Source organism: Strongylocentrotus purpuratus, unplaced genomic scaffold, assembly GCF_000002235.5.
Source record: "Strongylocentrotus purpuratus isolate Spur 01 unplaced genomic scaffold, Spur_5.0 spur5_scaffold_16, whole genome shotgun sequence".
Lineage (NCBI taxonomy): Eukaryota > Metazoa > Echinodermata > Echinoidea > Camarodonta > Strongylocentrotidae > Strongylocentrotus > Strongylocentrotus purpuratus.
The window spans coordinates 8,919,701-9,063,879 of NW_022145601.1; the positions used below are offsets into that span (position 1 = coordinate 8,919,701).

Consider the following 144,179-nt stretch of genomic DNA (forward strand, 5'->3'; position numbering starts at 1 on the left):
ACAGCTGGTATTAATGCTTTCCAGGCCTCTGTAACACGACTCTGGAATTGCCTGCCACGATCTGTCTGCCTGTCTCCTTCATTAAATGTTTTATAAGGCTCTCAAAACTCTCCTATTCATTGATTATCGATAACTTTTGCTACTTTTTGTTGTTTAACTCTGTGAATCGCTGTGAAACCGTTTAGTATGTGTAAAAGCGCTAACTAAATGACTTTGTTTTTATTGACTTTGTTATTACACAATTTTTGTCCTCAATGAGACTGGCCTTTTCTTAGAAAGTTGTACTGCGAAAAAGGTGGCCCCAAAAAGGTGCCCCCCCCCTCCCCTTCTGCCGGCCAGGACTAAGAGTAAACTAACAAAAGGAGTCCCCGTGCTCTCGGGGCGGCCCTAATAGCACATAAATTTCAAATCTGAGATCTAAATTTATAATTGAGTGTTTTAACTGCACTGAGATCACCTTGATGTCACTCGACAATATAACAATACACAATATTTCAAAGGTTTTTAAGGTCACTTCTTAATCGGAGACTGCGCTTAGACGAAAAATAGTATTCATAATTTCGAGAAAAAAAACCCTCAAATCTCTATGAGTTTGGCGATCTTTGAGAGAATAGGAATGTCAAAACGTTGTTGGCAATTCCGATGGAATTGAAGATACTAATTTAATTCCCAATCCTAAGTTAAGGGCTTTGATATATTCGTCACGAAAAACATGCTCTTATACTTTTAATTCGATATCATATACATCCTAATTAGATTAATTACTATCACATTGTATTAACTATGAATCGTTTATCGCTTTTATTATCTTTTATCAAGTTGGTATACTCCTGCTATGTGTTCTCGTATTTATTTGGTTTGTATATTATGTTAAGTGAATTTATATCAATGTAGCCTTACTGTTGCAAGACAGATTACCCTTAAATTAAATGAAAATAACAAATACCGTATGTATGGGTCAAAAATAGATTTCTGATTTTCAAAAATTGTATTTTTGAAATGAAAATTTAAGAAAATTATTTTTACCATAACATTTCGATTTCATTTTATCTTAATTACATTGAATCTATTATCAACGTGAAGATAATTCAACATTTTTCATACAATATAAAAATCATTTCAGATGACAGCAACTATTTTAAGAGTACACATCTGAAATATTTCGAATAATGATGATTTGTTTTCTCTTTTAAACCAAGATGTACCTCATTCAAATTGAACAGTAAGTGGCATCTAGAAAGTGGTCCTCCTCCGCTAATAGGGACTTTTAGATTGAGTGGACGAGAACGGCGTGAACGTCCACTGATCATGCGTGTCTATGGCAAGCCGTTTTAACACTTATTCATATTTCTTGATACCAAGAATTACCATTGCTTTACAACAACACAATAATTTCTTGATATCAAGAATTGAATTCTTGATATCAAAATATAGGATGGACACGCACGATCAGTGGACGTTTCACGGCGTTCTCATCCACTCAATCTAAAAGTCCCTTATATTGCGCGGCACTAGGCGAGACATGGGATATGTATTGTCTGATCTTTTTTAATGCAATTTTAACACGATAAGACTTGCAAGATATTACGTGTTGAAATGTGTCAAACTTGGCGATGACGTTACGTTATCCGAACATGATTTGATTATTAGGGTATTTGAATGACGGTTCAATAAGTTTAATTCTTAACGGTTTTATGAGCCTTTATTGTAAATGACGAAACGTTTTCCCGAAAATAATGTGAAAAGGTAAAAGAAAATAAAACAGTTATTATAATGTTTATTCAATCACATACCTTGTAACGAATGCTGCACAGAGCAAAGTATGATTAGCAATCCTACACCGACTGAAATAGATGACTTGATCGCCGCCATGTTTCTGCTTCTCCTTGCTCAAGAAACACACGAAATAAAGCATATAAAGTGAAACAAAAAGAAGCCCAACCAGCAGTATAACCAACGAAACACAATCTACAATAGATTCCCTGTAAATCTTTTGCAGACTTTGGTCGACAATAGTTGTATAATCTAAAACAAACAGTCTACTTTCGTCGTATAATCTAGAACCAACATACAGCATAAATTTGTTTCGTTGTTGATCTTACTTGCTGTAATGTTCATAATTGTGATTTGAACAAATATACCGAGCCTTAATGACTCACTACGTGACACACGGTAACCCCGGATACACATAAAAATTCTTCACACACAGATAACGATACAGTTTGCCAGAGATCAGATTATTATCGTGGGGGGGGGGGGTCAAAATTCAGGAGGGGAATACTGGGTTATTAATCATTTCCAATGATATAATAGATAACATGTAAAGTGTAATACTCTTTTCTATCGTCTACCCCAAAAGCAATTGAATCGTGTTCAGAGAATCCAGAATACAACAGCAAGGCTCATTACAGGCACTCGCTCTAGAGACCCAACTTTACCTAAATTGTTTAATATCCATTGGTTACCAGTTTAAAAAAGTGTATTTTTTTAAAGTAGATCTTCATCGATTTTAAAAACTAATTTTAATTTCATTATTGCAAAGGTGAAACTTTAATATGACAAGGTAATTAAAATCCAAACCATTTATACTAGTTCGGAAATTGTTTTAACTTGGTTTATAACCCAACCTCCCCGTTTAGAGACAGTTCAACTCATCCCCATTTCGTTCTTAATACGTTCGACCGCGCTCCTATCGTGCTGTGCAATCCCGTTCTGGTTCGAGAACTAAACAAAACAGCGCGTTCTTCCTAATTGATGCTTGACCACATCACGGTGTAACACGTTTCTAGTAGGATCGAAGTACGGCAATTCCGTTCGTAGTACGTCCATCTCGGTTTAAGTACGTTGGCACTCCGTCTAATTGCAGGACGGGGACATTTTTTGAACAGGCTCAAAGTTCTAGAGCACCCTTCCCGTCCAAGCCAATCGGAGCCCGTCCATGAAGTCCTTAAAAAGATCGTAAATAGTTGCTAATACGTTCTCTCCGTTCGCACACAGTTTGAGCCCGTTTGGCAACATTTTCCAGAACGTAGTAAGAACTAGTTTGAAGTGATGGGGGCTTGACTTGAATGTCTTCATTTGCAAAGATTGAAGCGTCGAAGTTGAACGGGAATGAGGAATGGCGAGAACGCGCTGAGTTTTTATAGCTCCCGAGCGAGGACGGGATTGCACACGCTCTAGGAGCGCGTTCGAACGCACTAAGAACGAGTTGAAGTGTTTCTGAACGGGGTGGCCGGGTTAAAAACTAGTTAGAACAAGTGGCGAACTAGTTAGAATGGGTTTGGACGTATTGGGAATGAGGTAGAACTAGTTAATAATGGGTTTAAACTGACTACGGACTGGCTTGGACTGCCTGGAAATGGCAAATTTACCAGATGTGAACTTGATGTGAACTGACTGTAGACGGGGTACAGACGAGATGGACGTATTGAGGGCTGTTTATGATCGTATTATAGACATTTTTACACATTCTGCCCCGACCACAACCTGTTTAACGATTTTCTAGGACGGTTCCAGAACGTAGTAAGATTTAGTTTGGTGTGATGGGGGTTTTAGGTTGGACATGATTCGCACAAGCAGAAAATAAGGACTTTTAGATTTGCGTGGACTGATGATACGTGTGACGTCCATTCAAGGCAGTGCATTAAAAGGACGTCGATCGTAGCAATCCACGTTGTCGTTGTGCAAATCTAAAGTCCCTATTGTCCCATAACATCTCACACATTTTCAGTGCCGGTTTTATCATATTCTCTTCAGTTATTTCTCTTACTTCACAACCATCATGCTAAATGTTTAATCTATTGCCTCACTCTAAACCCCGCTTATGGTATTATTTTTTTTCAGATATTCATGTTATGTTGTAACTCTCAGAATTACCTCTCTTCACACAACATATCAGAACTTGTACATCGGTACACACCAAGACACAACTACAGATCATCCTCACAATATCTTCTTTCTGTTACGCCTACTAACACAGAGACATATGGCAACGAAGCCTTTTCAGTCTCCGCTCCTGTACTCCGGAATTCTCTTCCTTTAGGAATAAGAAAAATTAACTCCTTTGCAAGTTTTAAGACTGCTATCACATTTCTATTTTCAAAGTAATTATTATTTGTTGCAGTGGAATATCATTTTATGTAATTAAATTTGTAATTTGTATGTAATAATGCAATTATCTATAATTTGTATGTAATAATGTAGGTCTAATATATAATTTGTATGTGATAATATACGTTGTATGAATAAAATCATGTAAAGCGTATGGAGGATTGTCATCGATGATTGTTATGCGCTAATTTACTTTTGACTAATCATAGCGCAAGTTTTGTTGCTAAACTTACTTGCTGTAATTTTCATGAGTGAGATTCGAACAAATATACAGAGCTTTAAAGGCTGTTTCACATGGTAAGTCAAAATAAATGCACTTACACGCATACCATTTACAATACGGCATCACTTTATTTTGTGTTTTAAACTTTTACACCAGTCCTTGCTGTAAGCCAAGACAATTTTTGATATTTCAATAAAGAAATATACACAAGGCTCAACACAAATACGTAATTGTCATCAAAAGTTAACCTCTAGGACAATTAAAAAACTTCAAATGACATCGAAATCAGATTTTCAACTGATGATTGCAAGACTTTCTGTAATGCTAATTCATTCTCTCCTCCTCCGACTCTCTCTCTGGAACTTGGTCCTGTAATTGACTTATATTCCCTCACACTCTTATCTAACTTCCCTTTTTAAGTTTCACATATAACTAAATTCAGTGAAATTTGGTCCTGAACTAACCTAGCTATATCCCACAATAATTTATTTACAAAGGGTACCCTTTTCAGCCACGGCGTATTCGGTATTTGCCAGCATGTCTCCATGCTAACTTCGGTACATGATACCCGTTATGATAAAACAAACAAACTCTTAATACATTAGGACTTTCAACCTAATAATTCACTCCGCATTTTATGCTCTTTTATGCCCGAAGTAGATATGTACACATCTCAATATCCAAAACGATTTTCTTTTGAACCCGATAACTCACCTGTTTCATTTTAACAGAAACCACTAATGCTGTACATTATCATTACAAAAGAAAAAACACTAAGGGACCGACATCATTTTTAAAAATAGAATTTAAGTCTCGATGGTCGTCAATGAATGTGGATACGCTAATGTAATGTATATGGTAGCTGGGAATACAAATCAATGTTTACAACTCTGAACATAAATGTATTACTATTGAAAAATGAAATCCTAACACATATAATACGGATTATTTACATTAATTGCGCACTTTCATGTTATCTAGCACTTGACCTATCATCCCAGAATTAGCCATTTATTCCAAATATGATATTGAGCCTGCTAATCTTTCTGCTAGGGTAATTGTTTGATTGTAAGCGTCTATCTACACAAAATATAAGTATACATGTATTTTATAGGAACATTAGTCTGACGTCATACTACTAGTATGGTGATCAATAAGTTTATGCAAGATACCTTAACACATTTTGCCAAAACTCAAACTTAAGCTGCATAGAGTGAAAGCTATAGTAGCCTACAACAAAAAGTGTCATTAAAAATTGTAGTGGATAAAGTAGAAGAAGGTGAAAAAGAAGAAGAAAAAGAAGAAAAAGATATCAAGCAACCCGGAATTCTTCGAATAGTTTCTCGTCTGCCAGATCACTTAGGGCTCACTCCTCAGATCTTTAATCACTGTATGATATTTGAAAGATAAGGAAATTTTTAGATTCAGAATTAAAACAAATAATGAAAATGTATTGTTTTAAGCTCATTGCCCTTTAAAAAAAGCAGTTTGAGATGGATTAAAGTGGGTTTAGCATCGAGTTATATTTTCGGCACCAGTCTATATTATGCAGCCCATGCAGTAGAACGACTATCCGCAAGACCGAACCCATTTGTGAAAAAGGCCGGACCCGCGGACCCTCTAGCTCACCTGAAGGTTCAAGAAACTGAACTGTTCTAATTGGCTGAACTGTAGGTTATGCTACGGTCACATAGGTTCGTACAAACGATAGTTTCGTACGAATCTCCCTGTTTTTTAGTCCGGCAGCCATCACGATATACCTTGTTTTAGGGTCTATAGTTTTTTTTTTTTTGGATTATAGTTACTTAGACCATCAATTTGAAGAATCCGATTGCTGACACTCTGTCAGCCTTGAGCAATTTGAGATATGTGACGTCACACAAAATGGCCGCCAAAATACCCTTTTTTACCAAAATTAATGATAAAAAAATTGTTTACAGTATTTTGCTACATTAAATGTCAGTCAAATATCTTGATTTTTTTCTAGGATCATCACTAAATAAAAATTGACGATGTTGTATGATAAAAAATGGCATGTAAATTTGCATAATTCAGATTGGCGCCCTCTATAGACACGTTAACTTCCAAATTTAAATGACGGCCAAATGCCAATTTCTAACATGAAATTAACATTTTTTATAAGTCAGACGCACTGAATACAATTAGTAAAAATTGTGCACCACATTTTGGTGTGATTTTTTTGTTATTTTGTACTTTAAAGGTAAAGATCAGTTTTGGAAACGCCCCCCTCTCAAAAAATGAAATGGAAGCTCTTATCACCAATCATGTGAAAGAATATGTTTTGACTAATACGTGATGATACAAATTTTGCCGAGAAACCGCCTACTAATTGATATATTTGGTAAATTATTATATCTATTTAGACCTGATAGATATCGCACACGTGTCGCGTAGTCCCATATACATCCTTCTGTGTACAGTGCTTGTAACTTTACCAAGACTGGGCCAAATTTCTAATCGTTTTGATGATTCCAGAACCTTGCAGTACACACCAATACTTATAAGCTAGATGATCAACCTTTTCTGATCGATTCCACAACGTTTCTTTCACAATGTCGTGGTCGAGGTGTCGTGGTCAAGTGGATATGTCACCCAACTGTGGATCACAAGGTTCGCAGTTCAAGTCCCGCCGCGGCACTAATGTCCTTTGGCAAGACATTGATCTACATTTGCCACTCTCCACCCAGGTGTTAAAATGGGTACCCGGTAGGATGCGAAAGCTAATGTGGTTTGATTAGCAATGGCGCTTGTAAAATGGCGACTGGCTGGAATGCTCCCCAGGGAGTGGAGAATGTGCATACCTTGTATGCGGGTAAGACTGAATCCGATGACCGGGGTAATAATATGTTCCGCGCCTATAGAAACGTAGTATTAGGCGCATTATAAATGTGAGCTATTATTACTATTATTATTATGACCATAACTGGTCTTTATCTTTAATACTTGAAGAAAACAAGCTAGAATTGCATGCTCTGTGTCCCATAGATATGAGGTGCCATATGGTTATAAATACCCGTTTTCAGTGACAGAATTCCGAAATTTGATTTGTATTTTGAGGTAATACATTCTTTTATATGAACCTATCATGAAAAGGTTCCTCTGTAACAAGGGAATTTATGAGTTTAATAAAGCGAAATATCCACCCAAAATGACCAAACATGGTTACCTTCCAATGGCTATCATTTGCTGCTTTAGTTTGATCGTTATAACACTCGACAGAGGCGCGAAAACCACAGAAAATTGTGCATGCTAGTTTTGCTTTGTTGCATTGGCACCGTGATGATTTACATAGGCTTCCACTCGCACAAGTGCACCGTATTAACCTTAATATGTTGTCCGGTGCGAGTTGTACATTTGTAAGTACTGTGACAGGGATCAGGGATTTGGTTTCCTCTTCTTTTGCATAGCCATACTTTGTAGGATCCAATGATGTGGGTCGTGACTGCAAGGCGTGCTTCCACACACATGTTTGCAGATGAGCTCTCTTGCCAACTGAGTCCAAAGGGGGTCAGATCTTCTGCTTCATCACTTTCAGCAATGCATGTACCCTTTTCAATCCCAAAGTATGCCCCAATAGTGTCGCATCCCCTCAACACATGTCCTGCCAACATCGATGGAATGATATCTTCTAACTTGTGTACAGTGGCAGGAATGTCAATAACAGTTCGCTCTTTGATGACGCCATGATCATTGGCGTTCTAAGTTATTCATGTAGATAATGATGGACCCTAACCCTAACAGCCAGGACCCTAACATACCTTTTCTCATTAGCAACAATTCGAATAGCTTGCTGTACTATGATGTTGTCTGCTTCTTCATGTGTTATGGAAAGATCTTCCCTTGGCATGACATCGCTGCCTGATATCACTTCAACACATACCTCATCTTGACCGGTAATGACCAGCTTGTGCTTTTGCCTATTTCTGAACACCTCATCATTCTGCAGAATCACGCATACCGGTATATGATCAACTGTAGTTTGTTGTCAGTAGTTTCTGGGAGGGAAGCAGTGAGGTGGGAAGACTCTTTTGGATGACTCTCGATTCGTCATGACTTCTAAAAATCCTGGTGGCACACCAACCAAAGATCATCAGATTTTAATTCAGAGTAGAGCACAACCATCAAACGGGCTGTACAAGGTTGTTCAAGTGACACGTCAACCTTTGTCAAATTCTTCAAGTTCGCCTTTGACCTGGTGAGAGCTTCCATGACAAAATATTCTTGATATTGACATATCTTCAACTTGCCTGCAGTCCTATTACTCTAGAGTAGATCAACTTCGTGTCATAGACTTTTAAATCTTCCAATGTTAATTAAACTACACCCTCCAAGTGGTTGAAAACTTCACCTACCTCGGCTCCATGTATTAAGCAACCTCTCCCTTGATCTCGAGCTCAACATTCACATTGGCAAGGCAGCAACCAAGATGGCTAGACACTCAAAGCAGGCCTGGAAGAACACTTTACTATAAACCACCAACACGAAAATGAAGATCTACCAGGCCTATGTGCTCAGCACTCTCCTGTATGGCAGTGAGTCGTGGACCCTGTATGCAAGTTAGGAGCGCCGTTTGAATGTTTTCCATTTCCGCTACTTGAGGCGAATCCTAGGCATCAAATGGCAGGACCACATTCCAAACAAGGATGTCCTAAAAAAGGAGGGATGATGACCATCTACGCTCTTCTATCACAACGACGGCTGAGATGGCTTGGTCATGTCAGTCGAATAGAGGACTGTTAGAAGACCTGGCCTTCGCTTCATGGATGTGTGCAAGAGGGATATGGAGGCCAGTGAAATCAACCCTACAAAATGGGAAGCCTATGCTTCAGACTGCCCCAAATGGAGATGCGCTGTGAAGACATGTATACAGAGGAGTGATCAGAAGAGAGTAGAACAGTGGGAGGAGAAAAGACAACAAAGACGGCAGCTAGCCACGGCTTCAACAGCACAGCCACACATGGAATTTGTCTGCAGCAACTGCAACAGGACCTGCCTCTCTAGGATTTGACTGTTTAGTCATAGCAGGAGCTGCACAGCAAGAAACTCTTGCTTGAAGCTGTTAAACAGAGGTACAATTGACGGTGTTCAAAGGGAGGGAGTTCCAGAGTCTTATTGTATCCGGGAAGAAGCTCCTCTTTTAGACAAGCATTCAGGCAAAATGAATAATTATCTTCTTGGAATGCCCTCTGTGCAGGGATGTTGATGGAGTGAGGAAAGTATGTGGAAAGTCTTTCAGCGGGTTGTTGATGCAAAAGATCATCACCACCTGAGCCTGTACCCTGCGTTCTTGTAATGTTGGCCACTTGAGCTGGTTCAGGATGGCTTCTACTTTGCTTGTCCTGCAGTAGTCATTGCAGAAGGAGCGGACATAGCGCCGTTGACCTATTTCAAGCTTCTTGATGATTGCTAATTGTTTAAGTGTTAGGGTCCCATATAATTATGATGATGGCATACTCCATGATTGGTTGAAGGTGAGTATCGTAGCACAATTATTTAACTTTTCTAGGACATGGTTGGATATTTCTTTGAAGAAAGGCACGGGTGGAGTTGGAGTATTTGCTGATAATGTTGATATGTGGGTTCCAGCTGAGGTTTTTCTGTGACTCAACACCTCGATACTTTGCTATATTTTTGTCATCTAGGGTCTGTCCGTGAATTTGATGATGGATTTGCGTTTATTGGTGACATGTAGAACCTGACATTTATGTGGGATGAATTCCATCAGCCAATCACGCTCCCAGCGTTGCAGTGAGTCAAGATCCTCTTGGAAACGTTAGGCGTCTTCCTATGTCTTGATGTTGCTGTATAGCATGCCATCGTCAGCAAAGAGCCTGACTGTTGGGTTTGGGGAGAGGTACGGTGGCAGATCATTGAGGAAGAGGAGATGTTACTTGGCTGGTGTTGAAAATGGGTCCTTCCAGTAACACCTGCTGGGTCCTGTAACTCAGGAAGCCAGAAAACCAAGCATGTGTGGGTTCCCAGATTCCATAGAATTGGAGCTTGTGTAACAGCTAGCCTTCGTTGGGGAACCTTGTCAAATGCTTTGTAGAAACCAAGGAGTGTCATGTCCAATTGGTCTCTGGCATCGATGCCTTTGGCAAGGTCCAGGAAAGCAAGGACAAGCTGTGAGACGCTGGATCGCTTCTTTCGAAAGCCATGTTGTGCATCAGACAAGATGTTGTGGCTTTTAAGGTGGTTCATGTTGCTGCTAAGAACGATGTGCTCCAGTACTTCACAGGTTACTGACGTCCGAGAGACAGCTCTGTAGTTCTCTGGCTTGCTACGGTCACCTTTCTTGAAGATGGGATCAATATATATAGCCATCTTCCATTTATCAGGTATGCACGCTCTGGTTAAGGGAGGCTTGGAAGAATAGAGGAAACACAGGTGTCAGTTTGATGGTCAGAAGTCTGGCTGGGATTTGGTCAGGACCAGTGGCTTTATGAACATCAAGCTCAGACAGGATCTTCAGAACCCGATATAGTAATGTGATCCATGGTTGGGTAGGGGCTTCGTCCTTTGTCTCTCAGACTAGTCATATCTTCATTGCAGTTGAAGATGGATGAAAACTGATTACTTAGAATGTTCGCCTTTGAGAGGCTATCTGAGTAAGTCATTCCATTAGATTATTTCAATGGAGCCAACCCTGAAGCATCGCATCGCTTGCCGTTTATGAAACTCCAGAAACACTTTGGTTTACAGTTGGTGTCTGGGCTGACAATTTCTGTCAGGTACCCGTTGTAGACTTTCTTGGAAATTGTGTCATAGAATCCACCAGGTAACTTCTGTTAAAACTCATGCATCTGTCTGGTACCGATGCCAAATGCTTTATCATCATTCACTGACGCTGGATCAATGCTGGTCTAAATAAAGCCTATGAATGGAACAATAATGTACCGTAAAATCACTTCTCACTGATTCTCTTGTAGATCTTGGTTTCTTTACATGTATCTTAATTTAGACCAAAAAATATGTAAGATGAATGCAGCACAATCGTAATTATTTTATGCATACGAAGCATATGATATGTGTTTAACGTGACGTAGATCTAAGAAATTGGCATTTGGCTGGCACACCTATTTTTATGCAAAATTAATATATTTATAGAGGGCGCTATTTCAAAACATGCAAATTAGCTTGTCATCTATGGCCGTGCAACATCACGAAACCATTTTTAATGATGGTCCTAGAGAGATACAGACATTTGGCAGCCCAAAATTGTAGAAAAAATCCTTGTTTTATATTTATTATACATTTTTAGAGAAAAATCATGTACTTTGGCGGCCATTTTGTATGACGTCACATATCTTAAATTGCTCAAGGCTGACAGAGTGTCAGCAATTGGATTCTTCAAATAGAAGGTTTAGGCAATCATAATCCATTGAGAAATAAGAAATTGGCATTTGGCTGGCACACCTATTTTTATGCAAAATTAATATATTTATAGAGGGCGCTATTTCAAAATATGCAAATTAGCTTGTCATCTATGGCCCTGCAACATCACAAAACAATTTTTAGTGATGGTCCTAGAGAGATACAGACATTTGGCTGCCCAAAATTGTAGAAAAAGCCCTATTATATATTTATTATACATTTTTAGAGAAAATCATGTACTTTGGCGGCCATTTTGTATGACGTCACATATCTTAAATTGCTCAAGGCTGACAGAGTGTCAGCAATCGGATTCTTCAAATAGAAGGTTTAGGCAATCATAATCCATTGAAAAAAAAACTATAGACCCTAAAACAAGGTTAGGCCAATAATCTGGATTTGGCTGCCGGACTATTTCCATTACTGCCCGAATTTCCATTGTCTGAAAATCGTTCGTACGGCGTTCGTAGCAGTTCGTTATGGCATTTGTGACCGAGGCTTTACATATTCAGGTTTTATATGCGACCGACACACGATGAATAATTCGTGAGTTTCGGTGTCGGGGACCTTTTAGTCGCCTGGGCCTGGGAATCTCTTTCGGTCTGGTGGGATTATAGGATTTCCCGTATTTACCATCTAACGGACTGTAAATGAATTACCCATAGAATTCGGGAAGTGGAATTGTAATTCAATGCACCCTAATAGTTAAATTATGATATATAGTGAAATATAATTCAGGCCCTCATTAAATTACACGTTTTGTTTCAGAAGAAAGAAAGAAAAAACTTATCAATATCATAAACGCAGAGGGATAAGGAGTTAAATTTGTCAACATACAATAATTGTGCCTCATCTCCAAAAAGACACATTACATAATAGACATACAGTCAATGTGTGCTAGCAGAGACTTTTCATCGGGTATAGGCTTGAAGCAAGGTCTGCTTGGAGCTTCCGTTGAAACAAATCAATACATTTTAAAAATAAATCAATTTGTTTTTAAATTCTAGGCTTACATTTATGTGTGAACAAATCAAAAGCACAGAATACTCACAGGCACATCGTATTCTTGGTGTCCAGACCCCGTGCTTGCAGACCGACCTCGGTCCTCCCATCCTCATCATTCCCGGGGTTCCATCGCAGTCAAACATGTGACTATCGGAATGTTGGAACACCGCCCCCGCGTTCGACATGTTCTCTGGTGCGGTGCAGTTGTCTGTACATGGATATCACCAAAAACAAAACAGTGAACGTCAGTATAGTAGCTAAGGGGTCCGGTGACGGGTGCCCCCCCCCCCGACTGTATGGGGGGATTTACAAAAAATAAAAGAGAAATGGGGAGAGGGACGAAAGAATTAAGATGCTCAAAACCCTGCCAATATTCATTTATCAATATCATAATGGCCTTTGATATTCTCATTTCATCCACCGAGGAAGACCAATGGACAATCATTTTCAAAGAGTGAACAAATTATTATCACAGTGTGGAAATATTATATTCATAGTGTTATCACAGTGTGGAAATATTATATTCATAGTGTTAACAAATTATGTACACAGAGTGGAGGGAATATGGCCCCAATGTGGACATATTATAGTCACAGTGTGGACACAGTGCGGACACATTATGTACACAGTGTGGACCTCTTAATGTTCACAACGTTACTGTTCAGGATTCGTACTTTTACAAACTGGACGGTGACCGCCAATGTGCGGAAACCACGTGCCGTCGTGACAGGCAGCCTTCCACGGTCCGTCCACGAAGATGCCACCCTCGCATGAGAACCTGATGGTATCGGTATGGTCGTAGAAGGACTGGTCGGAGTTCCCCGATAGATGTGACGTGTGAATGATCTTCGGGTCATCGAAGGACGGCGTCAGGCACTGATCTACAAAGGTGGAAATTAAAAGATACTTATCAAGCCCATATAGTGCTGCTCTTTATGTCAGGGCCTCCATATGTACATGTAGCTGTCATAATAATCAAAATACGAGATGCTTATATTACTTCTACGAAATGATTAATCCTACTGAAAGTTTAAATGAACTCAGTAAACATAACTACGACTGATGAGGAGCATAGTTGATGCGACCTTACACGCTTGTATAGAATAGAGTAGGCATGGTTGGGTTCCATGCATGTAAGGTGTTTCATATTATCCTTCACTCTCCTCATACTCATTAATCTATTATCCAGCATAATGCCAAGTACGTTTTAGGTTTATTTTATAATCCAGCTGTACATATTTTGTTTTTGTTTAGGCCGGTGATGTACTCTTCAACGCAACACAGATGGATGAAGATTCGCTTGACCCTGACTGAAATTAGGAAGGAATTTGAAGGTTTCCGAGAGCCTCAATTTAGTCTCGTGAAACTTGTTTTATTTGGATCTTCGGTGTTAGGACCTTCTGTCTTTTGGGAAGTGTTGGCTTTCACTGTCACTAATTTAAAATCGAAATAACCATAATCATATAGTGTTAGAAGTATGTCCACCTCTTAAAGTTGCACTTATCCGCATTGCAAATGATTGTCCAATATAGCAACGGCAAATTACCAATGATATTTCGATAGCTGAGGACAATAATATTTACAAGACTATAAACAATCCTTACCGAGGCACTTGATTGTCATAGGGTCTGGGTTCCACTGGCCGGTCTTGTTACAATATGAGAACTCTGGACCAGATAAGGTCCTGTCACCAATACACTTCAGGGTCACTCTTGAGTGATATGTATACGGGTCACTTTGAGGATCCTCGATAGTCGCCTTTGGTGGAACAGAGGGTGGGGAGCAGCCTGAAATGAAATAGGTGACAGTGAGTCCTTTCACAGAAGTATGGTGCATTTTCTATACTTTAAAATTTACAAGGTGATCGCACAGTTTTCAAATATCAAGAAACGGCAACTGGAAACAGACTTGTGCGTCGCTAATCGGAATGTGCGAACATGAAAAAACGTAGAAGGAGGGGGAACACCCTCCCCCTTTCGCAGACTGCTGTTAACCCAATATTATGGTTGGGAGGTGGTCTATTGGAATTGTAATTGCTTCTCTTAATTGTTTTACTTAAGAAAGTGTATACATGTATATCATATTTAGACCTTCTAAGAAAAAAAAGAGAGTTTAATATTCGGGCAAGATACGTCAGCCCTCCCCACCCCCTCCCCTTCCTCCTCCTCCGGACAGTTTTGTTTTCGTATTCGAACTGTCAAAACACCAATAGTGTAGGGAAATGCACACCAGAACCTTTACCGCCCTTCCGCGTCCTACTCGATGATACTCATACGTTGCTTCTAGATTGATAATGGCCTCACCAGTTGATTCACAAGCGATTGGTGGACTCCATGCCCCATCGACACAAGTTGCAACTACGGAGTCCAATCCGATACTCAGACTGAACCCCTGAAAGCAAGAGCATGTCACCTCAGAGGCGTGTGAGTAAGAACCAGTGACATTGCTGTTCGATGGAGCTTGACAATCACCTTCAAGTTTGGTAGAGGTAAAGAGAAATATTGACGTTGTCTTCAGAAATTAAATAACCCAGCAAAATCATATTGGCAAACAAACAAATGTAATCAAAATTGGAATGCATGCTCTCTAATTTAAATTAAATCACATATCGATGATTTTATCACTTCCTCAAACTCATTCTATTAAAATGTAAAAGCGCAGCTGGGCTCAATTTATGTTGTCCCCTTTGATCCCTACAATATCATTTTCCTTGTTAGTATTTTATGATTGCATGACGGTGGCTGCCTACTAGAAGTTTATATCAGACCAATTGTCATTACATCGGATGTCAATTTATGTTCACAACTCCATGATGCTTGGTAGCAAGTCAGACTTAAAATTACCAAATACCTTGCCAAATATCCTTGGGCTTGCCAAAACACTCACACTCGCTTTTTTTCCGTATTTCTTCTTTTAAATGTGCGTGCACATACACGCACCCATCCCCACACACGCACATACATACTCACTAGCAAAGACGCACACGCACATATACATGAATGTATGAATGTATGTAGGCCTAATGGCATTTTATTCGATAGAAAATGAAACCATTCTCATATACATACTTAGGCACAGGCGCGTACGAAGGGGGGGGGGGGGTTGTGTTTTGGGGGTTAACCCCCCCCCCTTTGGCATTTTTTATGTGTGTATTTTTAAGAAAACCCCCCTAAAACCCCCCTTTGTTTTGTTTAAAACCCCCCTTGAAAAAATCCTGCGTACGCCCCTGGTGCCATATATTAATTAACAGTTCGGTTGTGCTCTAAAAAGATAAAGAATGACACAGAACTTACCTTCGCAAGTGGGTACAGTGGACCCCACCCGATTCGCAGACCGCTTCGGATGGGCCTCCTAACGTATACCCGTCGTCGCAGGCGTATGCGATTCGGGTATGTAGGTCATATTCAGGAGTATCAAGAGTGATACTGCCGTTTGTTGGTACTGTAGGTTGGGTGCATGAAGTTATACCTACAACAAAACAAATACAGTAGGCTTGCGGGTGCACCATGTGAGAGAGAGGGGGAGGATTGACGACTTCTGAACACGGATAGTCAACCTGTTCGAAACGTCGAGCCAACTCACGCCACTCATCCTCTCCAAGCGCTATAGTTCTCCTCAGTGGCGGATCCAGGGGGGGGGGGGGGGGGTTATGGCCCGGCCCCCCCTCCCCTGGGGAAAAAACCGTGTAAAAACACGTGATTTTTAGCTTTTTGGGGGGGATGGCCCCCCCCCCCCCTGGCGGTCAAGGGGGGGGGGGGGGGTGCAAATTTTCAAATTTTCGAGGCCCCCCCCCCAAAAAAAAAAAAAAAAAAAAAATGTGCTCACTACCCCCCTACTAATATTGAACAATTCTAAATCATAAAAAAAACCTTCCCTTTGAAACAGCTTCTTAGAATTTGACACATCCTTTATCATTTGAAGGAAATACATTTAGGGTTTTATGTCTCATTTCGTGCTGTTCTACATTTGCTTGTGATGTAGTCACCCCGGAATCCTTTCTTTAATCGTGGATATATTCTTCCTAATGTTTATTCATTTGTCTCATTAGTATTCATTTCGGGAATATTCTACTTTTTGGAAGGTGAATGACCAAGTTTTATTAATGAGGTTTAGTTTACGCAATTTCTGTTTCCAAATCAAAATAATAGTTGTTGTTTATTCCCAATTCTTTGAATTTTCACTTGAATACATGTCTTAAATAAACTGGGAAAGCATTTTATTGAATCTTTTATAATAGTTTATATTCCTATTCCTATTCCTATTTTAGTAACAGAAAGGAGCCTTTATAATTGTGCAGCATGATGCAGTATTCATTTTAATATTCTCTGTCAATCATTGCAAAAGCTCATATTAAAATACGACGATTCTCCATTGATTTGATAATACTTCTGCCCTTTGTCTCTATTCTCATGTTTTTTAATATAAAGAGAACAGAGACCCGTTTAGGCTGTATTAATGGACATCATCATCATCATCACCATCATCATCATCATCATCATCAACATCATCACAATATTTTCCATTCAGCTCAATAAATATATGTTCAACTAATCAATACAATTTGTTTTGGGCTGTCATATTTCCAAGCAATTTGCTTACAATGGCAGTCTTTCTTTCTCAAATAAGGCCTACAAAAAAAAAGATGTTGTATTGCCCTTTAGGTGCCAAAATATGGGTCGGTCGGTCGTATTTTTTTTTTTTTAAACTTTTTTTTTAAAACTCCCTGTTTGGGCTGATATTTCTTAGTTTATAATGCTTTGATACATTTTTGTTTTTACTAAAACACGGTTTTAAAAAAAGCCGACCGTAGATTTCAACATTTTTGGGTAGGTCGCAAAGGGCAATACAACATCTTTTTTTAAGGCCTTATTCATAAAGTTTTATAAAATATGATAATTTGATATTTTATCTTTCTTTTCATTTTTTCTATAATAATTTTATCTATGATTGCTTGTCAGAGAGTATTTCTTAGAATTTGATGTTGGTTAAGGTACCAATAATTGTTTATATTTATATGGTATTCAGAAGAAAATAAATGAAATTAAATAGAGAAACTATAACCATGAGCAATAAGCTTTTAAACAATCATTCTCACATACACCCATTGAACGACGTCTCTTTAATCATCAATTCGGATAGAATTTATTTTCCAGTGAGATATTTTTCACATAGGAATTCATTTCACAGGGAATAAGAAGTAGCTAGAGAAAGACAGAGAACGAGAGAGAGAGAGAGAGAGAGAGAGAGAGAGAGAATATGGGGAAAAGTATGGGAAAGAAGAAGGGATACATAGTGGTAGGATAGGATAAAGAGATTCAAAATCATTTTAATACATTACTGTACAGTATACCAAAAATTAGAATAAATCAAAAATGAGAAGTAGGCCTACAATAAATGCAAAAAATATATTGCTCGATCGGCTTTTTCTTGAACTTCATCTGGAGCGCATTAGAGAACAGTATAAACATCAACACATTTTACCGAGTTTAATTTTCAGTTATATGTTTCCACCTTCTTGCAGGAGGTGTATCAACTTAAGCATTAACAATCGTTTGTAATAATTTCATAGCCAGAAGTGTCACTATCATCGACGTACTCATAAAAGTTGTCTTTATAAAAAGCTAGAGGTTAACTGAAAACGAACGTCTCTTTTTTATTTTCGAAATAATTATGTATATAATCATGATCATATATTTCTTTCAACAAACGAATTATAAATTCCATATTACTCTATAATGATATGCATGATATATTCGAGATATATGCCATTTGCGAGATATTGAATAAATGACCAGAAAAGCTTGTGTCGTCACAAACTTTATGTCTCATTCGTCTTCTTCTTCATCTTTATCATCATTCATCATCTCCTCTCTTTTTTCTTCTTTCATCTCCTCCTCCCCCTTCTCCACGTTCTTCTTTCTTCTCCTAGTTCTAAGCTTCGATTTCACCCTCAGTCTGCAGACGGCTGTATCCTTTGGAGACTTTAGTACGTGATCTCAACTTTTTCACCGTTACCATAGCAACCACGGTGATGAAGAAACCAGCGGCTGCCACCAGCATCATGTTGACTGGGTTCGCCAACCATGATGTGTCTGCATGGAGGAGAGCAAAACAATGAGTTACCTCGATAGTTTTTAAAGTAAAAGTTTTTATTCTCCTCCACTCTGAATGTTATGTGATTATAATTATTTTCTTGTTCGTAAATGATTTCTCTTTTGTTCTGTACATTTCTGAACGAGTGCTAATAGAAAATGACAGCAATAACGTAGAGACGATGATTGTTGTTTGACATCAATTTCATGGTTTAAATTTGGACACGAAGGTGGCGCTATTTCAACAAAACTATTAAGAGATTCTATTACGTTACCATATTTTGTTAATACAGTAATTTACTATTAGACAAAGGAAGAAACTGATTATCAGTTAGACCTGGTTACTGTTCTTTTTTGTAACAATATCCATTTTTATGAAATTGCCTTTCTCTTTTCCCATTTCCCGCCCCCCCCCCTCTTTATTTAATTTTTGTATTTATATTATATATATTTTTTCATTTTTTAAAACTTTTTTAATATTTATTTACTGTTATTATTATTATTATTATCATTATTATTATTATTATTGTCGTAGTACGTGTGAGACGATAAATGAAACTCGGGAAAACGTGTGTTAGCGTAACCGGTGCTTTAATTCATAAACCGTTGATTCTCGGTGATTCATGCACGCAGAAACGGGAAAAAACCCCAAAGTCTTCAGCAATAAACCACTGAAGCTCTCAACTACAGTGGAGAAGGAAGTGAAGGGGAAAAGGGAGACACCAAGAAACTACCAGCAATCAACTCAGCTCAGCTCAGCAACAGAAGCTGCAACATGCAAGTCCTGATCTTGCCCTCGAAAATACTGCCAAACAGTAGAACCAAAACCCTCGTTAAAACAAGGAAACCGCGTGACTCTGTAATACATAGCTACAGGCACAGCAACAACGTCCTCTCCGCAATTGAACGTGACATGAATGTCATTCAATACTAACATGTATGTTAACACATTAACGTGGGCGGCGTACCACACAATAAATCATTCATCCGCAAAATCATGTGCAACACGCGTAGCGAACTAATTTGCATAATCGGACAAGTCCGCGATCTACATAAAACATAAACTAGTCCACATTCCCACAGTTTCCCCGCTTAAACAGCTTTCGTCCCGAAAGCGCCAATGTGTACCTATGTAACATAAAATTACTCATCGATAAACATTCAATCAAACTTCAATTGAAAAAGAACCTATAGACCATTATCCTTTCTATACACCTCACTACTGTATACCAACTATAGTATACAAATCTCCAATGAGTACTATCAAATGAGATCACTACATACTAATCTGGCTCCAATGACGAAAATATAAACCTTATTTCCTGCATAACAAGCCAATCTGAACTATTTACATAAAAATAAGTCAACATCATTTAGCTTGCCTTATCAAAAACTGTTGAAGCCTTGTTATACATAACATATATTTATGCCACTTATAAGACTTGAATTTCCTAATTCTCCTTCAAATACAAGTTCCTAAACAAATTCTGTTTGTAGCCTATTCTCGAAAATATATATATATATCCCTTCCCAACTGATGCAACTAAACGGTTCCTCTTCGCCGCTTTCGATGCGCACATCACTTAACTCCATCAGGGGGGTAATCTGGTGATCGCCGACATCGGCAGTCGACCAGGATTAGGATTCACTCCTTTGTTAATTCTACTTGATCGTCTGGGCTCCGTCACACCTGCGTCAATAACGTGATGAGGTAACTCCTTCCATGAAAGAGTGTAACCGTTCTCATGATCATCCTCCTCATCGTCGTCGTCGTCGTCATCATCACTACTTTGATGGATAACGTCATTTCCAATGTTAATACCACGCCCAAGCTCTGCTACATCTGGGTAGGGTAAAATACCATCAAGGCCATCATTTTCCTGACGAGGATCTGCAATAATTCTGCGTCTATTTACCCACTTGGTAACCCCTCCAAGGGCAGGTTGAATGTTATATAAATCACCCTCCTCGTTCTTGGCTAAAATGATGAAGGGTTTCTCGTCAAACTTGTCGTGTAATTTGTGCCTCCCTGTAAATGCCTCGTTCTTGAGCAACACTCTCTCTCCAACTTCCAGGGTAGACAAATCACCTCTTCCTTTGGCCTGTCTCTCTTCCTCTTTCTTTGCTGCTTCTCTCTGTCTATCACAAACTATCTTGTAGGCTCTCTCCATCAATCTCTGCTGTGCTTGAGCGTAATCATCCGTACAATCAGAATGGAGACTGTTTATCAAATGATCCACTGGCAACGTAGGTCTGCGACCGAACATTAGAAAATGTGGAGTCACTCTCGTTATCCTGTGCGGTGTAGAATTGTACACATATACCACATGCTGGATTAACTCAGGCCATCTATTCCTATCTCTAGGATCCAGCGATCTCAGCAATCCACACAGCGTCTTGTTGAACCGTTCACACTGGCCATTTCCAGCCGGATGGTATGCTGTCGTCCGTGACTTTTGTATGTTATACATCTTACAAAGCTCAGCCACAAGGGTGCACTCGAATGACCGTCCTTGATCCGAGTGAATTCTTGACGGTATGCCGTACCGTGTGAACCAAGCATCTCGTAACACCTTTGCTACCGTCACAGCAGTTTGATCCTTGCATGGGATGGCTTGGCAAAACTTGCTGAACACATCGGTAAGCACCAATACATCTTCAAATCCGCCTCTTCCTCTGTCAAGCTTCAAGAAGTCCACAGCTACAATCTCCAAAGGTCTAAATGCAATCAAATGCCGTTGTGGAGGGCGAACCGTAGGTGTAGGCAACTTTGAAGTGATGCATCTAAAGCACTTCTTGATGTACCTTCTTGCTTCTCGTGTCATTCCGGGCCAATAACATCGTTCTCGTAACAAGTTCAGGGTCCTGTCAACTCCCTGATGACCCCATTTGTCATGCGTCATCTCTAGCATCGACTCTCTCAACACCCTAGGTACCAGCAACTGATGAATCTTGCCCAACACTGGGTCTTCTACTTCTCGATACAGCACATCATGGTACATCTCGAAGCTTGCATACTCTCGTAGCCATCCATGCAAATCTGTCACTTTGGCACCTGGCTCTGGTCCAGGAATTCTCGCTTCCTTCAGGTGACGTATTTCTTTCAAGTCGTCATCCTCTTCCTGCAGTTTGGCTAATTCTTCATAACTATATGAAGGCAAAACATTCGAAACCTTCTCGTTCGTGACCCTTCGAATAGCAATGTTGAAGTCATCGTGTGATGTAGGCTGCTTGTCCTGAGGAAACTCTGTTGACTCCAGCACCTCATCAATCACTGCAGCAACTTCTTCTTGGAGCATGTCAGCTGGTCTCCTACTCAATGCATCCGCACTCTTGTTACTCTTGCCTGTTCTGTATCTGACTTCCAGATCAAACGGTGCCAGCTGGGCAACCCATCGGAACTCTGTAGCTCCCAACTTTGCTGTAGACAGATACTTCAGCGGGTTGTGATCTGTTAATACTATGCAATGTGCTCCCATGAGGTAGGGTGCAAATTTCTCAGTAACTGCCCATTTCAGAGCAAGCAGTTCAATCTTGAAGCTACTGAAATCAGGGTAGTTCTTCTCTGAACCTCGCAGACTTCTACTGGCATAAGGAATAGGGTGTACCCTACCATCATCTCCTTTCTGCATCAAGCAAGCACCGAGTCCCTTCTTGGATGCATCCACTTCCAGAATGAACTCCTCATCGAACTTCGGATATGCTAAAACTGGTGCACTTGTAAGCTTCGACTTCAAAATCTCGAAGGCCTCTTCTTGTGTTGTTCCCCACACAAACTCAGTCTTGCTTCCTTTCCCTTTAGCAGCAACTTGGTGCAAAGGGCCAGCTATTCGAGAAAACCCATCAATAAATCGACGGTAATAGGAAGCCAACCCCAGGAACGAACTCACTTCTCTCCCATTCTGAGGTCGCGGCCACGTCTGAATTTTCTCTACCTTGCCTTGGTCAACACTAACTCCATCCTCACTCACTACATGTCCTAGGTAGTTAACTTCTTGTTGAACAAAATGACACTTCTTGCCTTGTACCTTCAATCCATTCTCTGCAAGTCTAGTCAGCACTACCTCAAGCCTCATCAAGTGCTCTTCAAATGTTGCAGAATACACCAAGATGTCATCCAAATACAAGACAATCTGACTCAAGTTGAGATCTCCTAGGATGTACTCCATTGTCCTCTGGAACGTGCCAGGACTGTTGACTAGTCCCTGCGGCATCCGAGTGAACTCATACAACCCCCAAGGCACTCTGAAGGCAGTCACATCGATGGAGGATGGGTCCATCACGACTTGAAAATATCCATGTGCCAGATCTAGTGTTGAGAAGTACTTCGCATCTCGAAGTGCATCCAGGGTCTCCTCTATTCTGGGCAACGGAAAAGAATCCTTCACCGTGCGAGCATTGACCTTCCTATAATCTATACATAGTCTCAAAGATCCATTCTTTTTCTTCACCAAGACAATCGGACTGGCGAACGGGCTCTTGGATGGGCGAATTATCCCCCGTTCCACCATCTCTTGCAACATCTGCTTAACCTCAGGAATCAAAGCTGGAGGGATACGCCTGTATGGAAGTCTAACTGTTGGTCCATCTACCAGCTGAATGTGATGAGGTACCACATTGCACTCCCCAAGATCAAATGCACCTGCAGAGAAAACATCAGCATGCTTCTGAAGAAGTTCTCTCACTTTCTCTGTTTGATCCTCTGTTAGACCTTCCAACTTCACACCTGGCGGAAGACAGGAAACAGCCTCTACCGACTCCGAAGACATCCTCACTGGTGAGTCGACTCCCTCTATCACGACATCACACATTGATACTCTTAACTGTTCATCGTGCAGATGTAAGTAGAGTTGTCCTGTTCTTTTCACAGCCAGAGCTTCAGCAACACGGGTGTCAGGCGGTAGATGAACCTCTTGTCCAGATGTGTTGGACATAAACAATTCAACATCATCCCCCTTCAACTGCTGACAACCTTCAACTGCACTCAGCGTCGAACTTGGCTCCTCATCTGACTCTCTCACCAAGATCTCAGCTCCTGGCGTAATGGTGTTCCTCTCCACATGGCACATCACCCTTCTAACTGTATAAGGAGGGAATACCTCCAATCTTCCTGTCCTTACTGGTGATGGGCAACCGTTGCTCTCCATGGTTGTGGGTGCCTTAGATCGAAAACCAAATTCGATGTCATATCCATCCAAATTCTGCAAAATGTTACAACCTAGTAGAATAGGATACTCCGATGCAGTGCCACTGCATTCTCTGTCAACTACTACCAGGAATCCTCCTTGTAGTGACTGCCCTCTGACCTTGATGGGAACTTCAACAAAACCCTCTATAGGCACTTCAATTTCACCAACGCCTACAACATTGAGAAAAACTCCTGGCTCCTGCTGAGGTCCTCCCAGCCTCTCCTTCAAACATCGATGATACACTGATGCTGGAATAATGGAAGCCTCTGCTCCAGAATCAAAAATACATCCAATATCTAATCCCGCGATATGGACTGTTCCTTTCGGACATGGTGCCACAAAGCGCTTAGCAAACTCTGATGGAACCTGATGACGTGTGTCCATCGTCCCTCTCTTTGCTCCAGGCTGAGGAGATGCCATCGTTGGTGAAGGAGGCTGGGTAATCGACTGTAACTTCTGTGGACACTGCCGGCTAATGTGTCCTCGCCCTTTACAGGTGAAACACAACGTCTCCTCCTCGCACTCATTCCTCATGTGCCCTGTCTTACCACAGTTGAAACATCGATTCTTCTTCTGTGGAGCTCTTCCAGCATTCACCTTGCTATCCACCAAGGATTCCACACACCTTCTGAGTGATGCCACATCTTCCTTAAGGGAATTCATCTCACCCTTCCACTCAGCATCTGCATTCTTGGTAGTTGCCACATGAACATCGACAGAGCTACTCACTTCCTTAACTGGAATCGCCTTGGTCTCTTGACCCCTGAAGAATTCCAGCACATCCTCCCTCAACTGTAAGAAGGTCTTGCCCTTCGCTGCCAGCTCCATTCTGCGCAGCTCTCGTTGCATCCACACCTGGCTGCTACCTGTGACAAATCTCTCCTTCAAGGATGTGTCTCTAAGTTGAGTCAAAGCTTGCTTCTCATCACTGCTCGATGCAGCTTTCTCCATCCTCGTGTAGATTCGCATTAAAATCCTACTATAATCGGCGAGTGTCTCACCACCATGCTGCCTCCTACTATGGAATTCAGCCGTTAATGACTGAACAGTGTCCACTGCACCAAACAATGATCGCAGCACAGCAACAAGCTGGTCAAAGTCCTTGAGGATTCTCTCCTCCCTGCACAAAACTTCCTCCTTGGCCACTCCTCCCAAATGATCCACTAAGGACTGGGCCTTTGCAACATCTTTAAGCTGGTAGTGTCGACAATAACTGTCAAAGTTCTCCAGCCACTCCTGCAGGGACAAATCACCAGCTACCTGTGGTGAACCCTTGAACTTGCTCAACTTCACTGGCGGTGGCGCCTTCTGCACATTCAGTCCTTGAAGAACACTAGTCAGGGTCTCCAACATCTCTGTCACTGTTTCAGCCATCGCTACAAAGGCTGTAACAAGTATAGTAGGGGAAAAACAGGTAAGTTACACCTTACTCTACTATCAAAACATGTACTGAATAGATATAACTGAATCTACAGTATTAAATACTGAACACTTGGGACTTACAACAAATCCTTGTTACCCTGGTTGGTAACCAAAAAAAAAAAAACATTCTCAGTTCCAGTCAATTCAGTCTCTATCAGTCTATGGTCCTCGTGGATAGTTCATTCTCAATACTGCTCTTCCATCTATCCGAGCAGTAATCATAAGTTCGAAGTTCTATGCTCAGTAAGTCACCACCAAAGATTATCTACCCGAGCTGTCTGCAAGCTCGGTTATCTGCGAAGATCGTCTAGGCCGGTCCTCTCAGACCACGCAGTGGGGTTGCTCATCCAAGACCGTGGGGTTTCCCTCATTGTCTGCGCTGACTTCATCCCATCCTCGTCGCCAATTTGTCGTAGTACGTGTGAGACGATAAATGAAACTCGGGAAAACGTGTGTTAGCGTAACCGGTGCTTTAATTCATAAACCGTTGATTCTCGGTGATTCATGCACGCAGAAACGGGAAAAAACCCCAAAGTCTTCAGCAATAAACCACTGAAGCTCTCAACTACAGTGGAGAAGGAAGTGAAGGGGAAAAGGGAGACACCAAGAAACTACCAGCAATCAACTCAGCTCAGCTCAGCAACAGAAGCTGCAACATGCAAGTCCTGATCTTGCCCTCGAAAATACTGCCAAACAGTAGAACCAAAACCCTCGTTAAAACAAGGAAACCGCGTGACTCTGTAATACATAGCTACAGGCACAGCAACAACGTCCTCTCCGCAATTGAACGTGACATGAATGTCATTCAATACTAACATGTATGTTAACACATTAACGTGGGCGGCGTACCACACAATAAATCATTCATCCGCAAAATCATGTGCAACACGCGTAGCGAACTAATTTGCATAATCGGACAAGTCCGCGATCTACATAAAACATAAACTAGTCCACATTCCCACATTATTATTATTTTTTTTTTTTTTTTCCTTTGGGGGGGGGGGGGGGGGGGGGGGGGGGGAGGTGTGCTTTGTTGTTTAGAAGCCAATCATAACACTGTTCTGATAGTGTTATCAACACCACTCTTTCCGAGTGCAGCTCACCCATTGAGCTTGAACCAGCAGCTGCTTGATCAGACATAGGTCCGTTAGAGATGGTGTGTGGCTTGGAGCTCGAACCCCGAGGCTGCCCGGCTGCGCTACGTTTGGCCCTGGTTACACAACCCTGTGAGCAGCGGGATGCAGGGTCGGTATCACAAACAAGCACGTCACAATGAAGGTATACCTGTATGATAAGACGATCAAAAGTTACAGTTTTAATTGTCAATCATGAAAATACAGCTGTTAACGTTATTCATATTATTTCTACCAATAATTGTTTTCTTTTTCATAATGCATTAATACACATCATGTATATGAAAGCTCTTTTTATAATTAGTGGCTATGGTTTACTATAGTGCATACATTGGACTATTATTGTTGCAATCAAGGGCGTATCCAGGATGTTTTAAGGGGAGGTGTTTTTTGCCGAATTCATAAGAAAATATTTACCGGCGAATCAGCCTGCCGGTGAATAAGCGGGGGGGGGGGGGGGGGGGTGGTGGTGGTAAGGAGCAATATCGGCGAATCAGCCAGCCGGTTAATAATTTCCGAATTAGATATGATTCGTATTCTTACCTCTGGATATTCGCCAATGAAAGCAAAAGCATCGATAGAGAATCCCTTAATTAAACGCTGTATATCATGATAAGGCCAGGAGAGCATTATTTAAACTTTATAAATCTTTCGGCAATTATACGCCCAGTATTAAAACCTTATTACACCTGTTTGATGCAACTGTACAACCAATTTTGCTTTATGGATCCGAAATTTGGGGTGCTAGTGCAATAGACATGAAGAAAATTCTTCAAATAGAAACAGGGAAAACAGGACTGTATTATAAAAACGATTTTGAGAAAGTACACATTCAGTGTTGTAAAAATATCTTAGGGGTAAACCGCAAATGCAGCAATTTAGCAGTTTCAGCTGAAATTGGAAGGCATCCTCAACTTATTCAAATTGCAATAAACATGCTCAAATATTGGATACGAATACGGAGTTTGGATGAAAATGGCCTTGTCTATAAATCTTTTGAAGAAAACAAAAAATTAGTAAATAACGAACAAAGCTGTTGGTTAATGTCAATTCGGGATATCTTTAGTTCACTAAATATTTGTAATAATGGAAATGAGATCGTATTGGACCCTGAAAATATACAAATTTCTCATAAAGATTTTGTCGAGTTATGTAAACTTTGTTTGGAAGGGAGATTTGATGAACAATTAAAACTAGACTTATTTGATGATAGGGATACCCGTAAAGGAAATAAACTCAGAACCCTCAGACAATTTAAAAACTCAATCAAGCAAGAAAAGTATTTATCTCATATACCAAATATAAATTTAAGAAAAAATATCACCAAACTACGTCTAAGCGCGCACAACTTACCCATAGAAACAGGAAGGTATAAAAGACCAGAAAAAACTCCCCCGAATCTACGATTCTGTGAAGACTGTAATATGAATCTTGTAGGAGATGAATTCCATATAATTATGAAATGTGACAAGTATAAAGATTTACGAGTAGATTTTATAGAAACAATTAGTAATCTGGAAGAAAATGTTTGTAATTTGGATAGTCAAGAAAAATTCATATTTATAATGAGATTAGATAATGAAGTTGTAATAGATAGTTTTTCTTTGTTCACCAAAAACATAATTGCAATGAGGGGTAATTTTTAGATACTATATGTTATAACAAAGTAGTCGTGTACAATCTTATGCTTTTGTTTTAGTTCTCATTTACATATTTCGTATTGCATGACTTATTGTTTATTTAGAAAGGTGTTGTAAATGTTTTATATTATGTTTTATATATCGATTGTTGCATTACATTGTAAAGTGATTATAACTATGTCTATAAACAGAATATTGATGTACATCAATGATGTTTAATAAATACAATACAATACAATACATGAAAGCCTACGGTAGGATCCAGCCCGCATCTGTGAAAAAAAAGAATAGAAATCAAAATTAAAGCATGCAACTAACAGAAAACACATGTAAGAATTACCGAAAGGGACTGATAATTTATTTTTCTTTAAATGAAAATAATAACTACAGAGAATCAGGAGTAGAAATGAATACAGCAAAGAAAAAGTAGATGCCATTTTCGAAAGAGGAAGAGGAAGAATCAGGAAACTTTATTTTTTTTTTTAAAGGCCAACTTTATTTAGAAATATTATGTAGAAAGAAGTAGAAATCAGAATGTTGACTGGAAATTGAAAACAAAATAAGGAGAAGATTATGAAAAATGGAAAGAAGATAAAAATAGAGACTAAAATTGAATGACATCTAAGGCGAAAGGCGAGAAAAAGGTAGGTTGTTTATCCTACCAGAGAACGTCTTCTGCACGTTGTATGGTCACAATTTCAAACAATCTAAACCTACCTCTTCAATAAAACCACAAAAAAAGAAAGAAAAAAATGAAGAAAAAAACAAGAGAAGAAGAAAACACTGACTTCAAGACTTATATACTAACCCATCTTTTACGAACGTAAATTCGATCGGGTTCATAGGGTAGACATCGGGCGTTGCCCAGCAGCGGTCAAGAAACAACGTCAGGTCAGAAACCGCGTCTAGGGTCACCCCAAAGAACAGCGTCTCCCCGAGATACACCAGCGCGTCTTGGTCGGGTGCCGGCGAGGTGAAGGAGATGTCGGAGAAGCGGTCGAGGGTGAGCGAGAAATTACCGTAACCAGTCTCGCTGAAGCTCACGATGCCGAGTTTGGGCTTGAAGGAGCTACCGAGTAGACTGCGGCGTTTGATCTCGCAAGTGACGGGGATCTTGAGGCGGAAATCACGCGTGATCAGCGATCCGTTTTCACCCGTCGGTTTGAAGTACGTCACGACGTTGGAGTACTTGATGACATCAGCAGTTTGCTTTCAGAAAAATTGGGAAAAGATGACAAAAATATCAAGGTAGATTGAGTTGGCAATAGCCAATAATGTCGATATAGGGCCTTTCAATAATCTGGCAAGGGAACACATGAAATTGTTTTCGCTCAATAATCTTATTAAAGTAATAAGGGAAAACTGTCCCCCTGCCCTCGGAAACAGAACAGAACAATATTGCGTTGTTCATGTGCAGCGTTTCGAGTCTAAGTAGTGACGTATCCAGGCCTTGGCCTCAGGAAGGGCAAAACATCTCAACTAAAGCCGGTATTGTCCCCCATCCCCGTTTGTAAGTCAAAGAAAATATATACAATTTTATTTGCAGTATAACGTACAACACGCGGGTCGTCCAGATACCAATTAGAAAACAAACCACACACCCCCCCCCCCCCCCCCCCCCCCTCTGATTACTGAAATATGGTAATGTATACGCGACCGTTTCCTACATGTTCTCTGGATTGCAAACGTACTGCTATCATATTGCTCCGATTGTCTCATTTTCGCTCGCGTGAACATTGCCAGCACAAACCACTGACCGCTACCTCCTGAACGGATCATCGACCATTCCATTCACTATTCGTTACGTACTAAAAGGCTGTATTGTCTGATCGTTCATGAATATTCATGTTTTTGCTAAACTCGGCAAAATGTTTGCTTTTACTAAATAGAAAATTACGGTGGGGGGGGGGGGGGGGTTGGATGAAATGGACATAATGAAATAGGCAGAAGTGATCTATGATAATTCATGCTTTTTATGTTTCGTGTGCTCGACCTATAATCTTTAAATCGCTTGGTAAACTGAGTCCAAAGTTAGACTTGTTTCACATGTGTATTATAGGCAATGACGAGCTTGCAACCTATTTTGAAAAATTACGGTGGGTGAACTTTCAAAAGTCAATGAGACATGAGGGCTCCAATGAAAGAGCTAGTGATAACGTACGTCGGGGTGGATGTGCTTTTCGTTTAAACAAAAAATGAATTTTTAACGATTTAAAAAAAAAAACGTCCATAGGCTAACATGTTAGGCTGCTGACCCTGACCAGGCTCTGACGATAGGGGGCGTTGTGAAATGAGACTAAAGGGAGCCATATGAAAGGGGGTGTGGTGTGGGTGGGCTAGAAGGGGGGGGGGGGGTGTGAGAGTGTTGTGATAGGATGGTAATATGTAACTTTAAACCTTCCTCTACTGTTATTTTGATTATACACTGTTACATGCAAGAATTTTTTTGTTTTTGTTTTTCTCTATGTTCATTGATTGATGTAACTCATTAAGTGTCTTGTATCAAAGATCTTGTTTTATATTGCTTATTTTGATAATTTCTTGTTATGTGAAATTCTTGTTATGTGAAATTATGAGGAAGGAAATAAAATATCATTTAAAACAAAAAATATGACTACCATTCCCATCTTCTGCATTTCTCTCTCTGATACCCGCCTCTCCCCCGGCTCCCCCCCCCCCCCCCCCCCACATCACAAGTTGGATGAGATTTTCCTAACTTTACAGGGCAGGTTATTAAGAATCCTTTCTTACCTCCGACACAGTATCACAGTCGTCATATCTGGTGGTGACGGCTATGCGACTTCCGGTGTAGTCGTACCCGACACAGCTCTGGTCTTCGTAGTGGACGTCAGTGGCATCACCGTTATTCTCGAGCAGAGCTCGGTCGAGGAGAACCGTCATGGTCGTGCTCTCACAAGATACGCTGGCTCCTGTGGATGATGTTGGTGGTCATCGGAGAAATTCAGATTAAAATACAAAATAAAAATTTGAATTTGAATTTAAATTCCAATTACAGCACGGGGGAAAGTACCTCCCCCTTCTAACCATCACTGCCTTTCGAGATAATGATACGTTTTAGGCGCTTCGATCAAATCTTATCATTCGCCAGTTGATGTCGGAATTGTTAATCTTATTTCTTAATTCTAAATCTTCTGATAGTATATCAGAAGTGTGTTAGTTGAAGCCCCACTGCACTACTTATAGCTCCTTACGCCCTCTATATAGCAAACAATGCCTGATCGGTGACCGCTGGTCCCCTATGATCCCCTTTTTCTTATGTTAATTGAGAGTTGATTTGATGAGATAACCACCTATCGGTGACCATGGAGGGAGGTCTTATCCCTCCTGGCCAATCTAGTGCAGAGGGGCTTTAAGGAAATCATCACAATGCACGTGACGAAGATTATTAATATCAATCATTCGTCTTACCTGCAGGGGTGATGGTGGTGGGGTCTGGTTGTGGATCAACTGGAAGGGGAAAATTGATTAGGCATAACTTAATGAATTGTGTAATAAGTTATTATGATACTCACCCATGTTGACATAATGAAATCAGATTAAAGCTTGAAATACATGACTAATTAAATGGTCAGTAAGGTTGGAAAGTACATGTATATTCGCTGTACAATCGTAGATGTCAGTAATTTGAATCTTCCATTAGGAACTTGTTCATTTACTCATTATTTTCAATACAATACATACTCACTTATACACATAGTCTACTGCCCTTTGCTTGTCTCTTGGAAGCCCCCACAAATTTTCTCTCTGTAGCTAGCTTCTCCTTTTGTTTTAATGTCTAATCCAAGTTTCCCTTTTTTTTGGGGGGGGGGGGTATCTTTTTCCAATCTAATTACACTCTACAAAGAATTGGGAAAGATTTTACCCATTGTAATTTTTTTTTAAGACATGCATGTTTGTTGGCTAAAATTCAACCCAATGTTGGATAGAATTTACCCAATGTTGGCTATCATTTTACCCGAAAAAATGCATGCTTAATTTCAAACCCAATATGATTTTTAAAAAACCAACTTATTTTAGAGAATACGATTAGTGGGAACTATAAAATGAATTGCACATCATTGTGCATTTATCATTATTTTGCAGGCCTATGTATCTACCCCTGGTGTGTATACATTTGTTTGTTGATGATTATTTCTGCCCTCAAGCTTTTAAAAGATTTGAGCATCTACGCACATGATTTTATGCCTTATTTTTTATTAATACATCCTTTTCATATTTTGAACATACCAATGATTGTATTCATTTAACGATTTGTTATCTTTCATTATAATTCTTTAGCGCTTTACCTTTTTTTCTTTTAGAAATGTAAACAAGTTACTTGATACTGTATTATTTTGTATATATAATCTATGTAAATACAAATCAAACAAGTTTTACAAGCATACGTTTAAACAAAAACCTTGCCAAAGATTGGAACTGGGCTCGACTAGCACATGTGCTAACTTCTAGTCCCCATTAACAACTTCAATGCATATAATTATGTGTATATTTTGTACAAAATAGTATTCATATCTATGTCTAAATATCGTTTTAAAACCATTACTGTTCAATCAACATTACTCCTCCTTTATGTATTCGTGTATCGTTATTCTTTGCATTGTATGATTGTTCATTATACTCTCATTATTGTGATATGTTGTGGTTATTAAATTCAAATTCAATTCAAAAGATATAGTAAATCATTTGAAAATACAAATCTTACTAGTTGTCTCTTCTTCAGTTTTGAAGTTGTCAGTACTGAATGGTCCTAGAGTAGCTGAAATATCAAACGAGTCACATATATTATGAACGAATCCGGGCTAACTCGGCCCACGGGACTACTCGGCCCAGCTGGAAAAACTGGGCCGAGATGTCCCGACCTGATTAATCGATCGAGAGATACCAATGTGTATATGTTTGTGCTCTTTGTGACTTAATAATGCCCTTTCCAACCAAAATCTTTAATGGAATTGTGTTAAATGATACTAATGAAGACAATATATGACTTATCTTTAGGTAAAATGACAAAAAAAATGACATTTCGGACAATTTACTCACAGCTCGCAATCTGCATTGCCGCACGTACATTAAATGTGCGTTGTATCTACTCGGACCACTGAAATTCGAGCAGTGTTTTTGTCGGTAAATCACTGCAAAAATATCATTTTTATCTCGTATGAAGGTCTATTTTTTATTCCTGACACAGATTTCATTATTGAGAAGTCGAATATAGTACATTTTAGACTAGATGGTTGATGTTTGTTCACATTCTTTCGTCCTGGCCGTAAATTAGCAGACTACTGCCTAGTGCTACCGCAGCAGCTCAGCTCAGTGTGCAGCTAGCCGTACAGCGCCGCCGGCCGGGTCGGCGGGGGAATTCACTGACTCGTGCCGGGCTGCTGCACTGCATTGCATGATTGTACTGCCCAATTTGATCGAGTGATGTGTGAGTATAACTAATCAAACTAGATCTATATCTACTGTATTATCATTATTCATTCCGAGTAGAATATCCAATTTGATTTAGTGAGTAAACTAGACCTATATCTACTGTAGCTACATCATTATCATATACTAGATTAGTCATTCAGAGTAGAATATTCGATTAATGAAGGAATGGAATTTTTCTTTTTCATAATCAGATAATCATATTTTACTCCTAAAAGTTAAAGACTTGATAAATAGCTAGATCTCTCGTAAGGGCCTAGCCTAGTACTGTAAGAGAAGTGAGCTGAAGAATCGCCTTCTTTTATTTTTATTTTGGAGGGGCAGGCGCGTAGCCAGGGAGGGGGGGGGCAGTGGGGGCGGTCGCCCCCCAAAAAAAAGAAAAAAAAAAAAAAAAAAAAGGAAGAGGGCGTAGGAAAAAAAAGGATTAAGAGTCGAGAACGGTACAACGAATCGTCTTCTTTCTCTAATTATATAATGAAACATCAAAGCTTCCGCGCGGAAAAGGGGGGACGGAACTGAATTCAGATAAGGATAAAGAGTCGAGAACGGTACAACGAATCGGGGTCCAGACAACTCGCCACAAAGACAACCCGCCCCAAGACAACCCGCCACAATACCCTGGACATCCCGCCACAATACCCTGGACAACCCGCCACAATACCCTGGACAACCCGCCACAATACCCTGGACAACTCGCCACAGCCTTTTCGGACAACTCGCCACACTTTTTCCCATCATGATTTCTAGATCTAAAATGAAATGAAAGTTTAATTTTTCATGATTTTCGTGCTTTTATAAACACAGTCATTACAAAGAATAAAGTTGATTTCCCTTGTAACAATAATATATATGGAAATGAAATTGTCATTTTTCATGATTTTCGTGCTTTTAAAAAACACAGTCATTACAAAGAATAAAGTTGATTTCCCTTGTAACAATAATATACTTTTGATCTAGAGGTCTATAACAGCTGCATTTTTCTGTCCCAGAATTTTTTTAATGGTAGGATACTGGAAGCACTGGCGTACTGATAGGGGGGGGGGGGGGGGGGGGGAGGTGGGCAGTTGACCCGCGAAATAAAATTGGAATGTGGTTTATTTCTAGATTTTCTGGGTTAGTTTTGTCAGAGGCGGCATTCTTGGTTGGGGGGGGGGGGGACACTGTGCCCCCACTTTTCCAGGTTCCCCTAAAGTGCCCCCTTATCCTTTGTACATGTCCTTTTCCCTTCTGATAATTTTTAATGGTAGGAATTCATGGAAGGATAGGCCTACTGGAAGCACTGGCGTACTGATGGGTAAGGGGGCAGTTGACCCGCGAAATAAAATTGAAATTTGGTTTATTTCTAGATTTTCTGGGTTAGTTTTGCACTTTTGCCCACAGTCAGAGGCGACATTCTTGGTTGGGGGGGGGGGGGGGCACTATGCCTCCACTTTTTCAGGTTCCCCTAAAGTGCCCCCTTATCATTTTGTACATGTCCTTTTCCCTTCTGATAAGTGCCTACTTTTCTTTCTCAGATGTTTTAATTATAATGTTACTCATAATTACATAAAAGAACTTTTCAGTCTTTCTTCATTAAATTGTCTTTAATATTCATCATGTAATTTTTCAAATGGGACCTTACACTTTCAGCTTGCTTGCTCGAAAATCGATATTCAGTCCATCACACCAAATCGCGAAGTATGTTGCTTAAACAATAATGTTGTTCCACGTAAAGAAATAAACAAATATTGATGTCATTCGTGGTAATGTATTCACAATCTTGACGAAGGCGTAGGCCTTTATACAAATATCTAAAAATGGTTTTTATTATTGTTGATGTGTCCCTTTGTAGGTGCCCCTTTTTCAGAAATCCAGCCATTCTTGCGATCATAGGCGCCAGAAGTGGGGGCAGGGGACTCGCCCTCCTCCCAACGAAAAAGTGTGTGTGTGTGGGGGGGGGGGGGGGTGTGGGTCAAAACGAATTTCCACTCCCCCCCCAAAAAAAAAAAAAAAATCAGCAATAAAGCAGTATAATTGATTACTATTTAGTAACCAAAAAGATCATACAAATATAATAAAACCTAAATTGAATCAAATTAAAATGATATTCCATTCAAAGAATTAAATTTCATAATTAAATTTCAATTTACATGACATGGGGTGGAGATGATGAGAGGGATGGAGATGATGAGAGGGATGGAGAGGATGAGAGGGATGGAGACGATGTGAGGGATGGAGATGATGAGAGGGATGGAGATGATGAGAGGGATGGAGACAATGTGAGGGATGGAGATGATGAGAGGGATGGAGATGATGAGAGGGATGGAGATGATGTGAGGGATGGAGAGGATGAAAGGGATGGAGAGGATGGAGAGGATGAGAGGGATGGAGAGGATGAGAGGGATGGAGACAATGTGAGGGATGGAGATGATGAGAGGGATGGAGATGATGAGAGGGATGGAGATGATGTGAGGGATGGAGAGGATGAGAGGGATGGAGAGGATGGAGAGGATGAGAGGGATGGAGAGGATGAGAGGGATGGAGACAATGTGAGAGATGGAGATGATGAGAGGGATGGAGACAATGGGAGGGATGGAGATGATGAGAGGGATGGAGACAATGTGAGAGATGGAGATGATGAGAGGGATGGAGACAATGTGAGGGATGGAGATGATGAGAGGGATGGAGACAATGTGAGAGATGGAGATGATGAGAGGGATGGAGACAATGTGAGGGATGGAGATGATGAGAGGGATGGAGACAATGTGAGGGATGGAGATGATGAGAGGGATGGAGAGGATGAGAGGGATGGAGAGGATGAGAGGGATGGAGAAGATGAGAGGGATGGAGACAATGGGAGGGATGGAGACAATGTGAGAGATGGAGATGAGAGGGATGGAGATGATGAGAGGGATGGAGATGATGAGAGGGATGGAGACAATGTGAGGGATGGAGATGATGAGAGGGATGGAGAGGATGAGAGGGATGGAGAGGATGAGAGGGATGGAGACAATGAGAGGGATGGAGATGATGAGAGGGATTGGTGAGGGATGGATAGACTTTTATAGGACATTTGTAAACAATTACAGCTGTATTTCTGGAAACTTGTGCAATGTGTTTATGGATTTTAGTTACAGAATCGGAGTCTTATTTTTGATATTGCTAGTTTTTTTTACTTGTATATATTTAAAAGTGTTATCTATTGTGCTGAACATGTAAACATGTATATTCCAGCCAAGGCTGTCCTTCATGTAAAATTGTATTTGTATATGAATCATGTTTCTGCTCTAATAAAAACCATTTTTGAATTGAATTGAATGAAATGGAGGTGATGAGAGGGAAGGAGACAATGTTGATGATGTAAGGGATGAAGATGCTGTTGATGACAGGGATTGGTGAGGGATTGAGACGGTGTGAGGAATGAAGATGATGAGAGGGATGGAGATGATGAGAGGGATGGAGACGGTATGAGGGATGGAGACTGTGTGAGGGATGAAGACAGTGTGAGGGATGAAGATGATGGGAGGGATGGAGATGGTGACAAGATGGTGAGAGGGATGGAGACGATGAGAGGGATGGAGACGGGAGGAATGGAGACGTCTCTATCCCTCTAATCATCAATATCGTCTTCATCCCTTACATCATCAAAATTGTCTCCATCCCTCTCATCCTCTCCATCCCTCTCATCATCTCCATCCCTCACATTGTCTCCATCCCTCTCATCATCTCCATCTCTCACATCATCTCCATCCTTTACATCATCAACATTGTCTCTATTATGTATTATGCCATGTTGTGGAAATGCAATTTTATTTTTGTATTCATTATTTATTTATAGTATGTACATATTTACAGGTACACAAGATCAGATATAAATTTGTTAACCCCCAGCCCCCCCCCCCCAAAAAAAAATTGTAACATGCAGATGACACGCCACACCATTCCTTGTGTTGTGGTATTGGTACGTGTTATTTCATATGCAATTTACAAGGCAAAAAAACCCTAAATAAATAAACAAAGTTAAAACAATTAAATAAAAATGAGGACATGTTTGAAAAACACACATAATAGCAATAAACATTATTTGTTTATGACTCCAAGATACATATTCCAACAATATGACGTCAAGCTGACTCAAAATAACAATTGATAAGCAGGTGTAATCGTGTATTAATTTCATGCCACGTTGTGGTAATGCAATTTTGTTTTTTTATTTATTATTTATTTATAGTATGTACATATTTACAGGTACACAAGATCAGATATAAATCTGTTAACCCCCAGCCCCCCCCCCCAAAAAAAAAAAATTAAAAAAATTGTAACATGCAGAGACCAGTACAGATGACAGATGACACGCCACACCATTCCTTGTGTTGTGGTATTGGTACGTATTATTTCATATATGCAAGTTACAAGGCAAAAAACCCTAAATAAATAAACAAAGTTAAAACAATTAAATAAAATTGAGGACATGTTTGAAAAACACACATAATAACAATAAACATTATTTGTTTACGACTCCAAGATACAAATTCCAACAATATGACGTCAAGCAGACTCATAATAACAAATGATAAGCAGGTGTAATCGTGTATTAATTTCATGCCACGTTGTGGTAATGCAATTTTGTTTTTTTATTTATTATTTATTTATAGTATACATATTTATACAGGTACACAGATATCAGTTATAAATCTGTTAACCCCCAGCCCCCCCCCCCCAAAAAAAAAAAAATTGTAACATGCAGAAACCAGTACAGATGACACGCCAAACCATTCCTTGTGTTGTGGTATTGGTACGTATTATTTCATGTATGCAAGTTACAAGGCAAAAAAAAAACCTAAATAAATAAACAAAGTTAGAACAATTAAATAAAAATGAGGACATGTTTGAAAAAAAGATTAAAAAGGGCACTTATTCAAGATTATTTCAAGATTTATGAGAATGGAAAATGGACACTTATTGCAAGGAAAATGGGAACATGCCGAAGGAAAAGGGGCACGTGTCAAAAATAAAAAAAGGGCACTCGTCAGAGGTGAAAAGGGGGAAGGGGCACTTTTACTAAGTAATAGGGGCACTTGTCAAAGGAAAAGGGGCACTTCTTACAAAATTAAAGGGGCACTTTTTCTATGTAAAAAGGGGCACTTTTGGGGTATCTGAAAAAGTGGGGGGGGGGCACTGTGCCCCCCTGCCCCCCCCCCCCTCTCGGGAGGGCCGCCTCTGCCCCTGCCCCTCCATGCACCGGCACGTCATTGCAATATCATGTCTTAATTGCTTTGCTTTTTATATATCTCTTTGATTCTCAGAAAAAGGGAACAAAGAGGAGATTTTTTGGTTCATTTGGGGGGGGGGGGTGGTGGGGGCTGCATTATTTATACAAAAAACTTGAAGCCAATACCTTCTTTTCGTAGAATTTTTTTGAAGCAGCCCCCTCCAAAAAAATAAGAAGGCGATTCTTCAGCTCACTGAAGAATCTGCTTAGAGTACTAGGCTAGACCCTTACGTTAGATCTAGCTATTTATCAAGTCTCTAACTTTTAGGAGTAAAATATGATTATCTGATTATGAAAAAGAAAAATTCCATTCCTTCATTAATCGAATATTCTACTCTGAATGACTAATCTAGTCAGGCGCGGATCCAGGATTTCTTAGGGGGGGGCCCAAAATTGAAATTATGTGAGCCAAATATTGGTACGTAATGGTGACCAACAATGACGTAATGCGGGGGGGGGGGCGTTGCAGGGAGAGGCGATTTCCCCCTCCCTCCTCCGCGAAACGCGAAAGCTTTGACGTTTCATTAAATTATTAGAGAAAGAAGACGATTCGTTGTACCATTCTCGAAAATAATTCTCATCTGAATTTAGCTTTTCCCGTCCCGCGCAAAGCGCGGAAAATTTTACGATTTATTAAATTATTAGAGAAAGGAGGCGATTCGTTGTCGAGTTCTCGACTCTTAATCCTCGTCTGAATTTAGGTTCCCCCCCCCCCTCCCGCGCGAAGCGCGGAAGCTTTTAAATGTCCTTAAATCATTAGAGAAAGAAGACGATTCGTTGTACCGTTTTCGACAATAAACCTCGTCTGAATTTAGATTCTCCCCCACATCCTCCCGCGCGAAGCGCGGAAGCTTTTACGTTTCATTAAATCATTAGAGAAACAAGACGATTCGTTGTACAGTTCTCGACTCTTAATCCTTGTCTAAATTCAGTCCCCCCCCTCGCGCGGAAGCTTTTAAATTTCCTTAAATCATTAGAGAAAGAAGACGATTCGTTGTACCGTTTTCGAAAATTAACCTCGTCTGAATTTAGATTCTCCCCCTCATCCTCCCGCGCGAACCGCGAAAGCTTTTACGTTTCATTAAATCATTAGAGAAACAAGACGATTCGTTGTACAGTTCTCGACTCTTAATCCTTGTCTAAATTCAGTCTCCCCCCTCCCCCTCCTGCGCGAATCGCGGAAGCTTTGACGTTTCATTAAACTATTAAAGAAAGAAGACGATTCGTTGTACCATTCTCGAAAATAATTCTCGTCTGAATTTAGTTTTTCCCCTCCCACGCGAAGCGCGGAAAATTTTACGATTTATTAAATTATTAGAGAAAGAAGACGAATTTGTTGTCGAGTTCTCGACCCTTAATCCTCGTCTGGATTCTGGTTCCCCCCTCTCGCGCGAAGCGCGGAAGCGTTTAATTCTCATTTAATCATTAGAGAAAGAAGACGATTCGTTGTCGAGTTCTCGACTCTTAATCCTTGTCTAAATTCAGTCTCCCCCCTCCCCCTCCCGCGCGAAGCGCGGAAGCTTTTAAATTTCCTTAAATCATTAGAGAAAGACGACGATTCGTTGTACAGTTCTCGACTCTTAATCCTCGTCTGGATTCAGGTTCCCCCCTCTCGCGCGAAGTGCGGAAGCTTTTAATTTTCATTAAATTATTAGAGAAAGAAGACGACTCGTTGTACCGTTCTCGAAAATAATCCTCATCGGAATTTAGTTCCCCCCCCCCCCTGGCTACGCGCCTGCGGTCAGATAAACACATTTTGATACCTTGTCTAACCCCGCAAGCTCAGCGCAATAAATTACGGTCAGATGAGCATTCAGGGGCCCCTGGTGGGGTCGAGGCGGCGGAGCCAGCCCCGGAAGCTCAGGGGTTTTAGGCGTTTAATTAATGTCAGATGAGCATTTTTTTGTATACCTTATTTTGTGACACTGGCAGGTCACTATTTGGCATGGGGTCCAGGGGGCGGAGCCGCCAAAAATCAAGGGTTTTAGGCATTAAATTACCGTCAGATGAGCATCTAAGGGCCCGCCGTAGGGCCCCCGGGAGCTTAGGGATTTTAGGCATTAATCACGGTCAGATGAGCATATTTTGATGCCTCATTATTTTTTAACACTGGCAGTTTACTATCTTTTCTTTCTTGCTCTCATTCTATTTTATTTCTCTTTAATATACTTTTTTCAAAAAAGTGTGGGGGGGGGGGGGGCGGGAGCTCGGGGGTCCCGATCCCCGCCGTACCTCGGGCCCTGACATGTAAGAATCTCAAGAATCATATTTCTTGCCTGGCTGTAAATTTAGGAATTCGTCATTTTCCAACAAACACATACAAACGTAGAATTAACCAAAAAGTGAGGAAAAATCTCGGATATTATGTCATTTCAGCATTATTTGTAATCCACCGTTGTGTAATTAGAAATAAACCACGTTTGAATTTGAATTCCCCCAAGCCCCCCCCCCCCCCTATCAGTACGCCAGGGGTCAACAGCCTGGGAGGCAATTAGGCCCTTCCCCCCCCCCGATCTCCTTCTTCCCCCTTTTCTTTTATTCTTCCTCTTCTTTCTTTCCCTTTCTCTCCTCTTTCCCTTTCCCTTCTTTTCCTTTCTTCTCTCTTTTTTTTTTTTTTTGCGGGGGGGGGGGGGGGCCAAGGCCCGCTCGGCCCCCCCCCCCTGGATCCGCGCCTGAATCTAGTATAATTATGATGATGATGTAGCTACAGTAGATATAGCATTATAGGTCTATAACTCACTAAATAGTACAGCCTGTAATGTCACAATATTGAATCCCGTGAGATAATTGTGCCAAAATTGATTTTTTTTTTGGCTAACTTTGTCAATTTGGGGGTGCTGAATCCAAAAAACTTTGGTACCATTTTTTTCGACCACGTCTTAGGCGGCCATTTTGAATTTCAAAATGGCCACCATAAAAAATGCATTTTTTACCATTATTTCATATTATAGACATTGGAGAAGGTGCAAATGTGGGATAAAATGTATGCTTATGATGTCTGATATATCAATACACATTTTTATAAAATTTTGCTTTATTTCGATTGGCCGCCATCTTGAAATTCAAAATGGCCGCCATTGCTAATCCTATTTTATCTCATGTCTCAAGTTATAAGCACCTGGAAAGGTTTGTACCGTAACAGTATCATAATATTGATGCTATGTGTGTTTTCAAACAAAAAACAAGCTCCCAGTAACTGACCATTCGAATTGGCCACCATTTTGAAATTCAAAATGGCCGCCATGGAATAACATTTGCTATATTAATTCATTTGAAAGTACCTTAGAATCATCCATTTTGAGAGATCATCTGTATTTAAAGCTTGCAGGACCTGGTACATAGAATACCGGCTGTCATATTGATCATCGTATATATGCCTAAACGCATCACCCCCCCCTTCTTCCACCCGGGGGGGGGGGGGGGGGGGGCTTAATTATAACATATAACAGTTACTGAATGTGGTGTTAAAGAAAAACTAGAAAAATAAATGCCTTGGACTGGACGTATTAAAACGGTCAGAACACTCTCCATGGTACCATTCTGGTAATCAATCAGAACCAGGGTGGGGATAGTGACTCAACCACAGGTCTCCCGGTCAGTGAACCACTCCGGATTCCAGACGATGTCAAACCCATTGATGTAGACATCAAACTACAGCATCCACCATCTCTTGAAGTCAAAACAATCACTGCCAGTTCATTTGAGTTTGGCTCCTTTCAGCATGCCATCAGCGAAAATGAGATGTATGACAAGGCGTGGTTCATGGCATCCTTTTCTACAAGGTCAAATACAACTTCAAGTGCAACACACCCTGTAGCTGCAAATGAATCTCTACACATTGATATTTCTCAACTGACTGAGCCTCTTGATAGTCAATCACCGCTTACAGAACAATCAAGTGATGATGAGACTAGCCTCCACGTCCATTCTGATCAGAACAGTGATACACAACCTGAGGACGAGCAATCTTTGGAGTCGGTTACTTCAGGTGCAACTTTTGAACATTACCTTGTTTCGGATATTGAACAGCCTATGGCAATGACAACTCCTAGTCTAGACAATTCAGGTGGGAATTCCAGAGTCCATGGAATTGAACAAAGTGAAGGAAGCACTAAAACTTCTGAAGGACCTGGTGTACACTCATCAGCCAAAGCACTGAAGAAGACAGTAGTGCCAACCTGGGCAGCCACCAATTCCTTACTCGTTCAGGCACAGCAGAAAGGAAATCAATCCTTGACAAAGAGTGCGATTGTTGCTCCTCTGTTACGCCGACCTCCCACTGACTATTCATCTCTCTTTACAATCTTAAGTCTTGCTCAAGGGATATCAGCTGCTGTGGTTGGTCCTCATAAGAAAACAGTCATCACCCTTGATCTTGATTTGTATGAGAGAGCAACCAAACTTCAATCTTCCACAGGGAACAAGAACTGGATTCTTCGAATTGGTGAACTCCATGCCTGCTTCGCATCACTGCATGCAATTGCAAAATATCTCGAGGACAGTGGCTTGGAATCTATTAGCATTGAAGCAGGCCTCTTTTCCCCTTCAACGATCCGCCAAATATTCACTGGAAAGTGGTTCAAACGTGGTATTGAATTCCACATGACCAACATCATGGCGTGCTATGATCTCCTGTTTGAAGCATCAGTACATCATGAGCACTTGGACAGCATGATTAAGAAATGCGAAGAGCTTCGTAAGAAGTTACACGAGAGAGATAGTGACATTAAACAGGTTTTTGAGGAGGTAACTTCGATGATTAAAGAGCATTATCAAACCACAATCATCCAAGAGAATGACGAGATGGCAACATTCTTACTCAACTACATGAAGCAAGTTGAGAGTTTACTGCATGTGATTCGAGCTAGCAGACAGGGGAACTGGGAGCTGCATCTCGCTTCCATGGAAGAGCAGGTCAAGTACTACTTTGCACATGACTTATACAAGTATGCTAGGCTCGTGCCAATCTACCTTCTTCAAATGCATTCGCTGAAGACATCTGATCCTACTACTTGGGATGCACTAAAGGCAGGGGACTTCATGGTCACTAAATCTGGCATCCCATTCACGAACCTATTTGTTGACCAAACATTGGAACAGCTGATCAGGGAAGTGAAAGTAGCTGGCGGCATCACTGGAATAACACAAAATGAAGAAGCACTGGGTAGGTTTTTCCTGATTGCCCCTGAATTGGTCATCCTCATTCAAGACTTCCAAGATGCTTACTGTTGTACCACCAATGACTCTCAAACTACGAAGGAGCACTATCAGCTCAGTGGTTCTGTGGCTCTTCGCATGCACAGAAATTCCTCAACAATCAAGAAAGCAATCATACGACACTGCGAGGGCAATCCATTTGAAATCAGGTCAATGAAGCTGATGAATATGGTATCTAACATGCAAGTTCCTGAAGCTTTCAAGGAGGACATTCTTGAAAGAGATGTAAAGGGAAAGATCATGTTCCAAGAATTTGTATCTGACAGAATAGTTGAGTCATCGGCCAAGAAATCTATCTGGGACCCAATGAGGAAGGCCAAACTGAAGACATTCAGCTCTTGCAGAAAGAAGACACAGTGTAAGATTGGAGCCAAGCTCGTCAAGCTAAGAGAGGATCGCCAACTTCTTGCAAGATTTCTCGTTGTTCAGCAGTCCAGACCTGGAATGATACATTCACTGGGTGACACAATTGGAAAATATGAATTTTCTGTCATTCCTAGGTCGCTATGTACCTCAGATGGCCTTCTCCTTATCCCATCAGACAAAAGCTCTTTCATCCATGCCATAGAAACCTATGGAACTGAACCGAATAGTCAGTCTGAAGACCAGATCAATGAGCAGCAAGATTCACCCAACATAGAAACATCAGGAGAAGACAAGAAAACAGACAAACTGTGCATCATCGATGCCATGGCAGTTGTCCAGGCCATAAAGAAGTCCCCATCAATGGTTGACTGCTCCGACTTTGCTGCTGCTTTTGTTAGGAGCATAAGGAAAATTGCATCCCAGTACGATGAAGCACGTGTTATCTTTGATAGATACATTGATGATTCCCTCAAGGCACAGACTAGAGGGAAAAGGACTGCAGGTATTGAACCAGTGAAGTTTGATATCAAGGACAATACCAACATCAAGCTCGTTTCACTGAAGACTCTTCTGTCTCACAACTACACCAAGTCGCAACTGACAGAATATCTTGGAAAGGCTGTTCTGCATGAGTATACAAATAGTAGCAAGAACGTTGTTGTCGTCTACGGAAATGCTACATATTCCAACAAGCCAGATATGTTTGATCCAGAACTCACCCATCACACAGTCATGAGGAAGCGGATACACTCATCCCATTGCATGTACTGGATGCTACCTCAAAAGCAGCAGAGAACATCATAGATATTGATGTTTATTCTCCAGACACTGACGTCTTTGTATATCTGATGGATCTTTGTTCTACACACAATGTCTTAGGTCGCCTTTGCTTCATCACTGGAAAGGGAAATGCGAAACGTACAATTGACATTGCTGAGAGATGTTCTGCAGTTGGTAGCGAAAAAAGCAAAGGTTTGCTTGGTCTACATGCATTCAGTGGTGCCGATTGGGGTGGTAAATTTGCAGGCATCTCAAAGAGCAGATGGATCAAGCAGTATTTGGGCCTTGACCCAGAATGTGACATAGTCCATGCATTCCAAACATTAGGTGAAGAAGACTTCAACCAGGAAAGTGTGTTATCAGTCTTGGAAGACTTTGTCTGCAAGGTGTATGCTAGAAACAGCAAAGCCACAAAAGTGAGTGACCTTAGATGGGAGTTATTCAGGGCAAAAAATCTTAAGGCAGAAAAGCTCCCACCAACCCTTGGATCCTTGACACCACACATCCAGAGGGCAAACTTCGTAGCCAGAGTCAACAAGGGATACAAATTTCCAAAACCAAAGCTGCCCCCTCTAGATGGAAATGGATGGGAGCTTTCCCCAGAAGGAACTTTCAGTGCAACCAAGTGTTTAGAGCTTCCTGCGCCGAAGGCAGTCATGGAATTGGTCAAATGCTCATGTCGGAAGGAATGCAAAAGCCATTGCTCTTGCAAGAAGAACCATCTGCCTTGCACAGCCCTATGCAAGTGTTGTGACTGTGAAAATACACAGGACTATGATGTGAATAGCCCCGATGTTGACTAGGTGAATATAAAATTGTAGATTATTAGAAATTGTTGTTTCAACGTCGCAACTAAACTCACATCCATAAGATTAGTTGTCATTTTAGACACAGTTGTAAGGAGGTACATTTGGTAGACATTTGGTCTTTGAAATCACAATCGCATGATTTATCAGTCTCAGGTTATGCCATGCATTATATGTCATTATTCAATTCAACATATCGCAATATAAAGCAGGAGTTGACTGCCGTGATTGATTCTAGAATCACATGCCTTCCAAAATGATTGATTTCGCATTTTAAGCGCTCCAATACCCAATATGTGTTACAAATCTGAAATACCATATTATGGCGGCCATTTTGAATTTCAAGATGGCGGCTAATTAGAATGGTCATCATTAAACGAAGCATGTATTTCCTTTTAAAGCATGTATATCATCATAATGATGATACTATAACAAGTTTTAACCTTTCCATGCACTTCTAACTTGATATTCAAGTTGAAATAGGCTTAACAATGGCGGCCATTTTGAAATTCAAAATGGCGGCTTATCCGGAACAAAGCAGAATTTCATGGAAATTTGTATTACTATATCAGACATCAATGCCATGCTTTTTATCCGAAATTTGAACCTTCTATGATGTCTATAATATGAAATAATGCTCAAAATGCAACTATTTATGGTGGCCATTTTGAAATTCAAAATGGCTGCCCAAGACGTGGTCGAAAAAAATGGTACCAAAATTTTTTAGATTCAGCACCCCGAAATTGACAAAGTTAGCCCAAAAAATCAATTTTGGCACGATTATCTCACGGGATTTCATAGTAGCCTCTACTAAAATCAAATTGGATATTCTACTCGGAATGAATAATGATAATACAGTAGATATAGATCTAGTTTGATTAGTTATACTCACACATCACTCGATCAAATTGGGCAGTACAATCATGCAATGCAGTGCAGCAGCCCGGCACGAGTCATGCAGTGAATTCCCCCGCCGACCCGGCCGGCGACGCTGTACGGCTAGCTGCACACTGAGCTGAGCTGCTGCGGTAGCACTAGGCAGTAGTCTGCTAATTTACGGCCAGGACGAAAGAATGTGAACAAACATCAACCATCTAGTCCAAAATGTACTATATTCGACTTCTCAATAATGAAATCTGTGTCAGGAATAAAAAATAGACCTTAATACGAGATAAAAATGATATTTTTGCAGTGATTTACCGACAAAAACACTGCTCGAATTTCAGTGGTCCGAGTAGATACAACGCACATTTAATGTACGTGCGGCAATGCGGATTGCGAGCTGTGAGTAAATTGTCCGAAATGTCATTTTTTTGTCATTTTACCTAAAGATAAGTCATATTTTGTCTTCATTAGTATCATTTAACACAATTCCTTTAAAGATTTTGGTTGGAAAGGGCATTATTAAGTCACAAAGAGCACAAACATATACACATTGGTATCTCTCGATCGATTAATCAGGTCGGGACATCTCGGCCCAGTTTTTCCAGCTGGGCCGAGTAGTCCCGTGGGCCGAGTTAGCCCGACTCCATTATGAACAAAGCATGGAGTTAAAGAAATTAGTACCACATGGTACAGAACACTGCGTGAGAGAAAATTAAATTATTATTTTATTTTGCTTGCTTGAATATTATTAAACATTATCACTAGAATGAAGTTAGATATATTAAATTTGCAAATGGGGTGGGGGGATCGGGGGATGCATAATGACGAGTTGGCATATTACCTGCTTCCCAGATCACCAAATCGTCAGAGTATTTATTCTGGCACCTGTCTCCCAATTTCTTCCCTTCTCTCTCTCTCTCTCTCTATCGTTTCATCAAATCATTCCACTTTATATCTCCCTCTTTACAGTCCATTTTTGTATAACATACTCTTAGCTCATACATTCTCAGGTTATAAATTCATTAAGTGCGCTGCTATATACAGTGCGTCCCAGAAAAAACGAAACCCAGAATAAGCGATGTTTTATCACATTTATAATTAATAAATGACACATAAAGCTTAGATCTTCCTCTTTCATTTGATTCAACTCATATGATGCATATTTCACGCATGAGTGATTAAGATCAATTTGAGGAGAGGAAACCACAAAGTCATTTGGCGGACGGTACATATTGCTCCGTTTAGTCTCATTTCACAACGCCCCCTATCGTCAGAGCCTGGTCAGAGTCAGCAGCCTAACATGTTAGCCTATGGACGTTTTTAAAAAAAAATCGTTAAAAATTCATTTTTTGTTTAAACGAAAAGCACATCCACCCCGACGTACGTTATCACTAGCTCTTTCATTGGAGCCCTCATGTCTCATTGACTTTTGAAAGTTCACCCACCGTAATTTTTCAAAATAGGTTGCAAGCTCGTCATTGCCTATAATACACATGTGAAACAAGTCTAACTTTGGACTCAGTTTTCCAAGCGATTTGAAGATTATAGGTCGAGCACACGAAACATAAAAAGCATGAATTATCATAGATCACTTCTGCCTATTTCATTTTGTCCATTTCATCCAACCCCCCACCGTAATTTTTCAATTTAGTGAAAGCAAACATTTTGCCGAGATAAGCAAAAACATGAATATTCATGAACGGTCAGACAATACATCATTTTAGTACGTAACGTATATTGAATGGGAATGGGCGATGATCCGTGTAGGAGGTAGAGGTCAGTAGTTTGTGCTGGCAATGTTCACGCGAGCGAAAATGAGACAATCGGAGCAATATGTCTGAATTTCAAAGAGAAAATCACATTGCTAGAAAGTTGAGTTTCTGCCCTTTCATATGAGAACGTCAATCAGTAAAATTAGCAAGGAATGACAAGATTCTGCTTGTTTAAAGGGATAGTTGAGTTCTATTGCAGAGGATGCTACACAAAATAATTGTTTGTGTGAGATAATGAAAAAATGAGTGTCAAATTTGAAAGAACATAATATTTAAATGACACAATCATCTTTGTTTGATCAAACTCGGTTCAGAGACGGCTAAAATATTACAATTTCTAATGCTTGTGTACCACCACGAATATTAGATATTTTGAAAAAATTGAAAAAAACCGTTGAAAAAAACGAAATAACGCCTTTTACGTCGTATTTCAGCCAACGCCGATGTTGGCTTTTTTGTTGGCCTTTTCGTGTTGATTATATTACCCACAATTAGCCGGCTCATGTATTGCTATTTTTAATTAAATAATTATTTAACGGTCACAATGTTTTTTGGAAAGTGGAGCTGAATTGGCATTATCGTATTGGCTAAATTTCACACATTTTGAGGTCTAAAAATTTGGTCAGTGATAGGGTATATAATTTTGTATATGGTTGGAAAGGGCATATCTTCGAGTATCTAAATCCAAAAAAGGGTACGGGTTTGCCAAGCCATAATGGAGATACGGCCACAGAAAGAATTTCCAGAACTTTAGAGGGCGCTATTTATGTTTTGCATAGCCATTGGAACGTGAAATTTGGCATGGCTATGTGCAATTATGAGATAAAGATACTGTGAGATTTAAATTCAAAACGGAATTTATATGAGAAAATTATGGCAGTTTTAGATTATTTAGGGGTCAATTTTTCAAGAACTTGAGAGATTTTTGACGGAGTCGGTTTCAGATTTCAATTTTGAGTACGAAGATGGCATTTTGAAGGTCAAGTGATACGTCGCAGATGAAAGAACATCTCTCAGACTATCTAGAGGAATTTGTTAGAAATTTGTAGGATCTAGGATAGTGGAAATAGGAAGGAAGAAAGAAAGGCCTTAAAATGGACCAGAAACGGACAAAATGGCGCCTGGACGGTTATGCATGAGTGATTTCGAGAATCGAAGAAGGTAGTGACCTTGATGAGATGTTAGAGACTATGCCTTTGAAATTTGAAAGGAAAAAGACATGAGGAAAGCACCTAACTAGGAATAACAAACACTACGTGCAAAACGAATGGGATTTCTGGACGAAAAGGAAAAGGAAAAGGAAACTAGAAATGCAATCGTGTCACAACGATGTGCGTGCAATGACGCCGTGTTTCTACGTGTCAAACGAAAGAGCTTCTCTCGGACTATCCAGAGCAATTTGCACGAAGTCTGTAGCTTCTGTGATATTGGAGATAGGTAGGGCGAAAGAAAGGCATCAACAGTGACCTTGATGGGATGGTACTATGCCTACGAAGTTTGAAAGAAATTGGGATAGGGGAAAGAACCTAGAAAGGGCTCGCAAGCACTGCGTGCACAAACCAATGGGATTTGGTGCATGTTTGACATTGCAATCAAGTTCGTTCTGGGGGCCAAAAGCGTGAACCCGATATGCCCCATAGACAATGCGTGTAATGAATGGGCGGAAAACGTGCAGGATCTGTATTATGGCCGGAGTTAAATTGTTTTTTCTCTCTCTCTTTACGTCTCTTTATGGGCCGTATTTGGTATCATTAGAAAGAGAATTTCATGGTTGTTATTGTAAACCACTCTCTTTTTTTCTATGTTAATCCTATCGAAACACGTGATGTAAAATAGATGTATAGGACAAAATGGCGTCTTAAATGGCCCCCTTGACCAATTTTAAAAATCCGGCCAAAAGGTGCCCTGCGTATTGGAACTCGGCATGTCACTGCAAATTTTCAAGGAAAAAAATGGACGTTTAAGGGGCGAAAAGCAGTCTGAAAAAATGACGTCATAGCCGAAACGTGTTAGGTTCGGGCGGAAACTCGGCGGAATTCGTGTAGTGATCTTTGTTCAAATGCGATTTACTCACAATTTTCTGTGTGAACATATATAATACTTGGTATCATCCGAAAGGGCACTTCATTGCGGTCAGTTTGACACTATTGTTAACTGCGCGCAATGTATTGCGCGCATTGAACGCGCTATTACGTAATCCATAGTAAATTCATCATTTTTGGCGATAACTTTGCGCTGACATATTCGAATTTTACCAAACTTGGTAAACAGTTGTCACGTATATGAATACATATGTCTGCAAAGTTTCATTGATGTAGGTATAACGATCGCCATTTTAGAGCAAGTTGAAGTTATTTCTCAATTTTCTTGAAAATGGCGAATTTGGAGGGCAATTTTCTCAAATTTGGTCAGTGATAGGGTATATAATTTTGTATATGGCTGGAAAGGGCATATCTTCAAGTATCTAAATCCAAAAAAGGGTACGGGTTTGCCAAGCCATTATGGAGATACGGCCACAGACAGAAAGCCAATTCCCAGAACTTTAGATGTTTTATTTTATTTTATTTATGTTGTGCAAAGCCATTGGAGCGTGAAATTTGGCATGGCCATGTGCAATTATGAGATAAAGATACTGTGAGATTTAAATACAAAACGGAATTTATATGAGAAAGTTATGGCAGTTTTAGATTATTTAGGGGTCCATTTTTCAAGAACTTGAGAGATTTTTGACGGAGTCGGTTTTAGATTTGAATTTCGAGTATGAAGATGGCATTTTGAAGGTCAAGTCATGCGTCGCAGATGAAAGAACATCTCTCAGACTATCTAGAGGAATTTGTTAGAAGTTTGTAGGATCTAGGATATTTGAGATAGGAAGGAAGATATAAAGGCCTTAAAATGGACCAGAAACGGACAAAATGGCGCCTGGACGGTCATGCATGAGTGATTTCGAAAATCGAAAAAGTAGGTGACCTTGATGAGATGCTAGAGATGATGCCTACGAAATTTGAAAGGAAATGGATATGATGAAGGCACCTAACTGGGAATAACAAGCACTACGTGCAAAACGAATGTGATTTCCGGACGATAAGGAATATACTAAGGAGAATATTAATGGGGCAGAATGTGAACGAAAACAAGGCAATGACGAAGGTTCGTCATTGCAAATACTAGAAATGCAATCGTGTCACAACGATGTGCGTGCAATGACGCCATGTTTCTACGTGTCAAACGAAGGAGCTACTCTCGGACTATCCACAGCAATATGTAAGAAGTCTGTAGCTTCTGTGATAGTGGAGATAGTTAGGGCGAAAGAAAGGTCACCAAAACGGCCCGAAACGGAAAAAATGGTGTCTGGACGGTCACGCATGAGGGTTTCCGGAGAACGAAGAATTTAGTGACCTTGAAGGAATGCTAGAGACTACGCCTACGAATTTTGAAGGGAATTTGGGTAGAGGAAGGGATCTAGAAAGGGCTCGCAAGCACTGCGTGCAAAACCAATATGAGTTGGTGCATGATGAACATGTTGCGACGCGTGCTTTCGCACGAACGGCCGCCCATACTAACACAACCGAATAACAGTCTTGAAAAATGACGTCATGGCTGAAACGTGTTATAATAGGGCGGAAACTTGGCGGAATTCGTATAGTGACCCTTATTCAAATGAGATTTACTCAAATTTTTCTGAGTGAACATATACTATACTTGGTATCATTCGGAAGGGCACTTCAGTGCGGTCAGTTTGAAATGATTGTCATCTGCACAAAACGTACTGTACGCATCAAACGCGGTATCACGTAAAGCATAGTAAATTCATCATTTTTGGCGATAACTTAGCGAAGAGGGCATAACAATTTACTAAACTTAGCAGACAGTTGTCACGCACAAGCTGAAATCATACATATGTATGCGAAGACAAATTGGCTTTATTATTTATTTGGGTTCTAGGACAATTAACCTCGTGAACAAGCATCCCACCCCATCCCCCTCCCCCAGAACATTACCCTCTGTTCATTAAAGGGCAAGTCCACTCCAAAAAATAACTTACTTTCAATAGAAGCAAATCATAACCTGGGCAAAGGCATGGGACAATCAAGTTTTGGGGGATAAAAAGGAAAATTAATGGGATAAATATATATAAAGCAATTGATAAATAGTGATGCAATGACGTCACAACTTGATAACCAAATTGGCAAGTTGTATAGTGATTTTCTAAGTTCCATAGTTTTTCACACTGTCTTCAAAACAATCCTAACTTCCTCTTTTGGGGTTCTGTTTCTCTAGTTTTTCTACATCTATTGAAAGCAAATTATCTTTGGAGTTGACTTAGCCTTTAAGGAGGAAGTCAACCCTAATATTAAGTTGGTTTTAATAAAAGCAGAACAAATAGACAAACAAGTCAGTGAAAGCTTGAGCAAAATCTGATTAGAAATAGGAAAGTTATGGATTTTTGATATTTTCATCAGTGAAACAATATTCGACAACATTGTGATCCATCGTGCGAGTTCCTTTCCAAGTTGCTCTCTACAGAAAATTTCATAAACTTTCATTTCTTAGTTATTTATGACAGAATAGATTTGTTTCATCAGGGGTTGTTTAAAAACATATTTGCAATAATTGTATTTAAGGTGAATGTATGAGTGAAAATTTGTTTAGGGAAGAATACAAATTTTTGAAGTGTTTTAGTACAGGGCATATTATGGGAGGGGATGTCGCAAGATACGTCATAGAGTTGCAGATTTTTGTTTGATTGACTGCACCTTCACAAATTCATGACTTCCTTATCTTTTTAATAGCTGAAAATTCTTCAAGCTCTAGGCCAATTGAAGGCTAGAAACAAAGTAAACGCGAATACATTCACGCACCAAGGGACCCATCTATCTAAATCATATAGGCAGCTATCATCCTTACGATACCTCACTTGAAATTCACACTGGAATATTGTTGAAATACTGGAAAAACTGTGGACATTTAAGGATCTACTGAGAATCAGGGCTTGTAGAATGTGGATCCCTAAAATAACGATTATTTGTTTATTATTTATTTCTAATAGGGTGGCACATATCATCAATTTGGTAGTCTTCCATGAGGCCCTGTTTTGTGAGAATAAAACGAATAATAGCAGCAAAAACAAAATAGATAAATACACACAAGCATATAAACAGGTAAGATACAAATTAATTGGTATTCTCATGAAATAACTGATCATTCAAATTCACCTACAAGTCATCTGCAGATAACATGCCTTTTTATCCTTCATGAACTTATATAACAAATACATGTAGATTTGAAAGAAAAAGAAGAAAGGGAAAAAAGATTGATATGTAAGTGCGGTATGATAACAGAATTACAAAATCATAATTTGATATTCATAACAACATACTTCTCCGACATAAGGGTAACATGAGCCAACAGAGACTTACGAAGAATAAAAAGACAGGACACAAACGCATAAAAACAAAACAAAGGAACATGGGAGTAGGGGAACAGGTCAATACAAATTGATAAATAGGGCTGATCATGAGAACAGAGAACAAAAGGGAAAGGGAGAGAGCGCACGATGTGAATGATGCAGAGACAATGAAAAGCAAGAGAACGCAACGGGAGAAAACAAATGGATATAAGAAACGGGGAGAGTAAAACACGAATTGACTACGCGAAGACAATTTTTTTTTTAATTGTAAAAGAAACGGTTTTGATTTTCTCTTAAATAATAATAATAATAATAATAATACATTATATTTATATAGCGCTTATTACAATGTTCCTAAGCGCTTTACAAAGTTGTACTTAGATAATAATACATTCAATAACTATAATTAATATATACTAATCAATCTACAATTAATTCAAAATACATACATAAGCACAGATACATCTAGTCAATACATATAGATACAATAGAATGAATTAAATGAATTAAGTGATGGGGAAAGTTTGATATAATAACGAGGAAAGTTCCAAATTGTTGGGGCCTTTACTTTGAATGTATATAATAGCGAAAAATGATTTTAGAAGAGGTAAATAAAAGTTACCACAATGTCTAGTTTTTTAATTTTCTGGGGGACTGTCGTCACCTCATAATTACGACCGGGAGGAGGTCTTTTTGAAATTGTCATGAATTTTCTAATATTTTCGCTTTAAAAAACTGGGTAGATCATTTCTTTGATCTTCTGAGAAACAAGAAAATTGATATTCGGGCAGGAGGGCGGTCCAAATATCAAGATAACATTGCATTTTATGTCAAGTTATGTTCACATTTATGTTCATACTTTGTTATATATCGGACATAACACGACCAAATACCTTGGCAACTGTCCTTGGACTTGACGCCCAAATCCCTAAGACGCACGCATATCCACGTACCAATCGCAACACACGCACACGCACACGCACACGCACACCCACAGACGCACACCTACACAAATTTCGCAACGACTCAGCCAGCCGCTGAATAAGCGGGGGGGGGGGGGGGGGGGGGGTAAGAGCACAATTAAAAACAGTTAGAGGGGGATCAACCCCAAATCCCAACCCCCCTGCGCACGCGCCTGCGTACACGTATGTATTATGTGGGTCTATACGAGAAAGAACAATTTTCTCTTTTGATTTTGATAGAAAATCAAACCTTTTTCATACATACTTAATAGGCATGATGGCTCTGATGTGAAATCCCACGTTCCATCTGGCAGACACTCCCCAACACCATCTCCTGATAATGTTCCGCTTGAGCAGGAAGCAGTGACTGTCTCGTGCGTATCGTAGGAGGCTTTTTCTGGTGTGATCACCACCGCAGAGTCAGTAATATTTGGTTTAGGGCACGGTTCTCCTTGCGCTTAATGATAATAATTATTTTAATAATATAAATAATATTATAATAATAAATTTAATAGTAAAAACAAATAAAATAATAATGATATTAATGTTATCATTATTAATAATATTAGTAGTATTATTGTTATTATTATCAATATTTTTATTATCATCATCATCATTAGCATTTGTAGTAATAGTTTCATCCTCATCATCATTATCATTATAAGAATTGGTGTAATCATTGCTGCTCTTGTTGTTGTTGCTGCTGGTGTTATCCTATAATCATCATTAACTCTTTGTTTGCTTTGTTCGCCGATTTGCACGGACGTAGGCGTGCCAACTTCGCATTTTTGCACAGATGTATACGAGTCAATTAGACATTCATAATACCGCTCGCAGTGTGTAGCCACGCGTTGCGTTTACTATTGTTTACATTGTATACATCGCACACTTTCCGGTAAACTGTTTTTCTTCATAGTGTTACATTCGAAATTACCGTGTATTTAGCGGTTTTCTTTGGATTTGTTTACTGATGTTACGATGGCACCTGCTGGAAAACGTCAACGTGTGTTTAGTGTAGAGGAGGCTCGAGATCTTGTTACTATGGAAGCATGGAGCATGGACTCTGATTCCGACGAATCGAGCAGTGACGAAGACTCTAGTGATAAAAGTGTTCCCTGAGAGTAGACTGATAGAATAAGAATGAATAAAAATTAATGAAAGAGCTAGAGATGACAGCAAGAAAGAGAGTAGACTGATAGAATAAGAATGAATAAAAAAAATGAAAGAAGGAGATAGAGATGACAGCAAGAAAGAGAGTAGACAGTGATAGAATAAGAATGAATAAAAATAATGAAAGAAAGAGATAGAGATGACAGCAAGAAAGAGAGTAGACTGATAGAATAAGAATGAATAAAAATTAATGAAAGAGCTAGAGATGACAGCAAGAAAGAGAGTAGACAGTGATAGAATAAGAATGAATAAAACTAATGAAAGAAAGATGTATCCTGTCTTGCCGTCATCTTTATATCTTTCTTTTATTATCTTTATTCATTCTTATGCTATCAGTGTTTACTCTCTTTCTTTCCGTCATCTCTATCTTATTATTATTATCATTTTCCTATCTATATGTACCCTATGTCTTGCCGTCATCTGTATATCTTTTTCTTATTATCTTTATTCATTATTATGCTATGAGTGTAATACTCTCTTTCTTGCCGTCATCTCTATCTCATTATTATTATCATTTTCCTATCTATATGTACCCTATGTCTTGCCGTCATCTCTATATCTTTCTCTTATTATCTTTATTCATTCTTATGCTATCAGTGTTTACTCTCTTTCTTTCCGTCATCTCTATCTTATTATTATTATCATTTTCCTATCTATAATTATGTACCCTATGTCTTGCCGTCATCTCTATATCTTTCTCTTATTATCTTTATTCATTCTTATGCTATCAGTGTTTACTCTCTTTCTTGCCGTCATCTCTATCTTATTATTATTATCATTTTCCTATCTATATGTACCCTATGTCTTGCCGTCATCTGTATATCTTTCTCTTATTATCTTTATTCATTCTTATGCTATCAGTGTTTACTCTCTTTCTTGCCGTCATCTCTATCTTATTATTATTATTATTTTCCTATCAATATGTATCCTATGTCTTGCCGTCATCTCTATATATTTCTCTTATTATCTTTATTCATTCTTGTGCTATCAGTGTTTACTCTCTTTCTTTCCGTCATCTCTATCTTTTTATTATTATCATTTTCCTATCTATATGTACCCTATGTCTTGCCGTCATCTCTATATCTTTCTCTTATTATCTTTATTCATTCTTATGCTATCAGTGTTTACTCTCTTTCTTTCCGTCATCTCTATCTTATTATTATTATCATTTTCCTATCTATATGTACCCTATGTCTTGCCGTCATCTCTATATCTTTCTCTTATTATCTTTATTCATTCTTATGCTATCAGTGTTTACTCTCTTTCTTTCCGTCATCTCTATCTCATTATTATTGTTATTTTCGTATCAATATGTATCCTGTCTTGCCGTCATCTTTATCTCTTTCTCTTATAATCTTTATTCACAGTAAAGTCCTTTCATTTCATATCACTATTTCTCTCTCATAATGTCTCTCACGTCCGTTCTCCATATTTTATTCATTGCATACTCCACTCGTCAATCATTTCTGATAATAAGCTCTCTCACAATAAAGTAAATGGAAAACAATGCAATATAGTTTATATTTTAAGATTGATTCATTCTTTCTTTGTATATCTATGGCTGTGATAAATGTACTTGAAATCAATTTTATTGAGGGGTAAAGAAGGTGAGAGAACAGATGCGGTGAACATTCATAATGAGACATTTCAATAAGATGCTGATTATGTCATGTATATCACATATAATATATTATGCCTATACCATTTTTACATGCTCATACCAGTGGGCAAAATCAATAACATTCTCTTATTTCTTATTGACTTATCATGGCACAACAAAGAAAAACATCCCCACGACGTCCCTTTTCATGCCCCGCTAAACCGGACATTGACAATAACCTGGGGTAATAGGGATTTCAATGGGCAGATTAGCCCATTGTCAAGGGTGGCTGAGCGGGGTACTTTCAAGTCTCTCCCTATTGAACTTCTTTTCTTCAACAACCTAAATACTAACCTTCTGAATTGTTAGAATACTTGAGCAAGGTATGTAAAGAAAGGTAAGAAGTCCACCTTTCTAATAGATTCGATTTGAAGATGTCTTATCATTGCTAAATAAGAAATTCTAGAGGGATAAAAAACTGCCGTAAATAAGAAAAATTAAACATTATATAATTATGATTATTATAAAAATGATAATTCAAAATATAACAAATGACGGTTCATCGAAAAGCACGTTTTCCGGTCTACAACTTTGCTGCACAATATTTTTCATCATGATCATCCAGTGAAGAGTTATAGCCTCTTGATTCAGCAGAGTCAATAAAGATTCCCTCGAAATGTGTGACCCTAAAAGAATGTGGCACAGGGGGGTTTTTTAAGTGGCGCATAAAGAGTTAATACAAAGCTTAATTTACAATATGCCTTTTCCTTAGGATACAAACGGCCAAATGATATTATAAAAAATGACGACGTGGATCCTAATCTAATAATTGGGTGATAGTAGACATGTGGCTTGTCATTTATTGTTCCCAACATGTAGTTTTATAATGAACTCGACAAGAATCGTTCATTATCCGATTGTGACTAGACCTGCGTACAGTACATATTCGCTAAAGTACTCACAAACATGATTTATTGATAAACTGTTTTGTTTGCTTACCTGAACAAGACAGAGTCGCAGGACTAGTATCACGATCCCAGTAATCAGGGCTTCCATCACCGGATGGATAGCACCAGTACTTGTCGGGTCCTGTCTTATCGTAACCAGTTATGCAGGAAGTACCAAAACTATAGTATGTCCCGTATGTTTGTTGGTCAGGATCAATTATGATGTTTGGGTCAAGATTGGTAGGCCTGTCGCAATCTGAAATTGAGAGAAATAATACGTCTGTATAATAAACTATTCCAGCAAATCTCATTTTCATGGCTGAAGCAATTGCATTGGCTGTCAATCAGACAACCAATGTTGTTAAAGATCTTGACTATCATATGAAATTGTCTCCTTACCATTCTGCAAGCCCCTGCCTTCGTTCAAGTTCAGACTGCTTCATACTCCATGTGCCCAGAATAAATAGTACAGCTGGTATTAATGCTTTCCAGGCCTCTGTAACACGACTGTGGAATTGCCTGCCACGATCTGTCCTCCTGTCTCCTTCATTAAATGTTTTATAAGGCTCTCAAAACTCTCCTATTCATTGATTATCGATAACTTTTGCTACTTTTTGTTGTTTAACTCTGTGAATCGCTGTGAAACCGTTTAGTATGTGTAAAAGCGCTAACTAAATGACTTTGTTTTTATTGACTTTGTTATTACACAATTTTTGTCCTCAATGAGACTGGCCTTTTCTTAGAAAGTTGTACTGCGAAAAAGGTGGCCCCAAAAAGGTGCCCCCCCCCCTCCCCTTCTGCCGGCCAGGACTAAGAGTAAACTAACAAAAGGAGTCCCCGTGCTCTCGGGGCGGCCCTAATAGCACATAAATTTCAAATCTGAGATCTAAATTTATAATTGAGTGTTTTAACTGCACTGAGATCACCTTGATGTCACTCGACAAGATTGTATAACAATACACAATATTTCAGAGGTTGTTAAGGTCACTCCTAAATCGGAGACTGCGCTTAGACGAAAAATAGTATTCATAATTTCTAATGAAACCTCATATCACTATGAGTTTGGTGATGTACGAGAAAATAAGAATGTCAACACATTGATACCATTTCCGATAGAATTGAATGAGACTGATTTAGTTCCAAATCCTCATGAAAGACCTAGATATATTTGTCACAGAAAGCATGCTCTTACTCTGATTTTCGATATCATTTACTTCCTAATTAGATTAATTACTATCATATTGTGATTCTGGTAATTCTAATAAGCGCTATAAAAAAACTGAATATTATTATTATTATTATTAGCCTTGAATCGCTTATCGATTTTTTAATCTTTTATGAAGTTGCTCTTGCTATGTGTTCTTGTATACGTTTTAATTTTTATCTGTTAACTTAATTTGTACCTATTTAGCCTTACGGCTGCAAGATAGATTACCCTTAAGTAAATGGAAATTACAAATATGTTTGGGGCAAATAGAGATTTCGAATTTTATTTTTTATACAAAAATCATGAAAACCATTACAAAAATTAAATTTTTATGTCATTTGATTTTAATTCCATTGAATCCAATATCAACGTGTATATAATACAACATTTTTCATACGATATCAAAATCATTTCAGATGACAGCAACTATTTTAACAGTATACATCTAAAATATTTCACATAATGATGATTTGTTTTCTCTTTTAAACCAAGATGTACCTCATTGTACAATGAGTGGCAACTGGAAAGTGGTCCTCCTCCGCTAATAGGGACTTTTAGATTGAGTGGACGAGAACGGCGTGAACGTCCACTGATCATGCGTGTCTATGGCAAGCCGTTTTAACATTTATTCCTATTTCTTGATATCAAGAATTACCATTGCTTTACAACAACAAATCATTTCTTGATATCAAGAAATATAAATAAATGTTAATGTCTTGCCATGGACATGCATGATCAGTGGACGTTCACGCCGTTCTCCTCCACTCAATTAAAAAGTCCCTAATATTGCGCGGCACAGGGCGAGACATTGGATTTACATTGTCTGATCTTTTTGAATAAAATTATAACACGCTCGCAAAGACTTTCAAGATATCAGCGTGCGTCACGTGTTGAAATGTGTCAAACTTGACGATGACGTTACGTTATCCGAACATGATTTGATTATTAGGGTATTTGAATTACGGTTCAATAAGTTTAATTCTTAAGGGTTTTATGAGCCTTTATTGTAAAGGACGAAACGTTTTCCCGAAAATAATGTGAAAAGGTAACTAGAAAATAAAATAGCAATTATAATGTTTATAAAACCACGTACCTTGTAACGAATACTGCACAGAGCAAAGTATGATTAGCAATCCTACACCTACTGAAATAGATGACTTGATCGCCGCCATGTTTCTGCTTCTCCTCGCTCAAGAAACACACGAAATAAAGCATAAAGTTAAACAAAAAGAAGCCCAACCAGCAGTATAACCAACGAAACACAATCTACAATAGATTTCCTGTAAATCTGTTGCAGACTTTGGTCGACAATAGTTGTATAATCTAAAACAAACAGTCTACTTTCGTCATATAATCTAGAACCAACATACAGTATGAATCTGTTTTGTTGTTGATCTTACTTGCTGTAATGTTCATAATTGTGATTTGAACAAATATACCGAGCCTTAATGACTCACTAAGTGACACACGGTAACCCCGGATACACATAAAAATTCTTCACACACAGATAACGATACAGTTTGCCAGAGATCAGATTATTATCGTGGGGGGGGGGGGGGGTCAAAATTCAGGAGGGGAATACTGGGCTGTTAATCATTTCCAATGATATAATAGATAACATGTAAAGTGTAATACTCTATTCTATCGTTTACCCCGAAAGCAATTGAATCGTGTTCAGAGAATCCAGAATACAACAGCAAGGCTCATAACAGGCACTCGCTCTAGAGACCCAATTTTACCTAAATTGTTTAATATCCATTGGTTACCAGTTTAAAAAAGTGTATTTTTTTTAAAGTAGATATTCATCGATTTTAAAAACTAACTTTAATTTCATTATTGCAAAGTGAAACTTTAATATGACAAGGTAATTAAAATCCAAACCATTTTATACTAGTTCGGAAATTGTTTTAAGTTGGTTTATAACCCAACTTCCCCGTTTAGAGACAGTTCAACTCGTCCCCATTTCGTTCTTAGTACGTTCGACCGCGCTCCTATTGTGCTGTGCAATCCCGTTCTGGTTCGAGAACTAAACAAAACAACGCGTTCTTCCTAATTGATGCTCGACCACATCACGGTGTAACACGTTTCTAGTAGGATCAAAGTACGGCAATTCCGTTCGTAGTACGTCCATCTCGGTTAAAGTACGTTGGGCACTCCGTCTAATTGCAGGACGGGGACATTTTTTTAACAGGCTCAGAGTTCTAGAGCACCCTTCCCGTCCAAGCCAGTCGGAGCCCGTCCATGAAGTTCTTAAAAAGATAGTTGTTAACCCAACCTCCCCGTTTAGAGATAGTTCAACTCATCCCCATTTCGTTCTTAGTACGTTCGACCGCGCTCCACATTTTGCCAAAACTCAAACGTAAGCTGCATAAAGTGAAAGCTATAGTAGCCTATATACAACAACATTTTTCGTTACAAATAGTACAGGATAACGAAGAAGATCAAGAAGAACAAGTAGAAGAAGAAGAAGAAGAAGAAAAGAAAAAATAATAAGAAGAAGATGAAGAAGGAGAAGAAGAAGTAGAAGAAAAAGATATCAAGCAATCCGGGATTCTTCGGATAGTTTCTCGTCTGCCAGATCACTTAGGGCTTACTCCTCAGATCTTTATTCACTGCATGAGATTTAAAAGATCAAGAAAATGTTTGATTCAGATCTAAAACAAATAATGACAAGTCATTGTTTTAGGCTCACTGCCCTTAAAAAGAGCAGTTGCAGATGGTTTCATTTTGAGCATTTAAAGTGGGTTTAGCATCGAGTTTTATTTTCGGCATCAGTCTATATTTTGCAGCCTATGCAGTTGAACGACTATCCGCAAGACCGAACCCATTTGAGAAAAAGCCCGGATCCGCGGATCCTCTACTCACCTGAAGGATCACGAAACCGAACTGTTCTAATTGGCTGAAATGTAGGTTACATAGTCAGGTTTTACATGCGACTGACACACGATGAATAATTCGTGAATTTCGGTCGGTCTCAGGGACCTTTAGTCCCCTGGGCCTGGGAATCTCTTTGGGTCTTGTGGGACTATAGGATATCCCGTCTTTACAATCTAACGGACTTTAAATGATTTAACCATAGATTTCGGGATATGGAATTGTAATTCCATACACCCTAATAGTTAAATTAGGATATACATTGAAATATAATTCAGGCCCTCATAAAATAACGCGTTTTGTTGTTTAAACAAAAAAATTAAAATCTTTTCAATATCATAAGCGCAGAGGGATCAGGTGTATAAATTCGTCGACATGAATAATTGTGCCTCACCTCCAAAAAGACGCATCACAAAACTAGACCTACTGTCATTGTGCGCTAGCAGAGACTTTTGGTCTGGTAGCTTTGAAGCCAGGGGAGTATTTTACAAAGACTAAGATCGACTTTAAGTTGGACTTAACTATAACATGCCGTTCATGCCACTAGTTGCTCTCACCATTGGTCTCTCAAGGGACGTCACAAATCTACCGAATTTATTTTTTTGATAGTTCATTGTTGAAGAAAAAAAAGTTACTTGCATTGTAAACTTAATTTATATTTAAGACTTTTTTCTTCAACAATGGTGAGAGCAAACAGTGGCATGAACAGCCTGCCATAGGTAAGTCCAGCTTAAAGTTGAGCTTAGTCTTTGTGGAACACCCCCCACGTCTGCTTGGAGCTTCCGTTGAAAGAAATCAATAAATCTTCAAAATATTTTTTTTTCTTCTTCAATTCTAGACTTACATTTATGTGTAAACAAATCAAATATGCGGCAATACTCACATGCACATCGTATTCTTGGCGTCCAGACCCCGTGCTTGCAGACCGACCTCGGTCCGCCCATCCTCATCATTCCCGGGGTTCCATCACACTCAAACACGTGACTATCGGAATGGTGGAACACCGCCCCCGCGTTCAACATGTTCTCTGGTGCGGTGCAGTTGTCTGTACATGGATATCACAACAACAAAAAAACAGTGTACGTCAGTAGTGTAGCTAAGGGGTACTTGGCGGGTGCCCGCCTCCTTAACTTTAGGGGGAATTAACAACAAAATGGGGAACGGACGTACTCGTCATGCTTGTTGAAATAATTAATATTCTGATAACCCTGCCAATAATCATCTATTATCGTAATGGCCTTTAATATTCTCATTTAATCCACCGGGGAAGACCAGTGGACAATCATTTTCACAGAGTGAACACATTTTTATGACAGTGTGGAAATACTGTGTTCACAGTGTTGAAACGTAATGTTCACAGTGTGGACAGGTTATATTGCATAGGCACATAATGTTCGGTGTATAAACATTTTTTCACATTGTGACAGTGTTTACAGATTACGTTCACAGAGTGGGGGGAATATGGCCCCAATGTGGACACATTATAGTCACAGTGAGGACACATTATGTACCAGGGGCGGATCCCGGAATTTCTTACCGGAGTGGCACAAAATGGCCGAAAATTTCGTAACGACCCAGCCGGCCGCTGAATAAGCGGGGTGGGGGGTCGGGGGGGGGGGGGGGCGTGCCCCCTTTGCCCTCTGGATCCGTGTCTGTGTACACTGTGTGGACCTCTTTATGTTCACAACGTTACTGTTCAAGTATATTCGTACTTTTACAAACTGGACGGTGACCGCCAATGTGCGGAAACCAGGTGCCGTCGTGACAGGCAGCCTTCCACGGTCCATCCACGAAGATGCCACCCTCGCATGAGAACCTGATGGTGTCTGAATGGTCGTAGAAGGACTGGCCGGAGCTCCCCGATAGCTGTGACGTGTGAATGATCTTCGGGTCATCGAAGGGCGGTGTCACGCACTGATCTACAAAGGTGGAAATTAAAGGATACTTATCAAGCCCATATAGTGCTGCTTTTTATGTCAGGGCCTCCATATGTACATGTAGCTGTCATAATAATAAAAATATGAGTTGCTTATATTACTTCTACAAAATGAATAATCCTACTGAAAGTTTTAAATAAACTCAGTAAACATAACTACTACTGATGAGGAGCATAGTTGATGCGACCTTACACGCTTGTATGGAATAGAGTAAGCATGGTTGGGTTCCATGTGAGGAATTTCTTATTGTCCTTCACTCCCCTCATGCCCCTAAACCTATCATCCATAATGCCAAGTACGTTTTAGGTTTATTTTATAATCCAGTTGTACATTATTTGTTTTTTGTTTAGGCCGGTGATGCACTCTTTAAAGGCCAGCCCCCACTCTGACGAATAGGGGGTAGCGCAAGCTACGTTAAGCTGCGAGTTGCAATATTGAATTTCCCGCCAATCATCGTGGGTTGCCTTCAATTGTCGCTGACGAATCCGCTAGCGACCGCAGACGGCCGAAATTATCATTCGCGTTTGTCGGCAAATTTTCAGCACGTCGAAATTTTTGTGGCGGCAAAAAAAAAAAATCGTTGTGATTCCGTCGTTTGCCGCTACTAGGTGAGCCGGCCTTAACGAAACACAGATGGATGAAGATTCGCTATACTAGACCCGTGACTGAAATTAGGAAGGAATTTAAAGGTTTCCGAGAGCTTTAATTTAGTCTCGTGAAACTTGTTTTATGTGTATCTTCGGTCTTCTGGGAAGTGTTGGCTTTCACTGTCACTAATGTGAAATCGAAATAGACCTAATTACATAGTGTTAGAAGTTTGTTCACCTCTTAAAGTTGCACTGATCCGCATATGATGTGATTGTCCAACATAGCAACAGTGAACTCAGATTGATTTAAACCATGTGAATTTGATGGCTGAATACAGTGATATTTACGAAACCATGAACAATCCTTACCGAGGCACTTGATTGTCATAGGGTCTGGGTCCCATTGGCCGGTTTTGTTGCAATATGAGAACGCTGGACCAGACAAGGTCCTGTCACCAATACACTTCATGATCACTCTTGAATTATATTTATACGGGTAACTTTGAGGATCCTCGATAGTCGCCTTTGGTGGAACAGAGGGTGGGGAGCAGCCTGAAATGAAATAGGTGACAGTGAGTACTTTCACAGAAGTATATGGTGCATTTTCTATACTTTAACATTTACAACATGATCGCACAGTTTTCAAATATCAAGAAACGGCAACTGGAAACAGACTTGTGCGTCGCTAATCGGAATGTGCGAACATGAAAAAACGTAGAAGGAGGGGGAACCCCCTCCCTTAACCCCCCTGCCCCTTCCGCAGACTGCTGTTACCCCATTATTACTGCTGGGAGGTGGTCTATTGGAATTGTCATGGCTTTTCTTATTTTTTAAAGTAAAACAAGTGTATACATGTATATTATTTTTTAGACCTTCTAAGAAAAAAAAGAGAGTTTAATATTCGGGCGAGAGATGTCAGCCCTCCTAACCCCCCCCCCCTTTCCTCTTCCACCGGACAGTCAAACCACCAATAGTGTATGGAAATCCACACCAGACCCTTTACCGCCCTTCCCCTGCTGCAAAGAACACACTCATTCACACTCATTCACAGTGTTAATCACAGTGTGAATCACAGTGTGAATCACAGTGTGAAATCACAGTTCACACTGTGAACACAGTGTGAAACACAGTGTGATTCACACTGTGAATGAGTGTGTTCTTTCCTTTTCCGGCTATCCACACTGTGAACCACAGTGTGAAACGATTCGACCACAATGTGAAAACGCCCCAATTTAACACTGTGGAGCACACTGTGATTCACAGTGTGATTCACACTGTAAATGAGTGTGAATGAGTGTGTTCTTTCCTTTTCCGATTATCCACTGTGTGAAACGAATCGACCACAATGTGAAAACGCCCAAATTTAACATTGTCGAGCACACTGTGATTCATAGTGTGAAACACAGTGTGATTCACACTGTGAATGAGTGCGAATGAGTGTGTTCTTTCCAGCAGGGTCCGCGTCCTACTCAGTGATGCTCATACATTGCTTCTAGATTGATAATGGCCTCACCAGTTGATTCACAAGCGATTGGTGGACTCCATGCCCCATCGACACAAGTTGAAGCTACAGAGTCCAAACCGATACTCAGGCTGAACCCTTGAGAGCAAGAGAATGCCACCACAGAGGCGTGTGCGTAAGAACCAGTGACATTGCTGTTCGGTGGAGCATGACAATCACCTTCAAGTTTGACAGAGGTAAAGAGAAATAATAAGATGGTCTACAGAAAGAAAATCACACAGCAAAATCAAATTGGCAAACATAATGCAATACAAATTTGTAAACGGGCTGTCTGTCTTAAATCAGCTGGACTTCAATCACGAGCATATCGATGATTTCAAACTTCAGCAAACTCAGTCTATTACAATTTAAAAGCGACGATGGGGTCCATTTTTGTTCAAATATGGTTTAACAAAAAAGTTAGTCTGAGTTCGAAGTAAATTCCTTTATTAAAGCTAATATTACACCATGTCGGGTTTTAATGAATTTATTTAGTATAATGGGGATCATTGTGGCTTGCGTCTTGCTGCCATTAATAATGTTAAAAAACCATTTTCAAAGCAATTTTGTCCTGTTTGATCTCCACAACTGTCCTTGGATTTGCCAACTCCCAAAACACTCCCACCCACACACATCCATACACCCATCCCCACACACGCAAACAAACACTCACACGCGCACGCACACGTATATGTATTAGTAGGCCATCAAAATTAACAATGAAATCACAGGTTACACAAAAATCAAAAGAGGAGTACATCAGGAATGCGTAATGTCCCCATCTCTGTTGTGCAACTTGTGCACAGAGTTGGTATTCAGGCAAATTTCAGATATGAACGGTGTTAGTATTGGGGGTGTAAATAATAATAATGTACGTTATGCTGATGACACTGTACTTTGCGCAGAGAATGAAGCAGATTCACAACATATATTGGATATTGTAAAAGTCAAAAGTGAAGAGTTTGGTCTAAGCATGAATTTCAAGAAAACTAAGTCAATGATTTTTTTGTAGAACAGAGATTAAGCCTAGATTATGTTTGAAACTCGATGGACATATCATTGAGCAAGCCAGTAATTACATCTACGGACAAAATATCACAGATGATGCCAGATGCGAAGCAGAAATAAAAAGAAGAATAGAAATTGCTCGGAATACATTTCTGGCAATGAAAGGATTATTCACAAATAGAAAGGTGAAATTTGCGCTTAGGTTGAGACTAGTAAACTGTTATGTATGGTCTGTCCTATTATATGGAGCAGAAACATGGACACTAAACAAGGCCATGGAAAATAGAATAACATCTTTTGAAATGTGGATCTACAGAAGAATGATGAAATATCCTTGAAACGAATGAAAACCAACAAAGATATAATGCACATGGCAGGGCGTAAACAAATTGCACTAGTAGGATTAGTTAAAAAATGAGTGTCAAATTTGAAAGAACATAATATTGAAATATCAAAATCATCTTTGTTTGATCAAAGTCGGTTCAGAGACGGCTGAAATATAACGATTTATAATACTTGTGTACCACCACAAATATTAGATATTTTGACAAATTTGAAAAAAACCGTTGAAAAAAACGAAATAACACCTTTTACGTCGTATTTCAGCCAATGCCGATGTTGGCTTTTTTGTTGGAATTTTCGTGTTGCTTATATTACCCACAATAAGCCGGCTCATGTATTGTTATTTTTAATTAAATAATTAATTAACGGTCACCGTGTTTTTTTGAAAGTAGAGCTGAATTGGTGCGATCGTATTGGCTAAATTTCACACATTTGGGGGTCTAAAATTACCTTCATAGCAATTTTAGGGTCTAAAAGGGCACTATAAATGTCATAGATAAGAATAAGAGCAATAACCATGCACTTTGGACGCATTTGCGGTCTGAAAACAGAACTCAACTATCCCTTTAAGGAGAGAAAAATCAAATACTTTGGTCATGTTAAAAGGCACCAAAGCCTCTTAAAGGATGTATTGGAAGGAAGAGTGGAAGGAAGTAGACCTAGAGGAAGACCCAGAATCAACTGGGGAGAGAATGTCAAAAACTGGAGTGGACTAATACTGCAGGAGTGCACCAGAATGGCAGAAGATGAAATGGAGAGATGTTGCAATCAACCTCCGAATCGGGAGAAGATACTAGATAGATAGATGGATAGGCCTATACGAGAAAATCGATTTTTCTCTCTAAATATAGTATTTTTGATTTCGATAGAAAGGAAACCCTTCTCATACGTACTTAGGCATGATGGGTCCGATGTGAATTCCCATGTTCCATCTGATAAGCATACCCCGACATCATCTCCTAATAATGTCCCGCTTGAGCAGGAGGCAGTGACTGTCTCATGCGTATCGTAGGAGTCCTGTTCTGGTGTGATTACCACCGCTGGGTCCGTAAAAGTTGGTTTAGGGCACGGCACTCCTTGCGCTAAATGATAACAATTATTTGAAAAACACATAAATGATAATTATGATGATAATAATAATAAAAGATCACTACCACAGGGTCCGTAAAATTTGGTTTCGAGCACAGTTCTTATTAAAGAGCATATAAAATGAAAAACAACGCATTAGGAAGGTGACATGCAATGACTCGCCGGTTTATTGCCGTTTTGTTTAAAAACCAGTACTATTCAATTGGTCCATTCCCGTTTGGTCCACACACAGCTCTACATACATGTTTATATGTATATATATATATATATATATATATATATATATATATAAAAGAGAGAGAGAGATATATACATATGGGCAGAGGCAGAAAGATACGAGAGCAGGATAAACAGAATTAATACAAGAGTACATGGCATTATACGAATTGGGAATTAGACTAACTGATTATTAGACTTGATGAACAATAGACCAAATGGGTTGTAGACTAATTGGAGAATAGACCAAATGACTATTAGCCTAAATGGTCATTAGACCAAATGATAAGTAGACCAAATTAATATTATACCATGTGAAGAGTAGAAGGGCTGAGTGTAGACCATATAGGAATAGACGAACTGGGTCTAGACCAAACGGCAATTCACCATCTCGCCTGCTTCTCGCGATGCGAGTGAGAAAAATAAATGACAAATGAGAATCGGATGAAAAGGAAGAAGATAAAAGGAAATGTATGAAAGGAGGTTTTATGAAACCCACACTCTCCCTGGAACCAATTCCCATCTTAATTCGCATTAAGAAATATTCAGAACGAACGTTCGACACGATGGTTGTTCTGTCGAGACTCGGCTACGTCCTGCTCCACTGAAAAAATTAAAGCAATAACTGTCCATTTTTTAAAGAATGTTCCAATATCAGACGGTTATTTCTGTCTAGTCGGGTTCCTACCCCTACTTGAAGACTCAGACATGAGGGGGGGGGGGGGGGGGTAGTGAGCACTATTTTCTTTTTCTTTTTTGCCCCCGGATATTTGAAAATCGCGCCGGCCGATATTTCGCTCAGTGGGGGAGGGGGTGCCATAGTGAGCACTTAGTGAGCCCCCCGCCCCTTAGCAAAAAAAAGAGGTAAATTTCTGGTCACATTTTTTTTTAAACCTTTTTTTTTTTGCCCGCCTTTTTTGGCCAGGCAAGGCCCGCTCGGCACACCCCTGGTTCGCGCCTGCCCAAGACCATCCGAATATCGTCCTAACCTGTGCACATCGCAATATCTGGATTAGGATCCCAGGTACCATCCGGGTAACAGTAGCTCGAACCCGGTCCAGTCATCTCGTAACCAGGTGAGCAGGAGATGGCAATGTGTGCCCAATCTCCGTAAGAAGTCTTGTCAGGGTCTATCACAAGGTTGGGGTCCGGATTGGTAGGCCTTGCACAAGCTGAAATCATGCATATTCATCATGTGAAGAAAAAAATTGACATTATTATTCAATTGGGTTCTAGGGACAATTACCCTCGTGGACAAGCATCCCCCGAACACAACCTAGGACAACCACCCCGAAAACAGTTACCCACCCCATCCCCCTACCCCAGAACATTACCCTCTGTTCGTTAAAGGGCAAGTCCACTCCAAAAAATAACTTACTTTCGATAGAAGCAAATCATAACCTGGGCAAAGGCATGGGACAATCAAGTTTTGGGGGATAAAAAGGAAAATTAATGGGATAAACATATATAAAGCAGTTAATAAATAGTGAAGCAATGACGTCACAACTTGATAACCAAATTGGCAAGTTGTATAGTGATTTTCTAAGTTCCATAGTTTTTCACACTGTCTTTAAAACAATCCTAACTTCCTCTTTTTGGGCTCTGTTTCTCTAGTTTTTCTACATCTATTGAACGCAAATTATCTTTGGAGTGGACTTAGCCTTTAAGGAGGAAGTCAACCCTAATAATAAGTTGTTTTTAATAAAAGCAGAACAAATAGACAAACAATTCAGTGAAAGTTTGAGCAAAATCTAATTAGAAATAGGAAAGTTATGGATTTTTTATATTTTCATCAGTGAAACATTATTCGACATCATTGTGATCTATCGTGCGAGTTCCTTTCCAAGTTGCTCTCTACAGATAATTTCATAAAATTCCATTTCTTAGTTATTTATGACAGAATAGATTTGTTTCATCAGGGGTTGCTTAAAAACATATTTGCAATAATTGTATTTAGGGGGAATGCATGATTGAAAATGTTCTTGAGGAAGAATACAGATTTTTGAAGTGTTTTAGTACAGGGCAAATGGGAGGGGATGTCGCAAGATACGTCATAGAGTTGCAGAGTTTTGTTTGATTGATAATTGCACCTTCACAAATTCATGACTCTTTAATTTGTTTAATCGCTGAAAATTCTTCAAGCTCTAGGCCAATTGAAGGCTAGAAACAAATTAAATGCGAATATATTCACCCACCAAGGGACCCATCTATCTAAATCATATAGGCAGCTATCATCCTTACGATACCTCCACTTGGAATTCATACTGGAATATTGTGGAAATACTGGAAAAACTGTGGAAATGTAGGAATCAACTGAAAAGCAGGGCTTGTAGAATGTGGATCCCTAAAATAACGATTATTTATTTATTTATAATATTAATAGGGTGGCACATATCACCATTTTGGTAGTCTTCCATGAGGCCCTGTTTGGTAAGAATAAACGAATAATAGCAGCAAAAACAAAATAGATAAATACACACAAGCATATAAACAGGTAAGATACAAATTAATTGGTATCCTCATGAAATAACTGATCATTCAAGTTCTCCTACAAGTCATCTGCAGATAACATGCCTTTTTATCCTTCATGAACTTATATAACAAATACAAAAAAAGTCATGTAGATTTGAAAGAAAAAGAAGAAAGGGAAAAAAGATTGATATGTAAGTGCGGTATGATAACAGAATTATAAAATCATAATTTCGAAATTCATAACATACTGCTCCTACATCAGGGTAAACAAGAGACCCAGAGACTTACGAAGAATAATGACATTATAAGACGCAAACGCATACACACAAAAGAAAGGAACAGGACAGTACAAAAGTATAAATAGTATAAATAGGGCTGAACATGAAAACAGAGAAGAAGAGGGAAAGGGAGAGAGCGCACGATGTGAATGATGCAGAGACAATGAAAAGCATGAGAACGCAACGGGAGAAAACAAATGGATATTAGAAACGGGGAGAGTAAAACACGAATTGACTACGTGAAGACATAATTTTTTAATTTTTTTGTAAAAGAAACGGTTTTGATTTTCTCTTAAATGAATTAAGTGATGGGAAAAGTTTGATATAATTACGAAGAAAGTTCCAAATTGTTGGGGCCTCTACTATGAATGTATATAATAGCGAAAAATGATTTTAGAAGAGGTAAATAAAAGTTACCACAATGTCTAGTTTTCTAATTTTCTGGGGGACTGTCGTCACCTCATAATTTTGACTGGGAGGGGGTCTTTTTGAAATTGTCATGAATTTTCTAATATTTTCGCTTTAAAAAAGTGGGTAGATAATTTCTTTGATCTTCTGAGAAACAAGAAAATTGATATTCGGGCTGGAGGGCGGACCAAATATCAAGATAACATTGCATTTCATGTCAATTTATGTTCACAATTCCACGATACTTTGTTATATATTAGACATAACATGACCAAATACCTTGGCAACTGTCTTTGGGCTTGCCTCCCAAAACACGCACATCCACGCACCAACCTCAACACACGCACACGCACACTCACACGTGCAATTACATGTATGCATGAATATATGTGGGCCTATATGAGAAAATTGATTTTCTCTTTTGAGCATCTTTAATTTTGATAGAAACTCTATCCATTTTCATACATACTTAATAGGCATGATGGCTGAGTTGTAAAATCCCATGTTCCATCTGACAAGCATGACCCAACATCATCTCCTGATAATGTCCCGCTTGAGCAGGAGGCGGTGACCTGCTCACCCGTATCGTAAGAGCCCTTTTCTGGTGTGATCACCACCGCAGAGTCAGTAAAATTTGGTTTAGGGCACGGTACTCCTTGCGCTAAAAGATAATAATTGTATGAATAATAAACATTATGATAATAATAATAAAATTAATACTAAAAACAAATACAATAATAATTATAATAATTTTATCATTATTAATAGTATAAGTAGTATTATTGTTATTATTATCAACATTATAATTATCACCATCATTAGTAGTTGTAGTAATGGTATCATCTTCATCATCTTTATAAGAATTTGTATTATTATTGCTGCTCTTTTTGTTTTTGCAGCTGTTTTTATCCTTATTATAGTCATCAATACATAGCTTAATTTATAACGGGCTTTGTCCTTGGGATACAAAAGGCCAAATAATATTATAAAATCAGACATGTGGCCAGTCATTTGGTTTTCTCAACACGTAGTTTTATATTGAACTTCGACAAGTCTTGTTCAATATCTGACTGTGACTTGACCTGCGTGCAGTACATATTCACTAAAGTACTCACAAAAATGAATTATTTATATACTCTTTTGTTTGCTTACCTGAACAAGACAGAAACGGAGGACTAGTATCAATAGGATACCAGTAATCAGGGTCTCCGTCATAGCAATAGTACGCGTCGGGTCCTGTCTTATCGTAACCAGTAATGCAGGAAGTAGTAAAGGGATAATATACTGCGTATGTTTCCGTGTCAGGATCAATTCTGATGTTTGGGTCAAGATTGGTAGGCCTGTCGCAAACTGAAATTGAGAGAAATAATTCGTCTGTTTAATAAACTTTTCATGGCCCGTAAGCACGACCCTGTCACTTCTTTGCTGAAACAATTTCACTGGCGGCCAATCAGATCTTGGCTATCATATGAACATGTCTCCCTACGATTCTGCAAAACCCGGCCTTCGTTCAAGTTCAGACTGCATCATACTCCATGTGCCCAGAACGGTTCTAGGACACCTACCCCCTGGACATCCACCCCCGGATTACCACCCCCAGTCAACTACCACCTATAGGGCAACCACCTTCTATGACGACTACACCCCAGGACAACTACCCCCGGACAACTAACCCCTACGGCAACTACTCCCTAGGAGAACTACCCCCAGGACAACTACCCCCCGACAAGTACCCCAGGAAACTAACCCCTAGGACAACTACCCCCTACGACAACCATCCTCTAGGACAACTACCCCCGAACAACTTTCCTAGGGGGTAGTTGTCCTATGGGTAGTTGTCCGGGATAAGTTGTCCCAGGGGGTAGTCGTCCTAGAGGGTGGTTGCCCTAAGGGGTAGTTGTTCTAGGGGATAGTTGTCCTATAGAGGGTAGTTGACTGGGGCCGGTTATCCGGGTGTGGATGTCCAGGGGGTAGGTATCCGGATACGACCCAGAACAAACAGTTTAGCAGGTTATAAGGCTGTTCAGGCCTTTGTTACTCGACTGCAATGACCTGCCACGATTTGTCTCCTTCATTATATGTTCTAAGAAGGTTATCAGCAAAAATCATGAAAATGATGGTTGCATTTACTTTCCGGTATCATTTGATCTTAATTTAATTTAATATAATATAGGTTTTCCCGCCCAACTTCGTGAACTTAGCATCCGAATTAACGTTACGTTCATTCAAGTTCGTGCGAAATTGAATGACTATGTAGATCAACAATCAAAAAGCTAATTTCGTCATTCAATTTGATTTAGTAGCATGCGATTTCATACTCTTGCCACGGAGACGTGCAAAACGAGCATACAATTTAGAAAAGCGTGCAAAGAGCATTCAAATTCGCGCCGGACAGTCGATGGTATGTCTTCTTGCATTCAATTTCGTGATTAGGCATACATATGTGACATTTGTGCATTGCTTTTCGTATGATGTTAATTTGTCACTTAATATACTTCTGTTTGAATAGTTTTATGCAAAGTTTACTTGGAGGAATGACATGCGTATTCGTTCTGTCATTGCACAGGTGACTGTTCCCAGAGAAGGTGCACAATTTGTGACTTCTCTTCTAAGCACAAGCTATATATAAACAGATATTTTAGGTAGAGTTCAGGTTTAATAGACATGGACATGATGGAAACAAAATACAATGATGAATAAAGAATGAGATGTTATATGAAAAGAAAGATCACCTACTCAATCAAGATTGATCAAAACAAACCATTTGAAAAATAACCCCTAAGGCAGTTAAAATGAAAAATATGAAGATATGAATAAAGAGATTTTTCAACAAAAATAACAAAAATGTCGAAAGAAAGAGAAAACATAAAATGCAATATATATATATATATATATCAGACAAATAAGAAGATTGTATAATGTGCAATCATGTCAGAAAAGATCATAGAGAAAAAGAATAAACAAATGAACATGAAATACTGAATATCCGAATGAACATCCAGCCTCATACTTTGATTAAGAGGTCTAGTTTTAATTTGAATGACCCGATTGCGAAAGAGGTTGCCCATAGACGAATATGAAACCGCAATTCGCCAAAGAATTCAGCTCCCACTCAACATTGGCGAAATTGAATGACCCTTACGCATTTCCCAATTGACTGAACCAAGCTTTAATTTGAATGTGCATGTTTAGAAAATTCGGTGACTCGAAAAGAAATTGAATGCAACAAGTTTAAAAATGTGCGAACTCGTATTCCAGACGTAATCCGGACATGACTTTATTATTAGGGTATTGAAATTACCGTTTAATATAGGATTTCCCGGCCAAATTCGCGAGCTTGTCATTCAAATTCATTTGTCTTGCGTTCAAATTCGACGGTTTTAGTGCTGTCGGGTATATCTCGGGTTTATATTCCTTTTTCTAGATTTCAAATCTATGAAGTTTTCGTTAGAATCTATGTATGTTTCATTCCAATTAATGAACAAAGTGCTTCTTTCGCTATTTGGTCATTCGATTTAGCGCAACACGATTTTCTGACATCGCGACGGTGTACTTTTAGCATTCTAATTCATTTGTAGCATTCAAATTAGCACTTTGTGCACTAAACTTAATGGTCAATATACATTTCTCGTTTATTAAACACTTTTTATACTAGCTCATTCTTTTTCTTTCAAGATCGTTTTTCATGTGTATTTCATCCTATTTTATGTTCTTGCATTTATACTCTTTATATACTTTTAGATTTATCAGATATTCATCAGCCTTTAAGTTTGATTGTTAAAAAAAAGACTTACATCTACGGACTTGATGGTCTCAATATTTGTGAAATGTTCATGTAAGGAAGTTGTTTGTCTTGTGTTTTATCATAAATTTATCACAATTTCATTATGGAGGAAGGGTACAATATTGTGACTGGGGTAGGGGGATTTGTATCCCCACTTTTCCGGGGTATATGAACATGTCCGTTCAGAGATGCCATATCCCTTGATTTCGCCCCTTCTTTACCTAATGTCTGACTACAAACATATGCTTTGTCCTCAAAATTAATAAATTGAATAACAGAAAAGACCCCAATGGCAAATCATGTATTTAATTGCATTTTTTTAAAGCTGTAAACGTGTGTTGCATTTCTTCCCCCTAACATTCCTAACTTGAATAAACATAATTCGAATACGAATGACAGGTGTTAATTTGAAATATAAAAATGACGCCTCGACAAGTGACGATTAATTTGAATGCTAGTTGAGTAGTTTCTAAATTGAATGACAGATCTATGAAATCATTCGACCAAAATCCTAAATTAAATACAAAATCGGGAAAATTGAATGATAATTGGCATGGCAAAGCTGATCTGCGCTAACTTAAATGCAAAGTAAATGAATTCGAATGACAAACTCGCGAATTTGTCCGGGAAATCCTATAATAATAATAATAATAATAATAGGCATTTGTATAGTGCCGTCTATCTAGGAATTCTATTCCGAGGCGCATTTATTATTACCCCGGCTTTAGCCTATCGGCCATTAATCTGAATTAAATTTAATATAATATTAATGTGAATATAATCCTATCTTCTTTTATATGAGCCATTACATAGCTCTAGCATTTCAAGGAATTAATTCCTGCCATATACCCATTTACCTTACCTGGGTCGAGTGTGGCAAATGAAGATTAATGCCTTGCCAAAGAACATTAGTGCCGTATCGGGGATTTATTATTACCACGACCTTTGAATTTCAAATGAAGTGCTTAAACCACTCGTCTACGACACTTCTACTTAGCTTTGAGTTTTTTCAATATGAGTTTAATAAGTTGATTTCCTGGAGGTCTTATGAGCCTTTATTGTAAATGACGAAATGTTAACCCGAAATAGCCAAAGAAAAAGCAATTATAATGTTTAACAAATCACGTACCTTGTAACGAATGCTGCACAGAGCATAGGATGAATAGCAGTCCTATACCGAGTGAAATAGGTGACTTGATCGCCGCCATGTTTCCGCTTTTTATTCACAAGAAACACAGAAAGTGAAGACAAGCTGAAACAAAAATAAGCCTGACTCGCAATAAAACTAACGAAACACAATCTACAAAAAATTGTCGATAAAACTTGTGCAAACTTTGGTCGATAACAGACATATACCCTCAAACAAACTTTGTGTCGTTTTATCTAGAACAAACAACCAGCACAAAGCACTTTTTGTTGATCTTACATGCTGTAATTTTCATAAATTTGATTTCAACAAATATCCAGAGCCTTAATGACGGACACGTGACCCACGGTAACCACATATAAACACATTAAGCATTATTTACACCCATATAACGTAACAATTTGCCAAGCATCATATTATTATCGTAGGGGAATACTGGGTTATAAATCATTTCCAATGGTATGAGAGATAAGATTCGTAAGGCGCCAAATCCACTTAAAATAAAATATTCAACGCGCACTAGTGCAAAAAAATGAAACAGCATATACAATTTAAATGCACAAAAGTAGGCCTATCATTTGACAAGGATAACAATATTAAGAATAGTCTAATCAAACAGATTTGTTGAAGAATTTGTTGTTACTCTTCTGCTGATCTGCTATTCCTAATCTCTCGAGGAAAAGTTTTCCACAGCGAGGCATGAATACACCCCTCCCCCTCCACAGGTATAACATTGGACCATTACACGGTATTTTCTTCTTGTGCTTGAAAGGGCAATCCAACCTTCGTTATAAGTTCGTTTGTTTGAAAGCGGAACGATAAGGGAATCGTAATGGTGAAAATTCGAAATAAATCATATCAACGATAATGAGTTTTTGAAATATGAGATCACTAAATCTATGCGAATCTCAAACTGGCAATGAGTTCAGTGATTTGTGACGTATCCATGACAACTCTCCCCTTGGTCGTGTACAAAAATATCATACGTTTCTATTTTCCCCTTAGCGCCTTCTCCTTGGGGCACTAATCGAAATATATTGGGGGTAGCATGATAAGTATAGGTCATCTAAAAAGAAAAGACCCTCCTGATTCACAAATGTTGAAAACTTGACATTTTTAATCATTCTGTGTGTTAACAAATGGGAAGGTTGTCCGGCACTTCATCATAGTGACACTACCGATTCTGCCAATATGAAGTGCCCATATTACAACTTTAAATAGTCAATAACTTTCTCATGTTATATCCGATCAAAACTGTCCTTATTCTGATTCTCTTATTGTTCTGCTTTTTAGAGTAGCCCATATTTAAAGATTAGATTTCTCTTTAAACACCCTACAGTTTAGGCATAAAAAAGAGAAGGACACACAAAATTGTACTGGCCATTACATTTATTTGCCACCATTGCAATAAACCATACATGATCATTAAACCAAATATTTGCATATCACATGTGATGTATTATGTTACAAAATAAAAAGCGAGAAACACATTTGGCTAACTTAATCTACACATCAGCAAGTATATACATGCAATTTAACTGGCGGAGCACCGTATTGGGGAAAGAAGGAACGAAAGGAGGAAAGGAAAGGAACGAAGGAATGAAGGAAAGAAAGATTTAGAAGAAGACGAATCAACCCCTTTTAGCTCTTTTTCGCATTCCGTCCAGAGAGTAGGTCCTAAGACCTAAGACCAGGACCCCGTCTTAATAATTGTGAGTATCTCAAATTTATCGCAACTTGGTTTTACTAAATTACCATTTCCTGTCTTGATCAGATCCATGACAACTATTTAACATCGTATTGTAATTGAAAGACTTAAAGGGATCCGGTAACTTTGTCTCAGATTCTGTAACAAAATTCTGGATTTAGCTCATGATGCAATGATAATTATAAACCTTTAGGTCAGTCAGGAACCCCATGGCTTTTACAAGCTGATTGCTTGTCTGATTATCAAGATATTTATGATTGGAATTACAAATTTTGAAAACCGTTTGCCTGACGGTTTTCATAACACTACAGTCTATTGGAGAAAAAGAGTATGGTAAAACCGGTCACTCAAAGATTTTTACTTTTTTGAGGCACTTCTTGATCATTTTGAAGCGCAATTTTTTTTAGGGCTTCAATATTACACCATATCACAGACACTGATAACGCGTAGGGCCGTGTATCTCAGATTTAACATTGTTAAACGATCCCTTTAAATGATACTGACGCCCTTGGTATGTCAATACCATGGTATATACAATAATTATAGCACAATAAAATTATGAGTGTGGCAAATAAAGAGTAATCTGTGAGTATGTCATAATGATTTGACTTTGCATTTCACAATGATAATACTAACATGTTTTGTTATCATGGGTCGGAGGTCGTGCAACATTTTGAAAGTCCAAAGCTAGATTATTTTTCCACTCATGTATTATTTCCTTTTACCGGAATACGTCTATGTTTACTGCATATATAATTTGTATGTGAAATCAATTTTGGTAATAAAAGCTCAAAGAAAAGAAAATCAAAATCAGAAACCAAATATACACAAGAGTCTATAACAAAAAAAAAACTACTACAGTGGAAACTGAATATATTAATAAAGAGAGATCCATATATATCGTCATCATTCTTCTTTTTAAATATTTATCATGAATGTAGACAGCGGAAGCAAACACGTCGATGAGTCTTTTCAAAATACACTGTCGCTCATATAGTTGGAATATTTTTGTTTTAAAAACCATGCATTATGGCTCAAGGCATGCGCACACAGAGGATTTGTTTATGTTGGGAGCCGGAGTAAAATGCAATAAATTATTGAAAATTTATTGCATTTTCTTTTCTTTTTTATTTTTATTTATGGAAACTGCCCCCTACCCTAGCCCCCGCTGTGTACAGTCATGGTTCAGTGACACAGCAATGGCCTCGTAACTGCGAGGCCTCTGGATCAAAACCGTGTCGATGTGCCATATAAGTGCCCTTTTGTGGGGCATTAATCCTCATTACTGTCATTTATGACTTAAGAGCGTGGATTCCCTAGTTGATAAGCATAGTAGCATACACATGCTTTAACAGTCACGCAAAACACACATTGTCATATTATTATTCAATAAAATCTGATAATGTATACTATTATCTAGATCTATTATTTTTAAATTATTTTAAAAATAATTCCATAAATTGGGGTAAAACAAAAATATTCCAACTTAATGAGCGACAGTGTATATCATTGATCATTAATTTTATGAATTCGTTTATGATAAACTCATACTAACATCAAGTAATCTTTACAAACTTAGCCTTTAAAAAACAAAAACCCTGTGATTAATCAGGAAACAAATAAGCAAGACATAGGTACACTGTAAACGTCAGTATTTATCGTTTTTGAAGCGTTATTTGGGTAATCAGATAATCCTGTGGTTAATCAATAATCCTTAGTTGGGATTCATGCCTTTAATCCACGGTAGAGTAGGCGTGGTATGTATCGTTATCAAGATCGCTGAGAAGCAAGTAATTCTAGAAGGAAAAACGCAACAAAAAATTGATAAGTAACTTAGCTAATTGATAATAAACAATGGGTTCATTCCAATGTAGATATATTTAATGTATTAATTAATGACACAAACAATGATATCGATATCGAAACGAATCATAATCATGATTATAAAAGTAATGATAATGATAATGGTGATGGTAATGATAATAGTAGTGATGGCACTGATAATGTTAAGAATAACACTATTTGTAATGATAACGGTATCGATTATTATGAGTAATCATAATCATTTTCATAGCAACGATAATGTTTTCATTGGGGTTATTCCAGCCAATGAGACTGTTGATGACTTTAAGAATACACTGAAAGCACACCTAAGTACTAGTGTTTTCTCCTGAACATGTTTTATATGTTTTATTGTAAGTTCCATCAGTGTTTTTTGTTATTGCGCTGTTTATTGGAAGCACTTTACGCATTCTTTTGGTGGATATGTTGTTCTCTATTAATGTCTGCATTGTTATCAATATCATTCTTATCGTTATTATCATAGTTGTTTTTATTATAAGTATAAATATTATTGTAGTAATATCATTATCATTATTATTATTATTATTTTTATCACTTCTAATATCATTATCATTATTGGTCTTATTATTGGTTTTTATTATTGTTGTTGTTGTTATTGGTATTATCACTACTACCATTATAAATATAATAATAATGGGTTACATCTATGAAAAAAGAAAGACATATACATAAATAAAAAATAAAAAAAAAGAAAAACATACAATTCATAATAGAAAACTCTTACCAGGCTATCTTGGGTCTGGACTAGGATTTGGTCTAAGTTCGTTACGATTCCGTCGATGCTAAGACGGTTTCTGCCGTCTCTCTCCCAGCAGCGGCTCATGATTGTATACCTGTAAGAAATTCGAATCTTCATATTTAGTATTTTTGGTTATTGTTACCCTCATTTGCATAATTAATTATGTCTCACTATTGTAGAGGGACCATTGTGATCTGTACGACACTATCTTGTTCCTGCGACAATTTACTCCTCGTCTTGTTTTCTACACTATAAAGCGAACTCCCAACACTATACTTAACCTAATCCTAAACTTAACCTAAAACTCATTTACAATTTAAACCAGAAGTCTATACTTTGATAACCCGGAGAAATTTTCACCGGAGCGAATGTTCAGATAATATTTATGTGCAAGTGAAAATTAGGCCTATTTGGTCAACTGTTTGCCTGTATGATAGGAGTAGTTTTAAAGAGTAAACAAAACATCACAGGTTTCATTTTCCTTGTTATTTTTATATTATTATATGATCCAATCTCTAGTTGATAGATTCATTTGGTAGGCATACACTTGCAACTTAATCATGATATCGTTAACATACAGGCAATACATTGGAATTTTCCTATCGGCCGTTACAAGAAAACCTAGCTAGCGATGGACTTATCAAGATCAGAATGGAATTTTAAACTACCAGTTAAAATGATCCCATATAGATTGTTTTTCATGGTTCTTTTACGGAACAAATTTGAAATTACACTTATTTAAAGGTTACAAGCTTACTTATAACTGACAATCCCATTAATTATTCAATGACTGATCTCTAAGAAGGCAAAATTTGATTTAAAAATGTGGGAATTCTTTACAAACATATTTCCATGGGTATAAGAGGTCGGGGAGTTTATTTGTCTTGACAGGGACTTTTAGATTTGCACAACGACAACGTGGATTGCTACGATCGACGACCTTTTAATGCACTGTCTTGAATGGACGTCACATGTATCAGTCCACGCAAATCTAAAAGTCCCTAATGATCTGCTTGGTTCGTCCACAGGCCCGCTGATAACAAGCCGGCGCCATTTTACGCTGTAATGCTACTAAGGTCGTATTCATGGCGCAAATTCCGTTACGTGTGCATTAATTACTCATTGTCACTGGGTGTTGTGGGTTTATTTCAGTAGCACTTGATCAGTGGTGTCTTTAAAATGCATATACACTGGAAAGTATTGTATTTTAAATTTCGGTGTGAACGATTTGTTTTCCTTCACTTTTTGGTAGGGCGTAGGGGTATGGTGTCAATGTGACCTGTGCCAATTAAAGGACATTAGTGCAGGACTGGGATTAGAACCCTCAACCGTCGGATTCTGGTTAAAGCTAACAAACGACTATAATACGACATCTCCACACACAATAATAAATCGTCTTTCTCCGTTTACCACAATATGTGATCACCAACAACATTAACCCAAGAAACAAAAAAAACAAAAAAAAAAGAGAGCAAAACTCACAACTCATTTTTGCAGTGTGGGGGACGGGGCATCTTGTACCCGTTAGCGATCTCCTTGCCTATATCATCCAGTTCTAAATCAGGATAGGGCCTGCCACCTTCCAAAAAAAAGAAATCAATATTTATAACCATGAATTTTACCAACAATAAAGTCGTGAATTTTACTACAATCCTATTGTTTTATAATAATCATTGATAGTATGGTTATTGGTATGAAATGATTAAATCCATTTGACACCAAGTTCCTCAATATCAATGCCTCTAACCAATTTGAATTTTCATTGAATTTCAATTCGTGAACGGTTACAGCCTACAAAGATGCTTTTATCATAGCCGTTTACACACAGAGTTTGGCCAACTCCGCTCCATGCAGTTGGTACATGATGGCACATGTTGCTTTGATGGACAAGAATCTAACAACATGAGAATTCTCCTCAAGATGGGTTAAAAAGAATGTGCCAAAATCTTTGAATTAACGGCTACGGCGTGTATTTCTAAGTTTTAAACTCTCTTTTAAGCATTTCTTCCCCATTTTCACCAGGAATAAGCCCCTTAGGAGAAAGCAGTTGTACAAATGACCCCAAATATCCACATATCTCTTACACATGGAGAAGTTCCAGTCTGTGCATTTTACAATAATCACTACCAAAGTCATGAAGACGCTTCATGAATACGTTTTGTTAGACATCTTGAAAAGAACACTTCCACCTGTACCACTGAAGCATAAATGAATAATGATTACAAAACTGTCATGAACACGTATACAGCAGTTGTCTCGATGGGTTTTACACACAATGAACATGACGGACAAAGAATGCGGACAAAACATACAGTTCCCCAGGTAGACAAAGGAACATCCCTTCACTGCTATTACGTAAAAATGTGTAGAATAGATGTCACATGCATATTCACCTGTTCTACACATTTTGACATAATAGCAGTGAAGAGATGTTCCTTTGTCTACCTGAGGAACTGTTTATTTTGTTCGCTTTCTTTGTCCGTCATGTTCATAGTGACAATTGGGTACAGATGAGCTATATATTTGTTATGCCCATGCACAGATAGTATCTCCGAAGTTGCTTATAAATCGTTTGCAAAATTATGTACCTAAAGACATGATTTCCCAAAGAACGATTCCAAATGACCAAACATCCGCCTCTGAAGAAAAGACTCCGTCTAACGTGGTCTCCGGAGAATTCCATCTGCTTGGCCTCTGAAACAAAGAATTATATATATATTCATATGTACAAACACCGGCCCAATGAATGAATATTTATCCAGCTCAAACATTTTCGGGAGTGTTTATTTCCTCTTTCAATTGAAGAACAAACCGATTTAAATACGAGAAAAAAGCAACATATTTGAGAGCGATGTATATGTTATATATATATATATATATATATTAAAAAAATTAAATATGGCAGTTATTAGAAATCAAGATAGCAAATCGCAGACGTGTCGGGGTCTAGTGAATTTGTCACCTTATTTGTAATTACTATTTTTAGGGGGGGGGGGGAACGAGAGAAAGGGGAGTGTAAGAAATTGGATGTGACATAGACAGAGGGATAACTTGGAGAAATAGGATTGTATACTCACGATTCTTTTGTCAAACATTGTTTGGGCCATCCCATAGTCCGACACTTTGCACATGTTCTGTTCATCCAACAGCACATTATGTGCGCAGAGAGCCCCGTGTATGATCTGGGAAAATGAAGAAAGAAAAAGAGAGGGGACAGGAAAAAGACCGGGAGCCAGAGAGAGAGAGAGAGAGAGAGAAAGAGGGGGGGGGGGTGGGTAGGGTGGGTAGGGGGAATAAGATGTTACGGCATTTTGGATTGCTAAAACAGAAGCAGTCTACGAGCAAAGGAAACCAGTAGTTGATGATGCCGCTTCGACATACGGCAGAAGGAGAGTTGCTCTAGAGCATGGCCATAATAGACATACTGGTCATTCATAATGATTCGACAAACACGTTTCTGGAATTTCTCAATGTCATTGTATGCTGACTTGTTGTGATGCTAGGAGACCAAAGGGGAGATGAATATTCCAAAAGAGGAAATATATAAATTGAGTATATGTTGACTAAGTCACATCTTGGGACAGATGCCTTGCGAAGACGAATCATCATATTAGTACTCTCTTTCCAGCTCTTGATACCATCTCACCAACTTGTTTGTCCCACTTGAGATCGGATTGTAAGTGCACGCCAAATATTTTCCTGGATTATCATTTTCATGATTAAAATTATAATTACTATTATTATAATTACCAAAATCAATGTTATCATTGTTATCATTATTATCATTATTATTATCATCATTGATACTTTCATTTTTATTACTATTATCATAATTATTATCATTATTATTATCATTATTATCATTATTGTTATCATTATTTTTATCATTATGATTATTATCATCATCATTATTATAATTATTATCATCATCATCATCATCATCATCATCATCAATATTATCATTATACCTTCTCGGATGCGAGGAACTGCATCCCTTTTGCAATCTGCAGAGCGAAATTGATTAAGCCCACTTCATCCACAGGAGCTCGCTGTGGCTTGGTGGTGTTATATGCCATGTATGTGGGTTGGGCTTGCCCCCTTTTCATTTGGAGATGGGTAAGCAACGTTCCGCCAGAAATGAACTTGTATAAGATGATATCTACAAGATGGTATTGGGTGGAATATCGGGAATGGAAATTGATCTTTTTATAATTATTTTACTCCAGTTTATTTCGTATTTCATATTTCACGATACACATCGTCTGCTCTACTTACAAGAAGCACTACAAAACACATATTCAATACATTTGGTTTACTTGTAGTTACCTGTAAATTAAGGATATTTGGAAATAAATATATACGGGAGCCTGTTAAAGGTGGAAAGCATAGCCTGCTGGTTGTAGACTCCAAAGGGTAAAAATAAATTATACACATTTTAACTAGGCTGAGGGAACGGACAAGACTAGTTTAAAATAAATATGAGTCTTGGAATGTAAATGATTAATCAATATTCAACGAAGGGTACATAAATACAAGTCAATAAACTTTGGACTTATGCTAAGGAAAGCATAGAGCATTACTATGAGCAGATAAGACATAGCTACGTAGCTGGTTCCACGGTCACACAAACGAAACCTACGACCGGTACTAAACGAGACTGATCACATACTGAACAAAAATGTATACACTGAATGACGAAGAATCGGTAGTTCGAAGTGCATGTGATGTGTGTTTGGCAATGTGACTCAGGTATACGTTATCATTATTATTGACACTTTAAAGATAAGCGTGTAAGACCCTACATTATTAGGCTGAATTTCTTTGAGATATCATAACGAAAGAGATTTATTAAAAAAAAATGATGTTAGTTAGTGGTTTGTTGATTACAAGATGCAAAGTCCTGCATCACCGTCATTACTGATGTTCCCCTCCCTGTCTTTCTCTGTTTCTTATACACGCCCTCCCCCTATCTCTCTTTCTCTCTCTCTCTCTCTCTGTCGTACATACACACACACGCACATACAAACACTAATTATCTCTATTAATTATTTGTCTTCTTTCATAATTAAATTAATACCAGGTACTGTCTTTTGATTATCTTTATCCTTCCCTCGTATCACTCTGCCCCCTTCCATGTATTTCTTTCTAATTCCCTCTCTCTATCATTTTCCTTCTGTTCCCCTCCCCCACCACTCCCTTCCATCTCTACCCCCTCCCTCACTGCCTCCCTCCGCCCCTTTCTCTCTCTCTCTCTCTCTCTCTCTCTCTCTCTCTCTATCACATCCTTTGATTGACCTATCCCACAATCAGTATATACTTATTTATATCTTACTTTGGTCTTGGTGGTATCCGAAGCACTTCACGATGTTTGGATGATCTGTAAGCTGGGAGAATGCCTTTACTCTGGCAAGTATGTCCTTTGCTCTTACAGCATCATCTGCAAAGGTTTTTTTTTTACTAGCATAAATAGTGATTGTAGAAACGAGTATTTTCAAGCAACTAGTTAACATTTCCTTTAGGACGATGGCAGAAATGGAACATACTTTATAACGTAGTATGAGCGAACTGCACAAATCAAAATCAAAATTTTAAACAAATTTGCTGTCGGTCTTATGGAATCTTCTACCCTTCCATAATTATCTTCTCTTAATCATTTCTCTGTTTTGTCTGTCTCATGGGCTGTCGGTCTGAACACGTCTGAGTGTTTTTTTTTAAAGACGTGTATCAATCAGGTATTTACTTTCAGTATTGAAAGTACTGAAAGTACCATGGACATTGCCGCTAGGCTAAAAGCACACGTTCCTTTACAGTAGCCTCTTACACAGTATATTTTCAATAGCATATCAATAGGAAACCAATCAAAGAACATCTATCTAAACAAAATTGCAATCGTGTTATACCTGGAACACGTCTGATAAGAACTGTCTCTTGCGTAGAACGGAATTCGCCCTTCCATGCCTCTCCGAAATCACCTAGTCCGAGGGAGCCTAATTTGGTCAGAAACGTCACCCTTTTTCGAGCACTGGCGGGGAAACTGGATTTGGCTGGTCCGAACCTGAGTGAGGCGTAAACTGAAAAGAAAGTTCAGTGATGGCTAAATATTTTGCATGTGTATTGGTTGTACGCATATAAAACAGAGAATAAATGGACTTTTTGGTCCTAAGCCCCTCCCCCAAACAAAACTTTTTTAAATGTAAGGATCGCGTAATAAGAACGAAGAGATATTTTATGTATGAAAAAAATGAAGTGGGGACGATACAGAAGAAGAAGGATAGGAAGAAGAAGAAAGAGTACGAGAGGAGAGATAAGTAGAGGAAGAAGAACGTACGATAAGGAGGAAGAGGGGATATCTTAAACGAAGAGGGTGACGAAGAAGAAGAAGAGGTTGGCAAAGAAGAGAGTGACTAAGAAAAGGGTGACACAGAAGAGGGAGGCGAAGGAGAAGAGGCTGACGGAGAAGAGGGTGACGAAGAAGAGGAGGCTGACGAAGAAGAGGGTGACAAAGAAGAGGGAGACGAATTAAAGCGTGACTAAGGAGACAATTGTAATAAAGAAAAAAAGGGCGACAAAAAAAAATATGGTGACAAAGGAAAAGGTGACGAAGAAGATGACAAAGGAGAAGGGGGAAAAAGAAGAAGAAGGTGATGAGGTGAACGAAGATGACGAAGAAAAAAAAAGAACAAAAAGGTATACGAAGGAGAAAAGGGTGACGTTGGAGAAGAGGGTTACAAAAAATATGGTGAGGAAGGACAAGATAACCAAGGAAAAAAGTGAAAAAAAGGGCGACGATGAGGAAGAGGGTGGTAAAGAATACAAGGTGACGAGGTGAAAAAGGTTGACAAAGAAGAAGAGAGTGACGAAAGAAGAGTGTGACGAAGGAGATGAGAATATCGAAAAAGATGAGCGTGTCAAAGAACAGAGGGTGACGACAAAGATGAAGAGGGTGGTGAAGAAGAAGAGAGTGACTAAGAAAAGGGTGACGAAGAAGATGGTGACGGAGAAGAGCGTGACGAAGGAGAAAAATTCTAATGAAGGAGTAAAGGATGACGAAAAAATAGGGTGCCGAAGAAAAGGGTGACGAAAAGGTGACAAAGGAGAAGGGTGAAAAAGAAGAAAAGGGTGACGAGGTGAAAAAAGTTGACGAATAAGAAAAAGGAGAAAAGGGTTACAAAGGAGAAAAGGTGACGATGGAGAAGAAGATTACGAAGAATATGGTGATGAAGGAAATGATGACCAAGGAGTAGGGTGAACAAGAAGAAGTATGTGACGATGAGGAAGAGGATGGTGAAAAAGAGAGGGTGGCGAGGTGAAGAGAGGGTGACGAAGAAAAAGAGAAGGTGATGAAGAAGATGAAGATATCAAAGAAGAGGTTGACGAAGAAGAGGGAGACAAAGAAGAGAAGGGTGACAAACACGAGATTGACGAAGGAGAGGGTGACGAAGAAGATGGGGAAGACAAAGAAGAGGGTGACGAAGAAAAGGGAGCCGAAGAAGAGCGTGACGAAGAAGAGGGAGACTACGAAGAGGAGGGTGACAAACAAGAGATTGACGAATGAGAGGGTGACGAAGAAGATGAAGATGACAAAGAAGAGGTGTCGAGAAGAATGGGGTGACGAGGAAGAGGAGAGGGTGACAACTAAGAAAGAAATGAAGTAGAGATTAACGTAAATGAAGATGGAGACAGCGGAGAGGAGGGTCACATGAGGGAGAGGATAGTAGTATAATACCCCATTCACAGTGGCCTCAAACACCGCGACAGCAGCGGGACTGTCCCGCTGTTGTCGCGGTGTTGTCTTCAGTGTGAAGGCTCGGACCCGTTATAAACTATCGCGGGATAACACCGCCTCGCGATAACGCCGCGACAAACTATCGCTAGGTTCGCCTAGCTACAGCAGCGGGACAGTCCCGCTGTTGTCGCGGTGTTTACTCAGTGTGAAGGCTCTCCGCTATAACACCGCGACAAACACGTGTGATTTGTTTACTTACCTATCACTGACCTCTTTTCTCCAGCAATGGGGAACATAAAGTGAAATAGAAATAAAGTAACCAGTAGATTCAAATAGATTTTATTATTATGTAGATATTATAATTATCCAAATAAAAATATTTCACACTTCAAAAAATTAAAATATTCTGACTGGAAGCAATAAAAATGCTAGTTTTTTAAAAAGTAATATGATCGAGGATACACGCTGAAGTATTTCCGGTCATATCGGGGTCACTCGCGGGTCATGAGCCATGCATACACGTGTTTGTTACGGAGGTAATAAAAATCACCCGCTGCAGCGTGAATGGGTACATGATATTTATCCCGCTGCTGCAGCGGGATAACTTTTCTACTGTGAATGCATTTGTAGCGGTGTTATGGCGGTGTCGCCGCTCCGCTACAACGCCGCTACAAATTTCAAAACCACTGTGAATGGGGTAAAAGAAATAGTAAGTAATAAAACAAAATAGACAAGGACATATCCGTATATGAAAAGAAACTCACGTCTTTCGTTATTGTGACCATTGTTGTTCATGACGTGTTCCACACTGCCGTTCTTGTTGAACTTGTAACTGGAAAGAAACATGACGAATTGTGTATACGTGATATTGATTGATTGATTGATTGATTGATTCACTCATTCATTCATTAATATAAAGACAATTAATTTCATATACAGTAGGTTTGCGGGTGCACCATGTGTGAGAGAGAGAGAGAGAGAGAGAGAGGTTTGAGGAGTCCTGAAAATTAATTTCATTTCAGACAGCATATAGTCATGCAGGGACGTTCTAGTTTATTCATACAACTTTGTATCATTTCTATAAACTTCTAGTGAATAGTAACAGTTAATCAAATAGTTGTATCAACGAGAGCAGAAAATAAATCACCTGAATATAATCTATTCTACATCACATATCAAGATCTGAAGTAGTGTCTTTTATTCGAATAGTACATATCATGTCGTACATAGCAGCAGTGTCATTTGGACGAAGAAAAATCATTCTGATAAACTTCATTATTCTTATACATTAGGCTTGCGGGTGCACCATGTGTGTGAGAGAGAGGGAGGATTGAGGAGTCCTGAAAAGGACTCTCGGTAATCGTTTTTCAGGGTTTGTAGTCCTGAAAAGAACTGTTGGTGTAGTCATGAAAAAGACTGTTGGTTATCTTTCTTAGCTTACAGTTCTAAGGAGAACTATAGCGCTTGGAGAGGATGGGTGGCGGGATTATACATCTCCTCAATCCTCCCCTTCTCTCACATGGTGCACCCGCAAGCCTACTGTATATCTACATCACCATGCAAGCCGATACTTATAAGCAGCTTCATTATTCTTATTTTATACTTAATATTTTATTTTATACCTATACTTGTATTCATAAACATATATTTATATTTTATTTTTCATTGGGAAAGAGGTGATATTAGTTCCAATACATAGAGCAGTAAGCTATCTAAATGGTACGAAAATGAGTAAAATATATTTGGTTTAGAAAACAGAATGTGTAAATAACCAGGGGGTGTTTCACAAAGATCCTAATTTGAACTTATTTTTAAGTTGGAGCCATTTGTAGCCTTATATAAAAATATATTTAAAAGTAGAAATTTAAGTATTTTATAATTTTTATAAATTTCACATCAGGAACATGAAATCTCCTTGATAATAGAAAATATGAACGATTTTAATCAACGTTTTATGGCTTTTAAAATATTTTTATAAATTATTTTCAATGGTGCTAACGGCTTTCCATAACTGTTAAGTCCAACTTAGAGATAAGTTCAATTTAGGATCTTTATGAAACACCCCACAGGTTTCTCATACATGTAAATCTGTGTACTTACCCCTTGTCTCATATTTTATTATACTATGGTTATGATCTATTCAATAATATAAGGCTTTAGAATGTTGTGTTGGAGCCCAAACTAAATATATTATATATATATATATATATATATATATATATATAAATCTTCGTGTTATCAATGATACCGTACCTGAATGGTTCCGTGTCTGCGTCTACGTGCGAACAGATATATGAAAGAAAAAGAAATGGTTATGGGTAAAGGAGCTCTGTATCACTATAAATCAAATAACATTCCACACAACTCCTTTTGTATGTATGCATATATATATATATAACAATGTAATTACGTATTGGAGTGACTAGATCTACCCTCGGATTGATAAAGGAATTATATCCTACAGATTTTACTCATTACATAAGTTTCTCCTCTAACTTTGGACATCTTCTTTCTTTTTTCTTCGTTAATTAATTTATCTATTCATTCATTCGTTCATTTTTGTTAAATTGCTTATCAACAAGTTTGTAAAGAGTCATAACGTTTCTGAACATGTAAGTATGTCTTCCCCTTCCCCTTTGATAGAGGTGTCATGGTGTAAAAGTGTCGTCGTAGAGTTGTTTAAGCACTTGGCTGTTTAATAATGCAAATGTCTTGGGTTCGATCCCCGACATGGTACTAAAGTCCTTTGGCAAGACATTAATCTACATTTGCCACTCCATACCAAGGAGAGAAATGGGGACCCGGTAGGATAACGAGAGCCTTTGTGATAGAAATTGCCAGTTGCCCTCACGGTATCCATATGGTAGGAATACTACCCATGGAGTAAAGATGGTGCACATTGTGCGTGAATGCATCCCATGACTGGGTTAATAACAATATCTGTAAAGCGCATAGATACGGCACTCCATATTAAATGCTTCACAAATCAAAATTATTATCATACGTACCTAACATTTTCATTTTTGTTTCGTTTGCTAACTCGTCAGCACTGTTTAGACTTTCATCACCCCCCCCCCCACCTTCCGATCACCCTCAATCCACCCCTGACGGCCATGAACATGTATTATCCAATAATGATAGAAAGAACAAACCTTTAGATCTAGCTCTCTCGAGGAAGATTAATAATCCGACAATGATGATGATGGACGCAACCAAGAGGATCGTGAGGATGGCTATACCGACTACAGCTCCAGTAGTAAGTTTACCTTCTATTTATGATAGTAAAAATCACTTCAGTACTTTCAAAGTTGTTGTTGTTCTTTTTATTGTTATTATTATTGTTGTCGTTGTTGTGGTTTTTTTAATTATTATTATCATTGTTAAGGATTATCAGTATCATTATCGTCATCATTTTTATTTTTATCATTATTATTATCATCATCGTTGATATTATCATTATTATCATCGTTGAAATTATCATTATTATTACCATTACTATAATTGTCATCACTATTATCATCATCAATGTTATTGTTATGAGTATAACTCACCTAAGGCAATGCATGATGGGAAATCCCCTGGATCCCACGATCCATCATGGCAAACGCCTTGGCAATGCTCGGGTATGTTTCCATCTCTGCACGAAAACATGATCGAGACACCATCTCTGTAGTACAATGTTTGTGTTTCGTTGATGACGGGGTCTTCGACGATGGAGTAAGAAAGATCCTTGTCTAGATTTTGCTGTGATATGGGGCATGGGTCTGGGGGAGAAATATTTTCAGTTATATGTTCTCTATAGGTTTCCATGGTAAGTGAATATTCACGATTGGAGGCTTTCGGTAACACTTTGTGGAAGCCTAACTGAAAAGGATGTTCATATATTCTTTCATAAAAAGAACCCGCTTATGGAGCGTTATAGTAATTAAGAAAAAGTAAAGGATATGGAAAGACAAAAAGAGATGATGATGGGGAAAAGTTTTAGTAAAAGCTTCTACGTGACTATTTGTTTTCTCGGTGTTTGCACATCAAAATATTAGGTGAAATAGAAAGAGGAAAGGGTTTGCTCAGAACCTTCTCGATCTCAATAACTATTTCTTTCCTATTCCATCTTCCTTCCATTTCAACTTACTTTATAGTTTCTTTAGTGTTTGATAAAAGAATGATTATCATCCCTTTCCTTTCCTTTTCCTCTTTCCTTTATTATTCACAATTCCTCTAAACGCCCCATAAGCGGGTTCTTTTGACGAAAGAATTATATCGACAGCCTTTTTTCAGTAAGGCTACCACATGGTGTTGCAAAAAGCCTCCAAGCAAGGAAAACTATGTTTAATGTTATGTAATGCAAACGATACAAGGGACTCACACAATGTTGACAACTTTGCGGTATAATTCAATACACTTACATTGGCAAGCTTGCACCCACTCCTGTGGGCAATTTTGACACTTTTTTCCAGGGAAATTACAGATATTGTATATTATGCCACCTCCTGCTCGAATATAGAAATTCAGGCACATCGCTGGCCCGATGATTTGGGGCACCTTGCTCCCCAACTATACTTGGATTTTTGAACACCTCGCTGCTCAACAAAGAGGATACTTGGGGACCTCGCTTCCCGGAGTTGAGGTGACGGTTGCCTGAATATCGGATTTTTTTAGAATAGGGGGCTGATTGGAGAGGGGGGGGGGGGGGGGGCAGGGCTTCATCCACCCAAAGAGTGTTAGTACATCACTGAGGGCAATAGCTGGAATTATAAACACTCTTACCATCTCCTTCTGTCATCTTCTCATACATCTCATTTTACCCCCATCTGTTTTTTTGTTTTTTGCGTGGGTATATAAACAGAAGGTATTTTCACCCCAATATCCCTGTTTTGTATACAGCGATTAGTAAGTTTTATAAAGGATTCCACACCCTCAAGCCTAGCTTACGTTCTTCTAATTTGATGATGTTTTATTTGCATGGTTTATTTATTATGTTTTAATTAGTTTATCGTTTTGGAAAAGAATTAAGAGAAGAAAACAAATCAAATGAATCAATCAATTAAAAGAAACCATTGGAACATTACGAGATGGTGGTTTCCCGATATCGGAACTTTAAAAATCCGTGTGTAGGGAGGGGGGGGGGGCGTAGCCACGTCAACTCCCCCCCCCCCCATCCCGCCTCATACGCCTATGTTCGTAATACATTACCCAAACATTCTGGTTTCGTATCAAAGTCAAACGATCCATTGACGCACGTAGCCGTGTTCTGTCCTGTGAATCGACTTCCGCCTTGGCAATTAAAGATGGCGGAATCTCCGTGGTTGAACACGGTTTGTGGCCCGCCATTGTTCGGCTTCTCGGCTATGACGTCATTGTCGAGTAATTTCGTCGTGTCACATTGTGCTGTATGGTATATATATTTCATAATCAAAATAGACAGTGGTACAAATAGATCACAATTGCACAGATCTATATCACATATATTATATGGCCTAGAATAACAGATTTGCCAAAGCAGGGCATGGCATAAAAACATAATAGAAACATAAATATATGGCGGAAATTAGATGTAGATAATTTGCTCACTTATTAAGCTGAAGCTGTATTATGCTACTATGTTATAAATACAGACTGCATTAACAGATCAATCATTTCCAAATTGTTTGAATAGCGACGAGCGTTTACATTCTGGTGTTGATTCGTGTTGCCTGCTTTTGTATCTCAATGCAATTTGCATATATTAGTTTTTGCTAGTCGGACAAGCATTATGCCTATACTATACTATACTGTTTTTAATGATATCATATCATTATTTCATCATTTATTGTCATAATGTTATCATCATCATAATCATCGTCATCGAAGTGATAGAGATTAATAGATATTAATAATAATAATGATTAAAATATTAGTATTATTAGTAGTAGTATTTTTATTATCATTACTATTATCATTATTATTATTAATATTATTACCATTATTTTTGTTATTATAATTAGAAATGAACATTTTTTACCAAAACACAGATAATTGGAAGGGTCGGGGTACCAAATTTCATTATATTGGCAATCAAAGTTCCGAGGCAAAGTGGATGAGGTGTGGTCTTCTTCACAACTGATGTCTAAACTGTCATACCGCATGTACGCTTCCTGGTCAGGCGAAAGCATTATCGCATAAGGATTCGAGACGATCGGCCTCTCGCAATCTAAAAAAAGAATATATGAATTATTTTAATAATCATTATTCTAATAATCATTATTCTAATAATCATTAACACGTGAAGCAGGGCTAGTCGTATTGGTATATACTCTAATTTGACACTCAAACACAATTCAATAAGGTCTGGAGTTAAGCCTAGCTTTGTCAGTCTCTGGCTGTATCATGAACAGATAAGGTGCGAAGCGTATGGGGTGTATTAAACCGTGCAGTCGGCATAGTCTCTTAGTTCAGACACTGTGGTACGCACTTCGCCCGACATGGGTTAGTCGCTGCAAACTAGCCGTGCAGCATTTGACACAAGAGTTTTTAAACTAGGCCCCTTGTATATGTCTATGACGAGCTGTAAAGGCCATTATTATGTACAACTATACAGCCATACAGCCATACCGAGAGTCCTTTTCAGGACTCCTCAATCCTCCCTCTCTCTCACATGATACACTCGCAAGCCTACTGTATATACAGCCATAGTCGTTCAGAATAATGGCCTGTACAGCCCGTCATAGCTGTTAAGGCCCGGTCACACAGCCCTCCACGGGCGCATCGCGGCCGAATCACGGCCAAAAATTTCTGCCCGTGAAGCAGACGCTGTTGGACGCGTTGAGGTCGCGATAAAGACGCGATACAGCCGTACTTTACCCGTCGTTACACGCGGTAAGAAATTCACACGCGGTTGGCCGCGCGAAAAAGTTTTGGGCTGCCCAAAAATTTAGACCGCGGGTAATCGCGGGCGGTACACGTGGTACAAACGCGGTAAAGACGCGGTACAGACGCGGAACGAACGTGCTAGGACGTGCTACGGCCGCGGTTAAGACGTGGTTACACGCGGAATTGGACGCGAAATTTTAGCGGGTAATCGCGGGTGGAACACGGTCATAGCACGTTTGTTCCGCGTCTGTACCGCGTTGTTATCACGTGCATTAGCGTGTGTACCGCGTGTAAGCGTGGTAGGCCGCGGTACCGCCGCGCTTCACCCGCGATAAGGACGCGGAACAGTCGCCGGCGTCTGTTCCGCGGGCATACCACGGGTAAACCGCGGGTAAGCCAATTTTGCACATTTTCCACCACGGGCAACCGCGGGCAAAAAAAAATCGCGAAATTTTACCCGCGATACAGACGCGAAAGGCTGTGTGACCGGGCCTTAAGAGACATCATGGGATGGCGATCCAAAATCTAATAGTTGGTACCAGGTGTTCGGGAAAGAACCATAGATAATTTGAATATATAACAGGTCCATTTGCATACATCAACAAGTGATTTAACCTTTCTAAAATAACAATATACATTATATGAATATGACGATATTCCGTCACCTCACTATCAAAATATATTGTTATGGTACGAATGGATGTATGGAGTGAAGGGTATATCTTAATAGACTCTTTTGAGTTGTTCCATAGATGGGGCCAACACCCCCCCCCCCCACACACACACATACACACTCAGTGTCATTTAGGGTACGCGTATGCATGTTCCCTCCTTTTGAAATCACCCCCTAAGTCCGTTGTGTAAAGTCAATACGGGCCGGATTTTTGAGTACTACGAGCCGGACGTCGGTGCGTGAAATATACCCCTTTACCGGACATTTTGGGAACACGCATGCGGTCCCTTCGACCCCGGAGTGGGGGGGGGGGGCGCGAATAAAACTTACATATGCATAAAGGTTCGCTCGTTAAATTCCATGTCCCATCGTTCTGGCATGATGACGATGTCGGTCCGTAGACGTCGTCGCCGTCGAAACACGAGAAGGTGACTACAGATCCGACATCGTAAGTTCCCTGACTAGGTGTGATGAACACGGAATTATCCGCCAAAGTAGGCCTGTCACATTGCGCTGGATATGAGAGAATAAACGAGGCAGTTTCATACAGACATTACTTTGATTGTTAATTAACCCCTATCCTGTGTATTTACAAACAAAAGATTTTAGTTATCAGAACCGGTTTCATATCCCCTTTTGAATGGTTTGAAATGCCATCACATTATACACACTCAACCCCTTATAATTTGAGAAATAATAGCTTTGCAATATTATGTTCATTCTTTGTGGGATGTCGTTTGCTTGGGCAGTATTAGTCCATTATGTGACGTCATTAAAACATCGTTATTTTTCTAGCGAATCTCTTGTATATCCCAGATGCTATTTATTTGTATGTTTATAAATCACCCGATATGTAGTTGACCTAAGACTTGTACGATGGCCATCTGTTAATAGCTTACCAGTTCCAAGTGATACATTAGTTGACAAATTTGTGATTTTCTTTGAATTTCCACTTTAAGTTGCCCATGATTTACGGGGAAAATGTGTGTGATAGTCCAAGTTGAGATTTTTGAATTGAATTCAGGTGCGATTCGATAGGCACCATAAATATATAATAGTAATAATGTTACGCTATGTTACGTTAACAAATATACTACTAGCTCAGATGCCACCCGTTTTGTGATAATATCAAGCACCATTAGGTAATTTAATTGTACATATCCAACGCCATGATAAATTGACGGATTATGAAGTCCTAGATATTTAAGAGTGACTGATCGGACAAATATCACTTCTTTTGAATAATCCCCGCTTCCTTTACAAAGAGACGTTTTTCATATTTTCATGAGTAAAGACACGATACATGTTCCACATTCAACTTAGAACGTGTTTGTAATAAAGGCTGCTGGATACACCATGTCAGCTAGAATGATCGACACTTTCATAATCATTATGGATGTGATCGACCAAGTTTAATTAACTCTACCAAAATGCAATTGATGATACATAATGGCTTTGGCTCCAAACATCAATCAGAGGTAGATGTTTACTGATACATCGAGTGGCCTTGCGCTCTGTTACAACTTGCAGACGACCGAGTTTCTCTTACATTGAATCTCCGTTAAAACGAATCATTTTAGGAGTGATTATGAGCCATACACTAGAGCATTCTGTGTCCATTTGTTGGTTCAATCGAACGAGCATTTCGAGTTTTAAGAGCTAAAAAGGACCATCATTTACCTACTCCAACAATTCCTTTAGCTCAACATAGCTCATCCCGTTTGACGACCATGGCTACCAATATTTCTGAAGACGTTCCATCAGATCTTGCCACAACACAATCAAATGGGACTCAATATCCTCCTCTGTTGATTGCGTGGTCTCAAGGCGCACTTATAGCACAGGCACCGCTTTGTGTGCTGGGGAATCTATTCACCCTTTGCGTTTTAAAACGTGTGAAAGATGACTTTGATGATATAACCAAGGTTTTGCTCTATGCTTTGACCTGTACCTATCTCCTCCTTGGTACATGCATGTCTCTTGTATTTCCTCTCAAGGATTTTCTACCAAGAACGGCCGTGCGGTTTGTCATTTGCAAGTATATTGGTTCTCTTTCGTATCCTTGTTCATTTGTAGCAGTCTTTCTAGCCACGTGCCTGAACCTCAATCGATACCTGATGATTGTGATACCCTTAAGGTATCAGACCTTCATGACGATCAGGAAAGCTAAAGTGATTGTGACAATATGCACGCTTGTGATTTTAATCTTAACCCTTGCCTTTTTTCCGTTTCCCGGAACAGCGAGTGGAAAAATGTATGACATTCAGTGCAACGATGGTGTACAAGAGGGCAATTCTGGCACCGTAGTTTTGCATGCTTTCTTCCTCCTCTACTGCTCTGTAGCAACTCTAGTGACATTGTTCACAAGTATCCACATCGTCATCATCACTAGAAGGCAGCTTAGAAAGTTAGCTATAGGTCTACGGCATGTACCCAGGGCTACTGGGCAAGTAGATGGACATAATAAACAACTGCAAGATGTCACTCCTAGCCAAGAGAGAAACGAACCCCTGCGAGGACGTTTTCGCGCCAGGCGTTCCTTCATCACGCTCTTGTTGTTGAACTGTGTTGTCTTTATAGGTTGGTGTCCCGTTTTTGTCAGCATCATAACAGTCTTTAGCGAAATAAAGGCCAGCACTACGTTTTTTAGTATGAACATTATAATTTCCTGCAGTGTGACATGGTGGCACTGCATCGTGTATATCGTCACTAGTAAGGCCTACCGTAAGGCAGCTACTGAGGTTTTCAAACAAATGAAGTCGCAATTCAGATGCCGTTGATCATCTAGGAAAAGCTGTTCTTTACGCGGTCTGATTATAAGAAAACGGAAACTGTCGCCTCCGATCCGCAGTGTACATTGTATTGTATCATGCCCTATCATTAGATAACGGACAGTCTTGTCTTCGGGTATTTCTTCTGCCGAGGAAGACCGACCACTCCTATTTACCTTATGTTGCAGCACTCGACACAGTAAGTGAGCACCTGATAGGTTTTATTCCATGAACGCACTGAGCGCTTCTCTTGAACGGAGCTAAAGCGATTATAGAGACATTATATCACAATTTCATATGTGCTACACAAAAGTCAATAACTGCATAATACTGCATAAAATAGGGAAATGAAATTTACAGAGGTTACACATTTGTAATAAATCTTTCAGTTAACTTGTTCAATTCCACGACTATATATCTCCCGAATTTGTGTTGATTTTGCGCCCCATCTGAGGAAGAAGTGTAGAGAAAATCGCATATAAAGCAATTTTCATAAGTCTGTCGCTTGATTGCAGTTTTGTTTGGTAGCTTTTCCTATGAGCAGATGAGTAAAATGCATAAACAATTTCTTACATACAAATCGACATGCAAAAACGACAACAACAAAATCGACTGCTCGGCCGCTTTGCTTTATAGCTTGTACGCAAATGAGTTTGGGCGAGAGCGCAGTTAAATTTGCGCCCCGGGCACCATTATTCCTGGATACGCCGCTATAAATACAAGACCTTATTTTGATTCCCGTTATCATCTGCACTTTAATATCAAGTCTGTGAAGTATCCAAGCAGTAATTCGTGAAATTAAACGCAAGATTTACATTGTTCAATTTAATTTCACTTTTTGCATGATGTGGCTCTAACACAGCGCGTCGATGACCATACTCCTGACGCAATCCCGGCGCAATGGGCACAATGCAAATGTTTGTTTTCTTTATACGTTTGTTTGTATGCTTGTTTGTTTGTTTGTTTGTTTGTTTGTTTTTGTAATGATCCTATAATGCTTAAACCGGCCGGGCCTTAAGTCGAGCTACTTGAGCTGTCGAAACGTATTGATACAAAAATGAAAATAGAAGAAAAATTTCACAGATCTATTACACCGAAACTGATTTATGATAAACGAGAAGCATAAAGTAAAAGTTATAAAATAGGTGAAAGCAACCACAAGTGTCGCGCCATATGTTAACACATCATCTTCCAAAATCTTTTCTACAGACAATAAAATAGTGTATAGAAATCGTCCTCGAGTTAATTTCTTGAAAGAACATTACATCGCTACAATAATAGGATGCATTGTTATATTCTGAGACATAAACACCTATGTGCAAAAAATAAATAAAAAGGGATGTAAAGTATCGAATATCATAATCACCTTTTATACGATGTATACAGCATATCACAATTAGGAGAGCTACGCTATGAGCTACAGTCGAGTATATCCGCGCCATGTTACCAATAAGCACAGAAAGAGAACGTCAAGTCCGAATGATATCCATTTCAATAATTACTTATGATTTTTGACACCATTATCAAACGATATCAACCAATATTTCAGACTTTGGCCCTAGTGATATCAACATTTAGGCGAACGTGCAACGTAAGACAAACAAAAAAGCCGTACTCATCAGCTTACTAAATATTTGCTAAGGGACTTGAACAATGGACAGTACGTAATTCACTGGGGTCGGAAGAAATGAGGGACATTTATTGGCAATTATTCAGCCCTCTATGACTGACTTATTGATCAAAACCAACAAGACTAGACTTAAAAGTTTGCTAGAACACAATATTTTCTGCATCTCTTTCCGCCTGTCTCCCTCATATCTCTCCTTCTATATGTCCCCACCTGTCTTCCTTTTCCATTTCTTCCTCGTTTTCCTATATCTCCTTCCTTCTCTCCTCTCTCTCTCTCTCTCTCTCTCTCTCTATCTCTATCTCTATCTCTCTCCCTATCTCTCTCCCTTTGTCTGTCTCTTTCATTCGAATTCCTTTCTTCCCCCTTTCCTCCTCTCTCTCTCTCGCTTACCCTCTCTCTCCCCTCCACATCTCTCTGTATATAATTGTGACCCCACCCCCCCCTCTTTCTCCCTCCCTCCATTTCTCCGTGTTTTCATAACCCTTCTTTTTGTATTCACACTTTATTGATCTACTTTCAAGATTTTCAAACTCTTTCAAGTTCTTTTGGCAAACAGCACTTCCACAGACACTCAGCCAAATGCACACATAATCCACTCTTCTATTTAAATTCACCATTACCTCCTACTATCCCGACATAACTAAAAATTAAAAAAAGTATATGACATGAACCAATGTAAATGAAAATTATTAAATTTCAACAAAAATGTACCAAGTTGTACTAAAAAATGGCATTCTTAAATTTCATCCCGCGTTGACAATTTGGAAGCTTCATTGCAGACGTACCATTAAATTGTCCTCATTCACGAAAGGTTCAATGTACTGCGTTAGAAATCATCTTTTGGATGGTGACGTCGAAGATCTGTTTCCAGACGTAAATAATCCTATCTGATTACTAAACGCCTGTAAAAATCCAATCACCCAGAAATGAACTAAATATTCTCTGTGAGTTGTGCTCTTTCCGCTCAAATATGTACAATTCCTAGAATTATGGATCTAAAGATATCAACGTCGCTAAAAAAAAAAGGAGACACTCAACTGATATAGGTTAAAGCGGTACCTTGTGATTTCCTTCAATCATGAAAAAAGAGACTTTATATTACTGTAAAGAATCGCTTTTATTTCATTTATGTAAATTTTCAACGATATAAAAATATAAATAAGCAAGTATCAAGAATGTTATCATTTATAGATTCTTCATAAATATAGCTGATTTGAAAGGCTTCGCTACTTCAGATGAAGTACCTGAATTTTGCATTGAATCCTTTACTTTCCATATAATTACATGTACCATATACTAGTATTAAAAAATAGAATACTTTAGAAATAAATAAATATATAAAGGCATTTGTAAGGATATCTAACGGTACAAAAAGAAAACAATTTCTTATCAGAGATAAAACAATTTTAACTCTGTATTCGCTAGGTACTAAAACACTTAATTACTATATTGTATTGAGTGTTTGCATTGCAGTGCGACAAAAACCGACAGCGGCAGTGCATTGTCTGTTCCCTCAGTTGAACAAAGCAAACAACGAGTTAAAGAGAAGGCCGAGCTCTGGAAAAGGTGAATACACAATTTAAAATTTCTGCAACTTTTTTTCGAAAAATCTACTCAAGGGCAATTCTAATACCCAATTGTACTTCCCATAGAAATCATGTACATAATATTTCATTGTCATGTTCGCATATTTCAACATGTGACGTACAAGCTTATAGAAATTGCCATAGGTTGAATTTCTCTTTGACCAAGTAGCTGCTTTCATGTCAATAGTGAACTTTTCCATTCTGTTTATGTTAGTGTGGAAGAGTATCATAGGAAGAATACCCCCCCCCCCGAAAATAATAGCTCTTCGAATGCCCTCATTTTCAAAATATTACAAGTAACAAATAAACAGCTAAAGGTTGTGGACCACAACTTTCATTACACATGTTTGTGTAGTCCCATTTACATATTTCTGTGTACAGTGCATGTGACCTTTCGCAAAACTGGGCCATTTTTTAAAATTTATTTTGAAGATCCCAAAAGTTCACAATATACAACAATACTTATTTGCTTCATGATAAGCTTTTTCCAATCATCTCCACACCCTTTCTTTCACAATGCAATCGCATGACTTTAATTCATTACTTTATCTTTAAAGGCACTGCTTATCTGAGGAAAAAAAAAATATATATATAATTTATTCACGAACACAGAGCAGAGGAAGTTGTAACATTAAATACAACTGACTCATTCAATTAAAACAGTTGTTCATCATCCAAGAATGTTGGATTCGTCGGAAAATGAAGAGACTGAGTTGGAAACAAGTATGTATAAAATATTACTGTATCTATGCCACGGGCAGGCATTATTCAGTTGTAGAGGTAAATAGGTACAACGTACCTAACCGTACCTGGTGGTACCAGTGGTGGATACAGAACTGTTTGCAAAGGGATGCAAATTAGATACCTTAGTTACATTACGTTTGATCTATTTTACAAAAAAAATACCTCTACAACCGACTGAATAACGCCTACTTTTGGTACTATATATTAAAATTAAAACAACGACGCGTCAAATAATTGTCTTTTGATGTATCATAGGGGTGGAATAGTGTGATATTTTTTTCTCGGAAGTATGGATCATGTCAGTTAACTTTATAGAGCTTTCTGAATAGTTAACATATTTGAAATTGGAAACATAATAAGCAGAGGCACCATACATTTGTTAAATCCAATTGCATTTTTGGTTTCCTGATATTATAGAATGGGTTAGGACATTAACTCTTTGTATACCGCACAAATAATCTCACTTTGCCATAATTATGGGATAGATATAACAAAGGCTTTGTCATGAAATGACATGATTTATGTACATGATTTGTTTTTAACTGTAATTTATGATTGTTTTTGTTTAAGCGACTGGTCAAGAAACTACGTAACATGGTATCTTAGCAACATTAATTGAAGAATTGCGCACTTGCATTATACACAGCAGTTTGCTAATCGTCCGAGTTTGTTCGTAGCAGTTATTTGCACCAGTATGACTTCCAGACTTCATAATAACTCCTAAAGTTTCACCCTATACTTGAAGGTATGTTTCTGGAATAATTTGTCATAATGTTTTTTAAATAGCATCTAAGATAAGTAGCAGTTATTTGATAGTTTGCATGGCCATTTATCGTTTCGAGTGCATTCATTCATGCACACAGATTTATGTTGATTGATTGTCGAGCTTTGATGTTGAAAGTAAAGTGCCTTTGTTTTTAGCTTGAAAAGGAAAGTGATTAGCATGAAATTAGTATTTGGTTGATGTAGAATATGTGCAAGAGTCACAGTTGAAAGGCAGATTTATGTAAATTGTGTATACGATGTGGAACAAGGAACGTTCCTGCGGGAACTATATTTTTTACTTTTACTTGGATTTCTTTAGGAAACGCTCTACGCACAATGTCGGCGGCGGAGTGATATTTCAACCAAATTTCTGCGTGATAAGGCTTACGCTTATAGCTAGGTTTAAAGTTAGGCGTTTCATATGTTAATAGTGTTATGCAATCATGATCAGGACATATGCATGTTTTATATGTTTCTTTTTTAACAAGGTATTTTGGATTCATTCTTTTGTTGAAGAAGCACATTAATTCAAAACACACTTTGTGAAATACTAGCATGAGATAATTAGGGAAAAACTTTTAATTATTTCTTATTCATCACAATTAATGTGGAATTGTTTATTAGGGTTTGAAACTACAATGTAACATTCCATGTGTGGATATACATTGATCTTATGAATATTTTGTTCTTTTCTGTTTGGCTTACAGGGTAACCAACACAGTTGTTGAATGGTTTATTATTCACTACGTTTGTACACCACAAGAGATTAAAGAAGGCATCAAGAATCAAGTTACACGCCCGAGTTATTCTCTTTATTGCAACAACGTGTCAAGTACAGGAAGTCTATATTGAGTCCATCACAATCTTCAACAACTCGTGTAAGTTTCTGGAACTTTCTTCAAATCAATCGCATTGGCTGTCATTGGCATCATGACTGACACCAATAAGCTGAAGCTCTCAAGGAGAAACACAAAGGGTAAATTGACTCGAACCCTTTTGATGATCCACAGTCTTCTTGATAATGATACCGATGATTTGGAAACATTAAAGGGATATGTTACCAGAGCTGAAGAACAGTTTCATCGTGTGGAGGAGAGGCATGCTGAGTTAATCGACTCCATTGAGGCTGAATCGCAATTCGACGAGGAGGAGAAGTGGATGACCGAATGTGAAAAGGAATTTGTTCAAGTTCTCATCCAAGCAAGGCGTTTGATTAATCGTCTCTCCCTGCACTCCTCAAGCAACACGGATTCAACATCAACTCCTTCAACACACACTGCATCGCCAGGTCCTTCAGAGCCTGTGAGCCCAGGAACCTCGGTGCCAATGTCTAGTCAAGCGCCACCCACACCATCTCGTGCTCTAAGTCAGTCAACATCAGCACCTTCCCCAAAGATGGCACCGATGAAATTTCCCACCTTTAGTGGGGATTTGAAGGACTACAATCGGTTCAAGCAGCTATTTCTCCACTGTGCAGGAGGTTTGACTGAGATTGAATGTTTCTATCAGCTCACCGAGGCAATGGTCAACAGCAGAGAACGCAGCATGATTAAAGGATGCATTAGCGTTGAGCGTGCATGGGAAGTGTTAGATGAATACTATGGAGATCAAGACAAGGTGGTAGACAGTCTACTGAAGGAGCTTGACAACTTGAAGCCTTACGAATACAAGGGAAAGGTCAATCTGCCTGCCATGAGACGGTTCGTCCAGACCCTACAAACGTTTGAGACACAGGCAGAGACTGTGGGTCTTGCAGGGGAACTGAACAGCAGAATAATGTTAAGCAATATCAGGCACAAACTACCGGAAGAGCACCGCATAGCTTTCTTCAAAAGTGTGAGAGACGAGCGCACACCGGATACTCTGACTGGCCTTGTAAGGTGGCTATACAGCCAATTACTATTGCTCGATAAGGCCAAGCCTGCTCATACAGAAGCACCAACACCGTACAAGAATGACAAAACCAGTAGATCGTCTAACTCTGTCACCTATAATCCATCTCCGAGACAGCATGGTAAGGGCTCTCGTCCCGAGGTACCCAAGTGTGTTTTGCACCAGGAATCAAATACACACTATCTGAAAACTTGTAACAAGTTCCGGGGACTAGATTTGAAGGATAAACATGATCTAATGAGAAAACACAGTATCTGCAACCGCTGTGGACATAACAACTGTGGAGCTGGGAAACCCCCGTATGATCTTAGTTCTTGCCAGTTTGTTTCTCCCTGTAGTATCCGGACATGTGGAAGTGATGCTCATTTCTCGGCCGTCTGTCCAGTGGTGTATGGGAGTAATGTAAGTTCTCCGAGCCAGCCGAGGGATCCTCCAGGACAGTTCAACGCCAATGCAAGATCGTCTCGTCAAGGCCCAAATCCGGTCAATGTAACTACTGCCACAGGAACTCAACTAGGTGGTATTCTCCCAACAGTTATGGGCTATCTTCGAATTGGCAACACCCGTCATTTGGTCCGCATACTGCTTGATGGCGGCAGCCAAGCAACCCTTGTCAGAGAGGGGATCCTTCCGAGGATGGAGCATGATAGATATCAAGATCATGAGCTAACACTGGTTGGTGGACACACGATGTCACGTAGGTTGAGACTCATTGATTGTCACATAGAGGACCTGGAAGGAAAACGGACTTACCCACTGACAATGATAGAGATCGACAAGCCTTGTGGGAATGCTCCAATCATTCAAGCCGACGATCTGTGCCAGTATGACCACTTGAGTGATATCGAGGTTAGCACTGCCCCTTCAATAACCATTGATGTACTACTGGGGGTGGATAACACCCATCTCATGATCTGGGAAGAGTTCATACGTGGTCAGAGATCTGATGACCCAGTTGCAGTTCGTTGCCCCTTGGGATGGTTCATCCAAGGAGGACATTCATCCAGTACCAGTCGACTTTCAAACTATGTGAACGTCTCTGCTATCGGTCCCATAGAAGAATTCATCGGGCTAGAGACTATGGGATTGGAACCCAAGCGGTGCAGATGTTCATCAGACCTCCTAGACAGGAATGCTACAGAAATCATGCAGCAAAGCATGTCTCAACTTCCAGATGGAGCCTATGAAGTAGCACTTCCATGGAGGAAATCCCCTGAGAATATCCCAGACAACTATGAGTATGCCGTCAAGAGACAAAAACATCTTGAGAAGCAATTTGCTAACAAGCCTGAAAAGTGGGAGGTGTACTGCAAACAAATGAGAGACCAGCTTAAGAGAGGCGTTTCTAGACAGGTGACCGAGGAAGAGTTGAGACAAGATCGAGCTGCAGGAAAGAAAATGTGGTTTCTTCCGCATTTTGCTGTCACAAAGGACTCGTCTACTACCCCTGTCAGAGTGGTATATGATGGGAAAGCACGATTTCAAGGACATGCACTTAATGATTACCTGATGAAAGGGGAGAATGCAAATTCTGACCTTTTTGAAGTGGCCCTACGTTTCAGAGAACAGGAGGTAGGAGTCATAGCAGACATAAGCAAGATGTACCAGGCTATCAAAATCAAGCCAGATGACGCCAGATTCCATCGTTTCATCTTTAGAGAGAATCCTAGCCATCCAATGCAGGTGTTTGAGCTCACTACAGTAACTTTCGGGGACAAACCATCTCCAACGGCTGCCATCATCACACTCCGACATGTTGTCCACGAACATGCACCGCATGATGAGGGACTGAAAGAAGTAGTCTCCAAGCAGTTCTACATGGATGATTTGAATGAGTCCGTACCTGACTTGAAGCAAGCGCTCGAACTCAAATCGAAACTCACAGAGATCTTGGGGAAGGGCAAGTTCAACTTACGCAAATGGCAGTCCAATGAGCAGGAGGTTTGCGATGAAAGTGAAGATACCAAGTCAGCTACAATACTTGGCACCAGGTGGAATCTGGAGAAAGACACTTTGAGCGTCAAAGAGGTGAGGCCTGACAAGGGTATACCAACAAAGCGTAGCATCCTGAAGCAGACAGCATCCTACTATGATGTGTTTGGAATACTGTCTGGGATACTAGTTCGGCCAAAGATCTTCCTTCAAAAGCTATGGCAATTGAACCTAGATTGGGATACACCCATCAACCCCCAAGGAGAACTCTGTACAGTTCTAGATGCCATAAACAAAGATCTGGAAGAAGCAACAGATGTTGAAATACCAAGATGCCTGATCCCAGAGAAGTTCAAAGGAGTGAGACCGTTACCCGAGGTGTCATTACACGGTGCAAGCGACGCATCCGAAGACGCAATGGGCATGGGAGTGTGGCTCAGGTGGTCACACCCAGAAAGCACTGAAGCAGAGCTGTCCTTTGTATGTGCTAGAGCAAGGCTCACACCTCTGAAGCAATCGAGCATGCCAAGGAAAGAACTACAGGCCATCCTGTTGTCGAGACTGATGTGTACCATCAAAGATGCACTTCGCTTCAACATAACATACTGCAAAATATGGACTGACAGCATGACTGCCATCAGCTGGTTAAGGGGTCAATCTAAATCTTTCCGTGCCTTTGTTGCCTACAGGGTGGGTGAGATAACAACCAGATTTGATCCTATCATGGACATCGCCTATGTGCCATCGGCCCAGAACGCCAGCGACTTGGTGTCTAGAGGAGGAACTGCAGCCGAGATGAAGCAGGTGATAGATGGGCCTGATTACCTGAAACTACACCCATCGCTATGGCCAAAGACACCAGAAAATGTCCCGACAGACCCAAAGGACACCGAGAGGAAAAAGTTTCACACCCGGAATGCAAAGTCATTTGCGTTGAGTGTCAGTGCAGTGTGCAAGGCATCACCAATCATTGAAGCTTCGAAATTCTCCAGCTGGCCCAAGCTCAAGATGGTGACTGCCAGAGTATTGTCTGTGAGGGATCTGCCAAAGGACAAGAGGTTGAAACAACTCACAAATCAGATTTCACAGTGGCCGTCCCGTAAGCTTGTACGAGAGGCTGAGTTATATTGGATCCGTCACGCACAGAGAGGAATCAATTTCCAGGATCCAAACATCATGAAGCTGGACCCATTCTTTGACGAGGAGACCCAAGTGTTCCGTGTTGGTGGACGAATGGACCGCGCACCAGTATCCTATGATGTACGGCATCCTTACCTTCTCCCAAAGAAGAGCCACATCAGCTGGTTGATCGTCCAAGACTCCCATGCTCACTCTCTTCATGGGGGCCATCTACGCACAGCCACTGAGGTCAGAAAAAAGTACTGGATCGTGGGCGACACTGGCATCTCAAGACGTGTTGTCCGTGCATGTGTCATCTGCAGAAGACACAGAGGTAAACCTGTTCAGCAGAAGATGTCGGACCTTCCAGATTTCCGAGTCGGTCGTTGTTCACCTCCGTTCCAGACTACCCTAGTTGATTACCTAGGACCAGTGAATGTCAAGTTGAGTCGAAACACTACTACGAAAGGATATGGTGCAGTCTTCACGTGTGCAGTGACGAGAGCTGTTCATCTGACTTGTGTGCCCGACCTATCCACTGATGCCTTTCTACAAGCCCTTGAACGCTTTGTGAGTATCAGAGGGGCTCCATCCATGTTGATAAGCGACAATGCAACCTGTTTCAGGGGAGCTGATAATACCATAAACAAATTGAACCTGAAGTTAGACCATGATCGAGTGAGGGAGCGCTGCCTGAGATACTGTGCAGAGTGGCGATTCGGACCTCCTGGAGGACCTCACCACCAAGGAGCGGTGGAACGAATAGTTCAAGAGGTGAAGAAGGGAATGCGACATCTCATCAAAGCTGACAGACTGACATTTTCCGAGTGGGAAACAGTCTTTTCGCAGATTTCCGGGCTCATCAACAGTCGTCCCATCACAGCTAAATCCTCATCACCGCTGGATCATCCACTATTAACCCCAAATCACTTTCTCATTGGAAGAGGAGACCTCTCCTGCCCTCAGATTCCTTACGATGACTTCAAAGGTGATTTGAGAAAGCGAAGAAAAGTCTGCAACGCCATGGTAGATGGTTTCTGGAAACGCTGGATGGAATGCATTCGGACACTCTCTCCGCGCCAAAAGTGGCAGCAATCAACTGAGAACCTAGAAGAGAGCGACGTTGTACTCATCATTGGTGACAATAAGGCTCGCGGCTCTTGGAAGATGGCGGTTGTCGTGAAAGCGTACCCAGGGAAAGACGATCTTGTGAGGATTGTAGATGTCAAAAATGCGGATGGTGTAATCGCGAGAAAACCAGTGACAAAGCTCATCCTCCTTATGAAGAAGTCAGAGCGAGATCGATTTAGAGTGACTCAAACTGATAGAAAAGTTTGTCGAACATTGACTTTTTAGTGACTTTAGGTTAATGTCTTTTTTTGAACATTTTTCTTTTTTAGCCTTGACAGTTGATTGTTCCCAGAAGATGAAAGCACATCGGATTCCTTATATTACGAACTAAAGACTGTAATTGAAGGACTGTTAAACGGAACACAATTGAGTGTTTATATTCTCCGTTGAATTGTGACATCCCGTCACTTTTAAGGGGGTTGGAATGTCATGAAATGACATGATTTATGTACATGATTTGTTTTTAACTGTAATTTATGATTGTTTTTGTTTAAGCGACTGGTCAAGAAACTACGTAACATGGTATCTTAGCAACATTAATTGAAGAATTGCGCACTTGCATTATACACAGCAGTTTGCTAATCGTCCGAGTTTGTTCGTAGCAGTTATTTGCACCAGTATGACTTCCAGACTTCATAATAACTCCTAAAGTTTCACCCTATACTTGAAGGTATGTTTCTGGAATAATTTGTCATAATGTTTTTTAAATAGCATCTAAGATAAGTAGCAGTTATTTGATAGTTTGCATGGCCATTTATCGTTTCGAGTGCATTCATTCATGCACACAGATTTATGTTGATTGATTGTCGAGCTTTGATGTTGAAAGTAAAGTGCCTTTGTTTTTAGCTTGAAAAGGAAAGTGATTAGCATGAAATTAGTATTTGGTTGATGTAGAATATGTGCAAGAGTCACAGTTGAAAGGCAGATTTATGTAAATTGTGTATACGATGTGGAACAAGGAACGTTCCTGCGGGAACTATATTTTTTACTTTTACTTGGATTTCTTTAGGAAACGCTCTACGCACAATGTCGGCGGCGGAGTGATATTTCAACCAAATTTCTGCGTGATAAGGCTTACGCTTATAGCTAGGTTTAAAGTTAGGCGTTTCATATGTTAATAGTGTTATGCAATCATGATCAGGACATATGCATGTTTTATATGTTTCTTTTTTAACAAGGTATTTTGGATTCATTCTTTTGTTGAAGAAGCACATTAATTCAAAACACACTTTGTGAAATACTAGCATGAGATAATTAGGGAAAAACTTTTAATTATTTCTTATTCATCACAATTAATGTGGAATTGTTTATTAGGGTTTGAAACTACAATGTAACATTCCATGTGTGGATATACATTGATCTTATGAATATTTTGTTCTTTTCTGTTTGGCTTACAGGGTAACCAACACAGTTGTTGAATGGTTTATTATTCACTACGTTTGTACACCACAAGAGATTAAAGAAGGCATCAAGAATCAAGTTACACGCCCGAGTTATTCTCTTTATTGCAACAACGTGTCAAGTACAGGAAGTCTATATTGAGTCCATCACAGGCTTCAAGATAATTTATCTTTTTTCCAACTGTACCGGTGTTTAAAGGAATTATAAATCAAGAACGGAAATGGATGAATTTTCAAAGCCACTGTGTTGCACAAAGCAATCCTTCCGTCAATCGGTGTCTATTGTTTTGTGCAGATTCCACGTGTGGCAAGCGGACGCCAGTTCAGAGAGGCGAAGGAAGTAACAAAAGTGCTTACGGATCCAGGGACGTTGCGCTAAACCGTCATGGGGTACGAAATCACCGACATCATCGGCTGTAACCCGACTTGCCTGTATAATCTTTCACAAATTGCAAATAGTCTTCTACCTTTTTACACAAAAAGATAAGAGAAGGTTTAAAGGCTTGTGGATGACCAGTGCCTCCCCCACCCCCTTCATGGCGTCATCCTGGTCATCATAAACTATCGGCAAGGTTGTCGAACTTATCACCCATCTTGTCCACCAGAGTGAACTGCATGATGACTGCGTCGTGACCACCCGCCGTGATGACGTAATGGTCGTTGTACAGGAAGTCGATGGCGGTCACGTGTGAACTGTGGTGTTTGATGTCAGTCGAACGAGCCTAAGAGAAATGAAGACACACACAAAAATGTCAGATATTTATTGCATCTGCTGAGTGTCTGTTGGAACACCAGAAAAACATTAACTCTTCAAATCTACACAGGCTCTCAGCAAACATTCTTTTTTAAAATATTTGTACATGACCCTTTTATAAGAGATTGAAAGTGAAAAAGAGAGAGAGGGGGGGGGGGGGGGGGGGGGGGCAGAAGATAGCAAATTTGAAAAAGAGGCCAAGATATGGGGTGGGAGGAATTCACGACTTGTCTGACGAGGAAGAAAAGCGTTTAATTTATGTGTAAAATTTATATGTGTTAATGCCCTTAATATGGCTCTAATTTTTAGTAGAAGTTTCCTCACTCATGGCTTTCTTCATCTCAGCATTTAACCACTCCATCTTAAGAATGAGACCACTCTCAAGACCATGCCACCTGTTTAAACCCAGTATTTATTTCTTAAGTCCACACAAATATTCTATTTTCGTTCGTCAGATACTTCCGGTATTGTACCCCCCTACTCATCCCATATGATCAAGTGATTGTTACCTTATACGAGGTACAGGGGTACCTGTAGGCCGAGATAGCCCCAATGTTGTTCCCTGCTACTAGCATCCTGTTCTTGGTGGACCTAGCTAAAGTGTCCACGTCCGTGCCTTTGTCTTGACCCGGCCAGATACCTGCAAATGATTATGATGGTCGGTTTAAAAGTGGATTAAATTTAATCTGAGTATTAACTTTAATCCGAGTATTAACTTTAATCCGAGTATAAACCTCGATCTAATGGACGGATTTTAGCCTATTTAATGTCGGGCAATAATTTTTTCCAGTAGCAATGGTTTTATAAAGTTTGTAATCAACAATATATTGTTTTTAAGGAAGGCTGTTATTTTGAATATGCTATACAGTCATGTATATATGTTTGTAAAGTGCTGTTAAAAGAGCACTATATATTTGCAATTGCCTATTATTTTCATTATTATCATTATTATAATTATTAGTATTAGTAGTAGAAGTATTATTATCATTATTGTTATTGATATTATCATTATTATAACCATTATCGCCATCATCGTCGTCATTATCATCATCATGCATGGTGGCTCAGTGGTTAGAGCGCCCGCCTCATCAACGGGAGGTCGTGGGTTCGAACCCCGGCCGAGTCATACCAAAGACTTATAACAATGGGACCTTCTGCCTTCTAGCTAGGCGCTCAGGATATTAGATTGGAGAAGGGTAGTAATAACATATTATGTTATGCAGGGCCCGCTGGAAGAGCAGTTTCATAACTGAAGTGGCTACCCTGGGTAAATAAAACGTTATTATTATTATTGCCATCATCGTCATCATCGTCATCCTTGATCATCATCATCATCATCATCATTAGTACAAGTAGTCGTAGTACCATTGGTATTATCATCATCTCTCACCTAATACTGAATATCCAAGTATACAGCTATGTGTATCCCATTCCACGTCCCTCGTTGTACCGGCCTTCACGCGCTGTAGATTATCAATATCCCCTAAAATGAAGGATATAAAGAAACAGAGATCGTGAAATGTTCGCGGTCCCGTCGTAGTTCAAAACAATTATGTTGCGAAACCTCGAAATTATAAACAACGATCCACTAAAAACGACGAGAGTTCATGTTAAGCTGCGGTCACAAAGGTTCGTACGAACGATGCGTACAAATTTTCCTGTTTTTTCATTGTCTTCCCGAATTTTCATTGTCTGAAAATCGTTCGTACGGCGTTCGTAGCAGTTCGTAATGGCATTTGTGACCAAGGCTTTAACTAATAGCTGGCTTATCCTCAAATTAAAGTGCCTTCACACGCCACATAACTTCTGTTTTTTGTCCGATAAGAGATAGCAGCTTGATACAGTTATTATGGCAGGTTTTACAAAACCGTCACAAGTGCTAGTTAACCGACATCCCATTGAAACGCATATTATATTTATGCGTTTTAAAAGGTTGTCGGTGAATTTTTAGTTACGACTGTTTCGTGAAACGCTGCCCAGGGCCCCGTTGCACAAATCAAGGTTTTCATGGAAGTTTCCCTTAATGGCAGAGTTACCATCAATGGCAAAATTATGCAAAGGGGCGCAGGTTAATTGAAATCTTAGGCTGTGGTTGATAACGTATGGGGAAGAATTTGTTACTTTCATACTTACAGAATAGAAGATCGTAGTTGCCCGAGACGCTTTGCAGGTAGGCGCCATCGTCCGACCAATCGAGGTGAGTGATAAAACTCCCGTGTCCCTGTGGTACATATGAAAATATAAAAGCGTTTAATTTTTTAACCGATAATCGGCATAATAACTATCTATCTTACTTGGCGGATTCGGGATAGGGGCGTGGGAAAATATCAGTCTTTAATATAAAGGTGAACAATGAAACGATTTTGTCATACTCTGGGAAAAATTCTTCTAATCTTCTTTCGGGATTTCTGATTTCGTGGAATGTTTGGAATATTCTTATCTTTCTATATTTCCCCACCCTTGCCCCCATACTCACCCCTAATCCCAAAGAAAAATGTGGTGATAACCGAATTAATTTTGCAGGAAAAAACTAAAAACTAAACCAAGAAAAACAATTACAGGGAAATCTCCACACCTCCCCCCTTTTTTTTTTACAATCATAGATCTGCCCCTGCATACACAATCACACACACACGCACACACGCACACGCACACACACAAACACGCACACACAAATACACTCACAACAAATCTACGCGAATTAAGGCACTAGCCGAAAGGTAAATCATGGGTGTTTAATGGCTTTGATAACTATGTTTAAATAAGAGACGGTATATATATGGTTGCCCAAGTTATATTCACTTTACCTTCTAATTTTGTTGCTACGTTCATATCTGGGTTAGATATTCACTTGTGAAAAGAAAAACAAAACAATTTCTGATAAGGAAAAAAAAAAGGTCCTCATGTATATTTTGAACTTGTATAGATCTAAAAGTTCGGCCTTTTATTCGGGTGATACATTTTCCGAGCATATTAATATACATTAAATTGCGGTTTGTTTATGTATGTGCGTGTGCGTGTGTGTGTGAGTATGTGTGTGTGGGGGTGCGAGCATATGAAGTACGCCCCATATAAAGACGGTCGGGGACCGCCACCTCCTCTCCGGGATTTCTGCTCATGTTCTCTATCACCTACTCACCTCTAAAACGCCTAATTTCCTGTAGACATGGCCCTCATCCATTACAGAGAAGATGTGAATACAGTGGTCATGTGATCCAAGTGCAAGAAGAGAACCGTCTGTGGATAAACCAAAAGCATGAAGATAAATGTTACAGCGAGGTGGTTTTATGTTATTGTATTAAGTTCAAATTTGCATAATCCGATATTGAAATGGAGATTCACTGTATAAGTAGATCTGTCATGAATTGATACCTCAAAAGACATGGTTTAATTTGTCTTAATTGTATGAGTGTTTGTTCTTTCAATCAACAAGAACGCCATCAAGATTATTATTATGAACCACCAGCACCACCATTTTCCTCATTCTCCTCCTCCTAATCACCATCTACCTAATCATCATCATAACCATCCTTACCAGGACGACCACCGTCATCACCGGCACCACCGCCACATCATTACCACTATCGCCACTAACGCCACTAATATCGACAGTATCCTCACCACCACCACTATCATCATCATAATCATCATCAACAACACTACCAACATCAACATCAGTTATCATCATCTTCATCCTCGACATCGCTATCACCGCTATCATCACCATCACCATCGTCATCATCATAATCATCATAATCATCATCATCAACACCACCATCACTGCTATCATCATAATGATCCCAGCCAACGCTATTATCTTCATTATCCTCATCATCATTACCATCAGCATAGTCATCACCATCATCATCATCATCTTCATCTTCATTACCATCTCAACCATCATCATCATCATCATCATCACTAATGCTATCTTCAACATCATCATCATCAACATCATCATCATCATCACTATCCTCATCCTCTTTCTCCTCCTCCTCCTCCTCCTCCTCCTCGTGCTTCTCTTTCCCCTCCTCCTCTTCTTCTTCCCCCTCCTCCTCTTCATCCTCATCATCACCCTCTTACCTGATGAATACTGGATGACATCTATCTGTTCTTTGCCAAGCTGTACCGAAGTGATGTGCAAACCATCTTCTGAACTGTGAATCATGAAGCGTCCTCCCGTCGTACCCACAGCTAACACGTTTCCAGATGGTTGGCTAAACGCACAACACACGCAGCATTTCTGTGGGACACACCATTATTTTAGGAACCAAGATAAAAGAACATTATATATATTACCATTTCATAAAGATAACAAAAGAATAAGAAGGAAAGACAACAAAATTAGGTAACAATAGAAGTGTAGATGTTATCTACAATATTGTAATAACATACTGTAATGGTAATATTTTGCCAAACTTTTGCCCTTGATTATTTGTCGAATTTGTATCGTCTCTGGGTCAAGTAAGCTTGGAAGTACCTATATGTGTTCGTTCGTTTGTGCGTGCGTGCGTTCTTGCTTGTGTTCGTTCGCTAAATCCGTTGCATTTGTTTAGATAGTTTTTGTGTATGTTTGTTTGTTTGTTTGAATTTACCTCAACATGGACTTTCCACGAACAGCGGTGGACGTCAGCCCTCCAGCTGATGACGTGTTGATCATAACCTGCCGTTGCAAACACAGGTTTGGTTGGATGCGCCGCCAACGACCAAAGCTCTTCACTGTGACCCTTTAAATAGAAGAAGAACAAAAACAATAATAATAATAATAATAATAATAATAGCCTAATAGTTCACTCCAAATTTTATTAAACCGACTTGACGGAAATTCTTTTTGCCCAATTGATCGTGAGCCCGGCAGCCACTGAGCAGCGCCAGATCGACGTTGCTCTATCCCTTATTGTTGAACGCCAAGCAAGGTAGCAACAACTCCCATCTTTTAACGTCTTTTGGTATGACTCGGCCGGGGTTCGAACCCACGAACTCCCGGTTGTGAGGCGGACGCTCTACTGACTGAGCCAACACTCATAAAAATCATGTTCATTCTTGAAATATGCTAAATAATAATGACTTGGGATGCTGAAAGCATTGCATCATTTAATTATCTTGTGTAAGATGAGCTGCGGTGAATATTTAACAAAAGGTTTAGTTATATTTAATATTAGCGAAAGGCTCCTTTGTTTGTTAGATATTCAAATAAGTATAAATAAATCTTCGAATATTTATTTCAATACCTGTAGCACGTATTTGAACTTAGTCTGGAGTGACCCCTCCATGACGTGGTTCCGGGTCGTTCCTATGGCAATTAGACCGTCTGGACTACCGGGATTCAGGGGAGCGATGGTCCTAATACCACCAGCATTTTCTGGAAACTGTAATAAAGTGAGAAAGAGACGTTAAAGGGCGAATTCGACATTATTTGTTTATTAACGTCACATAACATTCATGACGTATATAGTATCACTTTCTTCATTGCTTCTCCTAACCATTCACATCAGTCCCCCCACCCCCTCCCCTCTCGACTTCTCTCTCTTTCTTTCTCTCTCTCTTTCTCTCTCTCTCCTCTCTCTTTCTTTCCCTCTCTCTCTCTCTCTCTCTTTATATATAGCTACCAATATATATATCTGTTTCCTACTTCTGAGATTTTTAAAATCCAAACCCCTCCCCCTCCCCTCTTTCTACACAATTCTAGGTCCGCCCCTGTGTATATAATACTCACCAATCTTTCGACCTTAGATGATGTGTAACCGCTGTGCGAGTCCCAAGCTAGCAACCTCCTATCCAGGCCACCACCAGACATCAGAATGCTCTCTCTCTCTCTCTCTCTCTCTCTCTCTCCTGCTGCTACTCAGGACTATTTTGACATTGTCCACCCCTCCCCCTTTTAACAAAAATTATAGGTCCGCCCCTGTGTATATATACTCACCAATCTTTCGACCTTAGATGATGTGTAACCGCTGTGAGAGTCCCAAGCCAGCAACCTCCTATCCAGGCCGCCACCAGACAACAGGGTTCCATCGTCCAGCATACAGAGGGCAAAGACACTGCGCTCGTGGGCATGCTGGACCATGTAGCGCAGTTTGAATGTGAAATCCGTATCTGTATAGAAACACCATAGCAATACGAAATGGATACAAGAAGATAATATACTTGTTCACAACAAACCAATTCAAAGAATGTAACATGCATTATCATATATTCTGTTATCACAAGAAATTAAGGGCCCCACTGTGTCAACGGACATTTAATGCGAAAAGATGAAATTGATTGTTTATTTTTTAATCACCATGATAATAATGTTTGATTGTTATATTTCTTGAAAGTGCCGAATAAATTATAAATAAATAATACATTTACAGTTCTAACTGACCTTTTTCCCAGACCGTAATGCTGCCGTTAGAGTCTCCGGTCAGTACATCCCCTGTGTGTGAAAACTCGATACACGTCACATACGCTGGCTTCTCACCCTGTATAAGAAAGGGAGCAATATTGTTTTCATTATCACTAGCATTTTTATCATCATCATTAAAATACTCATCATCATCATCGGTATCCCCACCACTATCATTGTCTTCATCATAATCATGTCGGTGTCTTTGAATATCCGTTCACCCTTTGATTTCACTATAAGGTCAACGCCAACAATCTTCATATTCATCTTCATCATCATTGTCATCATTGTCATCATTGTCATCATTGTCATCATTGTCATAATTAAGCGCCTCCCCATTCTTATCATCGTCCCTATCGCCCTCTTCCTCCTCCTCGATCCTTCATCACCATCTTCTCCTCCTCCTCCTTCAAATCCATCTCCTCTTCCTTCACCCCTTTACCTCCTCTCCTTTCTCCCTCCTCATCCTTCCCCCATCCCGTCCTCATCATGCCTGTCCTCTTCCTCCTCCTCCTCCTCCTCCTTCCACCTCATCTTTCCCCTCCCCTCTTCCTCCTCCTCATCCTTCCCCCTCCCCGTCATCCTCATGCCCGTCCTCCTCCTCCTCCTACTCCTCCTCCTCCTCCTCCTTCCACCTCATCTTTCCCCTCCCCTCCTCCTCCTCCTCCTCATCCTTCCCCCTCCCCGTCCTTCTCATGCCTGTTCTCCTCCTCCTCCTCCTCCTCCTTCTCATCCTCCTCCTCCTCCTTCCACCCCATCTTTCCCCTCCCCTCCTCCTCCTCCTCCTCATCCTTCCCCCTCCCCGTCCTCCTCATGCCCGTCCTCCTCCTCCTTCTCCTCCTCCTCCTCCTTCCACCTCATCTTTCCCCTCCCCTCCTCCTCTTTCTCCCTCCTCATCCTTCCCCCTCCCCGTCCTCCTCATGCCCGTCCTTCTCCTCCTCCTCCTCCTCCTCCTCCTCCTCCTCCTCCTCATCCTCCTCCTCCTCCTCCTCCTCCTCCTCCTTCCACCTCATCTTCCCCTCCCCTCCTCCTCTTTCTCCCTCCTCATCCTTCCTCCTCCCCGTCCTCCTCATGCCCCTCCTTCTCCTCCTCCTTAATACGTACATCCCATGTTCCACTCCTCTTATCCCTGACCAGTCGATTATCAGTCAGGGTCCAGAAGTAGAGATGTTGTCTTCCAGCTATCACCATCGTCGTGTCATCAAAAGGATGGAAGGCGCCACACACGACAGCATCCGAACTCGCCTGGGATAAGAGAAGAAGAAAAAACAGGGAAACGTGAATTATCATTGTTTGTAAGAAGGTTGTTGCCTACGGAAACTTACAGAGACCATTTCACATGTCTGGATAGGAATAATGTGCGATAGAGTATTTTCTTTCTTAAACTTTTTTCTTTAGATTTTTTTCAATTTAACATTTTTGATGAGCAAATAAAATGTGGCTAAAGGTACTTTCGGTAAAAGAAGCAGAATACCACCTTAAAAGTATTGATAACATACCTGGTTTGATGCAGCATCGTATAATGTGTAATCCTGTGAAAAAGGGTAAGATTGAATATAATGGAGTTGTTATTCAGTTTACAAGCATACACAACACGTTCTTTTTCAAATTTATTACTGCTTTTATGAGTGAAGTCAGACTATATTATATAAAGTCTATTTTTATTGACGAATCTTTACAAAGTGATGTCGGAGACCTTTATTTGTAATAACTTTGATAGAATATAATACTGGTACTTCATAACCTTTCCGAGTAAAACATGTTAGTCGACTTGCGTATAAATTAATCTCACAATGCTTACAAACATGATGTGAAGTTCCGACATGTACAATTGAAATTGAATTTATTGAAGTATTTATAGTCCACTTTTAATAGGGTACGTCTACAAATCAATTTAAGAAAAGAAATAATCATTATCATAGACAGTTTCAGTAATGGTTAAATGCCAAATAGAATCATAACATCTCCAAGTGGATGTTACATGAAATAAATTTCGAAATAACAAGGTTGCCGAGAGAGTTAGAAGGGGACCAGATGTAGGCAGAGGAGGTGGATAGAACAGAAGCAAATATAGAAAGAGAAGGTGAGTGAAGAGTTACAGGATGCATGAGGATAAGTAAATCTTTCTTGTTTGATTAGACAAAGTTAACGTTATATCATAGATAATAAACAGGGTGAAAAGACGAATACAATGTCACATTGAATAGTAAAATGATCATCATTATTTTTTAAAGTTATTTTAAAAATCTGACTCACGCTTGATTTTGAGTAGACGCAATCTTCTTTCCATTGCCAGACACTGATCACGTGATCATTGCCCTGCTCGACCGCCATCAGCCATTCTCCATCGTTCTGTTATAAACAACAACAAAAACGATTATAAAGGTGAAAAGTCATCATCAGGGAACATTATTAATTTTTCAATATATTAAGCTCTCGGGCTTGTTTCATTAAATCGTGAATCATTGTTATTTATTCAGTGCCAATATAGCGCCGCGAACATTTTGAGAGTAGAGGGAGAAATGAGGTGTTTGACTAAACTGCCAACAGGCTCGCCCATACAAAAAAAATCATACCATACAAACGTGTCAGATTTTTTAATTTACCAAATTTATCTAAAAAATAAAAACCGTTCGCCAAGTGAAATGAAAACAAAATAAGATTGTCGAATAGTACTGACAGAAATAGCAGTCCATACTGAAGGGGAAACAAAAATTCGTTTATACCTCATTTGAGAAGCTGAGACAAGCGATACCTTCTGAGAAGAATTCGAGACCAAGGATGGCGTGTGTGCAGAGAGACTGAACCTCCCACACTCTCACATGTGCCTGTTATATAATGATAATAAAGATGTTGATGATGATGATAATAATAATAATAATAATAATAATAATAATAATAATAATAATGTATGAGATTTCTAAGGAGCCGAATCCATTTGAAATCAATTGCTCAAGGCGCACTTGTGGAAGAAAAAAAAAGAAGAGAAATCACATAAACACATCTTCATTATAAACAAAGGAACCGATTTAAGATACATTTACCAGCAATACGAGAGGAAGTATATGATATATAAAATAATACCCCGTTGAAGTCGCTCTAAATGTTAAGTGAGCACTGGGCACTCAGGTGATAGGCATATCCTATATTCTATGTTCTGTTGTAATAATTGACTGCCCAAAACACCTGACATAGCTCATTAATACGTTCCTCTGTGTAGTGCTTTATTCAAAATGTATTTCATTTTGCTAACTATGTTTTAAATACTTCAAACATTCCAGGGAATAATAGAATTCCTTGATCTATTTTAATTCTGCTATCCTTCCAGGTATCAATCTCCACGTGTTTTCAAGTTGTGAAAATGCGTAAAGCTTATGTGAGATTCTGGAATTACATTATCAAAATGTTGATTTTCACATGAGAGTGGAGACTTTACAAAAATGGAGAGAGAAAAGGAAATCATTTTCAAACATAACGATGAAAAAATGCATGTCCATTACGAAAGTAGCCGAAATTTAAATAAGCGGATCGCTTAATAGAAAGAACGAACAAGGGTAATAATGTGAGAAAACAATGGCAGCACATATTATGTGACATCTTTATCATTGATCCTGCCTCAAATGACATTTACTGATTCATTTCTTCACAGCAGTTGAGTGTTTGAAGGAGGGGTAAAGGAGCAAGTTAACCCCCCCCCCCCCCCCCGACAGACTTCCGATCAAGAAAAAGAACTGCGTAAACTTTTTATAACCTAATAGTTAGCAGGTATGAAAATCATGATTATGAGTCGACAAAGCCATGAAATAAAGTCAGGTTCTAAAAGAAAATCATTTCGGGTAATAGCCCCCCCCCCCCCCCCCTCACCCTTTCGGGTTCATTGGCGATGACTTCATCTTCTTTTTGTGTTTATTTCCAATTTTCTATTTTACGTTGTCTGAAACACAAAACAGTTTCCTGCTATGTGACACATAATAGTGATTAAACGTTGCAGACGAATGGTAATATCAAACAAACCTCTACTAAGTTTTAGGAACAGACATAAGTATGATAGATACAGATTAAGTCATAAAATATAGTATGTGTTAAATTCAATATTAAACATGAAAAAGTACAGAAAAAACAATTGAAGGTTTTTTCGTTTCTGTCCATCTGAATTGCACACATACACACAAATCAGGGTGTCATAGAACAACAACGGTGCAGTTTCAATATGAAGACTAACGATTTAATATCACACAGAAAAAGGTGGATGATTTGTGAAATAACTCAAACGATTCGGGGGTTTCCATGGTTACTTACACAATGACACGCAGCGACATCTGACGGCTTTGTGGGGTGAATATATCGATCGCATTTCTTATTATTTTTCATAGATATGATATATTTAACTTAACAAGAAAACAGTATATTTTGCAGGATCAACGGTACTTACTAAAACTCACGTCTAGGGGAATAAAACAGTCAAATAATGGGATTGGAGGCTTGTTCTGATATGGCGCGGTGAACCGACGAAAACAGAGAACAAACCAAAAAGTTGCTTACATTGTAAACTTAATTCAGTTATATTTAGGACGTGGACAAATACTACGGTATACGATTTGTGCCCTTAAAAAGTATTGAACCAGGTGTAAATTAGAAGGAAAATACCTTAGAAATTATGATCTTTAGATAATATTTTTCCATCAATAAAGAACTATCAAAAATGTATATTCTGTAGATTTGTGACCACGATTTGTACGTCCCTTGAGAAACCAATGCCAGGAATGGTATAGGAACTAGTGGCATGAAAGGCCTGCCATAGTTCAAATCCAACTTAAATCAATCTGAGTCTTTGTGAAGCACTCCCCTGATTGTATCTCCCTTTCCATATCAAACTGATAAAACTTAGGTCATTCAGAGTCAAGAATCAGAAATGTAAAGCATATTACACTTTGAGTCATCATGACAAAACCGCCACGGTTTTTTGCCGCGTGTTATCTGAACGAGCACTATTTTAGGTATGTATGATGACACCGAGTTAAACGACAATTGAACTTTATTTGACAGCTGAAAGGCCTTGAATTTAATGAGCCCTTTAATACTTTCAGATTGCTTGATAACGAATAACCATGACATATTGATTGCGTATTGTAATCTGCAAAATTGGCAATAATTGGGTACATTGTTGCTGAAAAGGAATCAACACATCCCAAAATGAACAATGCATTAATTACTGAAGCAAAAGACGAGAGATACAGACAGAAAGAGAGAGAGGGAGAGAGAAAGAGAGAGAAAGAAAAGGAGGGAAAACAAGAGAGAGAGAGAGAGAGAGAGAGAGAGAGAGAGAGAGAGAGAGAAAAGATTTTTAAAAAAGGGAAAGAGATAGAGAGAGAGAAAGAGAGAGAGAGAGAGAGTAATAAACAGAGAGGGGGATACTACCTGCTGTTATTAAAATGGGGGAAAGAGTGATGGGAAGGAAGTGGGCACGGGAGATGTGTCATCGTTTCATATTTTGCTCACTACATTTCTTTCTCAATCTCTCTTTCTCTCTCTCTCTCTCTCTCTCTCTCTCTCTCTCTTTCTCTCTCTCTCTCTCTCTCCCTCTCTCTATTTTTTTAAGCGGCATTAAAATTGGAATGGGGTAAGTTTCCTTTGATCCGTCTAGGAAAGAGAAAACTAGCTGGAGATATCAATACAAAGAAAGACAGAGATGAGGCATACAAAGGCATGACGGAGTAAATAGAGAGGAGATAGGAAATAGGGGAAGGACAAGAGAGAAGACATTGCAGAGATAAATAGAAGAGAAATAAAGGAGAGAATGACGAGAGAGAGATATAGAAACAAATAGATGGGAGTAGAAATAAAAATATCATAGGTTGAAATCAATTCTTACCGTAGAATCAGGAAGTTGTCCCGCCTTCTGACCTGTTGCTATGTAAGTGCCACTGGGATGAACGGCAATACTGTAAACAAAGTTATGCCAAAAGACTTTTCGATTAAATTTAAGCTCAAGAATATCACAGAGAATGTTGACATTAGCATTATTTTACACAAATAAAATCATAGATTTTGTTTAATGATATGAAAAAATCCTAATCTCTTTTTGTTTAATGGCGACTGCTCCTATGCCACACCATGATTAAGGAATCGCCAAAAACTCTTACCTTTGAATATCTTCATTGTGGCCCAGATAATGTCTCTGTTCATCTAGATCCCTGTCGTACAAGATAGCCACCGCTCCTACTGTGTAGAGCAGCTCACCAGACGGGAGGACATAGAGGTTATTACGCATGTCAAATCCTCGGTAGCCATAGCTGTGATAGCAGTTTTGGTCAAGGATTAGGAAACAAGAAAGTTACGCTTTCACAAGTCGCGTAGCTACAGGGGGCATGATGGCACGTTCCCCCCTCCAATCGAGTAGTGAACGAAAATAAAACGACAGGGAAAAACGAGGAGGGAAAGAAGGGATAGGGAGAAGAGGTAAGGGACGAGAAAAGAAAACACACGAACTCCCTTCCACCCCCAATCGGTAGCTTTGTAAATTCGCACTTTATGCTCCAAGTAAGACCGGTGCCCCCCCCCCCCCCCGCCCCGCAATCGTTCCAGTGCCTTCTTCAATAGGTGGACGCCATTGGCTACCACATGGTGTAAGCAGTTGAAAGAAGAATGTTAACTGTTTCATATTTTGTATGAATCTAACAACAAATGCCACCTAGCGACCAAAATGAATCCGATACCACAATGAGGCTACAGCCGTGAGACCACCAGGTCACGAGACCGACAGGCCACGAGGCAGACGACCGACAAAACCGACAGCCCAAGAAACCAACAGCCCACGAGAGTGAAAGCCCACGAGACAAAGTCAGTCTTGCTGGGACTAGGTCAACGTTTCTGTGGATTATCATTCGCTAGACCGACGTTGTAGGTCTGGTGGGCAGTCTTGATGGTGGGCAGGAATTGATAAAAAGGCATTTTGTACCTTAAACGTTCATCGGAAGCTCCAGGCAAAAGTTTCTTTTCGATGGATACACATATCGTGAATATTCCAAAAAATGAAAGGTTGTATTCAATTCCTTGAAGGGACAAATACAAGCGTCACTTAAGCAGGAGCTATCTAAAAAAATAAAAGAGAAAAATGGCTCAGGAGTTAACAAAAGGATACACCCACTCTAGCTTGAGTTTCTTTTTGGGCGGGGAGTCGGGTTGCTTCTTGGGTTCTTCTGAAGGTGGTAGGAATTCTCGGAGTTGACCGTGTACCTCTACGCTCATCGGAGCGGGTAGGAACTTCTTGGGCTGGTGCTGTTGTTTCGTGTGTTTCTTCTCTTTTCGTCTAGCTCCTTGAGGCTTGGTGTTCTTGCTCGATCCCTGGTGATCCTCTTCGACTTGATCTTCGGATTGGCTCAGATCAGGAGAGTTCTGTATCTAGAGAGTCAGGAGCAAAATGAAAACAAGGTTAACCCTGGTAACCTATTAACCCACCAAATCAGTAGGCCCTACTGATTACCGGCTGAATTTGCTCATTAATGATATATATTTTTTTATTGAGGTCATATTGTTGTCATCATCGACTTGATCTTCGGATCTTTGGGGAGTTCTGTAACTAGACAGTCGGGAGCGGCTTGAAAGGAATGTTATTCCTGTCTGTACACAGCCATGAAATTCCATCATATGAGTGCCATGTAAAGGTTAAACGCATCGTGGTGGATACAGAAATCCTTACTTTCTTTTTTGACAGGAAATGTAGCTTTAATAATAACTGCAATCGTGAACTGAAAAAAGAATTGACATCATAATCACAAAAACATGTCTTTCTTTCTATTTCTTCGTCACCCGTCTATTGTTTAATCTCTATATGCAATTCCATATTCATGGACATCTGAGATATCTGATTTATTCGAGAGCTGTTTCTCACAGCAATGATTTGAATCTAATAATGTCAGATGACTTATAACAACTTCTTCTTTCGGAAGTCAATTTATGGTCTTGCCAATGACTATTGTAATTGCGAAACCCACAGACCTATTGAACATTCTCTAATCTTCCGACATTTCCATTTTAAACAGGATCATCATTCGATGTACGGTACGTGTCTCTGACCAATGTAATAATCGTACCTGTATCCTTTTATCAAGCAACCTCTGTTTACTCTCCCTGAGGTTGTACGGCATTCGGCCTTCCATGATGCGGACACCTCGGGCAGGCTTTCCCGTCTCTTCTTCGAAGTCCATCAGTTCTAAACTCTCGTCGGTGGTGGCGCTGTCCTGGCTGTTGCTGAGGAATGCCTTCCGGGGTTTCATCGGCGGTAGGGGAGGTTCCCTGGAACGGACGGGTATCATAGACCTTGCAGGATAAGCTTGTAGATGAGAATAAGAAAGTCTGAATAAGCATATGCCTGCACGTTTAGGACTTGCTAAACAAAATGGTCACAGTCACTGTGGCAACCGAAGAGTGAAATTCTCGGTGAATATCATCTCATTCGAGATGGAATTTGGATGCACTTGGGCTAACAGAACTGTAGACAACTCAAAAAAAAAAAGAGCAGTTGATCTCTGGTATGACTCTGTTTACATGCTGCAAGTAGGTAACACATATCACTTGTAATCAACACTATCAACTCTTTAAAGGAGGATTCTTGCCAAATATGGTTGCAGATATAGATGAGAAACTTCATACAGGAAGCTGCTGGCGATGCCGTTGTCGTTTATCTTCTTGCCCTATGATTCGGAGGTACAATTAAACACATCTTTAAAAAAAAGATACAACAGATCCATCAATTATATCCAGGTGTTAAGGCAATACTTAAGAATAAATTGACCAGAAGGGGGAAACACGATTCGTTGCAGCATCTGTTGTTGCCCCTCTTCGATTTCCAAAACACTTGCCAATGAATACGCTTTCATGACATTTGTGACAAGCATTTTCATCATTTTGATCGCAGTAAGATAATGAAACTGACGAATGTGTAACAATGGAAATAAAGAAACATAGACTAAGACCCTTCTTATGCTTACCAGGTTGAACAGTTTCTTCCTCTTTCTTCCATCTTTTATCCTTAAACCGCTTCCAATCCTGGTACATCATCGCGTACCTTCCGACCTTCGCCATCGATGGACCTCGCTGTGAAGGCTTAGGGTAGTCATCAATGATGTCGTCCATAACTATTCTATCTGCAGAAGCGTTGAGATCGTCGGCCTCGTCCCGCTGTCTGCCGAGGTTCGATGTCCGTTTCAAGGGTTCATATCCGCAAGCAATGAACATACTTTGGTCCTTGAAGTCGCGAAAGAGTTGGGTAAAGCTAAGAACCTGGAGGAGAACGATGTCGATATGGGCGTCAATTAATACAACTTGCATGATCCTCACCACAAGAAAAATGCAAAGTGGAAAATAAGTTTGTTATAATTTTAGGGCCAATATCAGGGGGAAATGGAGGTAAATACAGCATAGAAATCAACTTGATTACACCGATAGTTTGTAATTTTGGGAAGAATTGAGAGAGATTAAGATCCTACTTTGAATAGAGGTCTAGGACAAAAGCGTATAGAGCAATACTTATGATGTGTTTCATATGATGATTAAAATCGTAGTTAACGCGTATAATTGCCTTTAACATTATCGTCAATGTTCTAGTATCCACATCACTAAGACAAGAAACATATATTAACAAATAATATAAACTACTAGTCAATTGAAAATGAATTTATACTGGGGAACAACAAAACAAATCAAATTGCATAACTTGTGCATGTCTTGGAAAGACAGATATACAAGAAAGACCATCTTACCTCGTCTTCTGTCCTCCAAGTAAAGAGTTTCCTGACAGGCGGGTTATGCATCATAATTGCTTGGCTCATGTCCTTGAGAACGTCATCGAAGGTTTGAGATGTCTTTGGATTGATCAGGATCTTGGCTCTGCTGGCCCGGTGTGTATTGCTAACGATCTGTATCACCCTCGGTTTGGCCCACTGTGCTACCTGTGGTTCTATAGAAGGGTTCTGTGTCACTGCGTTTACCGAGAGCCGCCGGGCGAACTTCCCGAAACGGCTGGTAGGGAATTCCTCTATCAACACATTATTGGTCGGGTCCGACTCATTGATTATCAGGTTCCTGTCTGAACCCCGGACACCTTTCATCGGTTTTTCCGTCGACCAATAGCTGTTGGTGTGATCGGCCCGGCCATAAGGTGTCCGATCGCTGAACTTTCCGCTGGAACAGACATACGCGCGTCCGTCGACAAAGTCTTCAATGGCCTGTACCTCGAGGCCACTGAGCGAGTAGATCTTGCGGACGCCGTACGACAGGGCCACTTTCCCCGTAAGGAAGTGCTTGAGGACATCCATGGTGGAGTAGTTCCGGATGCTGACCGGAAGGGTGATGCCCTTGAAATGTTTGTCGCCATTGCGGTAGAAGGTCACGACCTTTGTGGTGAACTTCCCTTGCCTGGGATGCTGTTGCTTTGGAGCTGGAGGCAGATTACGACGCACCTGAGGTGGGGTTAGATCGAACATGGCGTCACCTCGTGGCTCGTAGTCGTCCTCGACCTCCTCTCTTGGAGGTCGACGAATGGCGGGAGGTTGCTGGTGGGCGACGTCTGTTTCTTCCTCGTCCTCCCAGTCGTCCTGGTAACCGAGATCGTCGCTTTCTGGAGTGGCCTAAAACAAGAGAACAACACGACCCTTAATAAATTAATGCTTCTGAAAGAAATATGATTAATATGACACAAAATAGAAAATGGGAGCACTGAAGTATCTTGGGAAGGCTCTTGACTCTCATACAATATTTTGGTCCCGGGTTCGATCCTTGCTCGTTGTTTACATCCCTAGACAAGCTGTTTTATCAAGCTTGTCCCTCTAGAACCAGATGGATTATGCAGGTACCTGGCAATGGTGGGATAATAACAACTGCGGAGCCCTCATAAAGAATGGTATGTAAACTGGTGGTGAAAGCGTGGGTTGATTGAACCTAATCATAACTCATTAATGTGGACTGTATTAAACCTAGTTTATAATAGTCGTCTATGTTATGGAGCGTCAATAACCTCCGCATTCTTCCCAAAATACCTTCATTCTGTAATGACATAGCTATAGGCCTAAATAACGTACATCAATTTATCAGTTTAAAAGTCGTTAATTTATTACAGGATGATATAATATCTGTTTGTTCATGTAGCGTTTGTAAAAAATAGATTTGAAATAAAGAAGAGAAAAACTAAGTGGGCTATCAATCAGTGGATCAACTTATGCTCACTTGCTACTCACCCCCTCCCCCGAAAATGAATAATAAAATCATGAAAATACAAAAAGTGCACATATAGTCGATGCCGTTTTAAACATACAATGGACAAAACCATGAACAATTGATTTCAGTGTCCTTGAGGAAAAGCAGAAAGGCAATCAGCCGTCCCAATCCGTAAAGAGAAAATCAATTGTTTTGTCTGGGGAGTATACGTCGTTGCCTAGATGTTAAGCTGATCGAGGTACATCATGTCCAAAGAATATATGCATAATATGATCCAACTTAATCCCGACGTTCAAAGTCTGGACTTCTTTGTAAATTACATGTTTTTCCGTATGTTTAGTAAGGTTCAATGTTTTTTTTTTGTGTGTGTGTGTGTATACTCTCCAACCAAAAGAATAGATTTGGTAAAATCAGTGTGGTCGGGCGGTAGGGGAGGGGGCGGGGGCGGTTCGAGGGAAAAGGAAATCAGCTATCGATGTTGTCATTTACAAATTCATGTTATCCATTATAGGAACGCCTGGCTGGAATGCTCCCCAGGGAGTGGAGATTGTACAAACATTATGTACGGGCAAGCACTGTATCCAATGACCGGGATACTGGTATATCTGTAAAGCGCTTAGAGACGTCCGAGATGTATTAAGCGCTATATAAAAGCTGAATATTATAATTTATTACTTATTATAATAAAGACATGGTGTAAATTCAAAACATCGCACATTTCTAAAGCTGTATAGATAACCTAAATCCAGTCCTCAGGTTCTTCCCGATGTAGGAACCTTTCAGTATGATAAACTTTTTGAAGATCAAACTTTATCAGATATTAGATAGGAAGGTGTAAAGGAAATCAGAGACACAACTTTTTTTTGCCATCAAGGTACAGATGGAAATAATCTATTAGCTTTCTCGTCCTTTTTAATTTCAGTTTGGAAGAATATTATAACAGAAATGTTCCCTGATTATCATTTCATAATTTTGATCTTTCTTTGTCAACTATATTCTTTATTGTGCAAACAATTGTTATATGAAATGAATAAATAAAATCAATCAATCAATCAATGATTGCTTTTCGTATACACTTATATTTGAAATATATCGAGAAGCAGTTTCAAAGTGTGGACGAAGCCCTCATGTCACATGTCTCTGAAGTCCCATTGCTATGGGCATTTCTCCTTCTTTTGGTGATAACGAACCCAGATTATATACCAGGGGAGTGTTTCACAAAGACTAAGATCGACTTTAAGTTGGACTGAAATATGGTAGGCCATTCTTGCCACTGGTTGCTCTCACCATTGGTCTCTTAACTATGATCTTTAGATAATACTTTTTCCTTCAATAATGAACTATCAAAAAAGTAAATTCTGTAGACTTGTGACTACGATGTGTACGTCCCTTGACAGACCATTGCCAGTAAATGGTGAGAGCAAATTATGGCATGAATGACCTGTCATATTTAAGTCCAACTTATAGTCTTTTATAATAGCTTAATTTGCATGGACATCTCTAAACGTTATCTTAAACACAAATATAGCGTTTAACCAAGGTTTAACATTATAAATGCTCCATAAACAAGTGTTAGTATTATAGCTAGCTGGGGATGTTAATCAGTAAATTGTTCAAAACGTGGTTCCATCCATTTTTATATACATTTACCATGATTTGTTTTGTTTGTGTGTGTGTAGAATATTCCATCTTCTTGCATGAACGTTCAAATGCAACATTCTTAATCATTACCTATATAGTTTAGTTTATTTTAATCATAATAGTATATAAAGTGTGTATCAAGACTGAAAGGTAAATGAGTTGAATTCATCAAAGAACGTAACTGAACATTACGGATTATTATTCAAAATATACATCAAACTAGATTATATTAACACAGATGGGCGTGTTACGAAAAAGAAGTCATGCACCAAGTAATGCTCATTCGAATAGTAAACACATCTACAAAAGCTAGTCAAACACATTCCTTGGTTCATGTATCTACAAATATTGTCGTATTTGAGATAAATTGTATCACACATATTTTGTACAAAATAGATAAAATTTAAACTTCTTAGTTTCAAATAATAAGAGCTTACGATCAGAGAAATATTTCTAGAGAACAACAGAGTTCACTTACCATATTGACGGAATAAAACACACAGAGTAAGAGTAAATGTATATGTACCTGTTATGTTACTCCACTGCGCAAGCATATTCCAAACATATTAGCCAAAGAGCCTTCGCCAAATGCATTTACTGCGATGTTTTATCTAATCAGTATCCCAAATATAATGTCTAATTCCACAAAGCGAACACACACAAATAGTGAAGTCGGACTATAGGTATCAACTAAAAAATCCGCTCGTTAGTCAGAAATCGAAAGATAACGATATCTGTAATCTCGAACGACCCCGAGCTTTAAAGCGTTTTCATATCGACCAGAGTCTTCAGGCTCGTAATGAAATGTGTAAAGCCTCACAAAGGATTAAGGGCGACATCTATCGATCAGATTTTGTCTCGATATTGATCATCTTTTCTCATGATCGAATCGCCAGTATCTTGAAGTCGTCTGCTCGGGAATTGTATTGTTCGTTCAGCGAAAAACATGCGTTGTTTTGATGCTTTGCGTCACAGGACTTAAGAGAGCAAACAGTAGGAAACGGATTTCAGGTACCGCGACTTATGACTAATACTTGTATTGTAAGAGGTATCTTTAATTTGGTTTGAAAGTAAGCAGAAAACAGTCTTAGATCATACGCGTCCCTCCCTCCCTTACTCCATCCCTTTCTCCTTCCCGAACATCTTCATCAATTTCTGCCTTCCCTCTCTCTCCCCACTTCTATACCTTTTTTTCTTTTCTTCAGGTTGTCTCTCCTCAGTTTTTACTCGACCCCAATCCCCTTTCCGGCCACTCTCTTTCCTCCTCTTCCCTCACGGTCTTGTATATTATTTTCTCTCAGTATCGCCGTCTCTCCCTGTCTCTCGAGCACTCCTTTTTTCACTATTGACTACATCTTTTCTCCCATCCTCGAATCTCTCTCTCTCTCTCTCTCTCTCTCTCTGTCTGTCTATCCGTCTGTCTGGGTGTCTGTATCTCTCTCTCTTGTTTATCTACCATTTTTCTACATTGGTTTCTCCCTCTCTTTTCTCCCCAACTAAATCAGTTCAATTATTTATATTTCCCGAACACAATGCCGAGCTTTTTCTTAAGTCTGTTCATTAGTAACCAAGTACCGGGCGTGGTGTTGCCTAGCAGCCCATACTCTAACACGTCCTTCAAAATTCCATGATGATATATATAAATAATAGACTCACTCTTGCGTTCTTGCTCCATTCGTTTGTACTCTGTGTTCCAACTGTATTCAAGGATTTTCATGGGCCATCCAACATGCATTGATGCTCCAAGGTTATTATACCTTAGATTGATGTGATGAAGAAATCAATTATTGCTCCCCTTTTGCCTGATTTCAGATGATGTTTAAATCATGCTTTATGGTTCAAGTACCAAGTCATGGATGTGATAATAACCGACACTGTACTATTAATGTATCACTTTCAAGTGGATCTTGGGGGAAAAGCAAATATTTAGGTTCCAAGTTTCAAGTTCAAGTTTCAAGTTTATTTGTTTCACATTTCACCAAAAAAAAAGAATTTACATAATTGACAACATTAGAACATAATATGAAATATATACTAAAAGTGTCACATTATATAATTAATTCTTTGAAAAGACGTCGAAATTAATTGTAATGAATAGAAGGTTATATTTAGGTTCCAAACCTCATGATAACATAATGCATCATATCACTTAACACAATCCCTTGCCACCCCCTTTCTCTCTACCTCTCTCTCTCTCTCTCTCCCTATCTCCTTTATTTTTGTCATGTGATTGGGGGCACATGCCTCCCTACCTCCTATATACTACACCGCTGATCTTCACTTTCTGTATATTTTGTCTAGACACTAATGTTAAACCAACCCGTTGAATAAGCAAGCTAACATGGACTTTCACACCCTTTCATGGCTTACACACTACTGATAAATACATTTAGAATATCTAGCTGAAGGCCGACGATGGGCGCAAATAGATTGTTAATGGATTGGAATTGTCATGTAGACTAAATTTATATATAGATTGCTCTAGTATCTAAACAGTTACCAGTACCAAGAAGTTACTAGCTGGTTAGTAACTTCTTGGTTGTGCAACGGACATCCCAGTTTAGCTTTATGATAGCTGCCATCGGGATTATCTCTACAAGTAACCAGTGGAAATGGGGCATAGATTTTGAACTTGCATGTAAACGAGCAATATAGCCATAATATGGTTATTTGCAATCCAGATGATCGGGCTTGCTGTTACCATACCAACCAAACACTTTAACACCATTGTTGATGGTACAAGAGATAAAATATCCACTTTAATTGATTGCATCTGCAATACGTACATGAAAATCATTTTGTCATTATTGATTTATTAGAAACGCACATCATCTCGTGATTAAAAAAAAATGCTAATCTAAAAAAAAGTTCTCGATCACCTCCACAGACACGACGGTACGTTGACAATCATTCACATTTAAATGTATGTATGTCTAATTTCAATTTGTCTGTTCGTGTATCTCTTTTGAGCAAGGTGTATGACGTTGCTAGGTTACGAGTTGACACAAGACAGAGTGATCTTTCCATGCTATTTCATCATGTTCAGTTAAGAGTACTATGTCCCATTTGCAGGCCAACAATTGAAAAGGTTAAATTCTAAACCGGCATTTGAAAGATAATACTAATTTAGAACTTCCCTCAAAACGAAAGGGCTTGAAATGTCTTTTAGAGGGTAAATAACGAGCATTAATTGTCGAATCTACTTGTGATTGCTATCATTTAAGTAATAGTCTAATTTTCAGACCCTTGTACAGAATGGTCGTACTTTTTGTGCTGCGCATATATTAAAAAAAAATGTAATAAGATTAATTTTCGTGGCATCGGTCATACTCAGTGGATGAAAAGCAAATTAATAAAGCAATCAATTAAGTTGATGATGGGGCGTTGGTTTCCACCTCTTCCCCCTCTCTCTTTCTCTCTCCCTCCCCTCTCTCTCTCTCTCTCTCTCTCTCTTTCTCTCTCTCTCTTATATTTATGAAAAAAAAAAACTATTGATGGGGATCCCTGCCCCCATGCCCTCCCCGTATATCTACAATTCGGTATTCAAATTGAGATGGCAGCATATAAAACATTATTTTCTGGAATAGTATAGGCGAGTGAGATAGACCTACTAGTTCAACGATTACAGTGCAAAAAGTCGTTACTATGGTAAACAAAAAACACGATTTTATAATATCGTTTATTTCAGTGAGATCGTTCAACATGGACAATAGGCACACCGTTGCAATCAAGTTATCCGTTATAAATGCGAGCAAGAGACGAAATACAAACGTTTTGATATTATGTCGTTATTGTGTGCTTCATACGAGCGTGGCTCATCCTTTATTTAGATTTATTTGTCAGCACAATTGAAATTATAATGTTAACCATGTAGAAACATGTACATCCGCTGTTTTTACATGCGATCAGGTAATCATAGATGTAACAATCGCATTGTGGTCATCCGTTGTCATTCATACAACGTATCAAACGATTCATAAAAGCTAATTGCAATTTGATATATTCACAAATAGTTATTAGACAGAATAAACAGAATTTTCACTATTTATTTCATATGTTTATTTCTTTATTATATTTCAAGACTTTATTTTATTTTATTTTATTTTATTTTATGTTTTTTTGTTCATTCATTGCATCTCCGGTCTGAGCTGCTGCTTTGTCAAAAGAGGGCGCACTTTTATATCATTACTGCCTGAACATTTATTACCCTTGAAACAAAAACAAAAACAAAACAGAACAAAACAGTCGATTATCTAAAATTATATCCTCTCAAACTGGAAAAGCTAGAATGACAAAACAAAAACATAAAAACACCGCTTTCAAATATATGGTAAACTACTATCAATTTCAACGCGATCGGAGATACAGAACTGTAGACCTAAACTCTCTCTTGTTTTCCTATTTGAGGTGGTAACCGCGTATAAAGATCGCAAGCCAGTATTGATGCATAAAACCTTTACAATTGAAATCAATAAATTAGCTCAGTCCTTCTTTTATTCTTCCGTCGAAAGTCTTTTGTGGGGGACAGGTTCTCAATTGATTATTTTTCTCCCTAGATCTTATATTACCCGTGTACTAAATAATCCAGGGCTAAGCTTTGTTGACAATTTGTAGAACAGAGAAACAAACGAATGCACGAAATATAGGATATTCATTGAAGGCAACGGTTTCGCGAAATAGTTCATGAATTATGCAAGAAATTTGTGAGATATGAAAACGCTCAAGTTCTTTGACGACGAGTGTAATATAATGATGGGCATAAGTTATAAACGCCTTTCAGAGAAACACGCTTCATGTTGTAGCAGGTCATTACTTGCAAACAAATATTTTGAATCTAAGATACTTTGCTACGAATGACAAAGAAGATCAATATTTGGTTATGCCATATCACAAAGCTATTTGAAATACAATAGTTTATAAATTTGATGAATGGTTATTAGGAAACTGAGCTGTTGTGAAAGTACATCACATTACTGTATAATGTATATATCATATCATTAATCTGTCGACTTTTATCACAGTTTCTTTAATATTCTTTTAAGTTATTTGAAAATGGCAATCCATACCGCTTGGAATTGGCCTAATATATCATAGAACAAAAAAAGTGTTGGTCTATATGATTACATATTATCTTCAAGAACATACCCATCCCTGCTCCTCGTAGCCGGGAGCCACCGGGGAGAGCTTATACCGACGTTTGCTCGGGGAAACGGTGCTGTTTGTCCGCCTCGACTCCGGGACTTGCAGAAATTGAGACATAGTCCAATCTTTCTTGAATTAGTTATCGTTCTCCTTTCTTGGATATCAACTTGAAATCCTCACATGAAAAGTATGTATTTCAATGCCTTCACTCGCTTGACGTTGTTACGGCGTACACAGCTGCTTTGTGTACAGTTAATAAATGTCGAACACGATATATTTCCGTACAATAAGAAATTTCTATGAATAAAATATGATCTGTAGCACGGGCGTCTTATCATTTCCATAATTGGCCTACATTCATCATCGGTTTATTAGTCTCTCCTTTCGGTGCATTGTAGACATTGAGAGTTAAAAGCTCGTAAAACACGAAACGGCCGTTTCCAGTCGTACAAACAGGTGTCGTGCACTTGAAAATACTCTGTTCGCTTGTGACACACGAGTTTCCAGTCGAAGTAAAGAGCGAATGGAAGAAAAAATATTGTTTGTAGTTACCGCTCAGTTGCTATTTGTTTAGGTGCATTTCACGTTTGATGATCCATCGATAACAACGTGCCTAAAACACAATTTCAATTTTAGATAATCCTAAAACGGTGCTAATATTTAATGAGATCATAAATCAGGCACGTCACGTTGAACTATATCTACAATAACCAAGTCCGTTGTATGTGTGCTAGTGTAGGGGTGGCAGATATGTCAAGAAAAGGGCTTTTTGTAAAAATCAATATATCGCCATTGGGGTATTGTTGGGCCAAGTAAAGCACAAGACGAGAACCGTGGCGTATCCGCGCTTTGGTTCAAGGGAGGGGGTACTATGATAGGAAAGACACCGCTTATGCGGCACATGATTTGCTTTACGGTGTTGGTATCTCCAAAATATATATTTGTATATTTAGTTGGGAAAGATAAGGGTATTTAAACCTGAATTGATGGACTGAAAGATTGAAAGCTTAAAGCATACCACAGTGCACATTTCTATTCTATGCGAGTGACCAAATATTTGCTGATTTGTTTTTGTTAAAGATATTTTTTAGGCATGTATCTCTTCTTATTTCGTGCACATTTTAAAGAGGAAACGTAGAGTAGCTTCAAAATGAATCCCTTATCCAAAACATAAGACTATGGCTGCATTTTTCCCTTCTTGGTCTTAAATCTGTTAAGAGGGGCAAATCCCCCCCCCCCCTGCCCATCTTTTAAATACGCCAGTAGTCTGGGTTGAAGAGGAGTGAATGGGAAAACACCTGTCTCGGAAATGTACAGGAATGGAATGCATGGCGATGAAGGCAAAGGAAATGCGCCTATTTGTAGAATGAAAAGCTGTTTGCTTTAGGCCATTTTCGTCATGTAATCAAAATGATGCACAAATCTTCGTTAAGTGCCTCGTTACAAATTTGTTCACTCACCTGTTATATTACGAATAATTCCATTGCAATAGGCAGACTGCGCATAGATTACGTGTTGTTAGGTTGGACAAGCTATACTGTTTGTCCTACCTAGCAACAAGCAACAAAACAACAAATATTTGTGCATTGCGTTTGATAACATTAATACAATGCTCTACTCTGTACCGAAAAGATAGATGGATTAATCGGGAAATGCAGAGTGAAAGAGAGAAGGGGGGAGTACAGAGTAAAAGAAGGTGAAGAGGAGAAATAGAAGTGAGAGGGGGAAATGTGAGAGAGGTTAGAGAGAGAAAGAGTGAGAGAAAGGGGGAGGGAGATGAGAGAGTGAAGGAGAAATTAAAGTGGGTGATGATAGGGTGAAAGAAAGAAATGCAGAGAAAGAGAAAATAGAGAGAGAGAGAGAAACTAAAGAGAGAGAGAGAGAGAAAAAAAAAGACAGGGAGAGAGAAAAGGAGAGAGGGGAGGATTGTATAAATGAAAGAGACAGGGAGAAATAAAAGGGAAAGAGAGAGAGCACGAGAGAGAGAGAGAGAGAGAGAGAGAGAGAGAAAAAAAAAAGACAAGGAGAGAGAAAAGGAGAGAGGAGAGGATTGTATAAATGAAAGAGACAGGGAGAAATAAAAGGGAAAGAGAGAGAGCACGAGAGAGAGAGAGAGAGAGAGAGAGAGAGAGAGAGAGGGGAGAGAGAGAGAGAGACAGAGAGAGAGACAGAGAGAGAGAGAGAGCGAGAAAGAAGAGACAGAGAAACAGAGAAAGGTTGAAAGAAAGGAAAAAAGATGTAGAGACGAAGGGAGACGTGCCCCAAATAAAATGGCCAAAAACAAAAATGAGAGAGTGAAAAAAAGAAATGAAGACAGGAAGACAGATACAGACGGAGAAAGACAAACAAGGAATTGGGAAAGAGAACATGAAAAGCACATAAAGGTTTTTTTCAAAGAGAGTTGGGGTTATAACGCACCTTGCCATCCGTTCTTGTAGACAAGTGTGTTTATGTCTTTTAGATGATTTTATTGTGAATATTCTTTTGATGTCTTTCGTTATATCCCTAGTGAAAAATGTTTATAATCTAACTATAATTTTCAGATATTTCATTTTGTAATAAAAACCAATGTTTAAAGTATTTTGTATTATTATTTTGATTGAATAATAATAATAGGCATTTTTATAGCGCCGTCTATCTAGAAATTCTATTCCGAGGCGCACTAATTATTACGCTGGCTTTAGCCTAGCTGCCATTACAGCGCTCCAGCATTTCAAGGAATTAATTTACCAGTTCACCTCACCTGGGTCGAGTGTGGCAAATGAAGATTGCCAAATGACATTAGTGCCATGTCGGGGATCGAACCACGACCTGTGATGTGCATTGAGCTTCAAACATATTCTAGGATTATTCTCTTTTCTTCTAAAAGTCAATGATAACACAAAATTCAAATAAAAGGCACCAAAGCCTCTTAAAGGATGTATTGGAAGAAAGAGTGGAAGTAAGTAGACCGAGAGGTAGACCTAGAATCAACTGGGAAGAGAATGTCAAGAACTGGAGAGGACTAAAACTGCAAAAGTGCACCAGAATGGCAGAAGATAGAGTGAAATGGAGAGATGTTGCAATCAACCTCCGAACCGGGAGAAGATACTTAGATGGATAGATAGATAGCTTTTAAACCAATCGACTAAAACACTTCTTTATATTGAATTTCACGTATTGTATCTGATCAATATTTTGTATCTGTGATATGAGTTAATAATGGTAGACCCCTATGGAAATAACATTTTGCTGTTAGGGTGATCCATCCCGTGAGAGGGAGAAAACAAAATGAATAAAAGTAATGATTGAACTCACCATTCGATGGTTCGATAACCTGAGTATAGCGGCCTTTCTCTTCTGATGAAGCTGTTTAAAATGAGAGTTAGCTTCTAACAGGGCTTTCTGACGACGCCATTGTTTTCTTGCTTTCCCGATGTTCATTGCTTCTGATTTTCTTTGGGAATGAGCTGCTGATAATTTAATGATAATATTAATGATAATGTTAATAATGTCAATACTACTATAACTTCTACTACTACTACTATACTACTTCTAATAATACTACTACTGATACTACTATACTACTACTACTTTTGTGTACTACTACTACTACTTCTACCACTAATATAATACTACTATCACTAGTACTTCTACTAAAGATAACAATGATAACTACAAGTACTACTAGCTACTACTAATAATCATAATAAAGATGACAAAGATTTTGTTTGTGATGATGATGGTGATGATGATGATAATGATGTTCGTGTTGATGATGGTGATGGTGGTGATAATTGTGATGGTGATGTCGATGATAATGATGGTGATGATGATGATGATTTTTTATTTGATTCATTTATTCTACAAATTCACAATAAAAACATGATACGCAACATGATATAAATAGACATTTAAAACAAACAAAATATATAATGTAAAAAATAAAAGAAGAAGACCAAGATGATAGTTATAATATTAAATATATATTGTGTAGTGAGGAACACGTGACTAAATGATGATGATGATGACGAAGATGATGATGATAATGATCCTCATTGTAGCCTTATGCAACATTTGGCAAACAAATCAACAATTCAAGAATGAATTCTGACCACTGTGCTCTTACCTCTAAAAAATATCGCAATCCTCATTTATGGCTTCCACCTTTAAACCTTTTTATAGCGACCAATGACTAACTTTGCTTCCTCCATCAAAACGCCTGCTTCTAATAGTGACCATGATGACCATATACCTTCTACGCCGATATGGCTGCAGAATCCAGAAATCGGTTCCCTAATTCCGCTTCTCTCATTCAGTGGTAAGAGTCTGTTTGAAAAGGAACGAAGCCGAGAAAAATCACCAAGTTTGATCCGTTTCATCTGAAGAAATGTCAAGTCAACAATGACACTAATGCTCGTCCGTTTTCATGAATTTAATTCCCGGCGATAAGTATTGTGCGTTAGATGATGTCTATGTATTTGAACATAATTATTTAGCAGAGAAAATCACTTTGTTTTATTCCTTTTCATCTGAAAAAACGTCAAGTCAACAATAACACTAATGAACGTCTGTTGTTATCAATTCAATTCCAGGTAATACGTTTTACTTTGGCATCATCCATCTGTTTGAAAATGAGAATCAGAGAAAACCTCAGTCATGATATCCGTTCTTCCATCTGAAAAAAGTCACGTCCATAACGGACTCTAACGCTCGTTCAATTTAATCACTTTAATTCCAGATGATCTGCATTTCATTATGCGATCATCTATCACTTTGAATATGAGTATCAACAGAGAAGATCACAAAGTCTATTCATTTTCATCAGAAAAAATCAAGCCCACAATGATATTAATACTCGTCCAATTTCATCGATTTCATTGACTCCAAACAAAACGTATTTGCATTCGGTGATATCCCTCGGTTTGTGAATGAGTACCAGAGCAAAATCACGATGTTCATTATTTCCATCTGACAACTTGTCAAAGCCTTCGTCATGTTTTCAAGGATTCTTGTTTGGTTCCATCAAATTCATTCAAAATCAAAAACCATGCAGACAATGTTTGTGGATGATTCCCTTGTATATGCTCCCCATGTAAAAGAGAGAAATCCCAGACAACATGTAATGCCTGTAAGCAAATACTATACACCATTGATTGCATGTTTAAGGAAACGTTCGAATATGCGTTTATTGAATATTGACCAAAGAAAATCGATGCGACTTCGGACGGTCGACAATTCCAGATATTTGTAGTGATTCGAGGATCGATTTTGGACACTTGATAGTTGATGCGGTGCTCATCATTATGCGTGAATCTCATCATGAAAACATGTGTGAATCCACCGGAACGGGGGTGGGGGGGGGGGGGGGGGGGGGTGAATGGTGGGTCAAACGCATTCTGTTATTTCTCTCAGCATAAATTATGGGTACGAAAAAAAAAATTCAATCTGTCTTTCTCTACAGGCCTACCAGTTGATCTTTCTTTCTCCGCTTCACTGTGAAGAAAACGGTGGGAAGTTGAATTTGTCGTGAAAAGTGACATAATAGCGGATTATGGCGAAAAGCGCTCTCTTTTTTGTCGTTGTCTCTGTCTGTCTGTCTCTTTGTCTGTCTTTATCTCTGTCACTGTCTCTCTCTCTCTCTCTCTCTCTCTCTATCTCTCTCTCTCTCTCTGTCTCTCTCTCTGTCTCTCTCTCTGTCTCTCTCTCTCTCTGTCTGTCTCTCTGTCTCTCTCTCTCTCTCTCTCTATCTTTGTCTCTGTCTCTCCTTCCCCACCCCCTTGCAAAATCCTGGAAATGCCCTAATATGACATCGAATACCGTACATTTTACCCTTTAAACAAATCATGTAGGCCTACATGTATGCTTGGGAGCCGCCCTGTCAATAATTAACCCTGCTCCGTTAATCATGTCGCTATCTCATTCATGCCTTTCGTATAATAATTGATGAAAGCTTTCAATCCATTCTCACATTGGGATGTTTTCGGTTTCCATAACAACTAATTATGATATACACTGGGATATAATTAATATATGGATGCCATAACAGAGTGCATGGTGGTGAGTCTATACTACGGCAATCAATGCTTCCTATCTGTGGAGTGTTACAAGCGCGTAGCCAGAAATTCATTTTAGGGGGGGGGGGCGGTAGTGAGCACGCAAAGCGTGCGAATCACTTAAAGAGCGCGCGTAGCGCGCTCCCTAGGGGGGGGGGGGGTGGGTGCAGGGAAAGCTTTGAAAAAAGACGATTCGTTGTGCCTTTCTCGACTCATAATCCTTGTCTGAATTCAGTCCCCCTCACGCGCGAAGCGCGGAAGTTTTGACGTTTCATTAAATTATTAGAGAAAGAAGACGATTCGTTGTACCGTTCTCGTCTCCTTTCCCTTTTTCTTCCTACGTCCTCTTACTTTTTTTCTTCTCTTTCTCTCTCTTTTTTTGTTTGGCCGGCGTTTTTTTTTTTTTTTTTTTTTTTGGGGGGGGGGGGGGGGGGGGGGAGCGACCGCCCCCACCGCCCCCCTGGCTACGCGCCTGGAGTGTTAAGGCCTCTTTTCATATCAGTCCTCAGTACGTCGATGCCCTGTTTTTCCCCCGAAAGTTCATAATTCCGAAGGGTTCATTAGTCCGAATGTTCGTATTTCTAAAAAATTATATAGGGTTCATAATTCCGAAAATGAAATGGGGTTTGTTATTCCGAAGGTCGATCATTATTTCGATGATGACATAATATCATTTATCGTTTTTTTTTTCTCGGAATAACGAACCCTATTTCATTTTCGAAATTATCAACCTTCGGAATGACGCAACAAAAGTGTTTTGAACTAGGAACCCTGTTTTTATATTTTTCAGAATTATGAACCCCCTG

The 144,179-nt window shown here is 39.2% G+C and overlaps 6 protein-coding genes across 10 annotated transcripts; 1 reads left to right on the forward strand and 5 right to left on the reverse strand.

Annotated features, from left to right (window-relative positions):
• Window positions 1-17,848: 17,848 nt before the first annotated feature.
• Window positions 17,849-61,248, reverse strand: LOC105441890 (ZP domain-containing protein-like). Its single transcript, XM_030986725.1, has 11 exons — window positions 61,121-61,248; window positions 58,873-59,076; window positions 55,369-55,560; window positions 32,930-32,983; window positions 31,636-31,674; window positions 30,958-31,136; window positions 29,015-29,415; window positions 28,448-28,478; window positions 27,110-27,175; window positions 26,537-26,717; window positions 17,849-18,822 (listed from the first exon to the last, which is right to left on the reverse strand). Exons 1-11 carry the CDS (start codon window positions 61,197-61,199, stop codon window positions 18,662-18,664), a joined length of 1,587 nt encoding a protein of 528 aa, XP_030842585.1. The 5' UTR covers window positions 61,200-61,248; the 3' UTR covers window positions 17,849-18,661.
• Window positions 61,249-62,610: 1,362 nt separating this feature from the next.
• On the reverse strand, window positions 62,611-70,763 carry LOC105439361 (sushi, von Willebrand factor type A, EGF and pentraxin domain-containing protein 1-like). The gene is made up of 8 exons (XM_030987711.1): window positions 70,571-70,763; window positions 70,138-70,185; window positions 69,170-69,358; window positions 66,939-67,106; window positions 65,795-65,977; window positions 64,614-64,820; window positions 63,785-63,946; window positions 62,611-62,639 (listed from the first exon to the last, which is right to left on the reverse strand). Exons 1-8 carry the CDS (start codon window positions 70,761-70,763, stop codon window positions 62,611-62,613), a joined length of 1,179 nt encoding a protein of 392 aa, XP_030843571.1.
• A 10,093-nt stretch (window positions 70,764-80,856) lies between these two features.
• On the reverse strand, window positions 80,857-88,045 carry LOC763383 (megakaryocyte-associated tyrosine-protein kinase). The gene is made up of 8 exons (XM_030986726.1): window positions 87,881-88,045; window positions 87,313-87,417; window positions 85,949-86,139; window positions 85,058-85,162; window positions 84,569-84,674; window positions 83,463-83,559; window positions 81,966-82,074; window positions 80,857-81,174 (listed from the first exon to the last, which is right to left on the reverse strand). Exons 3-8 carry the CDS (start codon window positions 86,084-86,086, stop codon window positions 81,112-81,114), a joined length of 618 nt encoding a protein of 205 aa, XP_030842586.1. The 5' UTR covers window positions 86,087-86,139; window positions 87,313-87,417; window positions 87,881-88,045; the 3' UTR covers window positions 80,857-81,111.
• A 286-nt stretch (window positions 88,046-88,331) lies between these two features.
• Window positions 88,332-97,737, reverse strand: LOC115924836. The gene is made up of 9 exons (XM_030987712.1): window positions 97,559-97,737; window positions 95,708-95,896; window positions 94,900-95,094; window positions 93,258-93,470; window positions 92,859-92,975; window positions 91,960-91,981; window positions 90,471-90,538; window positions 89,303-89,615; window positions 88,332-88,461 (listed from the first exon to the last, which is right to left on the reverse strand). Exons 2-9 carry the CDS (start codon window positions 95,856-95,858, stop codon window positions 88,332-88,334), a joined length of 1,209 nt encoding a protein of 402 aa, XP_030843572.1. The 5' UTR covers window positions 95,859-95,896; window positions 97,559-97,737.
• Window positions 97,738-105,654: 7,917 nt separating this feature from the next.
• LOC100888980 lies at window positions 105,655-111,024 on the forward strand. Its single transcript, XM_030987713.1, has one exon. The coding sequence runs from the start codon at window positions 105,655-105,657 to the stop codon at window positions 111,022-111,024; it is 5,370 nt and encodes a 1,789-aa protein (XP_030843573.1).
• Window positions 111,025-112,351: 1,327 nt separating this feature from the next.
• On the reverse strand, window positions 112,352-142,142 carry LOC580262 (echinoderm microtubule-associated protein-like 2). Of its 5 annotated transcripts, none has more exons than XM_030986728.1 (23): window positions 141,447-142,142; window positions 140,636-140,787; window positions 129,103-129,969; window positions 128,332-128,623; window positions 127,435-127,673; window positions 126,483-126,742; window positions 125,485-125,634; window positions 125,214-125,283; window positions 123,641-123,667; window positions 122,068-122,169; window positions 121,598-121,693; window positions 120,841-120,873; window positions 120,446-120,586; window positions 119,321-119,417; window positions 118,877-119,049; window positions 118,185-118,322; window positions 117,549-117,680; window positions 117,037-117,196; window positions 116,093-116,190; window positions 115,087-115,174; window positions 114,344-114,436; window positions 113,463-113,593; window positions 112,352-112,921 (listed from the first exon to the last, which is right to left on the reverse strand). In XM_030986728.1, exons 1-23 carry the CDS (start codon window positions 141,469-141,471, stop codon window positions 112,754-112,756), a joined length of 3,732 nt encoding a protein of 1,243 aa, XP_030842588.1. In that variant the 5' UTR covers window positions 141,472-142,142; the 3' UTR covers window positions 112,352-112,753. The 5 variants fall into 5 exon arrangements, with proteins under 5 accessions (XP_030842588.1, XP_030842587.1, XP_030842589.1 ...); XM_030986727.1 differs by having other exon boundaries at window positions 140,636-140,790; XM_030986729.1 differs by lacking the exon at window positions 123,641-123,667 and having other exon boundaries at window positions 140,636-140,790.
• Window positions 142,143-144,179: the final 2,037 nt, after the last annotated feature.

Coding starts and splice junctions, on each gene's coding strand:
- LOC105441890 (XM_030986725.1), bottom strand. CDS start 61,199: ATGGCGGCGATCAAGTCATCTATTTCAGTAGGTGTAGGATTGCTAATC. Junction 28,479..29,014: donor TTTACGTTCGTAAAAGATGG/GTTAGTATATAA, acceptor TTTTTTTCACAG/ATGCGGGCTGGATCCTACCG. Junction 27,176..28,447: donor ATCCTACCGTAGGCTTTCAT/GTATTGTATTGT, acceptor TGGCCTTATCAT/GATATACAGCGTTTAATTAA.
- LOC105439361 (XM_030987711.1), bottom strand. CDS start 70,763: ATGATTTCAGCTTGTGCAAGGCCTACCAATCCGGACCCCAACCTTGTG. Junction 70,186..70,570: donor AGATATTGCGATGTGCACAG/GTTAGGACGATA, acceptor TAATTTTTTCAG/TGGAGCAGGACGTAGCCGAG. Junction 65,978..66,938: donor AATCGCTTGTGAATCAACTG/GTGAGGCCATTA, acceptor ATTTCATTTCAG/GCTGCTCCCCACCCTCTGTT.
- LOC763383 (XM_030986726.1), bottom strand. CDS start 86,086: ATGAAAAGGGGGCAAGCCCAACCCACATACATGGCATATAACACCACC. Junction 83,560..84,568: donor TTGGGAAATCATGTCTTTAG/GTACATAATTTT, acceptor TTTTTTTGGAAG/GTGGCAGGCCCTATCCTGAT. Junction 82,075..83,462: donor CCACACTGCAAAAATGAGTT/GTGAGTTTTGCT, acceptor AATTTCTTACAG/GTATACAATCATGAGCCGCT.
- LOC115924836 (XM_030987712.1), bottom strand. CDS start 95,858: ATGCTTTCGCCTGACCAGGAAGCGTACATGCGGTATGACAGTTTAGAC. Junction 95,095..95,707: donor TTCCAATTATCTGTGTTTTG/GTAAAAAATGTT, acceptor TATACCATACAG/CACAATGTGACACGACGAAA. Junction 88,462..89,302: donor ATCACCTTCTCTTTTTCTTC/GTCACCCTCTCT, acceptor CTTCTTCGTCAG/CCTCCTCTTCTTCGTCACCC.
- LOC100888980 (XM_030987713.1), top strand. CDS start 105,655: ATGACTGACACCAATAAGCTGAAGCTCTCAAGGAGAAACACAAAGGGT.
- LOC580262 (XM_030986727.1), bottom strand. CDS start 141,471: ATGAGGATTGCGATATTTTTTAGAG. Junction 140,791..141,446: donor GATTGCGATATTTTTTAGAG/GTAAGAGCACAG, acceptor TTAAATTATCAG/CAGCTCATTCCCAAAGAAAA. Junction 125,635..126,482: donor AAACTCAAGCTAGAGTGGGT/GTATCCTTTTGT, acceptor CTGCTATCACAG/CTATGGCTACCGAGGATTTG.